Source organism: Chionomys nivalis, chromosome 7, assembly GCF_950005125.1.
Source record: "Chionomys nivalis chromosome 7, mChiNiv1.1, whole genome shotgun sequence".
Taxonomy (NCBI): Eukaryota; Metazoa; Chordata; class Mammalia; order Rodentia; family Cricetidae; genus Chionomys; species Chionomys nivalis.
This window is the reverse complement of record NC_080092.1, coordinates 84,593,834-84,715,574: the sequence shown is the minus strand read 5'-3', so window position 1 is coordinate 84,715,574 and position 121,741 is coordinate 84,593,834. Positions and strand designations below refer to the sequence as shown.

Sequence of the window (121,741 nt, the reverse complement as noted above, 5' to 3'; positions counted from 1 at the left end):
AATATTTGCTCTTAGAGTCAGATGCAGTGGTGTACACCTTTAATTCCAGCACTCCAGAGGTAGAGACAGGCCAATGAGAGCTACACAGTAAGACACTCTCAGTTGCTTAAAATTGGCCCGAAAGTATTTCATTGATAGTCATTTCCCAACATTTGTTATTTCACCAATGGTGGAGTCATATCAGACTAACCATGACAGATCTCTTCCTGGTAACAAAGGATGGTTGAGATCAACTCACTGGGTGAATAATCAGTGATGTCTTCAGGGAATATTTAGAAAGACAGAGAGCATTTCCAAAACAGAAACAAAGAAATGTCATACATTGCAGAGTGGCCCTTATCCATAAAATTGCAGTATCTGAGAGCTAGGTATGAAGATTATGAATTTGAGGTTAGGCCTGGACTATACTGTATAGCAAGGCTCTAACTGTCTTAAAACCAACAGCAAAAATTGAGTCACTTTCGGAATGGAGTCTTTCCAAAAGTAACTAAAACCAAGAAATTGTGGAGAAATGTTTCTTTTTTAAAAAAAATTTATTTATTTATTTATTTATTTATTTATTTATTTATTTATCTATCTATCTATCTATCATGTATACAATATTCTGTCTGTGTGTATGTATGTCTGCAGGCCAGAAGAGGGCACCGTATTACAGATGGTTGTGAGCCACCATGTGGTTGCCGGGAATTGAACTCAGGACCTTTGGAAGAGCAGGCAATGCTCTTAACCACTGAGCCATCTCTCCAGCCCCGAGAAATGGTTCTTATACATGGTTACATGTCCTGATTATTTTCTGACCTTGGGTCCTACATGAATTCTGTTTATGACAATTTTTTCAGATACAGGTATAGTCCACCTCAATATTAATATGTAAAACCAAAGAGTGGGGAAATGTGACCTTCCTGATAGGAAGAACATATTCTAAAAAGACACTTGTGTCCCTCCCTTCATTAATAGACTATTGAAACAATGAACTGCAAGAAACTGGGATCCCCCTCCACGCACACCAAATCTCAGATTGGGAGAAGGAAAAGATTGAGACAATGATGGGTTGGTTAATGGTGGTCACGACCGGGACTGATTACTTATGCGTACCTCTTCCTCTCTAAAGGTAATCCCATGTCAGAGTCCTAAAGATGGACTCTGACTCCACCAGACCTGTTGACCTGTTCTTCTTCCTAGTGTGGCTACATTGAATCTCTTTTCTCTGACTTTCACTATTACCTCTCCCTCCTTTTTAAAAAATGTGTTTACTTTTATTTTATGTATGTGTGTTTGTGCTTGTGTATGCATGTATACCGTGTGTGTACAGGTGCCCACAGAGGACAGAAGATTCCTTGGAACTGGAGTTACAGAAAGCAGTGAATGACCCTAGATGAGTGTAGGAGACCCTATATGTTGCAGTCCTCTGCAAGAGCAGCAAGTGCTCTTAACTGCTGAGCCATTTCTCTCCTCAACCCTTTAACTGGCATATTCATGATGAGTAGCTGAGCTTAGTTAATTAGAATTGCCAGGGCCCAGGCTTTGCTCCTAAAAATTCCAGTTAACACCCCCGTTGTCAAAACAAAGATTACATGCCAGGACACTGCATACAGAATAACTTGCCGTGAGACCCTCCTCCACAACCATGCTACCCAACACCAGTGTCTTATGCTGCCGTTATTTGTTATTGCCTAGCCTACCACCCCTTTGTGTCACTTTTATATATTCTTCATAGACCCAAGCCAGTTTGATAATTTGCTCAGTGTGTGTGTGTGTGTGATTGACTAAGACCTGAACCTAGGGCTCATCACCATGCCTGATAAAAAAGATAAAAAGAAAAGGAAATGTTCCTAGATTAGAAAAGATTTTAAATGGTAAAGTCTTATACTAAGTAAAGGATTTTTACAAAACAGAGAAAGTGAGGGCAGAACCAGAAGGTTCAAGTATGCTAAAGGAAAACTGGTGAAAGGTGAAACTTAAATATGGGGAATATAGATATAATTTATAATATATATATATTTATAACCTTTTGTTATAGCAAGTTTAACATATATATGGTTACATATGGTATATGTGATTAAACTTGCCATAACTAAAGGTTATAAGTATAACTTAGGTGAAAATTAAATACACTGATATGTAGAACTAAAACTATTTATTTGTAACAATAAAAAGTGGACAGGCATGGTGGCTCACACCATTAATCCTTAGCGATATAGGCAGGAGGATCAGGTATTCAAAGCCAGTCTCCCAAAGTGAATGTGGGGCTAACCTGGGCGATATATGATTCTGTCTCAAAAACAAAATAAAAAACAATATATACTTACAAACAATAGCTTAGAGAATAAGACTTTTAAATTTTATTTCTTTACTGAATGGGCCATTATAAATCTGGTTAGGTTTTATCCAAATGCCTCTGATACAACTGTGTGTGTTATATAATTTTACTTTTGATTTTTATGTGTATGAGTATTTTGCTCATATGTATATGTGTACCTGATGTAGGTGTCTATGTGTTACTTTCATTGGTTAATAAAGAAAACTGCTTGGCCTGCTAGGTCAGAACGTAGGTAGGCGGGAAAGACAGAACAGAATGCTGGGAAGAAGGCAATGAAGCAAATGCCTCAGGCAGACGTGATGAAGTTCCGGCTCAAGATGGACACAGGTTAGAATCTTCCCAGTAAGCCACCATCTCATGGTGCTACATAGATTATTAAATATGGGTTAAAGAAAGATGTGAGAGTTAGCCAGTAAGAGGCTAGAGCTAATGGGCCAGGCAGTGTTTAAATGAATATAATTTGTGTGTTGTTATTTCGGGTGTAAAGCTACCCATGCGGGAGCCATGCGGGATGAAAAGCAGTCCTGCTTGCCTCCTCACTACATGTACCGTGCACATGCCTGGTGCCTGAGGAGGCCAGATGAGGGCATCAGATCCCCATAACTGAGTTATAGCTGGTCATGAACTGCTACATGGTTGCTGTAGATCTAAAGCTAGATCCTCTCCAAGAGCAGCAAGTCCTCTTAACTGTAGACCCATCCCCCTTGTATACATGCATGCATGAATGATACTGCATCAATCTGGATGAGAAGGATCTGTGGTGGTTTGAAAGAAATGGCCCCCAAGGGGAGTGGCACTATTGGTACACGTGGCCTTGTTGGAATAGGTATCATATTGTTGGAGGAAGTGTCACTGTGGAGGCAGGCTTTTGGTGCGGGAGAATTGTCTGTATTCTGTCAATTATGCTATAAATAAATGATTGGCCAGGCAGGAAATATAGGCGGAAAAACCAGACAGGAAGTAGAAATGATGTAATGAGAACAGGAGAATTCTGGGAAGGAGGAAGCTGACTCCTCCCACTCCTGACAGTCCACCAAAGCAGCAGGATGTGGTCTGCCCCACTGAAAAAAGGTACTGAGCCATATGGCTAACGCAGATCAGAATAATGGGTTAATATAAGCTACAGGAGCTAATAAGTAGCATGAGCTAACAGGCCAATCAGCTTATAACTTATGGAGACCTATGTGTGATTTTCTTTGGGGCTAAACAGCTGTGGGAATGGGCAGGACAAAAACCCCAACAGCAAGCCGGCCCCGCTCATGTTACAGGCTTTAAGGTCTCATATATGCTCAAGCCACTCCCAGTGTCGCAGACTACTTCCTGTTTGTTGCCTGTGAGTAAAGATGTAAGAGCTCCCAGCTCCTTCTCCAGCACCATGTCTGCCTACATGCTGCCTTGCTTCTCGCCATGATGATAATGGACGAAACGTCTGAGACCGTAAGAGAACCACAATTAAATGGTTTCCTGATGGAGGAAGGTCATTGGTTACGTGGATGACTGAACTCCACTAAAAGCCTGAGGAAGCTTGGGAAAGAATAGAGTAAAGCATGCTTTCTTGGTAGCAGCAATTTCTTGGGGCTGCTTTGCTTGCTAGAGGCAAGCAAGTGCTCTCTTCTAAGAGAGGCTTCCTGACTCAGCTTTAGCTGCAAAACCCTGCAGCTCTCTTAAGAGGTCCTGCCATGAAACACTTAAATGGTGTTGATGAAAAGCTGAACGCATGCTTTTCGGTTTTCAGCTGTAGCAGGAAAAAGGCTGCGCCATTTAAAAATGCTAGCTTTGTGGGCCATCCTGCCAGGGCAAACTCTGACTCTTTGAGGCAGGAGGTCAGCTACAGAGAGAGCATTTGAGTGTTGTAGCTTCTTTGTTGGCAAGGACCTTGAAACATTGTAGAGTTGTGGCGATGAACAGGGCTCTGGCGGGTACTTCAGCCACAAGGCTGGAATGGCAGAAAGCTAAGGAATGGGCTGGATCTAGCCGGCAAAGCCACAGCTTTAATCCTACCCATATTGCTCAGTAATTTAAAGGCTCATGTGGTCAGAAAAAGAGAGATATACAGTAAAGAGAGATTCAAAGACAAAGAAAACCTTTAAATGATTTAGTGTGTGTTAAAAATATATGCAGGCTAAAAGTTAAAGTTTTTTAAAGTAAAAAAAAAAGGAAGGAAGAAAGTAGTTGGGTGTGGTAGTACACACCTTTAATCCCAATACTTGGGAGGCAGAGGGAGATTGACCTCTGTGACTTCAAGGTGTGGTAGCACATGCCTTTAATCCCAATGCCTGGAAGGCAGAGACAGAAGGATCTCTGAGAGTTCAAGGACAGTCTGGTCTACAGAGTTATTCCAGGACAAATATATACAGAAAATATAAAAGTAAAAATAAACAAAATAGAGGTTAAAATAAAGTGCACAAAGATGGAAAATACACAGAGAATTTTGTTTCTGTATGCTATTATGCTCTGTTTGAATTGTTTAAATGCTGAGGAAGGAGCAAGAGCTGCTAAAAGATATTTGTTTATAAATGCTGCTGAACTAATACAAGATAGATATTTTCAAAATACCTTGACTTCAGAATTTGGATATAAGGATATGATACTTTGGAAAAGAGATTCTTCTTTTGTTTTCACAGATGATGAGACCCTGTGTATTGCTTCTATTCCAATATAGTATGATGGACCATGCCCTTCTGAAGGGTTGCTGTGAACACCTTCAAAAAATTACTTTGCTCAATTGCCGACTGAGATGAACCTAGCAGACAGGTTATCCCATAAAAGACCTGAATAACAGCGCCCCCATTCAGCTGGAAGCAGTTTGGAGAGAAATAACTATGTCCATATTCCCAAATATTGTTTATAAATGTTCTTTTACATTTAAAGGGGTATATGATAGAGGTATGAATAATTTGTGTTAGTATAGATTTTGCTTTATTGATAGAGATTTAAGGTCAATTTTGTTATATGTATATGTATTTCTGATCTTGATGAAGGTATTGTGATTGTGTAGTTCATTTTAAAATGTAATGTATATAGGTTGTTAATAGATAATTATCAATAATAGTCAAGCTTCCTATCCCACCCAGCTTGCATCCAGAACCCTTCTTCCTTCTGCCCCCTTCCTTCTTTGGGCACATAACACCACCTAGCTCAGCCTGTCTGGGCGCTGGGGGCGAATCCTCAGGGCAAACAGGCGGGCGGGAGTTCCTTTGTTTCACTGGCCTGCCTGCACCAAGCAGGGTAGGTGCTGTGTTTACGAACTACCCAACCAGCACGGAGAGCTGATCTTGGCACCAGGAGAGCCATCATTGGGCACGGAGATCTGATATTGTCACCAGGAGAGACATCACTGGAGCACCAGGAAAAGCATCACTGGGGAGTACCATCACTGGGAAGGTACAACAGTAGGCAAGGAGACCTGATCCTGTAAAAGAAGATCCATAGGAGAGCATTCGGAGGACGAGATGGGCAGGCGCCAATGCAAGAATTCACCCAACAATCTGAAAAATAATATGAAACCACCAGAACCCAGCGACCTCACAACAGGAGGACATGAACACCTTAATCATGAAGAAGTAGAAAAAAATTGACTTTATGAAAGTGATTGACGCCCTTAAAGAGCATGTAAAAAATGCCCTTATAGAAATGGATTAGAAGTATAACAGAAAGTTTGAAGAATTGAGTAAATCAGTGAATGATACCCTAGGAAACCAAGGAAAAACAATCAAACAGATAATGGAACAGTTCAAGTCTTGAAAACTGAAATGGAGGTAAAGAAGAAAACACAAACAGAAGGCTGGCTGGACATGGAAAATCTAGGTAAACGAATAGAGTCTACAGAAACAAGCATAACCAACAGAATACAAGAGATAGAAGAAAGAATCTCAGATTCTGAAGATACCATAGAGAAAATAAACACGCTGATCAAAGAAAACAGCAAGGCCAACAAACTCTCATCACAAAACATTCAGGAAATATGGGACACAATAAAAAGACCAAACCTAAGAATAATAGGAGTAGAAGAAGGGGAAGAAGCGCAGCTCAACGGTCCAGAAAATATATTTAATAAAATTATAGAAGAAAACTTTCCCAACCTAAAGAAAGATATACCTACGAAGGTTCAAGAAGCATACAGAACACCGAATAGGCTGGATCAAAAAAAAAAAAAAAACATCCCCTTGCCATATAATAATCAAAACACAAAGCATACAGAACAAAGAAAGAATATTAAGAGCTGCAAAGGAAAAAGGCCAAGTTGCTTATAAAGGTAAACCTATCAGACTTACACCTGACTTCTCTATGGAAACAATGAAAACCAGAAGGTCCTGGATAGATGTACTGCAGAAACTAAGAGACTGTGGATGCAAGCCCAGACTACTATACCCAGCCAAACTTTCGTTTACTATAAATGGAGAAAACAAAATTTTCCAGGATAAAAACAAATTTAAACAATACGTAGCCACAAATCCAGCTTTACAGAAAGTAATAGAAGGAAAATCACTAACCAAGGAGTCCAACAATGACCACAATATCTCAGACAACTAGAGACCCATCACCAGCACAACTCGAAGAAGGGAAACACACAAAATTTACTACTAAAAAAATGACCGGAATTAACAACCACTGGTCATTAATATCACTTAATGTCAATGGACTCAACTCACCTATAAAAAGGCACAGACTAAGAGATTGGATACGAAAACAGGATCCAACATTCTGCTGTTTACAAGAAACACACTTCAACCACAAAGACAGACACCTACTCAGAGTAAAGGGTTGGGATAAGGCTTATCAAGTAAATGGACCTAAGAAACAAGCAGGTGTGGCCATACTAATTTCTAACAAAGTTGACTTCAAACTTAAATCAATCAGAAGAGATGGAGAGGGACATTTCCTACTCATAACAGGAACAATTCATCAGGATGAAGTCTCAATCCTGAATATCTATGCCCCTAATATAAAAGCACCCATGTACGTAAAAGAAACATTGCTAAAACTCAAGGCAGCAATCAAACCACACACATTAATAGTAGGAGACTTTAACACTCCTCTCTCACCAATGGAAAGGTCAATTAGACAGAAACCTAACAGAGAAATAAGAGAATTAATGGAGGTAATGAATCAAATGGACTTAACAGGCATCTATAGAATATTCCACCCAAATAGGAAAGAATATACCTTCTTCTCTGCAGATCATGGAACCTTCTCGAAAATTGACCACATACTCGGTAACAAAGCAAACATCCACAGTTACAAAAAAATATCTGTAACCACCTGTATCTTATCAGATCACCATGGATTAAAGCTAGAATTCAACAACAATGCTACCCCCAGAAAGCCTACAAACTCATGGAAACTGAACAGTCAACTACTGAACCATACCTGGATTAAGGAAGAAATAAAGAAAGAAATTAAAGTCTTCCTTGAATTCAATGAAAATAAAGAAACAACATACTCAAACCTATGGGACACTATGAAAGCAGTCCTGAGAGGAAAGTTCATAGCACTAACTGCCCACTTAAAGAAAACAGAGAAAGCACACATTGGAGACTTAACAGCCCACCTGAAATCTCTAGAAAAAAAAGAAGCAGACTCACCTAGAAGGAGTAGAAGACTGGAAATAATCAAACTAAGGGCTGAAATCAACAAAATAGAAACACAGAAAACAATTGAAAGAATCAATGAAACAAAAAGCTGGTTCCTGGAGAAAATCAACAAGATTGATAAACCCCTATCCAAACTAATCAAACGGCAGAGAGAGAATTTGGAAATTAATAAAATCAGAAATGAAAAGGGGGACATAACCACAGACACAGGAAATTCAGAGAATCATTAGATCTTACTACAAAAGCCTGTATGCCACAAAACTGGAAAATGTTAATGAAATGGACACTTTTTAGATGAATACCATATACCAAAGTTAAACCAGGACCAGGTAAACAACCTAAATAGACCCATGAGTCGCGAAGAATTAGAAGCTGTTATCAAAAACCTCCCTTCTAAAAAAAGTCCAGGACCAGATGGTTTCAATGCGGAATTCTACCAGAACTTCCAAGAAGACCTAATACCTATACTCCTAAATGTATTTCACAATATAGAAACAGAAGAGTCATTGCCAAATTCCTTTTATGAAGCTACAGTAACTCTGATACCAAAACCACACAAAGACTCAACCAAGAAAGAGAATTACAGGCCATTCTCACTCATGAACATCGACGCAAAAATCCTCAACAAAATACTGGCAAACCGAATCCAAGAACACATTAGAAAAATTATCCATTATGATCAAGTAGGCTTCATCCCAGAGATGCAGGGCTGGTTTAACATACGCAAATCTATCAATGTAATCCATCATATAAATAAACTGAAAGAGAAAAATCATATGATAGTTTCATTAGATGCTGAAAAAGCATTTGACAAAATTCAACATCCCTTTATAATAAAAGTCTTGGAGAGATTAGGGATACAAGGGTCATACCTAAATATAATTAAAGCTATTTTACAGCAAGCCGACAGTTAACATCAAATTAAACGGAGAGAAACTTAAAGCCATCCCACTAAAATCAGGAACACTCCAAGGCTGTCCACTCTCCCCATACCTCTTCAATATAGTTCTTGAAGTCTTAGCAATAGCAATAAGACAACATAAGGGGATAAAGGGGATTCGAATTGGAAAAGAAGTTAAACTTGCGTTATTTGCAGATGATATGATAGTGTACTTAAGCGACCCCAAAAACTCCACCAAAGAACTTCTACAGCTGATAAATACCTTTAGTAATGTGGCAGGATACAAGATCAACTCCAAAAAATCAGTCGCCCTCTTATACACAAAGGATATGGAAGCAGAGAGGGAAATAAGAGAATCGTCACCTTTCACGATAGCCACAAACAGCATAAAATATCTTGGGGTAACTCTAACCAAGGAAGTGAAAGATCTATTTGACAAGAACTTTAAGTCTTTGAAGAAGGAAATTGAAGAGGATACCAGAAAATGGAAGGATCTCCCTTGCTCTTGGATTGGGAGGATCAACATAGTAAAAATGGCAATTCTACCAAAGGCAATCTATAGATTCAATGCAATCCCCATCAAGGTCCCATCAAAATTCTTCACAGATCTTGAGAGGACAATAATCAACTTTATATGGAAAAACAAAAAACCCAGGATAGCCAAAACAATCTTATACAATAAAGGAACTTCTGGAGGCATTACCATCCCTGACTTCAAACTCTATTACAGAACTACAGTAATGAAAACAGCGTGGTACTGGCATAAAAACAGAGAAGTTGACCAATGGAATCATATAGAAGACCTGGATTTTAACCCACAAACCTATGAACACCTCATTTTCGATAAAGGAGCTAAAAGTGTACAATGGAAGAAAGAAAGCATCTTCAACAAATGGTGCTGGCACAACTGGATGTCAACCTGTAGAAGAATGAAAATAGACCCATATCTATCACCATGCACAAAACTCATGTCCAAATGGATCAAAGACCTCAATATCAATCTGAACACACTCAACCTGATAGAAGAGAAAATGGGAAGTACCCTACTACATATGGGCACAGGAGATTGCTTCCTATGTATAACCCCAGCAGCACAGACATTAAGGGCAACATTGAATAAATGGGACCTCCTGAAACTGAGAAGCTTCTGTAAAGCAAAGGACACTGTCACTAAGACAAAAAGGCACCCTACTGACTGGGAGAAGATCTTCACCAACCCCGCAACAGACAAAGGTCTGATCTCCAAAATATATAAAGAACTCAAGAAACTAGACGTTAAAATGATAATTAACCCAATTAAAAAATGGGGCACTGAACTGAACAGAGAATTCTCAACAGAAGAAGTTCAAATGGCCAAAAGATACTTAAGGTCATGCTCAACCTCCTTAGCGATCAGAGAAATGCAAATCAAAACAACTTTGAGATATCATCTTACACCTGTCAGAATGGCTAAAATCAAAAACACCAAGGATAGCCTTTGCTGGAGAGGTTGTGGAGAAAGGGGTACCCTCATCCATTGCTGGTGGGACTGCAAACTTGTGCAACCACTTTGGAAATCAGTGTGGCGGTTTCTCAGAAAAATTGGGATCAACCTACCCCTGGACTCAGCAATACCCCTCTTGGGAATATACCCAAGAGATCCCTTATCATATGACAAAAGCATTTGTTCAACTATGTTCATAGCAGCATTATTTGTAATAGCCAGAACCTGGAAACAACCTAGATGCCCCTCAATGGAAGAATGGATGAAGAAAGTGTGGAATATATACAAATTAGAGTACTACTCTGCAGTAAAAAACAATGACTTCTCGAATTTTGCATGCAAATGGATGGAAATAGAAAATACTATCCTGAGTGAGGTAACCCAGCCCCAAAAAGAAGATCATGGGATGTACTCACTCATAATTGGTTTCTAGCCATAGATAGGGGGCCACTGAGTCTATAATTTGTGGTCCTAAAGAAGCTAAACAAGAGGGCAAACCCAAGGAAAAACATATAGTTATCCTCCTGGCTATGGGAAATAGACAAGATTGCCGGGCAAAAAATTGGAATCTTGGGGGTAGGGTGGGATGGGGGTAAGGGGAGATGGAGAGAGAAAAGTGTGAAGGAGAGGATGAGGGGAACTTGGGGAAACGGGATTATTGGGGATATAGGAAGGTTCGATAGTGGAGCAGGGTGTCGGAGCCCATGTGGGTCCAACATAGATTCCCTAACCCGGCTGAAACGGAGTCGCGAGGAATAAAACCGACACAGCTTACAAGGTCATCTTGGAAAAGGCCAGCATCACTCTTTATTCTCGGAACATCTTATATCTACATTTAGTGGGGGAAAACACATTAGGCTGTCTCCTAGACAACCAGGTGCCTGGGCTTAGGTCACATCTGCATCTAGCAGTCAGGTAGGCCATGAATTAGCATCTCTATAAGACATCCTCTTAGTTACAAAAGAAAGGAAGCACCAAACCTCTGAAACTCTTGAGTCATCAGCTTTAGCCAACATCTCTCCTCAGGTAATCCATATTCTAACAAAAGAAACTAGGAGCAACACATCCTGACTTTTGTTAAGGAGGCGTCAGCTTGTCTACAGAGCTATGTGCCTAGCTCAGACCAGGTTAATGGCTACTGTGCCAAACCAAAATATGGGCCCACAGCAGGGAAACTCATATTCATCATACTGATGAATATCTTGCATATCACCATAGAACCTTCATCTAGCAATGGATGGAGATAGAGACAGAGACCCACACTGGAGCACCGGACTGAGCTCCCAAGGTCCTAATGAGGAGCAGAAGGAGGGAGAACATGTACAACGAAGTCAGGACCACGAGGGGTGCACCCACCCACTGAGACAGTGGGGCCGATCTATTGGGAGCTCACCAAGGCCAGCTGGACTGGGACTGAAAAAGCATGGGATAAAACCGGACTCTCTGAACATGGCGGACAATGAGAGCTGACGAGAGGCCAAGGACAATGGCACGGGGTTTTGATCCTACTTCAGGTTCTGGCTTTGTGGGAGCCTAGACAGTTTGGATGTTCAACTTCCTAGATCTGGATGGAGGGGGGAGGACCTTGGACTTTCCACAGGGCAGGGAACCCTGACTGCTCCTGGGTCTGGAGAGGGAGGAGAAGAGGAGTGGGGGGAGGGGGAGAGGGGCGGGAGGAGGGGGAGGGAAATGGGAGGCGGGGAGGAGGTGGAAAATCTTTTTTTCAATAAAAAAAAAAAAAATAATAATGATGATAATAAAAATAATAATACTTTTTTTTACCTTATAGATATATGGGGTGGTTTGAATGACTTGGCCTCCATGGTTTCATATATCTAGATAGCCACTTAAAAAATGGTAGATCGTAGGGAGGAATAGTATGTATGGCATGGTTGGAGAAGGTATGTTACTGGGAATGGTAATGAAGTTTCAAAACCACATACTTGGTCCACTCCTGCTCTTATTGCCTTATGCCTGTTTAAGCTCTAAACTATTGCTCCAATGCCATGCCTTCCTGCTGCCATGAATCTGGCAAAGATGTTCATGGACTCACTCTCTGAACATGTAAGGATGAATTAAGTGCTCTCTTTTTCTAAATTTGGCCATGGTGTCTCTTCACAGAAATAAAACAATAACTAAAGCAATGTATCAAATGAATATTTCTTCAAATCCCAGGATTCCCACCTCGAAAATCCTAATGATGACAAGTGACTACATGCTGTTTCAAAGCATGACTAAGAAAAGATCAACACTTTGATTTTTATAAAGGATTGTACTAGGCTTTTTTAAAAATCTGTTTAATGATGAAAATGGTATGACTTTTAAACTGGCAATGATAATCATGCTTCAAATGTTATCAATTAAATAAAATTGATTTATTCTTCATTCCTCTGAAATCTTATTAAAATTTTATACAACTAATAAAGCTTTGAATAAAGCAGAGCCCTCTCATTCCCTTAGAGTTATTTGAAATTTTTATTTAGGATGGATTAAATAATACACAGATATTATTTTCATATTGCACTTCATGATTAAAGTGTTAAGAAATTTATAAAAATTATAACAAAGGCATACTATTATATTCCAGAAATATAAGACCCATAGGGGACTGGGCTGAGGGGGTGGCAGTAAGACAGAAGGTAGAGTTAGGAGAACTGTGGATGTAATATGAAATGAAATTAATAAATAAATTAAAATTAAAAATAATATTTAAAATGTGAAAATAGAAAAATAATATATCTTGAATTTATTTCAAATGTTAAAGATATTTTTATTTTGTTACTTTAATTTGCATTAATAGAGGTTACTATTTTTTATGATTACCTTTAAAACTGCCTAACAAAACAAAATTTATTGTTATAAATCTCTTATCAATAAATTATCTATTTTTATTCAGACTGTAAAAAAAATAGTCAAGCTTGTAGTTATGTTAGTTAGATTTTCTAGATGTGCATAGATATATTTCAGATAGGAATTCCTCATATCTTTCAAAGACTACAGAATATGGCATTAATGTTTTAATAACTTAGGGTTTTTCATGACAATGAGACACGTCTGCTCCTGGCAGCACCAATCTACTTCAAGAAGAAAGAAATGGGCATCGAAGAGGCACCTTATGGAGTTTGATAGCCATTTGGGCAAGAAACTTCTCTTGCCTGGACTATTGCATAAACTGGACACAGAGAACCCGCAGAGAGAGGACTGCTGAACTTGGCTAAAGGTGAGATGATCTTTCGGGGTTCCTGATTCATGAAAGAGTCTGCAAGACATTCTGCAGGACACAGCAGATAGTGACTGAACTGCCTTTGAAATTTCCTGCTTCATGGAAATGTCTCTGGATACTATGGACCTGTAAGCCGAAGATGGATGCCCCAACAGTACAGAGGAACTTGGGGTGGCTGTCCAGGCAGCGATATGTCTCTGTCATTTCTAGAGTTTGAAAGTTGCTTATTTCTTGTTTGCTTAGGTAATATTGTATCTTTCTGGAATCTTTGATGGAGTTGAAGAACAGTTAGTTATAATTATAGTTTTCCTTAGTTATGATAAAGATAAAATAGATGTAAATATTGTAATTTTTACTTGATAACTGTTTTGTTATATGTAATTTTGCTATGTTAAAGTTAAAGCCTTTCTTTTTTTGTTTAAACAGAAAAAGGGGAAATGATGGAGGGAGGTCATTGGTTAATTAAAAAGGAAACTGCTTGGCCCTCATAGGTTAGAACATAGGTGGGTGGAGTAAACAGAACAGAATGCTGGGAGGAAGAGGAAGTGAGCTCAGACTTGATAGCTCTCCTCTCTGGGACAGATGCGATGAAGCTCCGACCCAGGATGGACGTAGGCTAGAATCTTCCCAGTAAGCGCACCTTGGGGTGCTACACACATGAATAGAAATGGGCCAAGCAGTGTTTAAAAGAATACAGTTTGTGTGTTGTTATTTTGGCGCATAAGCTAGCTAGGCTACCAGGAGCTGGGGCGGCAGGAACACAGCCCGCAGCTCCTACTACAGTTTCCTTTATAAGAGTTGCTATGGTCATAGTGTCTCTATTTCCTGTTCTACAAACTTTAGAGGATAAACTCTTGGATTCTTATTTCTCATCTCAAATGAATGCCAACTTCTGAGTACACATCCACATAGTTCAGAAAATCTAGGTGATATTCATCTTCAACTTCATTAGACATGGGAGAATCTCAAATTACTGAACTCAGAATCCTTCTAGTGACATTTCCACTGGCTCTCATTCTTTCATATTTCTGCCAGATGGAACCCATACCTAACACTGGTTGGGTGAGCAAGAACCTGAGACTGGATAGTCTAGCCACCTAGGGTAAAACCAAATAATACTGTTCTGAACAAACAAAATACACAGCAATAAAATGACTCCTAATAACATTCTGCTATACTCATAGACCAGTGCCTTGCTCAGTCATCATCAGAGAAGCTTCTTTCTGTGGCAGGTGGGAACAAATACAGAGACACTCAGCCAGACTTTACACACAGAGAGAGCTCTCAGCACACTCAGCCATAAATGGGATGTCTCCATCAAATCCCTCCCCTCAGGGCTCAACAAACCCTGTGAAAAGGGAGGCAGAAATAGTCTAAGAGCCAGAGGGGATGGAAGACACCAAGAAATAAGGCCCTCTAAGTCAGTATGATAAAAGCTCATATGAACTCACAGAGACGGAGACAGAAGAAGGCACAAGGCTTGTACAGATCTGTACCATGTCCTCTGTGTATACATTATGGCTTCCAGTTTAGTGTTCTTATGAGATTCCTGAATGTGTGAATGATTGAGTCTCTAGTCCTTGGGTCTTCTCTTGGGCCCTTTCTCTTCTGTTTGTCTTGTCCAACTCTGATGTGTTTTTTGTTTTATCACATCACATTGTATTGTATCATATGACCATTAATTATCCCTTAAAAGTCATTTGTTTTCTAAGGAGAGACAGAAAAGAGTGGATCCAGGTGGGAGGGGAGGTGGAGAGGAACGGGGAGGAGTAAAAGGAGGGGAAACAATAATTATGATATATGATGTGAGGAAAAAAGCTATTTTCAAAAAAGGAAAAAAATAAAATCTTTGAGAGAGAGACAGACAGACACCAGAAGCACTAATGTAGAATATTTGCTTTGCTGAGAGAATTGGTGCTGGTCATCTGGAGCTGAAGCACCAGCTGTGATTAAGAGACTCACGTCACTGAAGTGAAATCTTCTGGGAAATGTTTCCTCAGGGCCATTCCACAAAAGCTGTGATCGAGAGGGGCTAAGGCAGTAACTTGTGCTGGCAGAGAAATCTGGTAATGTTCTAAGATTCTCTCAGGTGGTACTAGTTTTGAAGGCATGAGAGGGTCATAGAGAGAAGCTGAGGTTCAGTACTAGGAGAGGCCACTGGCGAAAGTGCAGCCTCAGTTGCAGAGGAGACACAGGACTGAAGAAGTAATGGAGAGAAACTGAAGCTTGGCATCATGTGGCAGGGTCAGAGGCCCTGAAAAAAGCTCAAGAGAGGCTACTGATGAAGTTGAAACAGAGACCCCAGCATTTTGGAAATACCAATGCCATAGGATACAATACATGTGGAGTGGAGCCAGCTTGAACCTGGGAGACAAATTGTGGGTCCTTCAGATGACAAAGCAAAAGAAATGGAACCATTTCAAGACCCTGTGAAGCCCAAAGGATTATGGGTTGGTCCCAGAATCAAGCACTGAACTTTTTCCACGGTCGAATTTTGACTTAACTTTGATTTGATTGTGAGTATGCCCTGATTCGTCCCTCTTGAAGTAAGAAAGTATTTAACTTATTTTTATTTTATTGGAGCCTGAAAGAGAATTTGGAATTTTATAGATAGGTCTGGAATCTTAGACCTATCTAAATATCTAAAATATTTTAGAGACACAAATATTTTAAAGAGAATTTGAACTTTAAAAGAGACTTTGGATGTTTTAAAGGGACTGAAATTTTTATGTGTTTGAATTTTTAAAGATTGTGAGACTTTTAAAAGTTGGGACAATGTGTTTTAGGTTGCTGTGTTGATATTAACATGAGTTCTTGGAGATATACAAGAAGGAAAGATTATTATTCAGTTGTGATATGTTTGTGTGTCAAACTGACAAGTGGTCAATTGTCCTGGCTAGTTTTCACAAAAAAGTTACCTGGGAAGAGGTACCTCAATTGATAAAATGCCTTCATCAGATCGCCCATAGGCAAATCTGTTTTGCATCTTATTGATTAGTCATAGATGTGAGTGGGCCCAGCTCATGGGATTGTGATACTCCTGGGAAGGTGGTACTGAGACATATAAGAAAGAGACAGAGCAAGCCATAAAAGACAAGACAGTTAGCAGTATTCCTCCATGGCCTCTGTTTCAGTTCTGCCTCCAAGTTCCTGTCTTGAGTTCCTGCCCTGACTTCCTTCAGTGATGGACCCTTTCCTTAGTTTTTGGTCATGGTAGTCTATCATAGCAATAAAACCATAACTAAGGCACAAACAAAACCAAAACAACGTGAAAGTAGGAAAAGGGCTAGCTGGAGAGACTGTTCAGCAGTTAAGAGCAGGACATGGGTTTGGTTCCCAGAACTCACACAGTGGCTTACAACTGTAGTCTGTGACTACAATTCCAGGGGATCTGACATTCTCTCCTGGCCTCCTTACATGCAAGCAAACACTCAGACAATTTTTTTAAGTTGAAGAGGAACTTGTTTAGAAGAAAGGGTTCAGCGGGAAGAGAAAGGAGATGAGAATAATTGGAGGCAAAAATGACCAAGACGCATTGTATACACGTATGAAATTTCCTAACAAGAAAATAGATTAAAAACAACAACAAAAGCCACCTTTTGCCTCAGAGAAAGCTTAAAGTAAGAAGATTCTAAAAGAGCAATGCTTACCATAGCTCTGGGAAACCCGGACACCGGAAAAGAACTACACTTTAAAAAAAACCCACAAACAAACAGCAATGAAACAGACTTCTGATGTCTGCTGACACCTCAATGTGCAGAGACTCACTCCACCCAGCCTGAGAGAAGTTCATCTCTGGAATAAAAGCTCTCCTTTCTGAGTCTTTCAAGTTTCTCAGAAAGATCAGGTTGCCCAAACCTGAAACCTGTTAAAAACTTAAATGATCTTCCTCTTAATTACAAAGATAAGTTAGTTCCATGTCTAAATCAATAGTTGTGACCTTAACTTTTTGTATTGGTTTGCTTGTTTTCCTCTTTTAGAAACCTGTGAAAGTTTTTAAAATTGACTTGCCACAACCTTTGGTTACTTGGGAAGTCTCAATTGAGGAATTATTTAGAACATAGTGGCCTGTGGGCATGTCTGTGAAGGAATTGCCTTGATTGTTAGTTGACACAGTCCAGAGAGTAGCACTATTCCCTAGGCTGGGTCCAGAGCTGTATGAGTGGAGAAAGGTAGGTGAGACCAAGCTGGCAGCATGTGTACCTTTGTTCCTCTCTGCTCTTCTCTGGGAATGTGACGTGACAAGCTATTTGAGTTCTTGCCTTGGTTCCCCTTCAGGGATGAACTGTAACCTGGGATTTACAATTCCCAATAAACTCTCTCATTCTCCATGTTGCCTTTGGCCAGTGTGTTTTATCACAGTAACAGGAATGAGACTGAAACACCACTCTTGATAGAATATATAGTCAGTGATTATAACCTCCTACCATTTTCCTTAGAATTTATTACAACATTGAAATCCTGCGAATTAGTTTGTTTTATTTACATACTTAATATGTAACCTACTATATGTAGCTACATGTATTATTTTAATAGCCCAAGAGCTTTAGATCTTAAACTAAAAAATCAAGATAATGAAGACAGTTGTCTTATAAGACTTGATGGCTCTTAAGATCTCATAGTGATACAAGTGGAACCTATGTGTATCAGTTTGCTTGCTGTTGCTATGACAAAACAGCATGAAAAAGAGCAACTCGGGAGGAAAGTTTATTTGACTTAGAGGTTATAATCTATCAGTGGGGAAAGCCAAGGTAGGAACTAAAGCAGAGACTATGGAGAAATGCTGCTTCCTGTCTTGCTCCCCATGACTTGATCAGTTTGCTTTCTTATGTAGCCCAGGCCCACCTGCTTAGGGATGCTACCACTAAAAGTGGGCCGAATTCTCCTATGTTAACGAACAATTAAGAAAATACCCCTCTTCCGCCCTGGCCAATCTGATGGAGTAAATTCTTTAATTGAGGCTCCGTCCTTCTAAGGGGAGGGCTGTGTAAAACTGACAGCTGAAGCTAACCATGACACTATGCCATGACTAGACAGCTATGGATATATACCCAACAACTAAAGCAATAGGAAAATCAGTCCTCTAAGACTTACATACCCAAGTTAATTCTGTATCGGGTTCTGCCTTTTATATCTTAACAGTTTACTGAAATATTTATTAGGTACCTTACATTTTTAAAAAGGCTCTGCTACTTTTGGTGCTAACCGGAGACATAATACCCTATGTGCTTTATTATATATAATGTTCTAATATATTATATATATTTATTATACATATAATATTTTGGTATCTCAAGTAATGGTTTCTTCTCTTCTAGAGTTCCACTGAATGATGACTCTCTGACCTACTGAGTCCAGACCTTCTCAAGTATTCTTTAGATCAGACAGACTGGAACTTTTGACCCCTGGATAGGTAGGATCTACAAGCCCGTTCAGCATGAAAGAAACTATAGAAAATGAATCGTTAGCCTTCAGTGACTCTTTTTCTTTATTTCTTTTTATATATTAAAAATTTAAATTGCTGTTAGTGTTTTGCTTGCATTCATATCTGTATAAAGGTGTCAGATCTACTGAAACTTAAGTTACAGACAGTCATGAGCTGCCATGTGGGTACTGGGAATTGAACCCGAGTCCTCTGGAAGAGAAGTCAGTGTTCTTAACTGCTAAACCATCTCTCCAGTTCCAATGATTCTTTTTCTACACATACTTTTTTACATTTTCATTTATTTTGTGTTGACACATACATGTCATAAACACATGTAGAGGTCAGACTATAGCATGTAGGAGCTGGTTCTCTCCTACTATGTGGGTCTCAGAGATCAAACTCAGGTCATCAGTATTGGTAGCAGGTGCTTTTCTTTACTAAGTCATATTGCAATGTCCAGACTTCAACAACTCTTAAAATTAAGGCATTAAAATCTCAGAGGGAGAAATTTAGAAAGGACAGAAAAACAGTAAAAGAATTTGTAATCATATTTTTTCTATTTATTTATATGTATGGTGTTTTTTGTTTTATGTGTATGGGTGTTTTGTCTTTGTGTATGTGTGTGCCCCATGTGTTACTGATACCCTAGGAGGCCAGAAGGAGATGCTATATCTACTGGGACTGGAAATACAGATGGTTGTGAGTTGCCATGTGGGTGCTGGGAGTCAATCCTGGGTCCTCTGGAAGAGCAGTCAATGCTCTTAACTACTGAGCTATCAAGACAGAGGAAACTTGGTTCCTCTGCAAGGTCAGCAAGTGCCCTCAGCTGCAGATCTCTGTGGTCCCTCAGCCTCCCTTTGAATGGTAGCTTGAGAGGGTTTATGTGGCTACCGCTAAGACAGTTCAACACAAGTGACTCTTCTGAGAGGCTTGCATGCGCTCTTACATGTGTCTTCTTCTTTCCATGAGCACCTCTTTATTTTTAATTTTTTTAGACTTGGAAAATTTTTGTTTTATTTTGAGACAGGGTTTCTTTGTGTAGCCCTGACTGTCCTAGAACGTGCTCTGTAGACCAGGCTGGCCTTTGCACTCACAGAGATCCACTTTGTCAGGAGCCGTGTCCCCCCAAAATTTACAGGAAGCACCGCCGTGAGGAGTTTTTGCAGAGGGCTTCACTTCTCAATTGTATTGAGAATAGTCTTATTGACCAAGCCTATCCCACACCCAAATTAACTGTTAATTGAGAGTTATCTGTTAGCGGAACCTGCCTCACATTCCAAACTATGTAGGCAACTAGGTGTGTCACCTTGTGACTTCCCGACCAAGGAATCGTGACCCGACCCATCGTAACCTCTCAGACTCCGTGGACCACGTGGCAAGATCCCGTGCCCCAGCCCCCCAAGCTATTCAGGGGCTATATAAGCTGTAACCATGACCCTAATAAACTGAGGCTTTGACAAATACGCTTAGCCTCCTTCCTTCTCATCAGCCTATGCCTTTCAGGTGGTGCCTCTCCGTGACCCTGGAATAACTGGCCAGCCAGGCGGGTTACAAACCCTAGACAGAGTAACCCGTCGAGGCGGCTACACCACTTGTCTCTGCCTCCAAGTACTGGAACTAAAGGTGTGTTGGTATTTTTAAACACTTAAATGTGATATCCCCGTCAAATCCTTGCTCTCAAGGCTCAAGGAATTCTGCAAAAGAGGAGAAGGAAAGATTCTAAGAGTCAGAGGGGATGGAGGACACCAAGGCAACAAGGCCCTCTAGATACAACAGCGCAGATACACACATGAACCCACAGAAACTGTGGCAGCAGGAGCAGGGCCTGCATGGGTCTAAGCCGGATGGGGCCCCAGTGCTAAGAGGGGAAGTAGACACTTCCCTAACCCAGAAACTTTCTCTAAGTGAAAACCACTCCTAAAGGGAAAATGAGTTTTCTCCAACTGAGTCTCTCACTGGCTATATGAACCACAATTTAAGGGCAGGCCCCATGCCCTTGGAGGTTGGGTTTTTTTCCCCCATAATGCTTTGTCTGGGCATTTTTTCAAACCTTACAGATCTTTTGCTCATATATTATGGTTCCTCATTTTGTTTGTATGGGTTTTCTCTGTGTGTGAATGTGTGAAGTTCAGTGTCTGTATGTGTTTCCTGTGCTTTTTCTTTGGCTATTTTTTCCTGTTTGTTTGTTTTGTCCTACTCTGATTTGGTTTTATCTTATTATTACGTTTTAGATACCTATTTATATTCTAATGAGAAAGAGAGAAAGAAAGGGTGCGGGTTTGGGAGGGTGGGAAAGTGGGGAGGACCTGGGAGGGGCTGGGAAATCAATTGTATAAAAAAATCTATTTTCAATTTAAAAATTAATTTAGAATTTTCAAATGGGTGCAGAGCTTACAGAGGGTAGAAGAAGGCACAGGGTCCCCTGGAAATGGAGCTACAGATGGCTTTGAGCTGCCATTTGGTCGCTGAACCAGGAATCTCTGGAAGATCAGCCAGCACTCTGAACCGCTGAGCCATCTCTCCAGCTCCAGTCATTTATGTGTCATAAACTATGAAAGTGCTTCCTACTAGCTCATCCCAAACTTTGTTTCTATGCGCAGGTCCCTAAAAGATCAAGGGACAACTTCAGGCTCCTAGCTGCAATTCTGGACTACTTCTCCTGCTGAGCCACCACCGACAATCTTGGTAGCTGAAACATAAGTCAGTACTACTAGACAAGTGTTTGGGGCTAAGATGTACTGACTGCTTAATAGGAATTCCTTCTCAGAGTGTCACCAATAAGCCAGATATCTCCGTTTGTGGTAGAGAGCCCCAAACCAAAGGGTAACTTAGATGCAGGGCAATTGGCCACACTTCCTATATCAGATGTTCAGTTCCTTCCAGGCAGGATCCGAGACTCTTGCACACAATAAGGTCATATACCTCTGACATGTCTGTTATGGCCACAGTACCCAAAGTCAGTCAGAATGTGCGGCTATGAGGGAACGTTGTCTTTGAAGTGTGTATGTAATCATCTGGGTCCCCAAAGACTTAGGTAGCTCTGCCCCTCAAGATTTGCCACCTGCAACACAGGTAGCCTCTTTGGGGCTAGTGCCACTCCATGCCCACAGCTCTTTTTGAGAGAAGTCTCATAGTCCTGGCATCTCCAATATCCTTGGATCTCCATTGCAAATAAGGCTTCACCTTCACACAGTCATACAATCACCTCTCAGGGCCTCCTTGCATGGACTACACGCACAGATTGATTGCTTGGTCTTAGCTTTCCTCCATAACTCTCTTAATCCTGAATCCCTCACACCTTCAATGCCTGCTAGCTGGATGAAACTACCAAGTTCTTCTGTCATCTTGGGATGGAGCCTGGTCCTCCTGGACCACAGTTACATCAGTTTCTGTACGCTGTCCCTGCACATTCTCACATTCCCACAAGCAGCTGATTTTGAGGAAAAAGGAACCCTTGCAGCTTATGTTTTCTTCCTTTAAACAGATTTAGGTCTTTACAAGATGGAGCTCTCTAGGTTTGGGGGTTTGCCCAGGACATCTTTCCTGTTGACCCAGTACAGTGCAGAGGGTTTGCTTTAAGTAGTGCTGATATCTTTAACAATTGTAACAGCTTTCTAAGCACCATGAACTCTTGTTCTGAGTTTTCCACTGTCAAATAAACTAGTCCACTATCTTTAAATTAAACTTCACTCAAGTCGTCAGGATATGGACCAAATGAAGCTAGATTCTTGGCCAAAACCAATCACACAAATGGCTCCTAGGCCAGTTTCTGCTAAGAGTCCTGTTTTCTCCGCAACCTTGGGCTGCATCTCCGCTGTTTACATTGATCTCAGCATTCTTGTCCACCAAGATTCCCCTAGAATGGCCCACTAAGCTCTGTTTGCAGAATTAAAGAACTTTTCTAACCCAGAGTTCCAAACTCTTCCATCGTCCAGAAACAAACCATTCTAGTGACTTATGACCCACTTATGACAGTTGGGTTTAGCACAGCAATGTCCCCACTTCTTGTCACCATTTTTTTGTTGCTGTCTGTGATAAAATATCCTGACTAAAGAAACTTAAGGGAGAAAAGGAGACTAGGGATGTGGTATAATACTTGCCCAGCATCCAAAAAGTCCCAGGTTAGATACACAGCTCCATATAAAAACAGTAAGTGGTAGCATAGGGCCCCAATTTCCAGTACTAGAGAAGTGTAGACCGGCAGATTACACCAAGAAGATGCACTCATAATTAAGCAGTCCTGATCTAGGTATGAGTTCAGGGATCATTATCTTAGCTCCAACCTCATAACATGTGTGGTAGGTTGTTGCTGACTGGTTGTTTGTTATTTTTTTACTCGTTGTGGGGGGGGAGGCTGCTACCCAGCTCCCAAATAATTTCACACAGAGGCTTATTATTACCAAAAAATGCCCAGTCTTAACTTGGCTTATTTCTAACCAGTTTTTATTAAATTATCCCATCTATCTTTTCCCTCTAGGCTTTTCTTTCTCTATTTCTGCGACCTTTTCTTCTTTCTTACTCTGTTGTTGGTTGTGTAGCTGGGTGGCTGGCTCCTCGAGTCTTTCTCTCCTCCTTTTCTTGCTCCTTAATCTCCTTTGATCTTTTTCTCCTATTTATCCTCTTTGCCTGCCAGCCCCACCTATCCTTTCCTCTGCCTTGCTATTGGCTGTTCAGCTCTTCATTAGACCAATCAGCTATTTTAAACAGGCAAAGTAACAAAGTTTCACAGAGTTAAACAAATGCAACATAAAAGAATGCAACACACCTTTGCATCATCAAAAAAATGTTACACAGCATAAAAAATGCAACACATCTTAAAACAATACATTATTAAATTATTAATAATAATTCTACAACAGTGGTTTAAAAGAAAATGGTCTCCAAAGGTAGTGGCACTATTATGAGGTATGGTTTTGTTGGAGTAGATATGGCCTTGTAGGAGGCAGAGGAAGTATATTTCTTTCAAACCACAACGTTTCACTCCCTGGCCCCCAAAGACTTGAAGGAACACATCACAAAGCAAAAATGCATTCAGTCCCAACTTCAAAAGTCCCCAAAGTCTATATCAGTCTCAAACTTATTTAAAAGTCTAAAGTTCAAAGTCTCTTCTGAGATTCATGCAATTTCTTAACTGAATCCCCTGTAAACTCAAAAAGCTGATCATTATTTCCAACATATAATGTCACAGGATATACATAACTGTCAGGAGTGTTTATCATGAGCTATTGTAGGCCATGATGTAATTACAGCTTACAGCATCTGATAATTCAGATGTCAACCTGATGTGGGATTTCCCGCTGTATTCTGTGATTACCATTAATGAAGAAACTGGTTGGACCTATAACAGGGCAAAACTTAGATAGGCAGGAAAGATGGAACTAAATGCTGGGAGAAAGAAGGGTGGGTCAGAGAGAAGTCATGGAGTCCCCAGAGATAGATGCTAAAAATTTACTCAGTAAGTCACAGCCACGTGGCAATATACAGATTAATAAAAATGGGTTAAATTAATATAAGAGTTAGCCAATAAAAAGCTAGAGCTAATGGGCCAAGCAGTGATTTAATTAATATGGTTTCTGTGTAATTATTTTGGGTCTAACCTAGCCAGGTGGCCGGGAACCAACAAGTGGCCCTCCTCCAACAGTCAACCCACCAGAGAACTTATTCTCAGATGGAGGAACCCTGCCAAGCAGGGTCTGCAGGGACACTGACTCTGAAAACTATTGCTTTCATCGTAATCTTGCTTGTGCAATGACAGCTGTGATATCTCCCTATTACCATGCATTTTTATGTAATGTGCATATGTAATCTCATGATAGCATCTCAACCTTGTGGGCACATATATCTGTGGGTGGTTAGGAAGATGAATTTTCATTTAGCTATTTAGTTTTGATTATAGAATCTATGCTGGGGCATGCTTCATAACTGGGTCTATTTGTCCCACAAGGACTGTGGACACTTAACAGCCTGCCTTGTTCTTTTGCTCAGATTAACTGATTACAGTTAGCTCACTTTCATCTCAAAGCAAGTTTAAACTAGACTAAAGGCTTTTTGTAAATAGATCATAAGTTTAAAACCTTACAGCTATGTACAGGGTCAGAGTCACAGATGTCCAACCAACATTACTACACAAAGCACCCTAAGAGAAGCATGCCAGTTCTTCACTTGCCAGCCTGCTAACAATAGACCTACATCTGAAACTTTGTCACTGGGCACTGTGCCCACTCTCATCTGGTTATAGTTTTACTCCTGAAATCTTGAAACCCTTGTGTTGCCATGGCAATGGCTCAACTCCTTATGGCTTATCCTAGGAATGTGACTTTGACCAGTGAGAGGTAATTCTTGTAATTTCTATATCACTTCAAGGTTCCTGGAAGAAAAAGATTTTTGAAGTTAGAGAGAAGAAGCTGGAAGAAGCAGCTAGGGGGAATGAGAGGTAGGACAGACTAGAAGCAGAACAATAAAGAAACTGAATTAGAAAAGCACTGTATGAGAGATTCATTTGTCCTCAGACATCCGTATCCTTCACTGGCTGCTGCTTCCTCTCTGAACCCTGAGAGGGCCTCGGGGCTGTCCCCCAAAGGCTCTCATTACATATTATTCCAAAACATAGGAAGGGAGTATAATGAGGAAATATTGGACCAAAGCAAGACCAAAAACCAGCTGGGCAAACTGCAAACTCTGCATCTCCATGTCTGATGTTAAAATGCTTTTCAGATCTCTAATTCCTTTCAGCTTTGTTGACTGCAACAAAGTTCTTTCTCTTGGAGCAGGTGCCACTCCCTGATAGCAGCTGTCCTTGGCAGGTATCCCAAGGCTCTGGCATCACTAACATCATGGGATCTTCAAGACAATCCAGGCTTCACCTTCACAGCTTCACACAATGGTTTCTTTAGGCCTCTGTTTAGGGACACTCCTGAAACATGCCTGGCCTCAGTGATTTTCCTTAGTCATGGAGGAAAGCTTCATAATGCCTTTTTTCTACCTTTGAAGCCAGAACCTCATTGGCCAAAGCTACCAAGTTCTGCTGCTTACTGGGGGCTGGAACATGGCCCCCTTGTTCACTAACATCTTTACCAGCTTTCTGGTTTTGATAGTTTCCTTCACTGCCTAATCTTGGCTGTCCTGAACTTGCTCTGTAGACTGGGCTGGTCTTGAACTCAGAGATCTCCCAATTACACCTTCACCAGCTTTCTGTTTCCAAGTTTCCTTCAGTGCTTAAGCCTGACTGTTCTGGAACTTGCTCCGTAGACCAAGTTGGTGATGGTGGCCATATTGGAGGAGCTGTAGTCAGCAATAGAGCTTATGGGATACAATCCACCAGATAGCTACTATGGGTGCACCATGGAGAGGCAAAGCCTCAGAGGGCTTATCCACAGAAAGCCCCTAGCTTTTCTGCACTTTCTCCTGCTTGCTGCTACTGTGTTCGTACTGTACTTGGTATGATGTGGTTACTGTGTGAAGGAGTCCTACTGTATCTAATATAATTAAAGTCAGTTGCCCAGTGATGATTTGTTTTATAAGAGCAATGATGCTTAGTTGGATCAATGACTTAAAGATAGTTAGGCAGTTAGGACAGTTAGTAAAGATGAATAGGGGAAAGATTTAGGTAATTCTGGCAATTGGGCCAATAAGAAATATGAGAAAGACAAAAATAAGGATAGAAGTTATTCCCCTTCAGCAAGATGTGAAACTTACTGAGGACAGAAAATAAGAACAAAGGAGTTTCATGCCTTCTAGACCCATGAATTCTTCCTGTGAAAAAAACAGGCTGATGGGAAAAGAAAGCAATTATGTCCCTACCACCCAAGGTTAGGTCTGAGTTCCTTAGTCGTGTAGCTTACAAAATTAATCACATATTTTGGTATGCATCTTAAAAAAACAAAGTTGTGAAAAGAAATTAAATGACCCTAGTGTGTGTAAATAAAAAAGAAAAATAGATGGTTAGCTAGACCACTTGTAGAGTAGAAATAGAGGAATCTGCTGCACTAGAGCCACAAACAGCTGCCTGCTAGTATAAGGGACTGACAAAATGTGCTTGACTTGCTTAAAACGTAATAATTAATAATAAAAGAATCATTACTTTGGGATGAAGATGTTATGGTGGGAAAATTAATGCAAAGGAAAATGTTTAACTACTTGTGGGCTTCCAAGAAAAGCATGTGACTTGTGATCATAATGTGATTTCATCCTGTGTAAAGATTTTGTTTTTGAAAAATACGTAACTTGTGGTTGTGAGGTAATCTTTTCTTGCATAGAAATTTTTGTCTTAGGGAGTATAAAAGGAATAAAAGAAAAATAAAATGAATAATTAAGCTTTGCCCCCTCAGATAAATTTTCCGTGTGTGTGTTTAGTAGTCACCAATCCACATCTCCTCTCTAGTTTCTCTGACCTGCTGAGCTGGACTTCAACAGGCTGGCCTCAGACTCAGAGATCTGCTCACCTCTGCCTTTCCAGTGCTGGGATTAAAGACATGCACCACTACACCTGGCTCCAAATTTGTCTTTAATTCCTTTTCACAAATGGGAAAGTAGTCTGGATGGGATCTGGCCCCGAGGTTCCCGACTCCCTTTATTCCACTTCTGAATCTGTTTTGTCTCCTTGAGCACAGGACTTAGCTCCACTTTACTCCATTCCTGGTTGCTCCTTTTCTCCTCAAATTATTCTATAGCTTGGATTTTTTTCTTGCTCAGATTGCTCCTTTTTTATTATAAGTCTTCATTAGACTAACCACTATTAACCACACGACAGAGTCTACACTAGATTTCTGATGGAAGTGGGTCTTGTATTTATCTGTTGCTTTCATTGGTTAATTAATAAAGAAAACTGCTTGTCCCTGATAGGACAGAAAATTAGGTAGGCGGAGTAGAGAGAACAGAATGCTGGGAGAAAGAAGCACTCACCAAGATTCTCCCACTCCAGACAGACGCAGGTTAAGATCTTTCCTGGTAAGCCAGCTCGTGGTGCTACACAGAATATTAGAAATGGGTTAGATCAATATGTAAGAGCTAGCCAATAAAAGGCTGGAGCTAATGGGCCAAGCAGTGTTTAAAAGAATACAGTTTCCGTGTAATTATTTCGGGTAAAGCTAGCCGGGTGGCTGGGAGCTGAGTGGTGGGACGCAGCCCCGCTGCTCCTTCTACAGATTTCCTCTGCCAATGGAATTAAACCAAAACTCTTCACTTGAGCCTCAGGCAGACTCTCGAACAAGGGTAAAAGGCAGCCACATTTTTCACCAAAATATCACAAGAATGATCTTTAGTCCATGTATTAATAATTATTTAATTCCCCTTTGAAACCTTTAGAGTTAGTCCCCACCCCAACCCCTAGTTCAAATCACCCTCAGTACCACTGCCTTCCATGCTCCTACTAGTATGGCCTATTAAGCTGCTCTTAAGTGTTTCAACTGCTTTTCTAATCCTCAGTACCAAGGTTCATATTTCTTCAAACAAAAGCATGGTCAGGCCTTATCAGAACAATACCCCAGTCTCTGGTATCAACTTCTGTCTTAGGGTTTCTAAGAGACACTATGACCATGGCAACTCTTGAAAAACATTTAACTGGGGTGTCTTACATTTTCAGACGTTAGTCCATTATCATCATGGTGCGATGTGGTATGTAGGCAGACATGGTGCTGGAGCAGCTGAGAGTCCTTACATCTTGATATGCAGGCAACAGGAAATGGTCTGTCCCACTAGCAGTAGCTTCAGCATAGGAGACCTCAAAGTCCACCCCTACAGCAACTCACTTCCTCCAACAAGGACACACTTACTCCAACAAAGTCACACCTCCTAATAGTGCCATTCCCTTTGGGGGCCATTTTCTTTCAAACTACCACAGTGTCATTGTGGGGATGAGCTTTGAGGTCTCCGATGCTCAAGCTATATGCATAAAGTTGTAGTACACTTTCCTGTGGATCAAGATGTAGAACTCTCAACTCCTTCTCTGGCACCATATCTGCCTGTACACTGCCATGCCTCCCACCATGATGATAAGGGACTAAACCTCTGGAACTGTAAGCAGCCCCAATTTGTGTTTTCCTTTATAAGAGTTGCTATGGTGATGGTGTCTCCTCACAGCAGTAGACACCCTAACGAAGACCAAGTGATATGAAAACATACCTTCCTTCAGATCACACACAGGTTCTTCAGCAATGCCAACTCCAGGGTTTCTAAATTCATTAGGTTGCACTATGGGTACAGAAGTACCATCTCTACAGCACAGAAGAACTTCTGGCCTGACTTTTTCACACACAAGTAACTCAAAGCTTCCACCTCAAAGGTTGGAAAGCAGTTGAAGCTGTTAGGATTTTGAACTGCAATCCATCCTAGAATTTGATTTTGACTTCATGGCACTGAGGCTCAAATCTAGGACCTCATCTATGCTGAGCGAGCTCTCTGTTGTGAGCCACATCCCCACTGTCAGGTCCAAAGCCACCCTCTCTCCAAACAGCAGTGCTGCTGACATTGTTGTAAACAGAAGGAAGATGTCCAGGTAAACAGAAGGATCATTACCAGGTAAACAAGCCTAAAGGTGGGTTCCTCTTAACTTTCCCCCAAAGGTAAACTACCTCAGGCAGGGGTACCTCATCCAAATCAATCCCCACAGCCTGTGTCAACCCAGATCCCTGTCCTGCTTACTGTCATGTAATGTCTGTTTGTTTTGTGCCATTTTTCTCTTCTCTCTGCCCTCCACAAGAGATGACCTTGGCAGTTTGAATCCCCAATAAATCTTTCTGAACAGAGTGGTCGAGTTGGGCAGTTTCTCTGTGCCATTGCTTATACCCAGAACTTCTAGGATTTTAATGAAGAGAAATAAAAAATGTGTTTCAATTATTTCAACTACTATTTGAGGTATCCTATATAGCTTCAAGATCAAGTGAGATTTGCAAGACCACTATCAGATATAGAGAACCATTTTTTTTATTTCACACCATATATACAGTGAAGAAAAGTGTGGACTTCCCCATCCCAGTGGCAGAAGTGATTATTTCTAGGTGATGGACAAGTCCAAACCACTGAGAGGTTACAGATTCACATCTAGTTCCCTTCAGCAGTAACTAGCTTTTCACAGTCCAGTTCAATCCTTTGATCTAAAGTCTAAGATTATAATGTTTAAAGGAGAATGTGGTTAGTTAAAGAAAATCTACAAGGCTTACCTTCATGATACTGTTAGACAATCAGTCCAAAGCAGTACCTTTTCAGTTCTTGGTGTCATGAGCTGTTCAGGGAAAGGGCTCTCATATAAAACTCCCTTATGTCTGCTGCCCAGATGAACCTAAAGTCACAAGCGAGAGACCCAGAAATATCATAACCTGCCAGAGATTTCACTTTACAGAGTGAGCACAGAGATTAAATAGCATAGGAGAAGATTTTAACTGTATTTAATAGAGAAAGAACCCTAAATAAATGTTATTGTTTAAGCCATAGTACTTTCCTGCATAGTCTTCAGAGCCAATGATTAACTGGTTTTTGGTGAACAGTGATGATAAGAAGTAACCCAGAAAGCCCTGCAAAGAAAGCACAGGATTGCAAGTGAGTGAAGAAATTGTCTCAGTTTTCTCATCGGGTAGCTCCCAAAGTGTGCGTGAGATGATCTGACACCTATTAATCTAAGGTACTAATCCCTGTTAAAGGAAGAATTCGCTGATTTCTATGAATTTTACAAGAGGAAGAAATATGCATAATTAATCAGTCCTGATCTAGGTTTGGGCTCAGCGACCATTTTCTTAGCTCCAGTCCCATCAGGTACCACCACCAGCCTTCCTAACACACCTTACAAATAACTAAAACTATTAGACATTCAGTAGCATCTCAAAGCTTCCTTGAGAATGCAAATTTCTCTTGCGTTAAATAATTTACACCCATGTTATTATGGAATTTTTCTTTTCTTGAGATAAGGTCTCATAGTGTCTGGGCTGGACTTAAACTACTTCGCACAGAATTATCTTAAACTTCTGATCCTCCTGTTTCTACCTCTTGAGTGTAGGTATTACAGGTGTGTATACGCCACTACACACAGTTTTTTGTTTTGTTTTGTTTGTTCAGCATGGTGGGATATCAAACCCAGGACTTCCTACAAGCTAGGTAAGCATTCTACTAACTAAGTTACGTCTCCAACCCTACAGTTTTTTTTTTTAGACAGGGTTTCATTGTGTAGCACTGGCTGTCCTGGAATTCACTAAGTAGATCAGGCTGGTCTCGAATTCACAGAGATCAGTCTGTCTCTGTCTCCTGAGTACTGGCATTAAAGACCTTTGTCATCATTCATGCCTGGCCCTACTGTAGATTTCTTATACTACTAGTTCTTTCTTCGATGCTTATTTCATTTTTTTTTTTTTTTGGTTTTTTTCAAGACAGGGTTTCTCTGTAGCTTTGGTTCCTGTCCTGGAACTAGCTCTTGCAGACCAGGCTGGCCTCGAACTCACAGAGATCCACCTGCCTCTGCCTCCCGAGTGCTGGGATTAAAGGCATGTGCCACCACCGCCCGGCTGCTTATTTCATTTTAAAAGATTTATTTATTTCTTTTATTGTATGAGTGCTCTATCTGCTTGTATACCTTTGTGACAGAAGAGGGCACCAAATCCTCAGATGGTTGTAAGTCACCATGTGGTTGCTGGGAATCGAACTTAGAACCTCTGGAAGGGCAGCCAGTACTCTTAACCACTGAGTTATCTTCCCTATTTCATTTTTGGAATGTGATATATAGTCATAAGATTTGAATAATACAAATAAAGTCAAAGGATTATTGTTATTTATGAATCTGTACACACACTGTATTTCTATCACTAGTTTGCAAGCTAATAAACACCTGAGGGACCAACATTTTTTTGCCATTTCCAGAACTAAGATGCCATGCCATCTGAAAGAACAACAACAGTTTGTTGATTGAATAAATGAATGAATAATTTTAAAAAATGAAACTGCTTTCTCTGTGTGAACCTGACTGTTGTGAAGTACTTTAAAGATTTATTTTTAGTTATATGTGCATGTCTGTGTGTGCATGTGTGCTGCCTGTGGAGATCAGAAGAGGGCAGAAGATCCTTTGGAGCTGGAGGTTCAGGAGGTTGTGAGCCATCAGATGTGGGCAGTAGGTCCTCTATTCCAGTCCTGTGCATTATCAGTGAACCCTCAACCACAAAGCCCCCATTCTAGCCCCATGATGACTAATTCCAAATGGACAGAGCTACAGGGCTGCTGCCTGAACTAAGAGACTGGTAGGTAGGCTACTGCCACTTGTTTTGATCCTTTAAAATTCTTTAAATATTTTTAAATAGCCTCTATATATCTGCCTGCCTGTCTGTCTGTCTATCTATATACCTGGGTGTGTGCATGCAAACACCTCAGTGTGCATGTGAAGTCAGAGGACAACTTGTCAGAACATTTTCTTCTTCAACCATGTGGGTTCTGGAACTCCGACTCAGGTTGTCAGGCTTGGCAGCAGGAGTATTTACTTGCTGAGTCATCTCTTACTGAGGCCCTTACAGTTCTGGCTGTCAATCATTTTCCTTCATGGTATTGATGGGTGTGATGGTGATGAAATAAATACTCCTCTTAAGGTGAAGACTTTTTCGATTTTACTTTAAAATATTTCCTGTATTTAAAAATGAAAAAAAAAATAGCAGAAACTATATGGATAGCACACATCTATAGTCTAATTGGATAACGAATGGAGGAGGGGGAGTTATAGTAACCCAAGGTTCTGTGTTAAGTAAATAGACTTAATATGATCACTTTTTCCTCTTGACTGTATCTTGAGTTTATCGCTCTTAGTGGGATTAACTTGTAAATTTTTTAGATTATTTTTTACTTTTTTATTTTTCGGTTTCAAGACAGGGTTTCTCTGTATAGCCCTAACTGTCCTGGAACTCATTCTGTAGACCGGGCTGACCTTGAACTCAGAAATTTTCTTGTTTCTGTCTTCCAAGTGCTGGGATTAAAGGCATGAGCCACCACCACCCAGTAACTTGTGAAATTCTTAAAACCTAGAGTTTATGATATGGTTTTGCTATCTAAATAGTACCAGGAACTAATTACAATTTTTCATGATTTCTAATATTTCCAATACTATCTATATGATATAAATGGATATGTGTAGGTGGAGGCTGCTCATTCATCCAGACCAGAATAACCAAACAGGAACCATATTAATCACAACAGTTTGGCCACTAGCTTCTTATTAACTGATGGGGAAGTCCAATCACATTTTGTTTAGGGTGTGTCCCCTTAGGCCAAGTGAAAAAGATAAAAACATCCAGGTGCACTTGCTCGATTCCTCTTCTTTGTTCCCTGCTCTCCTGGTCGCTGGAACCCTGGTTTTGTAAGGTCCCTTTTTTCTGTTTATTAAAACTAAATCTATTACATTAAGCTGGTCTGGTTAATTCTAACATATTGATCGACCACGCCCCCTCAATTAACTAACTGTTACATCTTAAATTAACCCTTTTCTATTAATCTGTGTATCGCCAGAAGACTATGGCTTACCAGTAAGGTTTTAATGTCTGCTGGGAGCCGATTGAGTGGCCGCCATTACAAGATGGCGCTTGGCCCCAGCCTCGCTTGCTGGACAGCTCCATTTAGGCAATGCAGTGGAACCGTGCCTCTCGTATGTGCAGTGACGATGATGTGCTTAGGGCCAATCCCGTGGCCAGGAGCATCGGCAGGCGCGCATCGGCCAATCCAGGCACGACTCGTTCCCTTACCCCCTATATAAGCAGCTGCCGCCGTTTGGCACTTGGGGCCCCTCGCTTCCACTCTCCCTTCAACCAAGAGGCTCCAATAAAGCGTGATTTGGGAAGAATCCTCATCTGGTGGTCGTCTTTTCCTGCTGGTCAGGGAGTTTGCCACAACTGGTGCCGGAAACCCGGGACGCTGGGACAAGCTTTGGTACCTAGTGAGGGGCCAAAGAGGATTCAGAACTCGACACGCGGAGCGGCGACGTCGGTGAGTCTCCCAGGTATGATGATTGCTGGGGTTGCACCTGAGGTGTTTTGCTTGATCTTTGTGGCCCTCATGATTGTTGTTTTTCTGTGCTGCTTTTGGTTGCACAGGGAAGGGAGGAGGGCACAGCAAGCACACCAGGACAGCCTATCAGAGTCGGATTCAAAAGGGGGGGACTTAGGCAGGTCTAGACAGAAAAGAATAAAGATAAAAAAGGATAGTAAAAAGGAAAAGGATAGAAAGATAAAGGGTATACCTAGAGAAGAAACTCAAGAGGACCCTCAACGGGAGGAAGGGGATAAAAAGCAGAAAAACCGGCTTTACCTACTCCTCACAGAGTTCACTGACTTAAATTTGTCAGACGATGAACTCAGCTCACAGGAAGAGGGGGAGCTAGAGGAGGAGGCTGCTAAGTATGAGGAAGAAAGGTATGAGCGGGACTATCACGGTCCCCCAGCCTATAACCCGCCCCGTGCTCGCGCACCGATGGAGGGTGTGTCTCGCCCCTCAGCACGGCCATTAGGTGCACAAGCGGCTGAACCAGGAAGGGGTTGCCATTATATTAGCCAGAGCACTTGGGCACGCTTAGCCTCAGCATACCCGGTAATGGAGGATCCCGTCACCCATGTCAAGACCCACTGCCTAGAGGCCTGGGCGGCTTGGGGCAAACCCACCCGCCTTAAAACTGACAATGGCCCTGCTTATTCCTCAAAAGGTTTCCGCGCCTTCTGTGCACAGCTTCAGGTGGAACATTCCACTGGCATACCCTACAATCCCCAAGGTCAGGGGATTGTGGAGAGGGCAAATAGAAGCCTTAAAGAACTCCTACAGAAACAGAAAGGGGGAATAGCGGAGATAGCTTCCCCCAGGAACAGAGTTGCACTGGCACTCTTTACTTTTAACTTTTTGATAGTTGACGGCCGGGGCAGGACAGCTGCTGATCGGCATGCTGCAATGACCCTTGAAGATAAAGGAGAGGCCATCATGTGGAAGGATGTGTTGAATAACAAATGGTATGGCCCGGATCCTGTCATCAGAAGATCCAGGGGAGCTATTTGTGTTTTCCCGCAGGGTCAAGAGGTGCCTCACTGGGTTCCGTGCCGATTGACAAGAACCATTAAGGATGATTCAATTGCTCCCCAGCCAATGGAGGAAGGCCATGATTCAGTCGAAGATGACGCCGCTGCTGTTCCTGATGATGGTGGCGATGACAATCCGGATTCGGGCGGAGCAGAGATGGGGAATACTGTCTGCCTTCCCTAAGCCGATTCCTGTTTGCCACAATGCCGTGGTTTTCCCCTGCTTTTTTTTTACCAACAAGGATTTGGGCCTCCCCATGTTACAGGCTTTTTGGTTCAATGGAACCTTCTTAAAATCTGCTAACGCCCTATAATAGATGGCTCCTCTGCAGGGTTAATGGCAGTTGCTCTGATCTCTCCCCTTTTTGTGTTACTTCAGGGAGGGCAGGCTGGACAGAGCAACTTTAGTTGTGCTACCAATACCACTAATAAGTGCAAAGTGAGTAATGGTACAGGCTATTCTGGGCCTCAATGGGCCCCCGCTAATTTCACTAGAGGCTGCAACAAAAGGTTTTCAGATATAAGGATTGTTTTTTGCATGCTGCATGGGAGAATGTATAGTCTGCCTTTGGCTAATATGCCGCCTCCGAGCTCAAACATCTTGAGATAAGGTTGCGGTTCTACAAGCATTAGCCGCTTTGGAGAATGGCGATTCACCCCAAGTATGGTTAAAAGGCCAGTAGGTTTGTTCCTTGCATAGCCTTTGCACTCTCAGGAAGAAATTCTCCATTGCACTGAGGAAGGTATGCATTTTTACTCTGAGTACTGCCTTTGCACCTCCCAGGAGTTTATTCCATTGCACGGGAGAAGGAGTACCAGGAGTTTTGGGCCTCCTTTGATCGGTCCTCGCATCATGAGGTGAGGACCTGAACGGGAGTAAGACCTTCTCACTGGCCTACAGAGAAAAACAAAAAGGGGGAGCTGCTGGGAGCCGATTGAGTGGCCGCCATTACAAGATGGCGCTTGGCCCCAGCCTCGCTTGCTGGACAGCTCCATTTAGGCAATGCAGTGGAACCGTGCCTCTCGTATGTGCAGTGACGATGATGTGCTTAGGGCCAATCCCGTGGCCAGGAGCATCGGCAGGCGCGCATCGGCCAATCCAGGCACGACTCGTTCCCTTACCCCCTATATAAGCAGCTGCCGCCGTTTGGCACTTGGGGCCCCTCGCTTCCACTCTCCCTTCAACCAAGAGGCTCCAATAAAGCGTGATTTGGGAAGAATCCTCGTCTGGTGGTCGTCCTTTCCTGCTGGTCAGGGAGTTCACCGCAAATGTCCTTCTTCAGCAGCAACATGGCTTCTCTTAGATTCGGTCCACTTTCTTTATCTCTGTTCCGATTTCCAGTCTGGTTTTACTCTGCTAGGCCATTGGCCAAAATAGCTTTAGTCATTAGTCAATGAAACAGAAGAACATTGCACATCGGATATGAGACCTATCTAGGATAGGAACAGGCAGAGCATAGTCCAAAAATTAAAGAATGTCTTCAGGTAGTCACTTCCACTCTAGGAAGAGGGAGGTCTAGAGTGGAATAAGGTCTTAACAGTATACAAAAGAGGACAAGCATACTTGTAATTACAACCAAGTGGAGTTCTCAAAGTCAATAAAGGTTTAATCCATGAGGAACCAATACAAACAAGAATAGGCAGCAAGGTCAACAGTGCATAGAAAGATAAAACAGCCAGTCAGGTGGTTGAATTGAGGGACATAATGGGATGTTCTAAATCTCTGGGAAAATAAAATGGGCTGCTGGTTAATGTGGATTAGGGCTTCTGTAAGGCATTAAAACCTTGGTTCTCAACCTTCCAAAGGCTTTAATATAGCTCCTCATGCTGTGGTGATCCTCAACCATAAAATTATTTTTGTTGCTACTTCCTAACTGTAATTTTGCTACTGCTATAAATTGTGATGTAAATATCTGTGTTTTCCAATGACCTTCGGTGCCGGGCGACGGTGGCGCACGCCTTTAATCCCAGCACTCGGGAGGCAGAGGCAGGCAGATCTCTGTGAGTTCGAGACCAGCCTGGTCTACAGAGCTAGTTCCAGGACAGGCTCCAAAACCACAGAGAAACCCTGTCTCAAAAAACCAAAAAAAAAAAAAAAAAAAATCCAATGGCCTTAGGTGACCCCCTGGGAAAGGGTTGTTCAACCCCCAGGTTAAGAACCACGGCTTTGTCCATCTTCTGGAAATCAGACAGGCATTCTGAGTAATGAAGATAAAGTCACAAGTGACAAAGTTGGTCAAACTCACACTTTAAACCCACATAAAATTAACGTAAGTCAGCAGCAGCGAGTGACTTAAGAGATAAAGGTGTTTGCCGCATGGCAATGCAAGCCTCAAGACCTAAGTTCAATTCCTATAACCCAAGTAAAGGCAGGAGAAAACTGATTCCATAAAGTCATCCTCTGATTCAACATCCGTGCTCCGCGTCTTCTGTGCCTGCCTACCTACCTACACACACACACACACACACAGGCACGCACGCACGCACGCACGCACGCGTGAACAATAGAAGCCAAATTTTTGTGATGAAGATTTTAAAAAATAAATAAGAACATAAACTGATATGAAATATTCTACAGGAGTACTCTTGGGCACACCACAGTCATGGCCAGGAACCCTTAAAAGAATCATGTAACTGCTGGACAGTGGTGGTGCACACCATTAATCCCAGGACTGATGAGGCAGAGGCAGGCGGGTTTCTTGAGTTCGAGGTCAGCCTGGTCTACAGAGCAAGTTCCAGGGCAGCCAGAGCTACGTAGTGAAATCCTGTCTCAAAATAAAATAAAATATAAAATACAATAAAATCACATAACCTTCCAGAAAGCCTGAAAAAAAAAAAGCTTCTGGTCATATGCCTTTGGGGTTCTCTGTGCGTCCCTCGCCCAGTAAAACTTGATGATGTAGAAACCGGGATCACCTGCAGCGTTCGGGAAGACCCGGATTGTACACAGAAGGTCAAGCTGGGAGAACGCTGTGAACAGAGAGAGAATGCCGTGGGAAGCCCAAGACGTGATCGTGAGGAGTGCGGCCGGCTAGGGGTCACTCTGGCTCACTGCCCGCCAGCTCTAGACCCGTGCCGGACCACACACAGCCGCCCTGTCTGTCCCCACTTCGGCACGGGCGGCTGCCCTGCGGGTCAGTTTCTACCACAGCACAGGCAGCTGAGGCTATCGGTCTCTCAGCGCGCCGGCAGCGGCCAAATCCGTTTTTCCTCAGCCTAGTACTGGGGCTGGAGAAACACAACAAACAAGAAGCAAGGTTGGGTCCTGGAACCGGCACGTGCCTGCTGCAGGGGCGGGGTCCAATCTTCCACAGGCCTGCAGACCCTCCCTTCAGAGCGGGTATTTGAGTTTATATTTCTACTCCAGTCTCACTGCCCGATACAAGAGTCTAAAATTTCAATTCAAAGGCTTAATTTTTTTTTTTTTTAAATTGTGTTTGGATGTTTTGCCTGCATGTATGTCTGGGTATCACGTACATGCTTGGTACCCACGGAGGCAAGAAGCAGGCATCAGATCTCCTATAATGAGTTGTAAGACTGAGTCACCATGTGGGTGCTGGGAATCAAATCCAGGTTCTTTGGAAGAGCAGCAAGTGCTTTTAGACACTGAACCGTCTCTCTACCCCTCAAATGTATATTTTGTATGGCCAGGAACCCAAAGCTGGATGGCTCAGAGACCTAGGGAAGAATAAACACAACTTGAGCCCTAACAAGCCTGGTCAAATGTGGCAGTGGCAGACCTTGCCCTTCCCGCTTCTCTTGTTAACCACAGATTATATCCGTAAAGCTAGCCATAAAGTACCCATATATCCCGTATTTGGATACTTTCTTATGTCAGACTCATGCCCGAGCCTGACTGCCGAAGTCTAGCAATGAAAAGCCCCTTTGGTTCACCTAATTAACACGGTCAATCAAAACACACCACCACATCCTAGCCCATTCTCACATAGACACCCCCCTTTCTCTTCTTAAAAATGATACCTGCAAGGGCACCTGCTGTTTCTTCACCGCTTAATAAAGAATCTTTCTGTGATAGCAGGTGTTTATGTGTTGTCTGTGCCGAATCCGTGGTCCAAGAGGCCTCCCCTCCCCATGGTACAAGGTTTCTTCACAACTGATAAAAAAAAAGTCAAAAAAATGAATCCTAACAATATTTTGCTATACTTTTATTTATTTTTTATTTTTTGGTTTTTTGAGACAAGGTTTCTCTGTAGCTTTGGTGCCTGTTCCGGAACTAGCTCTTGTAGACCAGGCTGGCCTTGAACTCCCAGAGATCCGCCTGCCTCTGCCTCCCCGAGTGCTGGGATTAAAGGCGTGCGCCACCACTGCCCGGCTTTGCTATACTTTTAGATCAGTGCCTAGCCCAATCATCTTTAGAGAGGCTCCCTCAGGCAGCTGGTGGGGGCAGATACAGAGATCCACAGTCAAACATTAGGGGGAGCTTGGGGCAGGAAAGATTGAAGGAGCCAGAGGAGCCACGGACCCCAGAACACAGACCACACAGTCAGCTAAGTAGGACTCATAGGGGCTCACAGAGACTGAAGTAGCAGTCTCAGAGCCTGCATGGGTCGGTGCTAGGTCCTCCAATTACATGCTGGGGTTATTTAGTTGGGGTGTTTGAGGAACTCCTAACAATGGGAGTGGGGTGTATCTGACTCTTTTGACTGCTTTTGGGTCCCTTTCCTGCCTACTGGGTTGCCTTGTCAGCCTTAATGAGGGTTGTGCCTAGTCTTACTGCATCTTGTTATGCTGTGTGCACTTGATACCCTGGAGAGGCCTGTTCTTTTCTCAGAGGAACAGTGATCTGGAGCAGAGGGCAGGTAGGCAGGAGGGGCAGGACTGGGAGGAGTGGAGGCTGGATTAGGATGCATTGTATAAGAATAAATAAAAAGAAAAAATATTATTGGGGAGGAGAGAGCAGGAGGGTAGAAGGGATGTGGGGATTGGGAAGAGGGAGAGGAGAGAGAACTGGGAATTGCCTGGGCTTTTGAACCCTCAAGCCCCCCAGTGACACATCTCTTCCAACAAGGCCTCACCCTCCTTAATCCTTCCCAAACAGCTCACCAACTGGGAACCAATTATTCAAATAGATGAGTCTAGGGGAGCCATCTTCATTCAAACCACCACACTTATCTTATTTACTTGCGTTCTGGTTCACACTCTGGTTCACACTCACACAAGGCTTGCATGGCAACTGCTTTTACACAATGAGCTTCTGTCAAGACCACGGATCAGCTCTGTTCTGCCAAACGTTCCCAAATAACCACACTAAGACATAATATTATATTATTATAAATGCTTGCCTAATATCTTAGACTTATTTTTGACTAGCTCTTATAACTTAAATTAATCCATTCCTATTAATGTATGTGCAGCCCCCAAGGCTCATTACCTCCTATACATACTTTCCATTCTGCTTGCTCTGCATCTCATGGCGTCTCTTGAGGCCCCCTCCTGCTTCTTCTTCCCAGCATTCTGATGGAGGAAGGTCATTCGTTAATTAATAAAGAAACTGCTTGGCCCTGGTAGGTTAGAACATAGGTGGGTGGAGTAAACAGAACACAATGCTGGGAGGAAGAGGAAGTGAGCTCAGATGCAGGGCAGCTCCTTTCAGAGCCAGACGTGATGCAGCCAGCCACCAGGTCTAACATGCTGAATCTTTACTGGTAAGCACACCTAGTGGTGATATGCAGATTATTAGAAAATGGGCTAAATTAATATGTGAGAATTAGCCTAGAAGAGGCTAGATATAATGGGCCAGGCATTGTTTAAAAGAATACAGTTTCCGTGTAAATATTTCAGGGCATAAGCTAGCCAGGCAGCCAGGAGCCGGCGGGAATGCTACCCGCAGCTCCTTCAACAGAATGGCTGCCCAATGTGTGGACAACTGAGTCCACAGAAAGCCTGAGAAAGCTTGGGAAAGAATAGAGTAAAGCATGTTTTCTTGGTAGCAATTTCTTGGGTCTGCTCTGCTTGCTAGAGGCAAGCAAGTGCTGAGGCTTCTTGACTAAGCTTTAGCTGCAAACCCTTGCAGCTCTTTTAAGAGGTCCTGCCATGAAACACTTAAACGGTGTTGATGAAAAGCTGACCGCATACTTTTCGGTTTTCAGCTGTAGCAGGAAAAAAGCTGCGCCGTTTAAAAATGCCGGCTTTCTGGGCCATCCTGCCAGGACAAACTCAGACTGTTTGAGACAGGAGGGCTGGCTACAGAGAGAGGACTTGAGTGTTGTCTGTGGACATACTGTTGCAGCTTGTTTGCTGGCAAAAACCTTGAAATGCCATAGACTTGTGGCAATAAACATGGCTACAGCCGGTACCTCTGCCATGAGGCTGAAAGCTAAGGAATGGGCTGGATCCAGCCGGCAAAGCCACAGCTTTAATCCTACCCATATTGCTCAGTAATTTAAAGGCTTGTGTGGTCAGAAAAAGAGAGATATACAGTAAAGAGAGATTCAAAGACAAAGAAAACCTTTAAATGATTTACAGTGTGTTAAAAATATATGCAGACTAAAAGTTAAAGTTCTTAAAGTAAAAAACAAAAAAAAAGGAAGAAAGAGAGTAGTTGGGTGTGGTAGTATACACCTTTAATCCCAACACTTGGGAGGCAGAGGGAGATTGACCTCTGTGACTTCAAGGTGTGGTAGCACACACCTTTAATCCCAATGCCTGGGAGGCAGAGACAGAAGGATCTCTGAGAGTTCAAGGACAGCCTGGTCTGCAGAGTTATTCCAGGACAAAGATATACATAGAACCTGCCTCAAAATGTAAAAGTAAAAGAAATAGAGGCTAAAATAAAGCCGTACAAAGATGGAAAATACAATGAAAATCTTGATACTGTATGCTATTATGCTCTCTTTGAATTGTTTGAATGCTGAGGAAGGAGCAAGAGCTGCTAAAAGATATTTGTTTATAAATGCTGCTGAACTAATCCAACATACCCTGGATTCAGAAAATACCTTGACTTCAGAATTTGGATCTAAGAATATGATACTTTGGAAAAGAGATTTTTCTTTTGTTTTCACAGACGATGAGACCCTGTGGATTGCTTCCATATGGTATGATAGACCACGCCCTCCTGAAAGGTTGCAGTGAACACCTTCAGAAAATTACTTCACTCAACTGCTAATTGAGATGAACCTAGCAGACAGGTTATACCATAAAAGACCTAAATAACAGCGCCCCCATTCAGCAGGAAGCACTTTGGAGAGAAATAACTGCGCCCATATTCCCAAATATTGTTTATAAATGTTCTTTTACATTTAAAGGGGGATATGATGTAGGTATGAATAATTTGCATTAGTACAGATTTTGCTTAACTGATAGAGATTTAAGGTCAATTTTGTTATATGTATATGTATTTCTGATCTTGATTAAGGTATTGTGATTGTGTAGTTCACTTAAAAATGTAATGTATATAGGTTGTTAATAGATAATCACAATAGTCAAGTTTGTAGTCATGTTAGTTAAGATTTTCTAGATGTACATAGATATATTTTAGATAGGCATTCTTCATATCTTTCAAAGATTATAGAATATGGCATTTTAAATGTTTTAATAACTTAGGGCTTTTCATGACAATGAGACACATCTGCTCCTGGCAGCCCCAATCTACTTCAAGAAGAAGATGGGCATCGAAGAGGCACCTTATGGAGTTTGATAGCTATTTGGGCAAGAAACTGCTCTTGCCTGGACTATTGCATAAACTGGACACAAAGAACCCGCAGAGAGAGGACTACTGAACTTGCCTAAAGGTGAGATGATCTTTCGGGGTTCCTGATTCATGAAAGAGTCTGCGAGACATTCTGCAGGACACAGCAGATAGTGACTGAACTGCCTTTGAAATTTCCTGTTTCTTGGAAATGTCTGCTGGAAACTATGGGACTGTAGGCCAAAGATGGATGCCCCAGTGGTTCAGAGGAACTTTGGGTGACTGTCCAGGCAGCGAGATGTCTCTGTCATTTCTAGAGTTTTGGAAGTTGCTTACTTCTTGTTTGATTAGGTAATATTATATCCTTCTGGAGTCTTTGATGGAGTTGAAGAATAGTTAGTTATAGTTATAGTTTTCCTTAGTTATGATAAAGACAAAATAGATGTAAATATTGTAATTTTTACTTGATAACTGTTTTGTTGTATGTAATTTTGCTATGTTAAAGTTAAAGCCTTCCTTCTTTTTGTTTAAACAGAAAAAGAGGAAATGATGGAGGAAGGTGATTGGTAAATTAATAAAGAAACTGCTTGGCCCTGGTAGGTTAGAACATAGGTGGGTGGAGTAAACAGAACAGAATGCTGGGAGGAAGAGGAAGTGAGCTCAGATGCAGGGCAGCTCCTCTCAGAGCCAGCCGCGATGCAGCCAGCCGCCATGTCTGACATGCTGAATCTTTCCTGGTAAGCGCACCTACTGATGCTACGCAGATTATTAGAAATGGGCTAAATTGATACATGAGAATTAGCCTAGAAGAGGCTAGATACAATGGGCCAGGCAGTATTTAAAAGAATACAGTTTCTGTGTAAATATTTCGGGGTATAAGCTAGCCAGGCGGCCAGGAGCCGGGCGAGAATGCTGCCCACAGCTCCTTCAACAGCATTCTCTTAGCATGGTTCTCCCGCCTAACCTTATCCTGCCTAACTATAGGCCAGTCAGCTTCTTTATTAAACCAAGGACACTGACATATATTCACACAGTGTACAGGAATATAGCACAATGAGCTACCTTTACTGGCCCGCAATATCACCTGCTCTACATCCATTTTCATTTCCTTGTGTACAAAGGCCTTTGACACTCATGAATCTACCAAAAGAATTTATTAATAAATGATAGCAGATCATTCTGTGCCTTCACCGTCATCACCTCCTTCACTCTCTTCTGCTTCAGTGACTGACAGTTTCAGGCCTGGTGGCATCACTTCTTCCTTGACGTCCCTGGAAGAAGAGCAATGCCAAGGCTTTCAAACTTTGAAATGAGGAACTTGACCTTAGCTTCTCATTTGTGCTAGACGTTTACCATGATACATCCTGAATGGTAGTATCCTCCTCTGCAGAGGACTCCTTGACCTGCATTCCCTCAGTCATGCTCTTCTTTCGTATGTCACGTTTGAATAAATCTGTGAGCCACTGTGGCCACCTTAGCCAGAAAAATCCTTCCTAGGAAACAGAAGGGGAGACATTAGTTCTGTTAGCCCCACCTTCTCCAGCCACAGCACCGAGTCTCAGGCTTACCTGACTCTCACTGTCCTTGTAGCATTTCTTACTCCTTGGAAGAAAACACATGTAGAAGACAGTTAGTGATTGTGCCGTGTGTGCGGTGTTGTCTGGGGACATCTCGGCTCTCCCCATAACAAAGATCACCCCAGCACTGGGACTTAACAACAATTCCATGCATATCTGGCTTTTAGGAACTTTCCAAGTCTGTTGTAAGGCCCCACAATGCCCCTGGGGAGATCTCTGCCTGTGAATTGTCCTGGAGCAGAGGCACCAGCATGACACAGTAGCCCCACTTATTCCACTGAACCAACTTCTCCCTCTGAAGAAGCCACCCTGGGCAGGAGCCCTTTGCTCTCCTGCAGATCAACTCTCACAGGCAGACTTGCTGAGGTGAGGGAGGGGCTGCTCCTGCTTGCCTAGCTGCTTTATCCTCCAAATGCAAAGCCCAAGTCCACAGCACAGCTCACAGTCTCACGGGGTTTCACCCTGCAGCCTGCCTCTGCTGAGGATTGTAAGAGCAGTTTAAAGGGCACAGGTAGCTGCGCATGGTGGATCATGCCTGTGATTCCAATTCTTGGGAGGCTAAAACAAGATTCCGAGGCCAGTCAGGCAGTGGTGCAAAATACCTTTAATCCCAGCACTGGGAGGCAGAGACTGGCGGATCTCTGTGAGGTTGAGGCCAGCCTTGGCTACACAGTGAGTGCCAGATCAGCCTAAGTGTGAAGCCATTTCTCCAAAAAAGCAGTAAAGTACATGACAAGAACCAACACACACATTAGTTATCTTTTCTGAATCCACGGACAATTAGGAAACTCAGCACATACTTTCCAGACATATACGCTGTACAGATTTGAAGTGAAATATGACCAAAGCCTGAGCAGAGAGGAACTAAAAACAAGGGCTCCACCGGGAGAAAATGGTCCTCTTTCTGACATGCCCCAGAGAGTGACCACAGGACCAGACATTTCTGCCATTGTCCTTCATTTCCTCTTTAGAAGAAAGGTAACTATTGTCCATAATCTCTCCCAGCTATAGTTCTATGAGGTTTGTGTCACTCAAAGAAAGAAGAGACTCAAAAGTGACCAAGAGGATGAGAATATGGGCTTTCCTCCTCTGTACACTCACAGCCCTGCACTCTAACTCTGGGCTCCCCTGCTTCTTCTCCAAAGCATCCAATTCTGAAGTCTCTAGCTGGAGCAGACAACACTAACAAAAGCTGGTACAGCCTAAACCTATTGATTTCCCCCTCTTTCTTTGAAGGCCTGGTGGCAGCAGAGGCATCCATGCTAGTGCCAGGTGCCTCTCTGGGAGCCAGGCAAAACAACAGAGAGGATCATATTCTTTCTGGCAATTTTCTTCTCCCTGTCAGATGAGGGAATTAGGTGAGTTCTAAGTTCTCTGCTAACTCTCATGTTCCCTGTGAAAGATGGTCTCATATTTACCCTATGGACTTTTCTTCATCTTCCTCTTTTGTTCTGTGGGAATAAACCTGTTTGGGGAGAAAACATAACTCTGCTTATCACAATGACCACTGTTTCTAAATCTACTAATTCCTTTTACTTACCTAAAGTCTTACCTGTTCAGTGAGCTCAGGAGCCCTTTCTGCCCTTCTTTGTCTCTTCACAACAGCGTCCTTTAGGTTTCACTTAATATATTATACTGATTATTTTAGATAAAATTCAGCAAATACTTCCTAATAAAAATAATTTCTGTTAAAAGTATAAATTTTTTGTTTTTTGAGGTAGGGTTTCTCTGTTTAACAGTCCTGGATGTCCTGGAACTAGCTTTGTATCCCAGGCAGGTCATGAACTCACAGCGTTCTGCCTGCCTCTGCCTCCTGAGTGCTGGAATTAAAAATAAGCACTATCATGGTCAGGTGATTCAAAATATTTTTAACTCCATCTAAGTACACAGCAAAAGCCTAAAAAGTGCACTGCTGAGGAATCAAGAACAAGAGCAAGATGTCTCTGTCACTGCTATAGGGTGGCCCTGTCCAGAGGTCTCCTCTGTCACTGCTATAGGGTGGCCCTTGCCAGAGGTCTCCTCTATCACTGCTATAGGGTGGCCCTGGCCAGAGGTCTCCTCTGTCACTGCTGCGGGGTGGTCTAAGGTGTCCAGAGGTCTCCTCTATCATTGCTGCGGGGTGGCCCTGTCAAGAAGGGTTCAATACACAATAAGGAAACTAAATTGGGAAGACAGGTGAAAAACCAGTTCTATTTGTATTGGAAACAACAGACAACCAAAATGCTGACGAGATCAACTAAAACTATACTGGAAGAAATATGAGAAGTCAGTAGGGTGGAAAGTCACAAAACAAAGACGTCAGCACACCAGCTGGACTTGGTGGCACATGCCTGTGATTCTGAGGCAGGAAGATCAGGAGCTGAAGGTCAGTCTCAGGTACATAGTGGATTCCAGGTCATTCTGGCTATAGAAAGCCTGTCTCAAGCTCCTTTTCTCCTGGGGCAGTGGGAAAATGTACAAATGAGAAAACAGTGCTAGACAAGAGCTAGGACGTAGTAGCAGAAGGAGCCTGCGTCCCCTGAGGTGGCAACACCCTGAGAGCAAGAACATCCATAACGCACACAGGAGGAGGCACAGGCCGGCAGATGAGTGGCCTCGGCTACAGACACTTTCCTTTTCCGCTGGGTTGTTTCACCACAAAATATATTAACGCTCTGGGTGGTTTGCAATGGTTCCCTAGTACTCTCACACTCCCAGTACTTCCTGTTTGTCTCTGAGGGGCGAAACTGACCAGTGAAGGGTCTGGGGGCAGGCTTAGGGATCAGGGGAATGAATGGGAGATTTACTCTTGGTTTGGCCACTGGGCCTAGGTGCTCTTCACCCTAGGAGAGGCTGATAAGCTCTTCCCAGAGGAATATGAGATTAGATCAGACAAAGAATGGAGAACTCTGTGCTGTGCTCAGCAGGCACAAGCCTTCTATCCTGAAGGATGTGGAAGACAGCGTGCGTCCAGACCCAGCAAAGGCCTTTGCCTATGGAGTGGAAACAGACAGTTCTTCCCCCCCACACATTCATTTTTAAAACCACTGCTATTTTTTCTCTCTCGCATGGTTTCTTTAAGGTAAGAAGGAGTAAGCTTTCATTACTTGGCCACAAAACAGTCAGGCAATTGTTCTCGTACCATTTACTCCATTTTCCACCGTTGACTAAACTATTAAATTACTCAAAAGTCTTAAGTGTCTAGGAATATAGCTCATGCTTAGCCTGCACAGGCCATATAAATCCCCAGACCCCACCCCAGTCCCTGCACTGTTTGTCCATTGCTTTTCTCTGTCTGTTACTATTTAATCTGTTTTTTTTTTTAGATAGCATTTCATATATTCCTGGCCTGAATTCACTACATTGCTGAGAATGACTATGAACTATGGATCATCCTGCTTCTGTTTCCTAAAAGCAAGGACTACAGAAGTACACAAAACATCTTTCTCTGATGCTATTTTAATAAGTACTGAATTCTATCATCCTCATAGTAGAATTGATGGAATGCGTCATTTCTCTTCTTTGAATACCACTGTTATCTACTGTAGGCAAAATACTGGGCATGCTTACTCTACTCACAGAGTATCATCTAAATTGGCAGAAAAAATAATGAAAATGTGAATAAATTCCGCACAGTGGTAAACAGTACACACCACTAAAGAGCAATATAGGACTTTACAGAGATTTCCCTGGAGGTCACAACCACACTAGGTGTGGAGGTGCTGTCTGTACAGGGGCCAGAGGACATCCTCCCGGAGGTCATGAACTGACCCCATGCTGATTTCTGCTTTCTAGCCTCAAAATTCCACCATCCTCACTGACTGAGAACTCTCCACTGCTCCCACAGCCTCTCACAGCAACACCACCAGTCTGACACCAAATCAGAACGTTACATAATGACCTGACATTGAGGAGCCCGACTTCACAGAGGACCTGTGAACACTCGGGGGCATTATTTGTAGACAGAGAGGGTAAGTGGCTCAGGTTTTCAGTTCGTGGCCTCTAAACCTATGATACAGACCGGGCACATTCTGGACACATGAATGTATTGTTGTCCTTACCTCAACGAGACAGAAAATGATAATCAACACTGTCACTACTACAGTTACAGATATTGCCAAGATGACTTTGTTGTTGTAGCCGTATCCCGGAACTTCTTTTGTGTGCTGGAATATATGAAATAAATGAATGGACATTTGTGTGGCTATAAAATAATAATAAAATTAAAAGAATGACAGAAAGTGAAGGCTAATTGCTTAAAATTCCTTCTTGGGCTGTGAATGGTAACTTATATATAACCTAGCAATTGGGAAGTTAAGATAGGAGGACTGCCGTAAGTTCAAGGACAACCTAGAACACCAGGTAAGTTCTAGGATATCCTGGATTATACAAAAAGACTCTGACTCAATAAAACTAAGAGCTGGGCTTGGTGAGGCTCTTAATCCCAGCACTCTGGAGACAGAAGCAAGTGAATCTCTGAAAGTTCAAGGCCAGCCTGGTCTACACAGCAATTTCTAGGCTAGATATAACTACATAGTGAGACCCTGTCTCAAACAAAACAAAACAAAATGCCCCAATAACACAATAAACAAAAGCAAGACTATGGGCTACAGTATATAGTTTAGTGATCAAGTCCTTGTATATTATGTATACAAGGTCCTGAATTTAATCCCCAACACTATAAAACAAAATGACAATATGAAAAAAAAAATAAAAAGTTTTCTACTTTAGTAGCTTGCAGATTTTAAAAGAACATACCAAATTAAATGTGCTACCTATCTAACACAATTATTATGTTTTGAGTTTTAGGTTGCCTTCTGTCAATAAATTTAGAAGCATAGTGAGAACCACTGTCTTGGCTGGGCTAGAGTTATGCGGACAATACAAGATCTGGAATAGAAGCCCCCAGTCTTTCTGCTTAAATGACTGAGAGGGTACAGGGGACTCAGTTCCAACATTGTCCTCACCTGACTTGGTTCCAGACCCTTCTGTCCACCTTTGGTTTCTGGGCTCTCATTGATGTAGTTGTCAGTTTTCCACTGGTCTGTATCCCAGTCGGCCCTGGACAACTTGAATTCTTGTTGCTCACTGAGAAGCTTCATCAGGAGGCCGGTTCTGGAGATGAGCTTGGCACAGGACAGTTGCACACTGGGATCAGAGCAGTCCATCTTCAAAGTCCTGATAACGTGAGAAATAAGCCTTCTCACGTTGTTGTTGGGGATGAGGGGCCGCAGCTGCTGGTTTAGCTGAGATTCAAAGCGTTCACCTGGTGACATCAGAGAGTATGAAAATCCATGGGAGTCAGGCCCCAAGATGAAGTCTAACTGTGGCTTGCTGGCTTGCTGAAAAGTTGTAATTAAATCAGATGCAGGCACATTAGACTGTACAGCAGGATTTTCAGAGGGTATATTTTCTGATGCAGCTTCTTCAGGCATAGTGATGTCTGTTGGAATTAAATCGGAGGTAGGCACATTAGACTCTACAATAGGATTCTCAGAGGGTATATTTTCTGATGCAGTTTCTTCAGGCACAGTGATACCTGTTGGAATTAAATCGTATGTAGGCCCAGAAGACTCTACAGCAGTAATTTCAGGGAATATATTTTCTGATATAGGGGTGGTTGGTTCAAAGATGTGTTCTTCAATATTATCAATATCAGATGCAGCCAGAGATTTTTTGGAAGGAGGTTCTAAGGCAGCATCTAATTGTGCAAAAGGCTTTTCTGCATAACTCAGGTCTCCTAAAGATGAAAAGACCCCTCCTGCAGGGGAATTTACCAGGCTCCTCACTGCAGAGGATGCTGGACTCTTTGCAATCAACCGGAAATGATAGTTTTTCTTCCTAAGGTTTCTGTGTCTCTTTTCAGACAGTAAACTAGGGCTAGACCCCTTTGTTCTTTTCACATTGGCGTTTGCACTTTCTAAAATGAAAATGGTGTAAGACAAGTCTTTTCGTCTGTCTATGAACTCAGGCAGCGATTTTGTAGTGGGAGTCTTGTCCACCAGCAACTGTTCTGGGGAAGAAGACACTGCCTCCCCATGCTCCTTTGGGAGCAAGGGCTCTGGGTGGAAGGAATTTCTCACTAACGTCCTGGGCTTCTGAACCAGACCGAGCTGCTGCAACTCTGCTGTGGGTGGGCTCCTGAGCTGCCCGTCTTTGGCAATACTCTCCACAGGTGTCTGGACACTCTGCTTATTCCACAGGCTCTTGTCACTCACTCCCTTAAAGTGCCTTTTCTGTATGCTTCCTATCCTCTTGAGCACTCTGTTCAGGCTGCGGAGTCTTTTCTCTGCCTTCTCAATCTCTGCGAGACTGTTTTCCTCTGCCTGGGCAGGTGCCCATTTCTTTTGAAATATTTTTCGCTTAAATTTTTTACCTGAATTATTAGACTTCTCCTTATGTAGTATAGTTTGCTCTTCCTTTTTAACCTCATCAATTTCTTCATTTAATAACTTTTCTAGAAAATAAAGTTTATTCAATTTATTTTTGTTAGTGAAGTTATCAGATTCAGATTCATTTGTAGGAAGAAGACTTTGTGTATCATTCTGCAAAGATCCCAAGGAACTCTCTGAATCTTGGTCTTGAGAAAACAGCAGTTTAATGTATGGTAACATTGTTGATACTACATCTTCCAGATTTCCCTCAGAGAAATATGGCAGTATGTAATTCAGGGCACTCATAACATCATTTTCATCATTAAAGTCGATCTCTTCTTCCATGGAACTGGAGTACTTGGCATTTTCTTGGTCTGAATAGCCTGTCTCTGATTCAATAATGAGTTCAGTGCTGTTATTCTCCTTCCGGGTCTGCAACAGCTTCATGAATGCTCCTTCTGGGTTCCCTATAGATGCGTCTTCAACTGTCAGAGATGGAGAGATTGCCTTTAGTCAGAGAATACTTTTAGCCCTTTCTCAGTTCACAGTCATACACTGTAGTCAAATAAATTACGGGCCAGCAAATACTGGTATGCCGTGTGTGTGTGTGTGTGTGTGTGTGTGTGTGTGAACACACTAAACTAAATTCTGTGAAATGGGAGCAACCGAAAGAAAGAGTGTCATTGGCAAAGTAGGCACCTCCTGGGAACATTCCACAGTGTGCACACAGGAAGTCTATTTAAGACAGCCAGTGGACCAGTAGAGAGAGACCCAGAGCCTGAAGACAAAGCCAGCTTTTCTTCTCTGCATGGCTGACTGAACCTCCTCAGGCTTCTACATCTACACCATCCTGCCTCAGACTCGAGAGGCCCACTAGGTTTTCTCTCTCCATCGTTTCAATGTGCCCTGTGTTGATACAACCTCAGCTAACTATGGTGATGGACAACCTTTGAGGGGAGTGAGGCCAGGAATGCTAAAGCAGGTGCCTCTCATTCACATCTGGATGTGTGTCCTTCTCCACCTACCCACCCAATTTCTTCCCATAGGCTCTGTTGCCATGTATTCTAGCTCCTGAAACAGGAGCATCCTCTCTGTGCATCTTTCTGGTTCCTGCCTGAGTGAAGGTGTAGGTGAAGACATGTTTAATGTACTAGGTTTTATTCTTATGTAAAATCAATTTATAGAATAGCAATTTCTGGATAAACATTACTCCAACTCATAAAAGGCACAAGGTCAGAGCTACTCTTGTCTGAAGCCTTTCTCACTTCATTTCTCACTCTTCCAGGTCCACATGGGAACAATACAAAGCTTCTGGTAGTAGGAAGGTCAAGTGGGTCACTGTGTAGCTGTGTTTTTTCCCCAGGAGAACTGAGAGGATTTGAGGTGGTAGTGAGGGCCTGAAGGAGTGGTGAAAAGAAAAATGTGTGCCTGTGGACTGCTCAGAATTAGGAAGTGATAACTCAAGCAAGAGGCAACAGCAGTTGACACTTCTGATGTGTAAAATAAGAGAAATGCTTACTTGCCATTTCTGTGGAAAAAAGAGAATAATGTAATTGGTTTCTTAAATTAAAAATAAATGACATCTTATTTATATAGACAGTCAAATGCCACTTCTATTTCTCTTCTCCAGATCAAGGCTAAAGACTTGCATTTAAACTATTTAGGCAAGAAAACGGTCGTATTTTGGATGAAGTTATTGCTAACAAACCTAATACATAGAAAATATTTTAGGGCTAAGCAAAAGCTACACTACCAAGCTGTATCCCTGTCCCCTTTTAAAATAATTTTTTTTTTAAAAAAAAGTGAGATAGGTTTTCACTAAATTGCCTAGACTGGCCTTGAACTTGGATCATCTTGCTTCAGCCTCTTGAGTAGCTGGGATTACTGCCATGTGCCACGATATTCAGTTTAGAAAAACACTTAAAATTACATGCATGAACTGGCAATAGAAAAGCCTGAGGTTCAAAACAAGTAGGGAGGTGGTCGGTGTGGGCATGGAAGAGCTCCCTGCTCCAGCAGCACAGTGAGGCAGCACTCACTGCTCTCAGATTCTAAATAAAAAGGTATCACTTATAAAATTAAGAAAAGAAACCAAACAAAATCTGTCTAGAGATATCAAAAGTAGGAGATCACTTGAGACCTAATGTACATAAAGCCAGCTTACAGACTGAAGTGTACTATATGCAAAAGTAATTATTGGAAGCAGGATACCAGGCAGACAGCATAGTGAAGAGTCTGTGGTCATCTATGTTATCTCTCTCCCATTTACCCCTTTCTCTTGTTCTTTCTGCATATGGAACAGTTCTATTATCTAATCATGCAATAATAGCTGAGAATCCAACTTTCAGCAAAAGAGAAGGTGTGGATGAGTCTTTTTGATAACTAGTTAAAAAGTAAGACATAAAATTAAAATATTCATCATGCAAGAGACTCACGACAATGTGTGGTGTTTGTCAGACATCCAGTATGGCAATGCAGTTTGACTGTCTTGCAGACAACCTCAATATCAGTTTTATATTTGCAGAGGCAGCAGGCCATATGTCTAGGTAAGATTCTATAAATGGAAAAAAAGAGAATTGGTTTACTGGAAAAGCCTTACTGAGGTACAGAAGAGGCAGGCCAAGGCCACCACAGGGTCACAGAGGACAGAATTTTTGAGGCATGTACAGTTGGGTGGGGACTCAATGGCAAATTGTTACTCTCTGATACTGAAAGTAATCATGGAGGAGGACAGAGGTGTTTAACAGAAGAGCAGGTGTCATGTATGTGTGTGTGTGTGTGTGTGTGCCTTTAACAAAAGTGACAGGAACAGAACCAGGTGACACGCCTAAAACAGGAGACAAAAACAGAACTAGGAGATGTTGATGGTAGAAGCAACTCTCCTCAACTCAAGTCTCACTCTGGGTTGGTCATGCACAGGGCCTGAGCAAGCATCCAACCTAGGGATGCTTTTCTCTATTCCTATTATTAGATTAGAAGAGATTATATGAGGCCTAAAATAGCCTACTTTAACCCATACTTTATGATTAAATGGCAACATGGATCACATTGACCAAATCTGGATTATTTTTGTGTTCCAATGAATAAGGGCTGTGGTGCAGTTCTTTGGCATGGTGTTTGTGTAGCAGTGCAAGGCCCTGGATTTGATCTATGTGTGCATGTGTGTGTGTGTGTTTGTGTGTGTGTGCATATACATACACACACATTGATAGACACAAAGAGAAAGCAAGAACAAAGGAGGAATAATAAATTATAATGAAATACAATAAATAAAATATAATGTAAAGACAATCTGAATTCCTAATGATACTCAAAAAGAAAAGCAGGGTAGGTCTTCCAGAAAACACTAGTTAACTGATGTTGAAAAGATTTTGTAACTACCAAGCAATAATTAGTTGCAACAAGGTTATCAAAAACAACCATGTAAAAGAAGTTTGAGAATGGGATCTTTAAGATCTCAACAATTCCATTGGTTCATCCTTTCTCCTTCTCACCTCTTCTCCTTTCTCCTCCTGTGTTTGTTTTTTGAGACAAGGTCTCTTTATGTAACATTGATTGTTCCTGAAAGTTGTTATATAAACCTTTTGGGCCTCAAACTCATAGAGATCCATGAGCTCCTACCTCCTAAGTGCCACCATCAGCCACTGGATATTCTCAAATTACAGTATGTAAAAATAATAATTTGAAGATCTTCAACATTCTACTTTACATGTGATCAAACTCAGCATGAAAGGTCACTTAAAGTCCCATTCAAGAAAGCAGTACAGATATTTAACCTGATTACTGATGAGGAAACAGACAAATCCAGCCTGGAATGTCAATTCATGGCTCATGAAAAAGTAGTGAAATGTCTTTGATAAAAACCAAAAACATGACAGGTAACGCCTGCCATATATTGATCTTGAATCAAAACAAAAAGATGTGAAGAGTAGTATCGACTTCTGGCCAAAACAGAGTGAATCGATTTAACCTCCCTAACTCAAAACCAAGAAAACAAATATGCAAAACCAAATCAAACCAAACCAGGGTGCTATTTTGTTTCTGTTTTTTTTTTTTGGGGGGGGGGCTAAGGGGAACAAGCAAAGACAGCTTTATTTAATGTGGCTACACTTGTGACAGCAAACACCAAAAGAGCCTTGTGATCACAAGTCCATCTTCAAGGGCTGACAGAGCTTTGGATCTAGGTGGGGGAGGGGCAGGGCCATGCATAATTCTAGCAGTCCTGATCAAGGAGTGGTCTGATTGATCACTGTTTCAATTCTGATACTTCAGGGTAGTCCTTAAGAAGTTATTACCATTGTCATAGCCTGAAGAGAAAGATCTAGTCCTCATTCAATGATTTCTGTGTGTGTCCCTACTACAGTGAAGAACCGTTCCACTTGGAAGTAGTCTGGCCCCATATGTGTGAACCGTCTTGAGGACTACTGTCCAGTAGGATGACTGCTAACTTTGCACAAGTCAACGGTCAGAAGACTCACACTCTGTGTCCCCGCAAGTCTACAGTGACAAAATGCAGTGATCATGGACTAAAATCTCTGAAACTGGGAATTCAAGAAAGTTTTACCATTTAGTTGTCTTTCTTGGGTATTTTGCCACAGCGGTGAAAAGATGACTATAGGGGGGTGGAGAGATGGCTCAGTGGTTAGGAGCACTGCCTGCTCTTCCAAAAGTCCCGAGTTCAGTTCCCAGCAACCACATGGTGGCTCACAGCCATCTGTAAAGAGATCTAGTGCCCTCTTCTGGCCTGAGGCACACATGTAGACAGAATACTGAGAATACTGTCTACATAATAAATAAATGAATCTTAAAAAAAAAAAGCTGACTATATACTAACTTACTGCTCTGGAAGACATTCTGTGTTGCCAGGAGGGAAACACAAAGTAACAAACGGTAGACAATTTGATGACAGAAATGGAGTTGAGAAATCAAGAAAATCAAAGTGACTATAGTTGACAGGACAGAGTATCATAAGGTAAGAGGCACACTGAGAAAAAGAGAACCATGAAGCCAGATAGCTCATATATTCAGCAAAGTACTAAATACTGTGTGTGAAGAAACTACTGACAGACGGGCGGGGGGGGGGGAACCTGCCAATTGAGTCTTAAAGAATAATAATTTAGTTTTGTAGGTGGTTAGGAATCTTGTCTGTTCACACATGCAAATAACAGATGACCACAGGGGACTCACACATGCCAGGCAGGAGAACTAATGGCCGATGGCCACAAGGCACTTAGGACATATATTAGGAGTTATAAATCAGAAGTTGTAAAGGCTACTTTATATTACCCTCTCACAAACCTTCACTGATAGGTTCAAAATGGTGAAATCCTTTTGAGTAACAATAGCCATACCTGGGAGCACATAGGAATATCAACATCTACGATACACCCAAACTGAAATTTACTACAATGTTTGGAGTAAGAAACTTGCCATGCAAAAGAAGCAAGAAAAGTGCACATCTGTAACCTCAGCATTCTGGAGTCAAGGGCAGTGATAGCTGTGAATTTGAAGCCAGCCTGGTCTTTACAGCAAGTTTGAAGACAGCCAGGGCTACATAGTGTGATCATGTGTTACAGGATATTTTGATCAGACTCTGACACTCCTGATACTACCAATAAAGTTTACCTTGAATCAGAGGGTGGAGCTAGCTACTAGCTGACCAGAATTAGCCATTGACGTTTTGAAGGACCCAGGACGTATAGAGAGAAACCCATGAATTATTAGCAGGGGCTTAATAAGAAAAGAGGGGCTTAGAAAGATTCACAGGCCCTTTTTGGATGGAGGAAGGAAAGAGAGAGGAGTCCAATGGTTGTTTCCCCACTGTTTCTCTGATCAATCCAGTTTTTACCCTGATACCTGATCCCAAGACAGTTGCTGGCTGTCATTCAGTCAGTTCTGTGCCCTCACTTCCTGCCAAGCAGGTTTCTCCTGCACATCCCCCTCCCCCGTGTACATCTTTCAGGTGGCTCACTCCCTCTCCCTGAAGCTTGTGGGCTTTCCCTGGACCAGCCTGCTTGCCTTGACACCTGCTTGCACCTGCTGGTCTTCTACGGCTACTGCCGCTGCTGCACACCTCAGCCCTGGGTGTATGCAAGAAGCTGCAAGTGCTCTCGACCCAGATCATTCAGTGCAGCAGCGTCCCACTGCCACTCCAGTGGGCACAAGGTACTAGCCTGGCTACCTAGGTACCCCGGAGGCACTCCCCACAGTCAAACACTGCTACTGTAGAAAAACTGAGAAGTCAGCAGATCTGGTGAGACACCCAGGAATTCTTAAGGAGGAAATGAAATTTTATTCAAAAGTCTTTAAAGAAAATTTCAAAACAAAAGTCTTTCTAACGTTAAGAATGGGGAACAATGTTATGATACAGAGAGTTAGGACACTGTATGGTTTGAAAATGAAAATAATTAAATGAAGGAATAATCAGCTTAGCTGGGATTGACATGTTAATTATAATTATCACTTTGGTAATTCATGTTATATACTTAAAAAAGTAGTTTGATATTGGTTCCAAGTATAAAAAAATTGACGGATAAAATACAATCCTTAGAAAGATCTACTAATGAAACTAAGACAAATATTCACAGACAGAGGAATTTAGAACAGAATCTACCACATTGAATTATGAAACTGAAGAGGAACAGCCCAAGGCTATTAGAAAACCAATATCCAGTTATCATACAAGAACAAGTACCAGATGACAGGCAGCCCCAAGGCTATCAGAAGTTAAATGGATCCTGTAGAAATGTTAGATTTGAAAAGATTTAAAGAAGCAGTTGTTTCATATGGTATGCATTCACACTCTGGGAAACAAATGTTAAATTCATAGACAACTCAGAACAGAAATACCCCACAAGACTGAAAAGCTTTAGCTACAGCAATCTTAAAAGGTAGTTCTCAGTTACAATGAAAAATAAGGGGGAAAAAGGAAGCTAGGATCACAGAACAATGAAGTAGGGCCAGAGGTATGGAAATTTCCCAAGACCAGCTTCTCAATGAAGGTGAGCATGCTGATTTGCAAGGACAGTTTAGATTTGATGATCACATCTTGGCCATATGTTGTACAGCAACTTTGGGTGCTTGGGACAGGGATGAAGAATCAGGAAAGAGGACTGATTCATTACTAAAATTATACAAGGCTCCAAAAACCCTTCACTGATTTTTTTAAACAAAGATTGACTTTAGCTGTGCATAAAATGTTATCAGACTAAGAAGCTAGACAAATATAAGTTGAATCTTTGGCTTTTAAAAATGATAATTCCGAATGCAAAAGGGTGATTAGGTCTTTAAAGGCAAGATCAGACCCCATAGATGAATGGATCTGAAATATAGTTGATATTGGATCTCACACTTATGATGATACTTGGATAGAAGAAGTGATTTCTAAAAATTTTAAGAAAGTTCAAAAGGTCAGATGTTTTAATGTGCTAAATAAGGTCATCTGAAAAGGCAAGGCATTCCTAGAAACAATGCTTTTTCAAGAGATGATCCAATCAGAAGACCTGACCTTCTGAAATATGCAGAAGGTACAGCAAAGGCCAACATTGGACCAATGAATGCAGATCAACAAGTGACAGACAAGATAACCCTTTGCTATTGGGAAACACCTTAGGGGCCTCTTACAGGCTCCAATATCAAATTAATTTCAAACATTCCCTGTCAGTATTGGTGAAACTCATCCACAGAGCAATTAAAAGACTTAATGCTTCTTTAAATGTTCAAAGAACAAAGCTAGAAATACAAGTGAATGACATTGTAATTATAGATACAGGTTTGGATGTAACAATAATTTCTCCAACACCTTGGCATCCAGAATGGCTTCTTCAGAAGGTAAATATTCAGCTTCCAGGTGTTGGAACTTTACCTCTGGTAAAAGAATTTTAAAAAAGAACAAGGTGGGTCAAATGTATAGGGCTAGTAGGATAGGTAGGGAAATTAAAGCCATATGTGACCAATAGCAATGAATTTATGGGGGTGTGACTTGTTACAACAATGGTAAACCCAGATTAGCATTCCTCAATCTCAGAAACAAACCATAAAATAAAGAATGCCTCTGAGAGAAATATAAAAAAGATATTATCAAGAAGAGTCACTGACTGTTCAGATTGTGCATAAGCAAGACACAACAGCTGCTGGTCTTTCAAAGTTACCAACTTCCTTACATTTAAAATGATTAACTGAAAATCCCATCTGGGTGGAAGCTTTAACATAAGAAAAATTACAGACATTAGAGCAGCTGGTACAGGAACAGCTAAATGATCAACATACTGAAGAAGCAATCAGTTCTTGGCAGGTCGCAGAATTATACAGTGAGAGTTCAGAGGTCAACCCACCAGATGCACATCTGATAGATAACCTTATTTTGTAAGGCGATAAGGAATGCTGCCTTTTGAATGTATTAACAGTCCTCCTTGCAGATTTCTTGTGTGAAGCCATAGTTCTTTGTAACATGAGGGCCTGCTTTGTTGGGGTTTCTGTCCTACCCAGTTCCCACAGCCAGTAAGTCCCAAAGAAAATCACACCGAGGTCTCCATAAGTTATAAACTGATTGGCCCATTAGCTCAGGCTTCTTGTAACTCTTATAACTTATATTAACCCATTATTCTTATCTATGTTAAAATGGCTCAGTTACCACATGGCTCAGTATCTTTTTCAGCAGGGCAGGTTACATCCTGCTTCTTCGGTGTCTGGAGAGGACTGGGGAGGAATGGGCTTCCTTCTTCTCAGAATACTCCTGTTCTCATTGCCCCACCTCTACTTCCTGTCTGGTTGTCCCGCCTATACTTCCTGCCTGGCTACTGGCCAAGCAGCGTTTATTTAAAACATAATTGACAGAATATAGAATTGTTCCACACCAGTTCTTTCCCTTACATTACAGCTTGGGGATTTTTCCTACAGAACTACAATGTGCTAATTGTTTATTGTGCACAATTTCCCCTAAGCATTGGTATATTGGATGACTCCCTCCAGCGATGTGAGATTCTGGTGAAGTAATCACACAAGCAAAACTTTTCTTCTCACAACCAGATCCTTGTTCCATTTCCCCGATATAAACTTAGAAGTCTGCCCCTCTGCCATTATCTCCTTCGGCAGGCAGTTGGTCAGTATTAGCGTCCAGACGATGAGATCTCAACTGAGACATTCACAGACACCCAAAGACATTTCAGACATGTATGTCTGAAATGGCTGATGTTTAGCCCTCAGAGAAGACAGGAAGAATGTTTGCCCTGGATTCACCTTCTACCAATATAGAAAGTGCTATCCCAATTAATGCTGTTATAACCCTAAACAGGCTACTAACACTTAGAAGATTAGCTTAGAAGATTAACGGTTTCTGTCTTAACCTTATGAGATAACAGAAATAAGGTATTAACCATTTGCCCAACTCTGAACAAAGACAATGCTTTTTTCACAGACACCACAGGAACAAAGCCATAGTTTAGTCCAGACAGCTGGAAAGAGTCATGGTCCAGATTTTTTGCTATGTTACTAAAAGGCCTCCTCCTTGTTCTATCACTTAGGTGTAAATGTAATTCTTATATTTGACTCCCCCCGCCCACCAGCCTGCTAAACATTTGGCAGAAATGCTGATGCAGATCAAATGCAGCAGTATTCCCTGCTTGTTTATGTAGTTGACTAATTACCTGATACTCCCTCTGCCCACTGGGGGAAAGCTGCAAACTGAGTAAAAGATGATTCCTGTCTTGTTCATGGTTGCTACTGTGATAATAACATTTTAGCTCTTTGCTTAGTCACTTAAGAATGTAACAAAACACACAAATTCCCCTCCTAAGTTCCTCTAATGATTTAATTTCCCTCTCTTAATTAACTGCCTTCCCCCTTAAGAGTTCCACAAAGGCTTTCACAAATCATTCCCACTTTGAATCATAAAGCTGACAGTTACACTTACATAATTACAGTTTGTGTACTTATTACCTGCTTTTATGACCCTGAAAAAACCTTGTTATTGCCAGAGAATTGATGATTGTGTCTGTATGTGTACATAAACTGGAAAATTTGGAGGAGAAAAAAAAGGACAATAAAAAAGAAATTATGAGAAGAACTGTGTGAGCTGATTCATTTTCTTTCACCCACACTCAGAGCTTGTATTTATTTCCCTCATGGGCTGTAGCATCTTGACTAGACCCTGAAGGGGCCTAAGGGGCTGCTACCCAAAAGACTCTGATAGGAATTCTTCTGTATTTGTCATTAAAAACAAAGAATGGTAACAGATCTAAGAAATATTAATAAGGTGATCCAGTCAGTGGGCACATTATAGAGAATTTCCTTGAATTCCCTTGCCTTCTTTATTACCCAAAGGATAATCTATTATAGTAATTGACTTAAAAGACTGCTTTTTTTACTATACCTTTCCAAAAAACAGGATTGAGAAAAATGTGCCTTCATAGTGCCTATTTATAATTCCCAGCCTGTTAAAAGGTATCAGTGGAAAGTTCTTCAAGGGATATTAAACATCTCCACCCTGTATCAATATTTTGTACAACAGCCATTGGAAGTAATTCATAAACAATTTTATCAATCTATAATTTATCATTATATGGATGATATCTTACTAGCTGATTCAAATGCAAATACCTTTATGTTTAAATTTTGTTTAAACATAATGTTTAAATGTTGAAAATTTTGTCTTGTTTGGGATTACAAATTGCTCCTAATAAATACAAAGAGGAGATTCTATTAATTACCTAGAACATAAGATAGGTTTGCAAAAAAATTCAAATAGAGGATTGGGAGGACAAAGATCATATAGAGAGACACAGGAAGTAGTATAGAGAGGTTTAGAAAGATTTGCAGGCCCTTTTTGGATAGGGGAGAAGAGACAGTGGAGGTCACTGTTGCTCCTTCATTATAGTGATATTTTATATATGTTTTATAAATACAGCTAGTCTGAAGACCAGAAGATAAAACTAAGTCATTAGAGATCAGGCAGTAGTGTAATACACCTTTAATCCCAGGATGTGGGAGACAGAGGCAGATGGATCTCTGATGGAGGAGGGTCATCTATCTGTGTTACTTTCATTGGTTAATAAAGAAACTGCCTTGGCTTTTTGATAGGGCAGGATTTAGATAGGTGGAGTAGACTGAACAGAATGCTTGGAGGAAGAAGGCAGTGAGTCAGACGCGATGAAGCTCCAGCCCAAGATGGACGTGGGTTAGAATCTTCCCAGTAAGCCACGATCCCATGGTGCTACACAGATTAATAGAAATGGGTTATAAGCAAGATGTGAGAGTTAGCCAGTAAGAGGCTAGAGCTAATGGGCCAGGCAGTGTTTAAATGAATACAGTTTCCATGTAATTATTTCGGGTGAAGCTAGCCATGCGGGAGCCAGGTGAGACGAAAAGCAAGCCTTCTTGCCTCATCACTACAAATCTCTGTGAGTTCAAGGTCACTCTGGGCTGCACAAGATCAGTGCAGAAACAGATCCAGATGGTGGTGGCTCATACCTTTAATCCCAGCACTAAAGAGGAATATAAATTGGGAGGAGATAGGAACTAGCTCTCTTTTAGTGTGAGGGTTTCTTAGAGGTAAGATCTCTCTTGTGGCTTGGCTGCTTTGCTTCTCTGATTCTTCAGGTTGAACCCCAATATCCGTCTCTGGGCTTTTATTATTTGTGCTATATTTGGCACCCAATGCCTTGGGTGTGAATTCATGAAAAAGTCATTTGCCTGAGGCTTCTTAGCCATGGGCACAGGGTAGAGCTGCACATGGTGCTCCCATCCCACCTGATCAGACTTTCTTTTCTTTTATCCCCAAACTTTGGGGAAATGTTTGAGATTTTCCTCTTATAACCTCTCTGAAACAGTGTCTAGGTGCTATACCCAAACTCCAGAAGCACCTGGGCTCCAAACTGGCTGGTTCTGCCTTTAGGTAGCCACCCCTTCCACCAGCCACATGTGCTTTTTCCCCAAAAAAATCCCCTGTGTGTTTTTCAGACAGCCATATCTCTCCCCCTCTCTCTTTACCATAGTTGTATCCCCTTCTTGGGCTCTCCTTGTATCCCCTTCTTGGGCTGCTGACAAACTAGGTAGCTGCCTTGAAATCCAGAGAGGCTTTTACTGTTCTATGCAGCAATCAGCCTCACAGCTTCATTAACATCATCAGTAGATTTGGTAAGACAATTGGGAATTCGTAAAGGCATGAATTAGTTAAAAGAGAGTTTTTTTCCACATTGACAAATGGGAAAAACAATTATAATTGAGGAATTTGAATCTCTGTATAATATGCTAGACAGTTTGAAAATGGAACAATTAATTGAGAGGATATCTAATTGAGATGGGATTTATGGAATATTAATTATAAATATTATCAGTATTATCATTGTTGTCTTATCACTAAAAAAGTTGGTTTATCTAAGTGCTAAGAAATAGGCCTTAGAACAAACTAATAAAACAGATCACAGAGATATTCAAATCCAGACAGAAAAATTTAATGGAGAACCAAATTACGCATTGCATTATAAGAATAAAGAGGAACAGCCAAAGATTTTCAGACAACCAACCTTAATATAGCCAGTAACCTTAAAGGAATTGCCAAATGGCAGAGTCTCTGTTACAGCTAACTAGACTCCTGTGACATTTTAGACTTAAGGACATTAAAGGAAGCAACAGTCTCATATGGCATGCATTTACCTATTGTTAAGCAAATGTTAAACTTGTGTTCAGTTTATAATAGAATTATTCCTAATGACTGGGTAGATTTGGGTTAGAGGTGTTTTAGAGCCCAGTCCACAATTATAATTGAGTACCTGGTTCAGAGAAGAGGCTAAGATCACTGTACAATGGAGTAAAATGATTGAAACTGCTGGATTTAGACCAGATGATATAGAACTGACTTCATTATTTATTCAGTTATGAATTATAGTCAGGGATAGGAATCATCTCATATACATAACACACATCCAATCACATACAGGTCTGCTAGGTCCTCTAGCATAATGTAGGACAGAAATCAATTAATTAATTAGTGATTGGAAATGTGCTGAAAGTCTCAGAATTTCATTAAAAACAATATGTCAATAGTGAAGGTTTTTTTTTCTTTTTTTTTTTTTTTTTTAAAAAAAAGACTTTCCCATCACATGGCAACAAGCCAAGGAAATTATAAGGGAATTTCTAACTTGTTCTTTATACAACCAAACACCACTACCTGCAGGAAGTAACCCAAAGGGTACTCAAAGAAATGAAATCTAAATCTGGCAGATGGATGTGTTCCATTTTGTAGAATTCGGAAAACTAAAATATGTATATCACACCATTGATACCTATTCAGATTTTCAATGGGCAACTGCTTTGAGTTAAGAAAAGGCTGATTCAGTAATCACACTTTTGCTGGACATTATGGCCATTGTGGGTAAGTAAGCAGAGACTGTTCTTTCATTTTCTGACTATCCAGACCCAAATAATCACACAACTATAGTAATTACAACACTGTTTGGCCAATGCCTTAGGCATATTTCTAGTTAGTGCTTACATTTTAAATGAACCCATTTCTATTATTCTGTATATCCCCAGAAGGATATATTACTTGAGTAAATAGGAAGTACATTGTAAGCAACTTCCAAAACTCTAGAATTAACAGAGACTTTTCACTGCCTGGACAGTCAACCAAAGTTCTTCTGTAACATTGGAGCATCCATCTTCAGCCTACAGGCCCATACTATCTGGCAGATTTTTCCATGAAGCAGAAAATTTGAAAGACTGTTTTGCCTATATGGGCAGTTTGTCAGTCACTTTCTTCTGTGTCCTACAGAATATCTGGCAAACTCACGAAGCAGGAACACTGAAGGACTGCCTCAACTTTTTTATGCAAGCTCAGCAATCATTTTTCTGTAGGTCCTGCATGACCAGTTTATATAATATGCTACTAAGCAGTCTAGGTAACAGCAGTTTCTTTCTCAAATGGCTAGCCTTGTCACATTGAAGGCAAATTACATAGAGAGTTTCTTCAATGTCTATCAACTCTCTGAAGTAATTGGTGCTGCCAGAAGCAGACATGTCTCACTGTCAAGAAAAGTCTAAGTTTTTAAAATATTTTCAATGGCATATTCTATAGGTCTTTGAAGATTATTTATCTAATTGAAACATTTCTCCGCATTCCTGAAAAAAATCTTAATAATGTGACTACAATTTTAACTATAGATGAACATCTATCAATCTGTAATTTTTAATTATACATTTTAAATGAGCTGTATAAACACAATACCTTAAACAAGAGTAGAAATAAACATAAAACAAAATTTACCTTAAATTTGTATCAATAAACCAAACTCCATACCAATGTAAAGTATTCATTTCTATATCATATCCCCCCCCTTTTTTTTTAAAAAAAAAAGATTTAATGTGACCATTATAATCAACCCACTTTAAATGAAAGCAAACATTTATAAACAATACTTTTGGGAATTTGGGCACAGTTTTCTCCAAACTTCTTCCTGCTGTTTGTTGGGTGAAGTATTTTTAGGGTTCATGGGTCTTGTTTCATCAAACCACATTAGCCTGGAAGGCATCCACAGGTTCCCATCCTCTGTGGAAACAAAAGCAGAACCTCTTTTCCAAAGTAATATATCCTTAGTCTCAAATTTTGAAGTCAATATAACTTTAAAATATATAATTAGTTTGGCTTAGCTTAGCAACCCCCAGAATTAAATGTTTTTCAGCAGTTAACTCATTAAGAGTAAAAAAAAATCCAAAAGAAACATAATATATATAATCCAGAGTCTTTGTATATATTCCATCTTTATTTGGCTTATTATTTTTACTCTATTATTTTTAATTATTTATTTTATTACCTTTACTCCTTTAATCAATGACTGTTTATACTCTTTTATACTACTTTTACTGTATTTACTTTATTTTTTAAAACTACTTCTTTCTATAACTGCCTACACCCATTTTCCTTCTTTTTTTAAGCTTACATATATTTTTAAAACACATTGTGACCCATTCAGAGGTTTATTTCTGTCTGAATCTGCCTTTATGACATATCTGTAATCCTTTTTTTTTTTTGATCACTGTTGTGAACTGTTAAGCAGGCGTGATGAGACCAGAGCAGCCACTTTGGTTGTTGGTTCCACCCTGCTTGGCTTTTCCTACATGGCAGAGGTCTGGGAGTCATGTTTACCATCTCAATTCTCAGAAGCAGTTGGCTTATGCTGCCACCAAGTAATTTGCAGCATGCTTCCCACAAACCCCATTCAAGTGCTCTATGACAGGACCTCCTGAATCCAGAGTCATTTATGCTACCAGTAGGAACCAGGAAGCCATATCTTAATGGAGTCGCACGGCTTTTCCAGCTAACATTGAGTCGGGAAGCCTTCTCTTAAAGGTGCCATTCTTCAGCTCGAGTTCAGCAAACAGAGCCTATTTAAAAATATGTGGCTGCCAAGAAGTTCACGCTGACTTCCGATTTTGTGGGTCTAAAAGCCTTAAAAAAAAAAAAACTTCCTTAGGCTTTACGTGGATATTCTTGCCCCACATTGAGTGCCATTTGTAAGCTAAGACTGTTCTTTCATTTTCTGGCCACTCAGACCCAAATAATCACACAAAACTATTATTAATTACAACACTGCTTGGCCAATGACTTAGGCATATTCCTAGTTAGCTCTTATGTCTTATGTCTTAAATCAACCCATTTCTATTATTTCTATTATTTCATATTTATCACAAGGCTTGTGGTTTGTTACTTGAGTGGCTACACGGCGTCCTCCTGACTTCACCTTCTTTCTCCCTGAATTAAATTTAGCTTTCCTACCAACCTATATTTTGCACTACCATAGGCCAAAACAGCTTCTTTATTAACAAATGGTAATAAAACATATTCACATATAGACTAGAAACCCACATCATGGGTATACCAAAGACAGACAATGCTCTAGTATATGTCTCTAAGAAAATGAAACCATTTTTGCTCATTATAACATAAAATATATTACAGGCATAGCACACAATCCTACAGGGCAGGCAGTTATAGAAAGATCAAATCAAACTCCAAAGGATATGCTAAATAGACATAAAGGGATAATAAATACACTCAGAAATAGATAGCATGATGCTTTATTAACTTTGAATTTTCTTTCTAATGAGAAAGAAACAACATCTGTGGAGCGACATTGGATAGTAGAAAAAACTACAGAATTAAATTAGTCAATATACTTTAAAGATATACTGACCTCAGAATGGAAATCAGGACATGTGTTACTTTGGGGAAGGGTTTTTCTTTTGTTTCCACAGGAGAAGAAAAGTTACAGATACCATCAAAATTGAAAAGATTCGATTTGAACAAGAGACACCTCTTAATTAGAAGACATGAGAAATCATCAAACAGCATGGCCACTTAATCTGAACTAACCTATAAAACTAATAAATGCTTTTTTCACTTGACTAGATATAACTTGCCAAAAGGGAATGTTCCCAATATTAGGGTTGCAGAAGGGTTTTATTCCTGTCTTTTCAGGAGAATAAAGGTATACAGCTAAGGAATCTGAAGACCACTGGACAAATGAGACCTCTGAAGAAAAAGGACAGACAAATCATCCAGAAAAAAAAATGTCTCAAGAAAAGGAGTATATTAGCCCATTGGTATACCACATTTCCAGCAGGATAAATTTTCATGAATCTTCCCAAATATTTCTTTCTGTTATTCTTTTCAGATATATAATGAAAATGATCTTTTGGTAATCCCAGTTTAATTAAAGATTAAAGCTGGCTTTGGAGTTCAAGTGTGGCTCTCTTTCTCTAAACCCATGCATGCTTATTAAAGTGAAGTCCAAAATCTCTGTCTCATGTCAGAAGAGTCTCCTGATATAAGACAGAAGAAAAAGAAATATTCACAAACTATTTTATATTGCTACTAATCTCATATTCTTTTGGTTTTATTTTAAACTTTTTGTCATGATATTAATGGTCATATAGAGTACTAATTTGTTCTAGAAAAAGGTTTCATCTATCTTCTTATACATGACTTTGGGTTTGAGTCTTTGTCAGTTTTCTATAGTGAACCATGAGCATAACTAACAGAGACCTCAGGAACTTCCCAAAAGGAGGATGGGGTCCCGCAATGACCATTCTTCCAGGACTTTGATAACATCACTAAGCAAAAAAAAAAAAAAAAAACAAACAAACAAAAAAACAAAACAAACAAACAAAAAAAACCCCAAAGATCGGCTTTGGACTACAAATTTCTCTGATCAATTTCAAAGTGGCTAGCTGAGATGACAGAACCTAACATACTATTCAAGCCAGGACTTGAGACAAGCCCTGCCCTTTCCCATTATGTAGAGAATGGACAACAAATGATAAAGCTATCTCTCTCAGGACTTGACAATTAACCAAAAATTTTGTTTCAGTATCTCCTAAAGTTACCGTCATTCACAAACAACAGGAAGTGACTTTAAGAATATGATGCCCACATTCCTAAGAAGTGGGGTAGGTGGTTTTTTGTTGTTCAATGGGTTATGGATACTTGTCATTGTTTAGGGGGACTAGTTACAAGTTGTTTTGGTATTGGTAAGAAGAAAAGCTAAACAAAGGACAACTAGATTCAAGGTTTTTGTTTTGAAAAGAAAAAAGGGAGGATTAGATATGATAAGATAAAAGCAACTATTAGTTTTAAAAGTTTACATTGGAGTTTTGTATTTTATATACAAATTTTATATATTGATACAAATTTGAGATTAATTTTGTTAACACAGCCTGTATATACATTTCTAATCTTGTTCAAGGTGTTGTACCTATATAGCTCATTTAACAATGTAATGAAAATTTCTAGTCCTTGGAAGTATTACTACTATCTGCTTAGGATAACAAGGAAATGCAGGTTAGTAATTAGTCATCTCTTACAACTGAACTTGTAGTCACATCAGGTATGTTTTCAAGTTCAAACAGATACATTTTAAATAGGTCATCTTTAAACACTTCAGAGATCTGCAGAATATGGCATTTAAGATGTTTTAATAACTGCTGTGGGAGCTCTTTTGACCAATAGCCTTTAAGATATCAGCCCACTTGGGCAACTGCAGCTGTAAAGCGTGTGTTCACTCTCTTCAGGCTCTCACTTCCGGCTGCTAGACTCAATTCCTGTTCCCCATTCATACGGAGGACTGTGATCCAAGACAGGGATCTGTGAGTCTCCCTGAATAAATAACCCTTTATTATATGTAATTCTGAACTAGTGTGAGATTATTTTGTAACTTCCATCATCATATCTGGTATCCGAATGTGCAGACCAGTCCACACTTTATGGGATCAGTTTGCCAGCTGAGTGGCGCATTGGACACTGACTCTCCTGCCCGTGGCCCTAGCTGGCACTCAGATGGAGCAGGCTGCTGCTCAGCACTCCCTAGCTCATGACTGACATGCTGCCACTGGGTGCATTACATGCTGGCCTACAGACTTTACAGGCTAATAGACAGCTATTTGAGGAGACCAACACTATGAAGAGGGATAGCATAAACTTGACAAAATTATCTGAAAGAATTTGTGTTGCTGAATTTAACAATTGGAAACTTTAGAAAAGTTATGATAGATTAATGATAAGATATCTCTCCAGGAATGTAATATGCACACAATCAAAATTTGTCCAAGGGGGGGGGGCTGGAGAGATGGCTCAGACGTTAAGGACACTGACTGTTCTTCCAGAGGTCCTGAGTTCAATTCTCAGCAACCACATGGTGGCTCACAACCATCTAAAATGAGATCTGATGCCCTCTTCTGGCATGCAGGCATACATGGAGGCAGAACACTGTATTGTATATGTAATAAATAAAATCTTAAAAAAAATTGTCCAAGGATGAGACGATATTTTTATTGGACAAGTTTCATACCTTGAAATTCTCAGTGAGGGCATTAGAACAAAACACTGGACAGGAGATTCAGACTTTACAAAAGGCAGTAGTAAAAAGATTTGAAAAGATTAAGGAATTTATTGAAATTGATGAGCAGCAACAGAAGGTACAAGGACAGGATTTAGCCTCATCAGTTCATGCCAGATCCCGGGATGACTTACACAGTGTTTTAACTGCATATCCAGTAATTTTATTGGAAAGACCATCTGGCACAAAGTACCCTAAGGTAGTCAAAGAATATGCATGGGAACCAACATGGATGAGCAATCTAAAAGAAATAAAAACAAGCAACTGTTTCTTATGGGCTACGCTCACCTTTTTGTCAGGGAAATGGTGAAGATGCAGGCTTTAAGCACTAAGGCTCTCCAAACAACTGGCTTCAATTAATCTCAGCAGTCCTAGAAGATGGACCTCAGGGGCTTTGGAAGTGTTATTTGAAGAAGAGGCAAAAATTTTAGAACAACAGGGGGAAACAAAAAGATTTGAGACTTCCCAGGATCAAATTCTTGGCAAGGGTCATTACTCTAATCCTCAGGAACAAGCTCACTGCGATGAACATAGGGAACCTATGTTCCTACGTAGCACAACAGCTTTAAATGCTCGGGACAGGATTCAGGAAATAGGGAAAAATTGAGTCATATATTAGGGTTAAATAGGGCCAGAGAGAACCCTTTAGTGACTTCTTACAAAGATTAACTAAGGCTATACAAGTAGGAGTGACAGACCCTGAAGCTAGACATGTACTTATTGAATCTTTGACTTTTGAAAATGTCAACTTAGAAAGTAGGAAGATTCTTGGCCTTTAAAGGTCAGATCAGCACCCATAGATGAATGGATATTGTATATAATGAATGTTGAAACATTTGACTATAGCACTGAGGATTGGGTAGGAGAAGTGATTTCCAATGAGGGGACACCAGAATGCCAAATGTTTTAATTGTAGTAGAATAGGACATCTAAGAAGGGACTGTAGACAAGGAATTCCAAGGAATAATGTCTGCTCTAGGAATGAAAAGGATAGGAGGACTCAGCCTTCTGGTATATGTAGGAGGTGTGGCAAAGGCTGACATGGGACTAATGAATGTAGGTCGGCAAGAGACAGACAAGGTAACCTGACACCACTGGGAAACTCCTTGGAGGGCCTCTCACAGGCTCCGATATCAAACAAAGTCCAGTCATTCCCAGTTACTGTGGACAACATGTCTCACCAGGAAAATTAATCCAGTGCCTATTGTAAAAATACCATACTGTTCTGGATGATGGAATAAACAAGGAGGATGAATCAAAAACTCCAGGAGGAAATAGGAAACATATTTTGGTAGATTTCTATAAGCGATCTAAGACAAAGCTATAAGTGTTTATAAATGACATTGTAATTGAAGGATGGCTAGACATGGGTACAGATGTGAGTATCATTACTCCAGAATCTTGGCATCCAGATTGGCCTCTTCAAGAGCCAGATATTCAATTCCTATGGAATTGGAACCCTATCTCAAGTTAAACAAAGCATGAGGTGGGTTGAATTCATAGGGCCAGAAGAATAGAAAGGAAAGCTGAGGCCATATGTAGCTAATACTGTAGTGAATTTATGGGGCCATGAGCTATTGCAGAAATGGAATACCCAGGTTAACGTTCCCACAGTCCCAAAAACTCATGTTTATGGGAAGGGTATTATAAGATATTATAAACAAAGGTCACCAGCCATTCCGGCTGTACAAGAAGACAAAGCAATTAGCAAACCTTCAGAAGTATTAAGGATCCTGCCTTTAAAATGGTTAAACTGAGAAACCAATATGGGTTAAACAATGTCCATTATTAGAAAAAAAGACCCCTGAAGGCTTTAAAATAGCTGATATAGGAGCAACTAGATATTTGCCATTTAAAGAATCAACCAGCCCTTGGAATACTTCTGTATTTGTTGTTAAAAAGAAATCTGGAAAATGGAGAATGGTGATAGATCTAAGGGCTATCAAAAAGGTTATTCAACCTATGGGCCCTCTACAATCTGGAATTCCTCTGCCTTCTCTGTTATCAAAGGGATGGCCTCTCAAAGTTATTGATTTAAAGGATTGTTTCTTCACTATACCTTTACAAGAAAAGGACAGAGAAAAGTTTGCCTTCACACTGCCTACATATAATAATCCTCAGCCTACTAGGAGATATCAATGGACCATTCTCACACAGGGAATGCTCAATAGCCCCACCGTGTGCCAATACTTTATTAGTCAGCAATTGGAAATAATATGCAAAGCCATTTCCTAAGTCTATAATCTACCATTACATGAACAATGTTTTGTTATCTGACTCAAATGCAGATACTTTAGAAGTAAAGAAAGTTTTGCCAAAATGGGGATTACAAATTGCTCCTTAAAAAATATAAAGAGGAAGCTGGGCGGTGGTGGCGCACGCCTTTAATCCCAGCACTTGGGAGGCAGAGGCAGGCGGATCTCTGTGAGTTCGAGACCAGCCTGGTCTACGAGAGCTAGTTCCAGGACAGGCTCCAAAACCACAGAGAAACCCTGTCTCGAAAAACCAAAAAAAATAAAAAAAATAAAAAAAAAATAAAGAGGAGATTCTGTTAATTACCTAGGTTACAAAATAGGTTTACAGAAAATTAGAACACAAAAGGCATAAATTAGGAGAGACCGACTGCGGACTCTTAATGACTTTCAAAGATTATAGGAAACATTTCCAGTCTATAACCGGCTGTTAAGATAACACCTGATCTAATAGTTCATTTAAACAAAACCTTAGATGGTGATAAACACTTAAATAGTCCCAGAGAATTAATAGCTGAAGCAGAGAAAAAACTGATGGTCATTGAAGAGAAATTACAGGAGGCACACGTGGATAGAGTGAATTCAAATCTTAATTGTATTCTAGTCACATTGCCTTCCAGAATTTCCCCTATGGAAATTTTAATGCAGAGGGAAGATATTATCTTTGAATGGATCTTTTTACCACATAAACCAAGAAAAAAGTTAAAAACTTATGTGGAAAAAGCCTCTGAATTAATTATAAAAGGAAAATTGAGACTTCGTCAACTAGCAGGTATAGATAGAACCAGCAGAGATTATAGTTCCTTTTACTGCTGATGAAACTAAAAAATTATTGCAAGACAATGAACCAGGGAAAAGAGCTTATGCTATTTTTTGGGAGGAATTAATAGCAATTATCCCTAAAGTGATAGAATCAGCCTTATAAAGAGAATTTCTTGGTTTCTTCCCTGAACTGTACATAATGCAACAATAACTGGAACTCATACATTTTATAATGATGCAAATAAATCAGGGAAGGCAGGTTACAAATCAGAAGAATTAAGTAAGGCAGAAAAAAGCCCTTATTATTCTGTCCAAAAGGCAGAGTTGTATGCTATTCTCATGGTACAAAGGGATTTTTAAAGCACCTCTCAATATAGTTACTGATTCGCAATATGCAGAAAGAATTGTATTGCATATTGAAACAGCTGAATTTATACCAGATGATAAAGAATTGATTTCATTATTCATTCAGGTGCAAGATATAATCAGGAATAGGCTTTGTCCTATATACATAACACACATCCGATCCCATACTGGTCTGCCAGGTCCTCTTGCTCAAGGTAACGCAGAAATTGATCAATTATTGATTGGAGGTGTGCTGAAAGTCTCAGAATTTCATAAGAAACATCATGTCAACAGCAAAGGTTTAAAGAAAGTTTTCTATTACATAGCAACAAGCTAAGGAGATTATAAAAAAATGTCTTACTTGCTCTTTCTATAACCTAACACCATTACCTTCAGGGAGTAACCAAAAGTGTGCTCAAAGGAATGAGATCTGGCAGATGGATGTGTTCCACTTTACAGAATTTGGAAAATTAAAATATGTCCACCACACCATTGACAGTTATATAGGTTTTCAATTGGCAACTGCCTTGAGCTCAGAAAAGGCTGATTCAGTAATCATGCATTTATTAGAAGTTATGGCCATCATGAATATACCTGCACAAATAAAGACATATAATGGTCCTACATATGTGTCTAAGAAAATGAAACTGTTTTTTTGCTTATTATAATACAAAGCATATTACAGGTATACCAAACAATCCTATAGGTCAGGCAGTTATAGAAAGGTCAAATTATATTATAAAGGATATGCTAAACAAACAGAAAGGGATGGAAAATACTCCCAGAAATAGATTGCATAACTCTATTAACCTTGAATTTTCTTAATGTTAATGAGAAAGGAATGACAACAGCAGAGAGACATTGGATAATAGAAAAAAAATGCTGAATTAAATCAGCCAGTGTATTCCAAGGATGTGCTGACCTCACAATGGAAACCAGGAGATGTGCTACACTGGGGAAGAGTTTCACTCCTCTTTCCACAGGAGAAGAAAAGCTATGGATACCATCAAAATTAATTAAGATTCGGTTTGTAAAAGAGAAACCTCTTGAGAAAGAGAAATGACAGCTCATCCGTAGGGGTGGATAATCATACAGGCAGTAAACAAGCAAACAAAAAACCTCATAAGGGTTGGGGCAAGGTTCTGTTCTTGTCTTTGCAGGAAAATACTCATCTTCAAAGAGTCGAGAGACCTTGATGTCTAAAAATGAAAAGATAACTATCCAGAAAGGATCACCAAGCAAAGAGAAATCTCATTTGTGATGCTATATTATCTGCATGGTAAAATTTGATTATCTGGACATGTATACATTTCTACTTAAAAATACAACTAGCTTTAGAGATAGTCAATGGCTTTCCTTCTCTAAATCCAAGCATGTTGTTAAAAGAAAAATTCTGAATTTTTGTCTCATGTCAGGAGTCATCTGGTATGGGACAGAAAGAAGGTAGATTTTAAGGAAATATTTTACTTTTCTCCATGCTCATTTTTTTCTATATCATATCTTTCACTGAATATATGTCTATATGACTAATGTTTAAATTTTCAACAATGAACAGTAGATTTCCCTGCAGTAATCTTTGAAGCTTCTAGAAAGACTATGGGGTCCCACAATAACGACTCCACCTGGTTGATATGATGTCATGATGCTGATAGTGCTACTATGAGACCAGTTTTTGGGTACCAGCTGTGGAAATGGTGCACCTTCTTACAACATTCTGGCCAGAACTCCAAATAAGAACTTAAAAAAAAAAACAACAAAAAATAAACCCAACCCAATCAACTACTCAGAGACCATTTGCAATTATATAAAACAACAATCTTGCTTCTGGCTCTTGTTTCTGGCTGACAGACTCGGTTCCTGTTACCCATTCATGTAGAGGACTGTGATCTAGGACAGTGATCTGTGAGTCTCCCCTAAATAAATATTTATTATACATAATTCTTAACCTGTGTGGGCTTATTTTGTAACTTCTATTGTCGAGTAACATAGGTTCTTTTTTCTTTTTTTTTTTTATGACAATGAAACATGTATGCTCCTGGCAGCACCACTTTACCTCAGAGAAGATGATGGGAATATAAGAAACGCCACTTTGAGTTTGCTTTCTTTGTGGCAAAAGTAAGCTACTGGGTATGAAAGTACCCTTGTCTCAACTGCTGACAGTATGTTGTCCTAATGAGACAAACAGGACCCAAAAGAGAGTGACTGCCAAACCTTGCCCAGACAAGGTGGGACAGTTCTCCAAAAACCCAGTTTCATAGAAAAGTCTGTCAGATATTCTAGGCATGTAGGCTGAATATGGATGCCCCAACATTGCAGAAGAACTTTGGGTGACTGTCCAGGCAGCCAGCTGTTTCTGTCATTTCTCACATTTTTAGAAGTCACTTGCTTACATCTCCTGCTTACTCAGTTAATATTGGGTCTCTGCGGTAGTTGAAGACTAGATAGTTGTAGTTTTAAGTGTTTATGAGACTCAGAAAAGAAACTAAGGAACTATAAAGTATACAAGTTTGAGAGATATCAAGACAGTTTTAGATGGCAATGCAAGGTATGATAGAAAGTAAATTAGGTACAAGGTTTTGAACTCACCAAGCTAACATAGATAATGAGTATTTTCTCTGAATTTATTCAGTGCAAATGGACTAGACATTGTTGTTATATTTATTGCCTGTATATATTGTATACAGTTATTATACTTATTGTATATAATTTCTTATATTAATTATAACCTTCCTTTTTGTTTTAGACAATAAAATAATTGTAGTTATATTTCAATTGTATTTTAATAAATAAAGTTTGCCTGAAGACCTGAAAGTAAAACTAAACCACAAAAGACCAGGCAGTGGTGTCTCACACCTTTAATCCCAGCATTAGAGAGGAATATAAAGTGGGATGAAACAGGAAGGAATTCATGCTCTTTTAGTCTGATGATTTCTTAGAGATAAGAGCTCTCTAGCGGCTCAGCTGCTTTGCTTTTCTGATATTCAGGTTGGACCTCAATATCTGTATCTGGGTTTTTATTAATTGTACTACACTCCCAACTTGAATGAATAGATAAACACGAGGAACCAATACAGCTTTGACCTTCGGATGTTTGTACTACAACCCATTCAACCCCTAGAGACTCCTCCCATCTCTCTCCTTCTCCTTTCTCTTTCTCTTTCATGCATGTGTGTGAAACACACACCACAAAACAAGAGAAAAGCAAAGGACTGTAAAGACACAAAGTAAGAACAATATGGCCATAGTCTACTGTTTTCTGCCTATGGAAGGGTCTAACTCCAGTTCCAGAGGCAATGGGATGAGAGTCTCTGCCCAGTGTTCTCTGCTTTCAGATCCTTTCAGTGGATCAAAGCAGTGAAGAAAGGACTCTTGGAGCACTTGGTTAGTGAGCAGGTAGTCACTCATTTCCCCTTACACTTTTTTTCTTAATCATTTTATTATAACATTTTGTTTCCTTTTTCCAGTCAGTTATATACCTGTGATAGTACATGATTTCAGAACATCCAAGGGAAAAGGGGCCAGCCATTATCTTGGCTCTGATTTCAGCGTTCATGGTTTTTTTTTTTTTTTTTTTTTTTTTTTTGCACTAGAGGACTTGTAAAATAGTTAGTGGGTTCAAAATGCAGCTCTACCAAAAAAGACAGGGAGTTTAATGTCTAAATTGTCACTTTAATATAAACAGTCACTGGTGTTTCAGGTTGGGTCACCATATTCCTGCACTGACTCATTGTCCTTATCTTCAGAGGTGGAGACTGAATGCCTTTGGGATGCACTGGGATTCTAGTGTTGCTGCTGTGTTTTCTGATCTTGCTACTTTCTTTCCTGCCTGCAGTATGCTCCTCTTTGGAATCACCAGGATGAAGTGCCATCTCTTGTCACACAGGGGTGGCTGCAGTGCTGACACTTCTGCTCCAGGTCCTTCTCATCTTCCTCAAAAACCTGCATTTCTCTGTAAGCACATCTCCATGGACACTGCTACGTAGTGATTCTTCAGGCATCTGAGTGGGGTGTTAAAGAAGCCCCTCATGGTTCTTATCAGGCTGGAGAAGGCATGCACTGTGCATCACCTGACCACGAGCATGTTGTTAATGGAATCTGGAGCAGCTTCCACTGAATCTTTAGAAAACTCATTTGGAAAACTGTCACCTGCCTCCTGGGAGATTTTCTCCCTAGAACCAGAACCAGAGAACCATGGAGGTACTTGTGCTACCTTACCCAAGAGGAAAATGTCACAGGCAGAGATCATGCCAGGCAGGTAGCCACTGCCTGGTCCTTTGCAGTGAAGGGCCAGGGTATAGCACTGGCCAGGGCATGCTGGAAAGAAAGGGAGAGGCAACGCTTGCTGCTGAAGAAAACTCTGACTACTTGGTTGTCCTCTGCAAGACTTCCAGGCTGGTTATCCTCCAAACTATTATCCCCATGTCATTCTTACCCACCTGAGCTGCAGTTCCAACAGAGGGTAACTCAGAGATTTCTTGTGTAAGCCACCAAAAAGCACACGCTATAGAAGAAACACTGCTAGAGTGCATCATACATAAAAATTAAAAAACATGTGCTCTTCATACTAGTGAAAATGCAAGTCATGCCAGAGAAGCGGTACTTACTAAACACATACATGGAAGAAAGGACTTGCATGCAGAGTAAAGAAAACAACTCATTCAGCAAGGTGGCTCCGTGGATTAAGGGCATTTGCAATACTCAGAACCTACATGGTGGAAGGAGACTTTTGGAAGTTGTCTATGAATCTTCACATGAGTATCACAGCATGTACTTACCACACACATTCACAAACACAAATACATGCATACAAAATAAAGAAAAAGAGATTCTTAGTAAAAAAAATGTATATGGTGGCAAAAGCCTGTAAAGTCAGAGAAGACACAATTCAGGAGGCAAAGGCAGAATGGTAGCAAGTTCAAAGGCAACCTGGCCTATATAAAAGAGACCCTGTCTCAAAGACAAACTAAAACCAAAGCTCAGCAAGAACAAAAACATCTATACGGACACAGATTCAAATACCCAGCACTAGGATATATCTGAGTACAACTAGACAGTCCACAGCACCCATTATTAAGTAAATGCAAATCAGATTACAAGGACACAAACATTACTAGGTATCAGCTAGTAGAAAGGCAACTTTTTGTTGTTGTTGAGACAGGGTCTCATATGTATCCCAGGCTAGTCAGAAACTACTTATGCAGTCAAAGACACCTTAATCTGCTATTCTCCTGCTTCCTCGCCATAAGTGCTGGGAAGGACAGGTATTTACCACCATGCCTGGTTTATATAAACCCAGGGCATCATGATGCTGGACAAACATTCTACTAACTGAGTACACCCTCAATTCAGGTAAATGCCTTAAGGAAAACTGAAAAATTAAGTGAATGGAGCAACTGCCATGCACTGCTGACGAGATATACTAAGAATCACACCCAGTGAGAGAAGACAGATACAAATGGCCACACACTATGAAATGTCTTTTATGAGAAATTCTGGAAAAGAAAAACTATAGGCTCAGAAATAAGAGTAGTGATGGATTAAAGGGTGAGAGGAGTGACTAAAAAGGCACAGGAGGCCTTTGAACTTTTATTATTATGTTGTGTGTTGTTTGAGCACTTGTGGAGGTAAGAAGACATCCTTGTCGAGTTGACTTTCTCCGTCCTCAATGTAGTTTCTAGGAATTAAACTCAGGTCACCAGGCTTTCATAGAATTATGCATTGAGCCATCTCACTGCCCATGATGGGCCTTTTGGGGATGATAGAGCTTGCATAGTTACCTAAGCTCTGTAGCAGTAGTTAGCTAACTATGATTTGAACTTAATTGCATGAAATTTTTATCTCAACAATCCTGACAAGAAATTGATAAGACAAAAAACTAGCATAAAACAAATACTTAAAAGAGCTAGGTGAACTTATCCTAAGAAAATAAACCTTACAGCTGTTCCAGTTGCAGGGTCATCATGAGAATGTTCCCAAGCGTTGTCAGCTGTACTTGTGTTGTCCCCAGGTCTCTGAAGGAGAGAAAGATTTCATGAGGAGCCATTTTCATCGCAAGTGGTTACTTACATTCTGGCTTTCCTATAAAAGTATCTATCTCAGGAGTAAGTAAGCCCATCAGAGAAGAAACTTCTATAGGGCTTACTATATCTAGTGCTACTTATATCATCCACTTAATGAGATGGCATTGAATAGAATCTATCTTCTTACCTTTCATTTTCATATTGCATTTACCATATAACTACTACTTCATATTTTATGTTCTTTTATTATATATATATATATACATATATATATATTTCTCTGCTTTCTGAGATGATATATTCATCTCTCTTATCAATTTATTTTGTACATATATGTATCTGTGTATCTACGTAGGTGCACATGAATGTATGGGGGTGCCATGGAAGACAGAAAAGGGGATTGAATCTCTTGGGGCTGGAGTTATAGTGTATTGTGAGCTACCCACATGGGTGTTAGGATTCAAATGCAAGTCCTCAAATAGAGCAGCAAAAGGTCTCGACCACAGATACCAGCTTCATCTACATTGCATATCTCTCTATGATCTTCAATACTGGTTTTCCCCAGGCTGAATGTCTTGCCCATTATTTATCTTATCTTCATCCTTCTCTTTGTTAGTAACTTTTGAAAGGATTCAGTTTATTTTAAATTGTGTGTATATGAGTCTGTGTGGGGGAATCTGTACGTGAGTATAGGTGTCTATGAGGGTCAGAAGCATCAGATTCTTCCAGAGCTAAAAACAAAGGCAGTTATGATCAGCCACCTTGGGTGCTGGAAATCAAACTCAGGTTCTCTGTAAGACTAGCAGACACTCTTCTTAATTGCTGAGATACCTCTCCAGCCCTTTAATGCATTTAAAAAATAGTCAAGTTAAAACTAAACTGACTTTTTATCTTTAAGACAAAGTAAATGAGCAAAGCAGAGGATAGAATACAGGGAGAAATACTAACACTAAAGATCTTTTGAAAAAGTTGTTTGGGAACCCACTCCTATAGAAGCTCACACACAGTGTGATGGTTCGAATAAGCATGTGCCAGGGGCCAGTGCCAGAGGAGCAGGAGTTGGCGACTGAAGTTCAGGGTGTCAGCCCACCAGGAGGAAAGTTCTTTGATGGGAGAACCTCACTAAGCATGGCTATGAGGTTACAGACTCCAGACTGTCTTTTGCTTCTGTTCTGCCTTTACCTGTTGCTACTACAATCTTTTCCTGGCATCTGGCATGGTGTGAGTAGATGTGGAGAGACCCCCACCAACACTTCCTGTATTGTAGTGTATTTATCTTATGGAAATATCCCTATCTACTGAGCATTCTTTCCCTGTGGATTGTCAAGAAGATTACATATTCCTAGACTGTACTATCTAACTGACAATTGGGATGATAGCTTATACAGAGTTTTAATGAATAAAATACATACAAGAACATGTTTCATAGCTAAGGCAGATGAGTTCCACTGAAAGAGTTGACTTAGATCTTAGCTCTGGTTAATGATCAAGGTAAACAACTAAATTTTTCCAGGAGCCAAGATGGCTGTAATTATCTTAATGCTAAAATGACCAAGTCACAGATTTTAGTATGCACCATTAGAAGAAACAAAGCTATAAAATAACTTTGTTAGACCAGATGCCTTGCTAATCGTTTTTAAGATAAAAAAACACCAGAAGAATAATCTAAAGTTTACAAAGACATATAGAAGAGCTGTCTGATTTGTTGGGCTAGGACTGAAAGGGTAAAGCAGCTTGACTACTGAGTGCACTTCCCTTGTATGTCTGATTAATTCTCTGTACAGATTCTTGTCCTCAGTTTTCTGATATGGGTATGTACCTTGAAGGCTTTGAGAGTGTGGCCTCAAGTAGGTTGTTCATGCTCCATGGAAAAGTCACGCACACAAAAGTATAAGAACACAAAGTTGGGTGGGTAGGGAAGGGGTGTGGATTTGGGAAGAGTTGGGGAAAAGGGATGAATGTGATCAAAACAAAGTGTATGATATTATCAAATAACTAATAAGAAAGAGAAGGTATACTTTCTAGTGGAAATCAGAAAGAAGGATAGGAGGAGTCATCTCAAAAACTATAAGACTATCATAATACTTACAGATATTTTAATGCTGGCAATTTAAAAAAGTAGGGATCTTCAACAATTGTGAGAGGATTACGGCTGAGAATTCTGAAAAATACAAAGCAATTGAAATTACCAGAATTTTCAATGTACATGAATCTATTTATACAGTTTGATTTCTTTGGTATATGGAACGTTTTAAAATTGGTTTGTGGGACAAGATGACTTGACCGGTAAATTGCCATCAAACCTGACTATTTAGGTTCAATCCCTAGGACCTGCATAATGGAAGGAAAACACTGGCCTCCCCAAGTTGTCCCCTGACCTCTACATAAATGCTATGGCAATCACATGCTCTGGCACACATGTACCCATACACAGACACACCTAGACTCCATAAACATCCATACTTTGGAAACTATTCATATGTATAACATTAAAGACAAGCAGAAGAAAAACAGGAAAAAAAGTGGATTGCAAAGAAAAAATGCCGACGAATTCTTTTGGTCAAAAATCTTATGGATGAAGAGCTGGAGATAGGGTTCTGTGGTTAGAAGTGCTGGTTGCTCTTGTAAAGGACCCAGGTTCAGGTCCTAGCATTGGCACAGCGGTTTATAACCATCCATAACTCTAATTTCAGGAATCCAATGCCCTCTTCTGACTTCTGAGGGCATGGTCTGCAAGGACATACCTGCAGGCAAAATACTCAGACACAAAAAATAAATAAATCTAATTTTAAAAAATCCTATAAACAATGACATTGATAGTAAAGCCTTTCAATGTATGAAACTATTTTTAATGTGTCCCACAATTCAAGATGCTTGTCCATTTTTAGAAATATAAGATAATTTGTAGTTAACTCAGTTAAGAGAGGAAATGTTTGTGGGAGGGAGTTTAGGGGTGGGGAGATTATTTCCCTGGCTGCTGTGGGCACACATTCTGCTCTTTCAGGCAATAGCCCTTAAGATACCAGCCCACTTGGATGTGGTCTCTGATACGGTAAAAGCACCTGTAAAGCATACCCTGTCTCTCTTGCTTCCGGCTCCTGCTTCCGGCTGCGAGACTCTGTTTTTGTTCATGCAGAGGACTGTTATCAAGGACAGTGATCTGTAAGTTTTCCCTTAAATAAATAACCCTTTTATTATTCATTATTCTGAACTGGTATGGGATTATTTTGTGACTTCTGTCATCATCTGGCACCTGAACATTTGGTTTTAGAACCCCCAGCTCTGACTGCACACCGCTGGGCTTAGAGCAAGCCCAGCTCGGCTTGAGTCCTCCTTCAGCCTGGCTCAGTCAGCACAGAGCCAGCAGTTCATTTGGTTATAGAATTCTTATGTAGCAGCGGCTTTTCTTGCTACAGATTAGCCGTGGTTCTTTATATTATCTCATTACACACCTTGGAGCAGCTTCAAGTCCCCACACGCTTTCCCTGGTGCTTGTGTCCCGCTGCCACGCACTGTGTGGAAACTCAGACAGGATACAGCTTTCCCAGGTGCCTTCTGTTATCTTGTTATCCTTGTGCTCCTGTGGCTGCTGACCAATCAGCGCACACAGTCTGTGGTTTCTAGTAAAGAACTATTTATTATTAATCTAAGCATATCTTTCAGCTTAGATTAATAAAATCATATTCAGACTAGCCACGTGTCTCCAAGTGCACTTCTAGGCCCCGCTGGGTTTCTTTTGTAGCTGGCCCATGACACTTACTGGCAGGTAATGGTTATTGCACCTACTCCAGCTCAAAATCAACCATAAGTAAGATTTATAAACTGAAATATAAATTATAACTTTATAATTTAAAAGGACAATATGTCCAACAACCTTCCAACATTTCAATAGCCTCTTTACTTACACCATGTACAAGGTTTTACAAGACTTATATGATTATCACTATTTTTGATTTGGGGGATTAGTCTTGTCTTTAATATCTTTTTCATAAAAATATGGTTTGACAATAGGGCTAAGAATGAGGCACTTTTAGAAATAAAACAGTCTTTACAGATTTATACAAGCTTCTCAGAAAAGAGGTTGGAACTCTGAAGGAGGATACAAACAATTTAGCTAACAAAACTCAGTCAATTGAGGTACTTTTAGAAAAGATACAGACAGTAATTTATTCAAAGGAAAATTCAGCACTCTGGGAAGGATACAGCTGAATTGGCACATAAAACTCAATCAATGACAGTGTGTACTAAAGCATTACTTGGAAGAATTCGTACTGTTGAATGTATTAATCGGACTCTGTTGAAGGGGTATGACAGATTGACTGATAGAATGTCTCTTGAGGAAGGTAATCTGCATCCTATAAAGATTATGTGCAAGGATGAGACATTATCTCTACTGGACAGATTTCATATCTTGGACTCCTCAATGAGGGGATTAGAACAGAGCACTGGACAGGAGATCCAGATATAACAAAAGGAAATGGTAAATATATTTGAAAAGATTGACAAACTTATCGAATTTGATGACCACGGACAAAAGGTACAAAGACAAAATTTAGCCTCATCAGTACATAAAAATCTTCAGGATAGCTTCCCTAGAGTTCTGCATGCCTTTTCAGTAATAACATCAGAAAGAGTATCTGACCCTAAGTACTCTAAGGTTGTCAAAGAATATTAATGGGAGTCCATACATATGACTTATCAAAAGGAAATTAAATAAGCAGTTGTAACTTATAGACTACATTTGTCCTTTGTTAGGGAAATGGTCAAAATGAGGGCTTCCAGTAACAAAGCAATGCCACAAGACTAGACTCAGTTAATCTTAGCAGTTCTAGAAAATGGACTGCAGTTACTTGGGAGGTGCTTTTTTAAGAAAGAAGCTAGAATTTTAGAACAACAGGAAAAAAAAAAAGGATTTGAGATTTCCCTAGATCAAATTCTAGGAGAGGAACTTTACTCTGAATCTCAGGATCAAACTCTTTTTGATGAACACACCTGTCCCTATGTAGTACAGCATCTTGAAAGTCTTGAGACAGGATTTAGGAACCAACAAAGAGAATTGAATCATATCTTAGAGTTAAACAGGATCAGAGAGAAACTTTTAGTGACTTTTTACAAAGACCAATTAGGGCTGGACAAATAGGGGTAACTGATACAGAAGCTAGACATATACCAACTGAGTCTTCGACTTATGAAAATGCCAATGTAGAATGCAAAAGGATCCTTAAGCCTTTAAAGATCAGATCAGCACCCACGGATGAATGGGTCTTGCATAAAATGAACGTCAAGATAGTTGACTATGGTACTGAAGCTTGGGAAGGAAAAGCAATTTCCAATGATAAGAGAAGACATCAAAATACCAAATGTTTTAATTGTGGTAGAATGGGACATCTGAGAAGAGATTGTAGACAAGGGATTCCTAGGAATAATGTCTCCTCTGGAAATGGCAGAAATAGGAGGACTCAGCCTTCAGGTATATGTAGGAGGTGTGACAAAGGCCAACACTGGATCAATGAATGTAGGTCAACAAAAGACAGACAAGGCAACGGGATTCCAATTGGGAAACGCCATGGGGAGTCTCTTGCAGGCCCCCAATGATGAACGTGGTTCAGTCATTCCCAGTTACTGTGGAGAATGTGTCTCACCAGAAAAATTAAAAAATCCAAATCCAGCTGTTAAAAACAGGAAACACCCATATTCCCAAAAAATGGACTATGGATATTTTCATTTGTTTAGAATGTTGGTTACAAGTTGTTACGGCTAATAGTCAGGAGAAAAGCTAAACAAAGGATATCAGATTCAGAGTTCTTGTTTTAAAAAAAGAGGGGGAAGTGGTGTGACACAAAGGTCTGTATTCTGTCAATTATATTTTAAATAAATGCTGATTGGCCAGTAGCCAGGCAGGAAGTATAGGTAGGACAACCAGGCAGGAAAGAGAGGCAGGGCAACAAGAACAGGAAAATTCTGGGGAGAGGAAAGCTTGTTCGGCAGTCCTGTCCCAGCCAAAGGAGGAGCAAGATGTGACTGCCTCGCTGAATAAGGTACTGAGCCACGTGGCCAGCATAGACAAGAATAATGGGCTAACGTAAATTATAGGAGTTAATAAGAAGCCTGACCTAATGGGCCAATCAGTTTATAGTTAATGTAGACCTCTGTGTGATTTCTTTGGGACTTAACAACTGCGGGAACCAGGTAGAACAGAAAACTCAGTCAACAAATTGCACCCACATGGACAACTGCATCCACATAAAGCCTGAGAGAGCTGGGGAACTAATTCTAGACATAAAATAAGAAGAGTTAAGCATGGCTTATTGATAGCAGTACTCTCTTGGCTGGGCTCTGCTCGCTAGAGGCAAGCACTCTCATTTAAGAGAGGCTTCCTGACTCAGCTTTAGCTGTAAAATCTTGCAGCTCTTTTAAGAGGTCCTGCCACAAAACACTTAAATGGTGTTGATGAAAAGCTGACTGCATGCTTTTTGGTTTTCAGCCATAGCAGGAAAAAAGCCATGCTTTTAAAAATGCTGGCTTTCTGGGCCATTCTGCCAGTGCAAACTCTGACTCTTTCAGGCAGGAGGTTCGCCTACAGAGCATTTGAGTATGGTTAGTGAGAATACTGTACGGCTTGCTTGCTGGCAGGGACCTTGAAATACCAGAGAGTTGTGGCAATAAACATGGCTACAGCTGGTACCTCTGTCATGAGGATGGAATCTCAGAAAGCTAAGGAATGGGCTGGATTCAGCCGTCAAAGCCACGGCTTTAATCCTCTCCATATTGCTTAGCAAATTAAAGACTCACATGGTCAGAAAAAGAGAGAGATACAGTAAAGATAGACTCAAAGACAAAGAAAACCTCTAAATGGTTTACAGTGTGTTTAAAAAATATACACAGGCTTGAGAGAAAAAAAAGGTTGAAGTCCTTAAAATAAAAGAGAGTAGTTGGGTGTGGTGGCACACACCTTTAATCCATCCCAACACTTGGAAGAAAGAGGCAGGCAGACCTCTGTGAGTTCAAGGCATGGTGGCACACACCTCTAATCTCAATGCTTGGGAGGCAAAGGCAGACAGATCTCTGTAAATTCAAGGTATAGTGGCACACACCTTTAATCCCAGCACTTGGGAGGCAGAGGCAGGCAGATCTCTGTGAGTTTAAGGACAGCCTGGTCTATAGAGGGAGGTCCAGGACATCCTGGTCCTCAGTTACAATGGAGGATCCAGTAGAAAAATGAGATTAAGAGCATTGAACAACAAAGTAGGGCTAGAGGTATGGAAATCTCCCAAGACCAACTTTTTAGAGAGGGGGATTATGCTAATGGAGAAAGGCAATCTCTATATGATGACCACACCTTAGCTTTATGCCATACAGTGGTTTTGAATGCTTGGGACAGAATTGGAGAAATAGGAAAGAAAATTGAGTCATTTACTAAAGTTATAGTAGATAGAATGATAGTATATTCAGAAGCTAGACAAATAATTGAATCCGGCTTTTGAAAATGCTAATGCACAATGCAAAATGCTAATTAGACTGTTAAGGTAAGATCAGCACTCTTGGAGGAATGGATCTGAGATATAATCAATATTGCATCTCATAATGCCACCTAAAAAGGGACTGTAAACAGGGAGTTCCTAGAAACAATGTTTTTTCTAAGCATAATCCAAACAGAATTCCCCTCCCTTATGGATTATGCAGAAGGTGTGGCAAAGGCAGGCATGTAGATCAGAAAGGAACAGTCAAGGTAAACCTTTGCCATAGGGAAACGCCTTGAGCAGCCTCTAGCAGGCCCCTATGCAAAATTCTGTGCAATCATTTCCTGTCATCACGGAGGAAACCGCTTCCCAGAGCAATTAAAGAACGTAATGCCTATTGGGAAAAAAAAAGAAAAAAGATACTGTCCTGAATGATAAACCCGCTATAGAAGTAAGAACAAAAAGTTCAGGAGCAACCATAAAACAAATATTATAAAGATTAGATTTGAACAAGAGAGACCCCTTAATTAGAAGAAGTCATAGTTCATCAAACAGCATTAGCATTCAATCTATACTAACCTATACAGCAAACAAATGCTTTTCATTTGATCAGATATAACTTGGGAATCTCCTCAAAGTTATGGTTGGGGCAGGATTTTGTTTTTGTCTTTCAGGAGAATGAAGGCATCCAGCTAAGGAATCTGAAGACCACAAGACATATGAGACATCTGAAGAAAAAGGATAAATCATCTAGAAAATATTTCCAAAGAACAAAAGTAAATTGGCCTATTAGCATATCATATCTCCAACTAGATAAAATTTCATAAATCTTCCTAAACATTTGTTTTTGCTGTTCTCTATAAACATACGATACAAATGTTCTTTTTGTAGTCCCAGTCCAACTGAAATTAAAGCTAGCTTTGGAGTTGGAGTGTGACTCTCTCCTTCTCTAAACTCAAGCATGCTTGTTAAAGTAAAATTCCAAATCTCTGTATCATATCAGAAGAGTCACCTGATAAGGGAAAGAAGAAAAACTAAAATTTAGGGACTATTTTATTGCCACTACTCTCATAATATTTTGGTTTTATTTTAAATCTTTGACAGCTTTTTAAGGTATAAATATTATCTCAAATTTTATATGAGATATATACATGCTTTTGTCATGATATTAATGGTCACATAGAATACTAGATCTAAAAAAAGTTTTTATTTACCTTCCTGTACATGATTTCAGGTTTGAGTCACTCTCCGGTAAGTAGGAATTAAGTTTTGTACTCTAGATAACAAATATTGATCCTTTAATCTGAGATTTGCTGCACATGACATTTAAAATATTTAAATTTTCTGCAGTGAACTAAGACTATGCATAACAGTGAGCTTTGAAGTCTCTAAAAGGATGATGGGGCCCCACAATAATGATTCCACTAGGACTATGACAACACCACTAAGCTGAAAACCACCACCTAAAGATTGGCTTTGAATTACAAATTACTCAGGACAATTTGGAGGTGGTTAACTGAAATGACTCAGCCTTGCAGACTACTCTAGCTAGAACTTGAGATAAGCCCTGCACTTTCCCATTACAGAGACTGTTCAACAAATGATACAATTATGTCTCCCAGGACGCGACAATTAACCCAAATTTTCTTTTCAGGATCCCCTAAAGATGTTGCTGCCCCCAGACAGCAGGAAGTAACTTTAAGAACATGACACCCACATTCCCAAGAGGTGGGATGGGTAGTTTTAGTGTGTCATTGGGTTATGGATATTTATCATTGTTTAGAAGGATTGGCTATAAGTTGTTACTGGTAATGGTCATGAAAAAAGCTGAACAAAGGAAAACAGATTCAGGGACCTCATTCTAAAAAGAAAACAGGGGGATATAGATATGATAGGATATAAGGGTAGATTACTGAATCTACTCTAAAAAGAAAAAAAGGGGATATAGATACAATAGGATACAAAGGTATATTTCTGAGCCTACTCAGAAAGAAAAAGAAGGGAACAGAGAAATAATAAAAAGGTAGATTATTAAGTCTACTTTTAAACCAAAAGAAAGCAACTACTTATTTTAAATATTTTGCATTGATATAGATCTTTGCATATTGATACAAATTTGAGATTAATTTTGTTAGAACATACTGTACATACATTTCTAATCATGTTCAAGGCATTGTACCTATACAGCTCATTTAGCAATATAATGCAATTTTCTAGTACTTGAAAGTTATCATTACCAACTAATTAGGATATAAAGAAATGTAAGTTAATAGTTAGTAGTCATTACAATCAAATTTACAGTCATATTAGCTATGTTTTCAGGGTCAAACAGAGATACTTTAGATAGAGAGGTCATCTTAAAACACTTCAGAGATTGACAGAATATGACATTTAAGATAACATAGGTTTATTATTTCTTTTTTATGACGAGACATGTCTGCCCTTGGCAGCACCAATCTACTTCAGAGAAGATGACGGACATCGAAGAAACTCCACATGGAGTTTACTTTCTGTGTGGCAAAAGTAAGCCACCAGGCTAGAAAGTGCCCTTGCCTTGACTGCTGACAGAACGCTATTCAAACTGGACAAAGAGGACACAAAGGAAAGGACTGCCGACCTCTGACAAGACACAGAGGGACAGCCCTGCAGAACGTCCTGCTTCACAGAAAAGTCTGTCAGATATGCTAGGTCTGTAGCCCCGAGATGGGCCAGTGGCTCATACTCTCTTCCTGCCACCTGCCGATCCAGATGTAGAACTTTCAGCTACCTCTCTAGCACCGTGTCTGGCTGTGTGCCGCCTTGTTTCTCACCATATTGATAATAGACTAAACCTCTGAAATGTGATCCAGCCCCAGTTAAACATTTTGCTTTTTAAGACATGTCATGGTCATGATGTCTCTTCAAAGTAAGAGACACCCATAACTGAGGAGTTGTGGACAGGTAAATGTTTCTGGATCTTTCCAGAGTGAGATTCTTCATAGGACAACCACACTCTAGTGATGTTTCTACAACTGAGAATTCATGGGCACAATGGGTGTAGTTGTATTGCTGTGATAAAACACTATAGGAACATCCCCCAGCTCAGCCTGTTTGGGCGCTGGGATCGAGTCGTGAGTGCAACCGGGTGGGGGATGTCCTTTTGATTCAATAGCCTGCCTGCAGCAAGCAAAGTAGGCCTTTTGTTTGCGAGCTACCTGGCCAGTAAGGAGACCTGATCTCGGTACCAGAAGAGCCATCAGTGGGAACCTTCATCTGGCAATGGATGGAGACAGAGATGGAGACCCACACTGGAGCACCGGACTGAGCTCTCAAGGTCCAAATGAGGATCAGAAGGAGGGAGAACATGAGCAAGGAAGTCAGGACTGCGAGGGGTGCACCCACCCTCTGAGACAGAGGGGCTGATCTATTGGGAACTCACCAAGGCCAGCTAAACTGGGACTAAAAGAGCATGGGATAAAACCAGACTCTCTGAACATGGTGGACAATGAGGGCTGATGAGAAGCCAAGGACAATGGCACTGGGTTTTGATCCTACTGCATGTACTGGCTTTGTGGGAGCCTAGCCTGTTTGGATGCTCACCTTCCTAGACCTGTGATATGGGAGTGTCATATATCAATCTGTTGATTTCATTGGTTAATTAATAAAGAAACTGCTTGGCCTGATAGGTTAGAACATAGGTGGGTGGAGTAAACAGAACAGAATGCTGGAAAGAGAGGAAGTTAGGCAGACACCATGCCTCTCCTCTCCTGGGCAGACGCGATGAAGCAAGCCGTCAGGTCAGACATGCTGAATCTTTCCCGGTAAGACTGGTGCTACACAGATTACTAAATATGGGCTAGGCAAGATATGAGGGTTAGCCAAGAAGAGGCTAGATATAATGGGACCAGGCAGTGTTTAAATGAATACAGTTTGTGTGTTGTTATTTCAGGTGTAAAGCTAACCATGTGGGAGCCTGGTGGGACGAAAAGCAGGCCTGCCCGCAGCTCCTCACTACAGACCTGGATGGAGGGGGGAGGACCTTGGACTTCCCACAGGGCAGGGAACCCTGACTGCTCTTTGGACTGGAGAGGGAGGGGGAGAAAAGTGGGGGAGGGGGAGGGAAATGGGAGGCGGGGAGGAGGTGGAAATTTTTTCAATAAAAAAAAATAAAAAAAAAAAAAAAACACTATAGCCAAGACAACATACAGAAAAAGGGAGTTTCTTTGGACTTATAGTTCCAGAAAGTTGGAAGTCCATGATGGTAGAGCACAGGCATGGCAGTGGGAGTAGGAAGCTCAGGGCTCACATTTTCAACCACAGGAAGCAGAGAAAGCAAACTAGAAATGGTACAAGTCTTTAAACTTTCAAAACTCATTACCAGTGACATAACTTTTAAAAACAAGGCTCACACTTCTTAAACCTCCTCAAATGGCACCAACCGGGGAACATGTATTCAAATGACTAAGACTATGAGGGACATTCCTTTCAAACCATCACAATGACTGAGCATTTTAAAAAAGAGGACATGGAGCAGCGGCAGAAGCCCGGCCCGCGGCGGACGGCAGCGGTGGATCCCTGGCCCGCTCAGTTAAATCAAGTAGGTTTTTTGGGGGACTGGCCTGTAGAGAGGGAGGCCTTTTATTGGCGAGGTCCACAGGCGAACGAGGAGCCGCGTCCTGTCCCTGAAGACCCTCCTGAGTGGGGAGAGTGTTCTGGGCCCACGCCGGGACACAGGAAAGGGAGCGGGAGCATTCTCAGACCCCCTTCACCCCCCTGGTAAGCCTGCAAAGGCTGATACCCTCTGCGGGGGTTGCTCCTCCTCTGCTGCAACCTCTCTATTTCTGGCACATCCCAGCTTGTGCCCAGGGCCCTCTTCCACTCCCCCTCCCTTCTGTGGGGCTACATGATCACCCAGTATAGCCTGTTTGGACACTGGGTCAGGAGCTCGGGGCAGAGGACAGCGGGAGTTTCTCTGTCTTGGTGGCTGGCCTACAAAGGGGTAGGCCTTTTGTGGACGAGGTCCTGGGCAAACGGGGAGCCTGGTCCTGGTCCTGAAGATCCTTCTGAGTGGTGAGAGCGATCTTGGCCCACGGCAGGAGCCAGGAAACAGAGCGAGGGCACTTTGGAAGCGGAGCCCTTAGCCAGCAGGGAAACCTGTTCTTGACTTAAAAGACCCATTAGATAGCATTGTTAGGAGGAGATGGGCAGGCGCCAAGGCAAGAATTCACCCAACAATATGAAAAACAACATGGAAACACCAGAACCCAATGATCTTACAATAGAAGGTCTTGAATACCCTAACAAAGAAGTGGAAAAAATTGACTTTATGAAAGCAATAGAGTCCCTTAAACAACATGTAAAAAACACCCTTATAGAAATGGATGAGAAGTATAACAAAAAGTTTGATGAAATGAGTAAATACGTAAATGATGCCCTGGGAAACCAAGAAAAAACGATCAAACAGGTAATGGAAACAGTTCAAGAATTGAAAACGGAAATTGAAGCAAGGAAGAAAACACAAAATGAGGACCAGTTGGATATGGAAAATCTAGGTCAACGAGCAGAGGCTACAGAAACAAGCATAATCAACAGACTACAAGAGATAGAAGAAAGAATCTCAGATTCTGAAGACAACATAGAGAAAATAAACGCACTGATCAAAGAAAACAGCAAAACCAACAAAGTTTCGTTGCAAAACATTCAGGAAATATGGGACACAATAAAAAGACCAAACCTAAGAATAATAGGGATACAAGAAGGAGAAAAGTCACAACTCAAAGGTCCAGAAAATATTTTTAACAAAATTATAGAAGAAAACTTTCCCAACATAAAGATATTCCTTTGAATATTCAAGAAGCATACAGAACACCAAACAGTCTGGATCAAAGAAAAACATCCCCTCGCCATATTATAATCAAAACACAAAATATACAGATTAAAGAAAGAATATTAAGAGCTGCAAAGGAAAAAGAGCAAGTTACTTATAAAGGTAAACCTATCAGACTTACACCTGACTTCTCTATGGAAACCATGAAAGCCAGAAGGTCCTAGATAGAGGTACTGCAGAAACTAAGAGACCATGGATGCAAACCCAAACTACTATACCCAGCCAAGCTATCGTTCACTATCAATGGAGAAAACAAGACATTCCAGGATAAGAACAAATTTAAACAATACGTAGCCACAAATCCAGCCCTACAGAAAGTAATAGAAGGAAAATCACAACACAAGGAATCCAACATAGCCAACACTGCCTACAATAACTCAGGCATCTAGCGACCCTTCACCAGCACGACTCAAAGAAGGGAGACACACAAACTCTACTACAAAAAACAATAGGAATAACCAGAGTAATCAACCACTGGTCATTAATATCACTTAATATTAATGGTCTCAATTCACCTATAAAAAGACACAGACTAAAAGATTGGATACGAAAACAGGATCCAACATTTTGCTGTTTGCAAGAAACACATCTCAACCACAAAGACAGTCATCTACTCAGAGTAAAGGGTTGGGAAAAGGTTTTTCAAGCAAATGGTCCTAAGAAAAAAAGCAGGTGTGGCCATACTAATTTCTAACAAAATGGACTTCAAACTAAAATCAATCAGAAGAGATCGAGATGGACACTTTATACTCATAACAGGAACAATTCATCAGGATGAAGTCTCAATCCTGAATATCTACGCCCCAATATAAAAGCACCCACTTATGTAAAAGAAATATTACTAAAACTCAAGGCAGACATCAAACCAGACACACTAGTAGTAGGAGACTTCAACACACCTCTCTCACCAATGGACAGGTCAATCAGACAGAAACCTAATAGAGACTTAAGAGAATTGTTGGAGGTAGTGAAGCAAATGGACTTAACCAACATCTATAGAACACTCCACCCAAATAGGAAAGAATATACCTTCTTCTCTGCAGCTCATGGAACCTTCTCGAAAATTGACCACATACTGAGTAACAAAGGAAACCTCCAGAGATACAAAAAAATATCAGTGTCCTCCTGTGTCTTATCAGATCACCACAGATTAAAGTTAGAAGGCAACAACAATGCTACCCCCAAAAAGCCGACAAACTCATGGAAACTGAACAGTCAACTACTGAACCACACCTGGGTCAAGGAAGAAATTAAGAAAGAAATTAAAGTCTTCCTTGAATTTAATGAAAATAAAGAGACAACATACTCAAACCTATGGGACACAATGAAAGCTGTGCTCAGAGGAAAGTTCATAGCACTAAGTGCCCACTTAAAGAAAACGGAGAAAGCATACATTAAGGACTTAACAGCACACCTGAAAACTCTAGAAAAAAAAAGAAGCAGAAGCACCCAGGAGGAGTAGAAGACTGGAAATAATCAAACTGAGGGTGGAAATCAACAAAATAGAAACACAGAAAACAGTCCAAAGAATCAATGAAACAAAAAGTTGGTTCTTAGAGAAAAATCAACAAAATCAACAAACCCCTTTCCAAACTAATTAAACCACAGAGAGAGAACACGCAAATAAATAAGAACAGAAATGAAGAGGGGGACATAACCACAGACACAGAGGAAATTCAGAAAATCATTAGATCTTACTACAAAAGCCTGTATGCTACAAAACTGGAAAATGCAAAAGAAATGGACATTTTTTTAGATAAGTACCATATACCAAAGCTAAACCAAGAACAGGTGAACGAGCTAAATAGACCGGTTAGTCGCGAAGAATTAGAAACGGTTATCAAAAATCTCCCTTCCAAAAAAAGCCCAGGACCAGATGGTTTCAATGCAGAATTCTACCAGACCTTCCAAGAAGAGCTAATACCTATACTTCTTGATGTATTTCACAATATAGAAACAGAAGAGTCATTGCCAAATTCCTTTTATGAAGCTACAGTTACCCTGATACCAAAACCACACAAAGACCCAACCAAGAAAGAGAATTACAGGCCTATCTCACTCATGAACATCGATGTGAAAATCCTCAATAAAATACTGGCAAACCGAATCCAAGAACACATTAGAAAAATTATCCATTATGATCAAGTAGGCTTCATCCCAGAGATGCAGGGCTGGTTCAACATACGCAAATCTATCAATGTAATCCACCATATAAATAAACTGAAAGAAAAAGATCATATGATCATTTCATTAGATGCTGAAAAAGCATTCGACAAAATTCAACACCCCTTTATGATCAAGGTCTTGGAGAGATTAGGGATAAAAGGATCATACCTAAATACAATAAAAGCTATTTACAGCAAGCCGACAGCTAACATTAAATTAAACGGAGAAAAATTTAAAGCCATCCCACTAAAATCAGGAATACGACAAGGATGTCCACTCTCTCCATACCTCTTCAATATAGTGCTTGAAGTTTTAGCAATAGCGATAAGACAACATAAGGGGATCAAGGGGATTCGTATTGGAAAGGAAGAAGTTAAGCTTTCGTTATTTGCAGACGATATGATAGTATACATAAGCGACCCAAAAAACTCTACCAAAGAACTCCTACAGCTGATAAACACCTTTGGGAATGTGGCAGGATACAAGATCAACTCCAAAAATTCAGTTGCCTTCCTATACACAAAGGATAAGGAAGCAGAGAGGGAAATCAGAGAAGCATCACCTTTCACGATAGCCACAAATAGCATAAAATATCTTGGGGTAACTCTAACCAAGGAAGTGAAAGATCTATTTGACAAGAACTTTAAGACTTTGAAGAAAGAAATTGAAGAGGACACCAGAAAATGGAAGGATCTCCCTTGCTCTTGGATTGGGAGGATCAACATAGTAAAAATGGCAATTCTACCAAAAGCAATCTATAGATTCAATGCAATCCCCATCAAAATCCCATCAAAATTCTTCACAGATCTGGAAAAGACAATAATCAACTTTATATGGAAAAACAAAACACCCAGGATAGCCAAAACAATCTTATACAATAAAGGATTGTCTGGGGGCATTACCATCCCTGACTTCAAACTCTATTACAGAGCTACAGTATTGAAAACAGTTTGGTATTGGCATAGAAACAGAGAAATCGACCAATGGAATCGAATAGAAGACCCTAGCTTTAACCCACAAACCTATGAACACCTGATTTTTGATAAAGGAGCTAAAAGTATTCAATGGAAGAAAGAAAGCATCTTTAACAAATGGTGCTGGCAAAACTGGATGTCAGCCTGTAGAAGAATGAAAATAGATCCATATCTATCACCATGCTCAAAACTCAAGTCCAAATGGATTAAAGACCTCAATATCAGTCCGAACACACTGAACCTGACAGAAGAGAAAGTGGGAAGTACTCTACAACACATGGGCACAGGAGAACACTTCCTACGTACAACCCCAGCAGCACAGACATTAAGGGCATCATTGAATAAATGGGACCTCCTGAGACTGAGAATCTTCTGTAAAGCAAAGGACACTGTCACTAAGACAAAAAGGCAACCCACTGACTGGGAGAAGATCTTCACCAACCCCGCACTAGACAAAGGTCTGATCTCCAAAATATATAGAGAACTCAAGAAAGTAGACCGTAAAGGGCTAATCAACCCAATTAAAAAATGGGGCACTGAGCTGAACAGAGAATTCTCAACAGAAGAAGTTCGAATGGCCAAAAGACATTTAAGGTCATGCTCAACTTCCCTAGCAATCAGGGAAATGCAAATCAAGACAACTTTAAGATACCATCTTACACCTGTCAGAATGGCTAAAATAAAAAACACCAATGATAGCCTTTGCTGGAGAGGTTGTGGAGAAAGGGGTACACTCATCCATTGCTGGTGGGAATGCAAACTTGTGCAACCACTTTGGAAAACAGTGTTGTGGTTTCTCAGGAATTTCGGGATCCACCTACCCCTGGACCCAGCAATACCACTCTTGGGAATATACCCAAGAAATGCCCTATCATACAACAAAAGTATATGCTCAACTTTGTTCACAGCAGCATTGTTTGTAATAGCCAGAACCTGGAAACAACCTAGATGCCCTTCAATGGAAGAATGGATGAAGAAAGTATGGAATATATACATATTAGAGTACTACTCAGCAGTAAAAAACAATGACTTCCTGAAATTTGCAGGCAAATGGACGGAAATAGAAAACACTATCCTGAGTGAGGTGAACCAGACCCAAAAAGAGGAACATGGGATGTACTCACTCATATTTGGTTTCTAGTCATGAATAGGGGACATTGAGCCTATTATGCATGGTCCTAGAGAAGCTAATTAAGAAGGTGAACCCAAAGAAAAACATTTAGGCGATGAAAGGAGACAGAGACAAAGACCCACATTGGAGCACCAGACTGAAATCTCAAGGTCCCTATCATGAGCAGGAGACAGAGCACGAACAAGGAACTTAGGACCGCGAGGGGTGCACCCACATACTGAGACAATGGGGATGTTCTATCAGGAACTCACCAAGGCCAGCTAGCCTGGGTCTGAAAAAGCATGGGTTAAAACCGGACTTGCTGAACATAACGGACAATGAGGACTACTGAGAACTCAAGAACAATGGCAATGGGTTTTTGATCCTACTGCACGTACTGGCTTTGTGGGATCCTAGGCAGTTTGGATGCACACCTTACTAGACCTGGATGGAGGTGGGTGGTCCTTGGACTTCCCACAGGGCAGGGAACCCGGATTACTCTTAGGGATGATGAGGGAGAGGGACTTGATGGGGAGGGGGAGGGAAATGGGAGGTGGTGGCGGGGAGAAGGCAGAAATCTTTAATAAATAAATAAACAATAAAAAGAAAAAAAAAGAAACTATAGATGGAAAAAATGAAAATTCACCGTGCATTCCTTATCCAGTTTATCCCATATGGAAAATCTTAATTCCTGCAGAGAACCTTCATGAATATAAAACCAAAGAAACATTTCAGTGCATCTAAGTTCTGTGATTGGTGCATTGAGATTCCAGGAAGTGCATGTAGTTTGTAGCATTTTTCACAATTCTGTAAAATATTTTCTACAGATGGAAACATGCAGACACTTTGAAGAATCTTAAAACTGCCTCATAGTTAAACTAACATTCTGACAAAGCGTCAACTTCTAAATGCTCAAAGGGAGTCAGAGAAGCTAGATGGATGCCAATAGCAATGAATGATCTAAAAGAAATTAAGCAATCTATTGTTACTTTTGGCTTGCACTCTGCATATGTTAAGGAAATATTAAGGACTTGGGCTTCTAATGCTAGAGCTACCCCCCACGATTTCCATCAGTTAGTGTCTGCAGTTTTAGATAATAGACCTTCCTTGATGTTTGGAATCTATTTCAGAGAAGAATCCAAACATATGGAACAGCAATGAAGAGCAAAAGGTGTGGAGGTTTCCCAAGATCAAATTCTTGGTGCAGGAGAATATGCTGATCCACAGGTCCAAGCTCTTTATGATGATGAAGTACTGTGTCTATGTCACCAAGCAGCTTTAAATGCTTGGAACAGGCTACAAGATCCAGCAAAAAGGGTTGAATCATATACCAAAATTATGCAGGGACAGAGAGAACCCTTTATTGACTTTTTGCAAAGATTAATTAAGGCTCTGGACATAGGGGTAACAGACCCAGAAGCTAGACGAATACTTCTTGAATCTCTAGCTTTTGAGAATGCAAACATAGAATGCAAAAAGACAATTGGGCCTTTAAAATCTAGATCTGCACCTATGGATGAATGGATTCAGCATACAATGAATGTTGAGACGTTGAGCTATAATGATGAATCTTGTGCAGGAGAAGCGATTTCCAAAGCAATGAGGAGACATCAAACTGCCAGGTGTTTTAATTGTGGTAAATTAGGACATCTGAAAAGGGATTGCAGGCAAAGAATTTCTAGGAATAATATCTCTTCTGGGAATGACAAAAATAGGAGACCTCGGCCTTCAGGTATATGTAGGAGATGCGGTAAAGGCCGACATTGGTCCAATGAATGCAGGTCAACAACAGATAGACAAGGCAACCCGATACCGTCAGGAAACTCCTTGAGGGGCCTCTCGCAGGTCCCCAAGCCAACAGTGGCCCAGTCATTCCCAGTCACAGTGGAGAACGTGCCTCACCAAGAAAATTAAAAGCTCCAATTTCTGCTGTAAAAAATATTACTGGTCTAAGTGATGAGTTACACATGGAGGATGAGTCAAAAAACCCAGTAGGACAGAGTAAACGTATATTTTGGCAGACTTCTATTAATGATCAAAGACCAAAGCTAAGAGTCTGTATAAATGGCACTTTTATTGAAGGCTTCTTAGACACAGGTGCGGATGTAAGTATCATTACTCCAGAATCTTGGCATCCGAATTGGCCTCTTCAAGAGGTATATGTTCAGTTCCTGGGAATTGGATCCCTATCTCGTGTAAAACAAAGCACAAGATGGGTTGAATGCATAGGGTCCGAAGGGCAAATAGGAAGACTAAGGCCATATATAGCCAATATTGCAATAAATGTATGGGGTCGTGACCTGCTACAGCAATGGAATACCCAGATTAACATTCCTGTAGTTCCAGGAACTCATAATTCTGGGAAGGATATGATGAGGTAATATGGAAAAAGGTCACCAGCCATTCAGGCTGTACAAGAACATACAGCAAATACCAAACCTTTAGAGGTACCAACAGCCATACCTTTAAAATGGCTAACTGAGAAGCCAATATGGATCAAACAGTGGCCTCTAGCTGAAGATAAATTACAGGCATTGGAACAGCTGGTGCAAGAGCAACTAGATGCTCACCACATTGAAGAATCAATCAGCCCTTGGAATTCTCCTGTGTTTGTTGTAAAAAAGAAATCTGGAAAATGGAGAATGGTGACAGATCTAAGAGCTGTCAACAAGGTAACTCAACCTGTGGGCCCTCTACAATCTGGAATTCCTTTGCCTTCTCTATTACCAAAAGGATGGCCTCTTATAGTTATTGGTTTGAAAGATTGTTTTTTTACTATACCGTTACAAGAAAAGGATAGAGAAAAATTTGCCTTCACAGTGCCTACTTATAATAATTCTCAGCCTACTAGGAGATATCAATGGACTATCCTCCCACAGGGGATGCTCAATAGTCCTACATTGTGCCAATATTTTGTAAGTAAGCCATTGGAAATAATTCGTAAACAATTCCCCAAGTCCATCATTTATCATTACATGGATGACATTTTGTTGTCTGATTCAAACAAAGATACTTTAGAAAGGATGTTTGAAGAAGTAAAGAAAGTCTTGCCTAAATGGGGATTACAAATTGCCCCTGAAAAGATTCAAAGAGGAAATTCTATTAATTACCTAGGTTACAGAATAGGGTTAGAGAAAATTAAAACGCAGAAGGCACAAATTAGGAGAGACTGGTTAAAGACTCTTAATGACTTCCAAAGATTGTTAGGAGACATTTCCAGTCTACGACCAGCTGTTGGGATAACACCTGATCTAATAGTTCATTTAAACAAAACCTTAGATGGTGTTAAAGATTGGAATAGTCCAAGAAAACTGACAGCTGAACCAGAAAAGGAACTGACAACGATTGAGGAAAAATTACAGGAGGCACATGTGGATAGGGTGAACCCAAATCTTAGCTGCATCCTAGTCATATTGCCTTCCAGAATTTCTCCTACAGGGATTCTAATGCAGAGGGAAGATATTATTTTAGAGTGGATATTTATACCTAATAAACCAAGTAAAAAATTAAAAACTTATGTGGAAAAGGTCTCTGAATTAATTATAAAAGGTAAGCTGAGACTTCGTCAACTAGCAGGTATAGACCCAGCAGAAATTATAGTGCCTTTTACTACTGAAGAAATAAAAAAGTTATGGGAAGACAATGAACCATGGCAAAGAGCTTGTGCTAATTTTGGGGGAGAAATTAATAGCAACTATCCCAAAGTGGTAGACTTAACCTCATAAAGAGAACTTCTTGGATTCTTCCTAGAATTGTATGTGATGCTCCAATAACTGGAGCCCGTACATTCTATACTGATGCAAATAAATCAGGGAAAGCAGGTTATAAGTCAGATGAATTGAGTAAGGTGGAACAAAGCCCTTATAATTCTGTCCAGAAGGCAGAATTATATGCCATTCTTATGGTGCTAAGGGATTTTAAATACAGAGTATCTGTGAATGGAAAAAACAGGACTGCCATATCCTGCCAAGACAGGGTAAGATAGTTTTGACAAGTTTCTTGCCTTTGAAAATGGTATGTCAGTTATCCAAACTAGCGTGGGATTGTTTGTGACTTACGCCTTCGCCTTCAATCAATAATAATAATCAAGTTATAGTCATGTTAGTTAGATTTTCTAAATGTGCATAGATATATTTCAGAGAGACATTCCTCATATCTTTCAAAGACTACAGAATATAGCATTTAATGTTTTAATAACTTAGAGCTTTTCATGACAATGAGACACGTCTGCTCCTGGCAGCACCAATCTACTTCAAAGGGAGATGAGCATCGAAGAGACTCTTTACGGAGTTGGTTAGCCATTTGGGCAAGAAACTGATCTTGCCTGGACTGTTCCATAAACTGGACACAGAAAACCCACAGAGAAAGGACTGATGAACTTGCCTAAAGGTGAGATGATCTTTCGGGGTTCCTGAATCATGAAAGAGTCTGAGAGACATTCTGCAGGACACAGCAGATAGTGACTGAACTGCCTTCGAAATTTCCTGCTTCATGGAAAAGTCTTCTGGAAACTATGGGCCTGAAGGCCGAAGATAGATGCCCCAGCAGTACAAAAAAACTTTGGATGACTGTCCAGGCAGCGAGATGTCTCTGTCATTTCTAGAGTTTTGGAAGTTTCTTACTTCTTGTTTACTTAGGTAATATTATATCCTTCTGGAGTCTTTGATGGAGTTGAAGAATGGTTAGTTATAGTTATAGTTTTCCTTAGTTATGATAAAAGATAAAATAGATATAAATATTGTAACTGTAATTCTTACTTGATAACTGTTTTGTTATATGTAATTTTGCTATGTTAAACTTAAATCCTTCTTTTTTTGTTTAAACAGAAAAAGGGGAAATGATGTGGGAGTGTCATATATCAATCTGTTGATTTCATTGGTTAATTAATAAAGAAACTGCTTGGCCTGATAGGTTAGAACATAGGTGGGTGGAGTAAACAGAACAGAATGCTGGGAAGAAGGGAAGTCAGCCAGATGCCATGCCTCTCCTCTCTGGAGCAGATGCGATGAAGCTCCGACTCAAGATGGACGTAGGCTAGAATCTTCCTGGTAAGTCACCACCTCGTGGTGCTACACATTAATAGAAATGGGCCAAGCAGTGTTTATATGAATACAGTTTGTGTGTTGTTATTTTGGGGCATAAGCTAGCCAGGCAGCTGGGAGCTGGGTGGCAGGAACGCAGCCCACAGCTGCTACTACAGATACCAAATAAATTCAAAGAATCATTAGGTCATACTTTAAAAACCTGTACTCCACAAACCTGGAAAATCTAAAAGAAATGAATAATTTTCTCGATAGATACCACTTACTAAAGGTAAATCATGATCAGATAAACAATTTAAGTAGACCTATAACCCCTAAGGAAATAGAAGCAGTCTTTAAAAGTCTCCCAAACAAAACAAGCCTGGGGCTAGATGGTTCTAGCACAGAATTCTACTAGACTTTCAAAGAGGAGCTAACACCAGTATTCAAATTATTCCACAAAATAGGAACAGAAGGAACATTGTCAAATTCATCTTAGGAGGACACAGTAACCCTGATATCCAAATCACACAAAGATTCAACAAAGAGAATTACAAACCAATTTCTCTCATGAACATAGATGCTAAAATAATCAACAAAAAATACTTGAAAACCAAATCCAAGAACACATGATGACCAAGTAGGCTTCATCCCAGAGATGCAGGAATGGTTCAACACACGAAACTCAATGTAATCCACCATATAAACAAACTGAAAAAAAAAACCCACATGATCATCTCATGAGATGCTGAAAAGGCCCCCCCCTTTTTTTTTGGTGTTTCGAGACAGGGTTTCTCTGTGGTTTTGGAGCCTGTCCTGGAACTAGCTCTTGTAGACAAGGCTGGTCTCGAACTCACAGAGATCCGCCTGCCTCTGCCTCCCGAGTGCTGGGATTAAAGGCATGTGCCACCATCGCCCGGCGTGAAAAGGCCTTTGACAAATACAACACCCATTAATGATAAAAGTCTTGGAGAGATTAGGGATAAAAGGAACATACCTAAACATAATAAAGGCAATTTACAGAAAGCCTGTCGCTAACATCAAATTAAATGGGGAGAAACTCAAAGAAATCCCACTAAAATAAGGAACAAGACAAGGCTGTCCACTTGCTCCTTATTTATTCAATATAGTACTTGAACTGTGAGAGGCAGCAATAAGACAACTAAAGGATATCAAGGGGATACAAATTGGAAAGGAAGAAGCCAAAGTATTGCTATTGACAGACAATATGATAGTATACATAAGCAACCCCAAAATTCTAGCAGGGAACTTCTACAGCTGATACACAGCTTCAGCAATGACTCCTAGGAATGGGAAGTATGGACCCTGAACCAGACATCTTCTCTAACCAGGCAAAGCTTCCAGAAATGGAACTGAGACAGCAACCCAGACACAAAACCTTTGACCTACAATCTGCCCTACCTCCAAGATGTGCTGAGTTAATGGTAGTACAGAACTTATCAAATTGGAGAATGACTGGTCTAATTTGAGACCTATACCACAAGAGGGAGGCCAGACTAGATACTGCCTAGATGGCTAAAAACCAGAGGCTGTGTTGGGAAAAAAAATCAATGAAATGATTACTAACGATATTCTGCTATACTCATAGATCAGCCTAACCCACTGTCATCAGAGAGGAGTCATCCCAGAGCAGATGGGAGCAGATGCAGAGACACACAGTCAAACACCAGTAAAACCCCACAGAAGCGGGGTGGAGCGAGAGGGGCTGAGGACAGGAGAACACAGTACACAGAGTCAACTAAGCAGAGCTCATAGATCACAGAGACTGAATCAAAAAACATGGACCCTGTATGGAACTGAGTTAATTCCTCTGCACATACATTATGGTTGTGTAGATGGGCATTTTTGTGGGACTCCTAACAGTGGGAGTGGGGGGTCTCTGATTCTTTTGTCTGCTCATAAGTCTGCCTCATCAAGTGGGCATAAAGTGAGGCTTTATGGCTATTTTTGTTGCAAATTGTTATGTCATCTTCGGTAGATATCCACAGAAGGACTGTTCTTTTATTATTTTTTGAAGGGAAAGTAGATCTGGGGGAGAGCAGGGGTTGGAGGAATGGGAAGAGTGGAGGGAGAAGAAACTATAGTCAGGATGTCATATATGAAAGAAGAATAAGAGAAAAACACATGAGAAGAAAGATGAGGAGAGAAGAAGAAAAAAAGAGGAAAAGGAGGAAGAAGAAAAAAGAAAAGAAAGGAGGAGGAGAGGGAAGGAAGAAGAGAAGAAAGAGGAGGAGGCAGAAGAGGAATAAGGCAGAAGATAGAAGGCAGAAGGTAGAAGGCAAAAGCAGCAGCAGCAACAGCAGCAGTTTGTAGCCTACCATGAGAAATATTTGCTGAAGAAAACTCCCTTATCTATTACAAAGAGTTGGGTTGTTGAATCCTAACAAAGGAGTCCAATTTCCAGCACATACTTGGGTTGTGTCCACTGTTGTCAAGCTTTTTTAAAAAAAAAATGAGTTCTCACTATCCTACCTAGGTCAGCCTTGAACTCCTGGGCTCAAGACATCCTCCCTCCTCAGCATCTGAGTAGCTGGGCTTACAAGCACACACTATGCTTGCCTCACTGAGCCAATCTGTGATGGTGACTGAATTCTGAGAGGTACCATTGTTCCGTTCAGATAACATGATGTGAATATCAATGTCCAATACCAGTTAGCTCTGCTCATCTCATCACAAGGAAGCAAACTCTTTCTGCCAAGATGAACACAAACTAAAGATAAAAAGTCCATGCGCCTGCATGAGTCTTTCCTAACCCGCCAGACCCTCTGGTCCCTTTCCCCCAAGTTAGGAGTCAGCAAATTGTTCTGGAGAGGGGAGACTGCTACAAGGAACATCTACAGAACAGTTCATCCAGCCCCAGCACACCACAAACCCGTCCTCCCATGGGAACCAACTGTGAATCTGGGTTTCTGACCTACCAGACAGGTTACAGCCGCCCAAACTCAGATCCAGAGCAGAAATTCCCTCCTGGCCACTGAACGTCACACAAAGTGGGACTTTTTGCTCTGTTTTGTTTTTGACACGAGTCTACTGTTAGTCCAAGACTCCTTCCAACTTATGATCCTCCTGCCTCTGTTTCCTGAGTGCAAATGCTGGTATTTAAGCATATGCCACAATGCCTGACAAACACGGATTTTTAGATAAAAGCTAATAAAATTCACTACCTTCTTGAGGAAGAAAAGTATTCTATAGAGCCAGGATAGAGCAACACATTTTCTTTATGGATATTTTCAACCATATAGCTTAATGCAGATGCAGATGCCCTCTTATCCAGGCTTCCAAGGTGCCTCTTACCCACAGATAATGCATGACTTCAGAGGCATATGCGTCCTGAGAAATAATGTTCTGGATAAGGAGGGGAGAAGTCCTCGGGTAAATTTTCAGCTTTCCATTTCTGGGAAAGCACCTCTACCTTTTGCTCCCTGGAGGAGTTGGTGTTAATCTTTGCTCTTTGCACCTCTATGTGGCATCCATTCAAGCAGCTGGGAACTGCGCATGGGAGAGGGAATCAGAGTGAAACTCACAAGAGGGTTTCCAAAAACAACATCACACATCAGAGCCACAGCACGAGGGCGCCATGACGATACCTATCGGTGTTACTCGCGTGGTGTTACTTGTGGTGCCCGTGCTGAAGGTCAGGATGAGGAAAGCTCATCGTGTCCTGTAATTTACACAAGTCTCCTGCCCTCCTGTGCCTCAGTTTCCTCATTGGAAAAGAATGAATGGGACAAACTAGCCACAATTCATACAGGGTTCACAGTTGGGGAATCTGCATGGTTTTTAACACACAAATAAGTATTTACATTCTACTTCACTTACAATTTCTGTAAAAACTGCATTCCATGCCATGCTTGAAATGTTCCATAGCTCAGTTCAGTGAGTAAATTGCACCGAAGGTTCCTAAAGTCATTTAAACAAATTAAAAACACATAATAAGCCAAAGAAAACATTTTTCAGAACAGTTATCATTTAACAATCACTCTAATATACATATGATGAAACATAACCTTTCTCAGAAATGGTTTCAATGTTTTCTCGACTCAAAGAAAATCTCATTGTGGATGATATGCAATGCACTAACTACAGTGAATTACAAGCAGATCCTTCTTTCAATGACCTTCCTTCTCTAGGAAAGGGTTTCACAACTCAGTACCACTGAAATTCTAGGCTAGACCACTCTGCTATGGAGGTTTGTCCTGTACATTGGAGGATGTTTATAACATCTGTGGTGTCTGCATATTAGATATCTTTTGCAAATCCAGTTGCCAAGGGTCACCTGGGTACACAGCCACACTGACTAAAAACTAGTGGTGTGCTATGATTCAAGTTTCACTCACTTTTACCACAGACTAAAGGAATGTGGGCTGGGGAGATGGCTCAGTGGGTAATGATGCTTGCCACCAAGCCTGAGTTCAAGCCCTAGGACTCACACCGTAGAAGAATAGAACTCAAGTTCTGTGATTTACATAAGCATGAAAATGCACACACATCCACATGGGTGTACACACACACACACACAGAATTTGCTATGTAGTTACTTTCTATTAGCCACAAAATTTGCTTCATTTGTACACTACATAATGGGTTTCATCACGGCAGTTTATATTATATATATGTGTGTAGTATATGTATATATGCATATATTGTATCTTTCTTATTATCCTTACTGCCACTCATTATCCCTTTTTGTACCTTTTCTCCTCACAGAGTCTCCCTTTTCCTTTCAGGCTACACACACACACACACACACACACACACACACACACACACAAAGAAATCTAGATTTCAATTGATAGAAAAGATGGCATTTTGTCTTTCTTTCTCCCATTGTCCTCTCTTGTTTAAAATCTTTCTAGACTTCTTTCTTGCCCTCCATAGCCCATCTTCTACTTTCATGCCACATATATGTGTATCTACATGTAAGTCTAAGGGTTATGGATTTAGCTCATTGATAGAGTGCTTACTTAGCAAGTACAGGGCCCTGGGTTCAGTCCCCAGCATGAGAGAAACCATGTAACAATTGTCCTTCTAAGTCTGGCTATTTCCTATTAGCAAAATTTTAAAATTTTAATCATGTAACAGATTAAGTAGTATGGGGGTTATAAAATCCAAAATATAAATGGGTTATGTTTGTAACTTACATATACTTCAGAAAAGGTAATGATTCAAATGTCCCTCTTTCAATATAGCGTATTTTATTGCAGGATAAATCCCTAGGAAAAGTAAAAGGGAAATATTGCTTTGATTAGCTATTAGATATCTAATTAGTATGAATAAACAACAGAATTGTTATATTATTGTTTTGTCTAAACTCTAAACCTTTGGATTTCTACTTGAAATCTCTAGAGCCCCTACCCCATCCACATCTATCCTAAACATCTCAACCTTTGTGATCTTCATGTATAAATACATAGCTATAGACACTGGGAAATTTCAGAGAGAGTCTTTCCTGAGAGAAGAATTATTAAGTGACGTTTGTTTCTGAAACAGGGTCTTTCTGTGTAGAATTCAATCCTCTCACCTCTGCCTCCTGAGAACTGAATGCACAAGCACAACTTTGGCCTCTGGGGGCTTTAGAAGATAGAAATCAGCCCTGTTCTAGACTTACTGAGTTGGTAACTGGAGCGGGGCTGTTGTCATAATGAAGTTCTAACAAGCTCTCCAGGTGATGCAAGGAGTATCCTTTTTACAGTGCCATGGTCCCATACATGCCTCCTGGATTTGGCATTCAAATCCAAAGGTCTGGCTCTGTTCCTTGTTATACTATGAAGGTGCTCATGGCACTCCTCAAACTCTTTGATGTGTTTTGCCTTTTTCTTCCCTATTGTTATTAGTGTTTAACACGTTCTCCCCAAAGGGCCTGTTTGATGATTCCCACTGACTCTTCAAGGTTTTTTTCAATTGAATTAGTGTAGCAACAGCTTCCCTAAACCAAATTCATGTCTTCTCTCCTCTTCTGTACGCTAGATACAATTTATACCTCAGTGACAAAAAAAAAAAAAAAAAAAAAAAAAAAAAGAATGGATGAATGTGTAATGTGTGGAGGTCAGAGAACAGTTTTCAGAGATCAGTTCCTGTCTTTCACTTTGTTGAAGCAGGACTCTCTTGTTTCAGCCACACTGCTGACTGGAGGCTAGCTGACTGAAGATGCTTCCAGTTCTCTCCTCTGGCCCCTTCTTTTCGAAGCAGACCTGGGATGAAAGATGCACACTACTGCATCTGTCCTTTTTCTAATGTGGGTTTGGAGGATCAAATATGGGTTGCTGGGCTTTCCTGGCTAGTGCTTTACCCACTAAGCCCTATCCCCATCCCTCATTACTTCAAAAACTATTTTATTTCTATTTATTTATTTGTGTGTGTCCATGTGTCTGTGCAGGTGCTCACAGAGACCCCAAAAGGGTATTATATCCTCTGGAGCTAGAACTACAGGAGGTTGTGAGTTCCCTGATGTGGAAGCTGGGAACCAAACTCTGGTCCTCTGCAAAGCAGCAAGTGCCCTTAACTGCTGAGCCATCTCTCCAGCCCCCTCCTGCTTTGAAATTATTTTTGTACCCCTTCTTCTAATCACAAACCCCTGGAAGCATGGAGTCTAACTCATCTACATTGCCCACCAAGTTTGATACTGACACAAATATTTGAGTGAACTCAAATATTTATAAAATAAACACATAGTTGGTGAGTTCAAGAAAAGTGGCTTATTTGCAAGGAATTCAGTGTATGACTTTATGGCTGATGCCTCTCCATCTCTGCAGCACTGAGATTCATGCTCACTCATGGGTTTGTTCCTCCTGAAGCTGGTAAATTTTAAGAGGGAAGTAACCCAGTCTTATTCATCTCTGTGCCTCCAATAATAGACACAGTATTTGGCATGTTCTATTTTAGTACATTTTTTTTAAATTGAGGGACATTTAAATAAATGAATGACAGTAAATTATGTCAGTAAGAAATAACTATTTACAAACTAAAATAAAGAAGAGGACTCAGTTATTTTATTATTTCCTCCAAACATTTTGTACAGTTTGGGAGTTCAGATGCAAAAGGTCCCCAAAAACACCAATACGAAAGTAGGACCAGTGCGATTGTGGCCATTCTCTAAGTGTCCAGAGAAGGAAAATGTTTCTGGCTTTGTTTAAGGTGAATCTCACTATGTAGTCCTGGATGGCATCAAACTAGAAATCTGCTTGCCTCCACCTCTCCAGTGCTGTGGTTCAAGACATGTGCTACTAGTCCCATCTTTTACTATTTTGTTTTGTTTTTTGTTTTCGAGACAGGGTTTCTCTGTGTCACTTTGTTGTTTGTCCTAGAACTAGCTCTTGTAGACTAGGCTGGCCTCGAACTCACTGAGATCCTCCTGTCTTTGCCTCCCAAGTGCTGGGATTAAAGGCGTGTGCCACCACCGCCCGGCTCATCCTTTATTGTTTTATCAGTGAATGTCAGGAGCACTTCTGGTATGTTTGCGTCAAGGAAACTTTTGTAGTATTTCATAACCACTATTCAATATCTATTTTCCACATGGACATAAAAAATTGTTACATTAAAAACTGTAATACCAGTCTGTTCTCCTAATGACTTAATCATGTTAGTAATATTATTTATGTAATCTAGCATTTAGATACTTATTTAGTATTTCAGTGTCAATTAAATTCAGATTAAGTTATTAAAGAAACTGGATATAATGGCACATGCACACAACCCTAGCACTTGGGAGGCAGAAGTAGTATGAGGATTGTTACAAATTGAAGGTCAGCCTGGGATACATATGAGACCTAGCCTCAAAAAAAAAAAAAAAGGCATGGGGTATAATCATGGTTGATAGAGTGCTTGCCTAGCATGCACAAAATCTTGAATTTTACCCCAAAAATTGTATAAATTATGTAATAATGAATGCCTATAATCCTAGAACTTGGGAAATAGAAGCAAGAGATTCAAGAATTCAAGGTCTGCTTTGGCTATTTAGAGAGTTTAAGACAAGCCTGAGTTACAAGAGACCATATCTCAAAGAGGCAAAAACATTGTCATTCTGGGTTAAAGACCTTCAAATTAATGTAGTTGTAAATTTTCTTCTCTTTGATACAACTGTTCAAAGTTAAACTAATTTCTCACATCCTACTATGCTGTCTTAAGCCCTTTTTGCAAATTCTAAATTAGTAAACATGTTAGGTTTGCAAGCCCACACACAAATCCAGAAACAATGGAACCAGCCACCAGGAGCCAAAAACCTCTGAGTGGAAGGGCCAAAATGAATCTTGCCTCCTTTCAGCTGTTCTCATCAGGCACCCTGTCCCCTCAACAAAAAGGGCACTGGCACAAGTCCTCTAAAGGTGTCAAACCACTCCTAACTCATGGGCTGCAGTAAACGAGAGCATGGATCAGACTTGATGGAGGTGTGACTGACTAGATCCAAATACAAGCATATGTCTTAGAAAACAAGGGTTGTGGGAGTTCCAGTAACTGCTCAGACCTTACTAACGTTTTCCACCTGCAAATGAAGTGCTTCTATCTGAATCTGAAGCTTGTCCATATAAGTTAAGAAATTTAAAATGCACTCCTGGGCAGTGGTGGTTCACACCTTTATCCCAGCACTTGGAAAGCAGAGGCAGGTGGACCTCATTGAGTTCAAGGTCAGCCTAGTTTACAATGCAAGTTCTAGGACAACCAGAGCTGTTACAGAGAAACCTTGTCTTGAACCCACCCCGCCCCCATAAAAAGGAAAAGAAAAAGAAAAAAATAGAAATTTAAAATGCATAGAAGGCATTTTCATGAGATGGGCTAAGCCCCAACCCCCTGACTGACATAACTTCAGATTTTGTTTTATTATTTTTTTGTCTTTAGAGCCAGGGTCTTGCCAAGCAGCCATGGAATTGGTATGAAACCCACTATGTAGACCACAAAGACCCACAACTTGTAGAAATCCTCCTATTTTCTACCTCTTCAGTGTTGGGATTGCAGTCAATAATTGAACAATTTTATTGCTTGAAATGATGTTAGTATCTAATTCAAATCCCTTGTTCATCCATAGATAATTTATATCTTAAAAAATAGATGTGCTTAATTAACTTACAAAATCTGGAGGGATAGCAGGCCTTCAAATGAATCCTTATGTAATTCAGTCAGGTGATTTTCACCAAGGTTTCTGGAAGATTAAAAGGTTATCTGGATCAAAAATCGTCAAACAGATGGAGAACATCCAGTGGTGACATGGGATGGAGAAATACAAGATGTCATATGCTATTGCCTAGAGCATAAATTGTCATCAGCTCTTTTGGGAGCAATTAAAATTTTACATATGTAATGGTCTCCACCCTAAAGATTTTATTTCTAGGTATCTAGCCTATAGAAAACTTGTCTGGGGTATACAGGATGCTTAATTCAGTTCTATATGAAATATTATGCAGAACTGGAAATGAGGAGTATGAGCCTCTACATATGGAAAAGGAAGCTTTAAATATCATGAAATGAAGACATCAAGCTATCAGATGTTATCAATTATGTAAAAGTGATAAGGAAAGCAGCAACACTATTTGCTATATGCAAATATGTCTGGAAGGATATATATCAAACTCAGAGTAGCAGTTACCTCAGATCTGAGGGATTATGGCACAAGGAAGGTTTCACTATTCCTCTTACTAATTTATAAACATTACAAATGTCACCATAGATGGCTTCTGTACTGGAAAACAAATTTTCCTTTCAATGAAAACACCGCATTTAAAATAAAAACTTTGCCTGCAGAGGTAAGGTTCCAACTCAGGGCTCGTGCACCAGGCAAGAGCACCGACACTGAACCACACCCAGTCCTCATGCAGCTTACAGGAGAAGTTCAATTAGTACCAATTCATTTTTTTACTTAGAGCCATTAAAATTCCCTATCTCTATTCTAAAGATTCCATGTCTAGCTATCTATTCTGCAGAAATTCACTGGGAAGAACAGAGGAAATATCTTTTCTCAGACATAATGACCTCAAAATCTGGACCAAAAATAAGGGCCTTGGTCCAATACTTTGTACAACATTTGGAGAGAACATGTACTACTCACAGTTTCTCAGCCCAACGGTATGCTCTCCATACATTTTTGTCAATGTAAGAAATATCATTTCCTTGGAAATTCCTGTGAAGAAACAGTTCATATTGTTGAGTAAATAGGAAAAGACTAAGCAGAAGCAGTAAAATCATCACACCCTCATGAAGGCAATCAATGCAGAACGAAGAAAACCACCAATCTTCTAATTCCAAGATCTATCAGTTCCCGAGGGAGCACACTTAGCAACACAGGGCTGCTGGAGCAAGCTAAGACCTTCCTTGCAAGTTGAACTTGGAATATGACCAGCCTCTTGTTAGAAAATGCTAGCTAATTACTAAGTATTTTTCTCAAAAATAATTGCATTTAAATAAAGTACTTCTACAAATCAATAAAAAATAGTGATTAATAATTGAACAGGAAAATAGGTGAATTTTTATCATGATTAGCAAGTAAGAAACCCTGATATAGGTACCATCAAACCTTTGCCAGAGGGCTGTCTGCCGAAGCATGTGTGTTAGAAAGAGGAGGAAATTCGAATTAGTCAAAGTGATGTGCTGGTGTGGAAATAGTTCTTAGTCACACTACTTAGGGAAAAAGCACAACATCACTCATGAAAGTTTTACCTCATCTGTGAACAACACAAATGAACCGGAAGGAAGGACACATGACAAAATATAACTGGAGTTTATTTTGGCTTGTAGGACACAGGAGAAGTGCAACAAGCTCCACGGAATGAATTTTCTAGATTATCCTATAAACTCTGGGTCTTTCATTTCTATTTTGCATGTGTGCATGTGGAGACCCAAGTCTGATGTTAGGGCATCTTCAATCATTCTCCTACTTTACTGAGACGGAATCTTTAATCCAGCCTAAAGTTCACTAGAATGGTAGACTTGCTAGCCAGATGGTTCTGAAGAGTGTGCTTCTGACATTCAAGGCTGTAATTATTGGTAGACTGCCACATAAACCTATCATTTACATGGATTCTGAGGATCTGAACTCTAGTCCACACACTTGCAATTGGACCACTTTAACGAGTGAGGAACCTCCCTGCTGTCCCAACCCTTCACTCTTTTTTGAGGTGCTAGTAATGGAATTCAAGGCATTTTGTGTGCCAGTCAAGTATTGTACCACTGAGCTATATTCCTAGCCCTCTGTTCATTATGAGACAGGATCTCATTAAGTATAGTCTAGCCTGGCCTTGAATTTGTGATTCTCAATCTTTAGTTTCTCAAGTACTAGGATTAACGGTATATACTACACAGCAGGCTTCTATGACTTTTTTTTTTTTTTTTTTTTTGGTTTTTCAAGACAGGGTTTCTCTGTAGCTTTGGTGCCTGTCCTGGAACTAGCTCTTAGAGACCAGGCTGGTCTCAAACTCATAGAGATCTGCCTGCCTCAGCCTCCTGAGTGCCACCCCACCCCCCCAGCTCCATGACATTTTTAATAAATGGGAATATATCCTTGAATGGCACATGCTTAAAAGAAACTGTTAAATACCTAATTTATGTTCAGTTTCAACTCTGTGGCTCACTTTAAGCATTTACTTTTAGTTCTACTCAGTGAAGACTTTCTTGCTTAGTTTAAACACACTTTTTCTCGTGATAGGGAAGAAAGAAATTCACTCACTTGATAGTGGACATCCCAGTCAATCCCAAACTGTTTGATTTTATGTTCACTAATGAGAAAAATGCCTAAAACTGAACTCTCATTCCTGACTGCTGAGTCTATCTGTTAAATTGCCATCCTTATCTTTATCTAGAACAGAGACCGTGGTCTCATTTTTTATTTGTATACTTCAATCCCCAATTTTGTTTGAGGCGCACTCTCACCATGTAGTCCTGACTCGTGTAGAACTCACTATGGAGATGAGGCTGGCCTCAATCTCACAGAGATCCACCTTCCTCTGCATCTCAAGTTCTGGGATTAAAGGTGTGCATAACCATGTCTAGTATCACTCACTAAATCCTATCTTCTCTTACTCTGTGAGGATTCGGGGTTTTCTTCCTACTCCCGTAATAGCCACAGTGGTCCAACTCTTGCTCACTTTAGTCCTAGATTTTGCTCGATATTTATATATGGTCATCAAGAATTAAGTTTCCTGTCTGGATTACTCTACAAGAGGATGCTAAAATGATCCTCTATCTGAATGTTAAGACTCATCCCTGTATTTTCCATTTGAGATGCTGAGGCAGGACGATCATGAACTCAAGGCCAGCCTGTATTACATAGCAAAGTTCCACCCTCTTAATACTTTTTCAGTATTTTTTAGAAATTTATAATGGAACTTCTTCCATATTGCGCTCTGACTTTCAAACCACTAGAACTGATATTCAAAATATTTCATAATACCTCTCACTGTTTTCTAATTCAATCTTTTCTGGTAGACTATCTACTAAATCCCAATTCTTGTAAGCTATGCCTTTGGCTATGCTGTAATACCTATTTTTACTTTATTTAAAAATGAGACACTCTTTGAACCAAAGGGAAAGTTTTAATGTACCCATTCCCTTTTCCCCCATATATTATTTCATGTTCCTAAGAAAATGCCACACATATATGGCTCTCATACTTCTTATCCCTGAATAGTGCACACAAAACATGAAAAATATTAGAAAACCAGGAACAAAAATGAGCTCTGGACATAACTAAGATTACAAAGCTAACATTCATGTAGGCTAAGAACTAAGATAAGTATTCCATGTAGTCAACTAAACCTTACAACAGTCCTATGAAACAGGAGTCATCAAACTTCCCATTTTACAGATGAGGAAGTTAATTCACAGCTAAATACTTTATGCAGGGTTACAGAGCTTAGGCCAAACCCCAGGAGTCCAGCTCCAGAATCTACTCTAATCACTCTGATACATCCTCACTGAAATAAATTATAAAGAGGATGGAATGAAAGAGAAGAACAAAGGTTAAGCAATGATATAATGGAACTAAATAAGAATGAATACAGAAAAATAAGAAGAGCTATCATAAATAAAAGACTGGAGAAGGGATACTGAAGAAGTAAAATTGAGGACAAAGAAAAGTTGGCAAGTCAAGGTAAGAGCAGAAAGTCAATCAATGAGAATTAGAGTGACAAGGAGGGCCCAGGAAAGCTTTGAAGAAAAAGGTGCTATGTCAGGCAAATGTAAAACAGAAATAAAGGTGAGTCTTACAAGTTAGTAAAAGTGTCGTTGTAGGAGTCGGGCTTTGGCACAGGCACTTGGTGGAGTCTCCGCTCTGGGCTGAGATGAACACACAGCAGTGTCTCATTTTCACACAAGCAGAACTCACATAGGTTGATGTACAAGTAGGCATTTTGTTCCATAGTTAAATCTTTTTCTGTAGTGGAATTTTCAGAATATGGAGTTATGGTAAGTTCCATTTTTGAAAACTGATCTGTAGGTGGAAGTGTAATTTCAGGGTACTTTGGAGTAGGAGCTGTAGTTGTTGGGACTGTAGAATGTGCAGCTTCTGGAGAAGCAGCTGTAGTTGTTGAGACTCCATACTGTGCAGCCTCTGTAGAAGCAGCTGCAGTCTCTAGGACTTCAGGTTTAGTCTCTATAGTTGATGAATCTGAACGCTGAGCTTCAACATGAACTAAAGTTAGAGCTGCTGTCTCATAATGTTCTAGAAACTGAGCCTCGGTCTCCATAGGTATCTCAGAAGTGTGAGCTGGGGAGTCCTTCATAGGGGCAGAACCTTTAACCATTGTATTAGGTTGTCGAGTTATTGAAAATTCTGAGTGTAAATACTGAGCTGTGACTTGAGTTAGGTTTGAATTTTGAACCTGAATCTTCTCATCAAGTGGGAGTACCTCTTCAGGGTTATTTAGAGGAAGGGTAGTAATATTCCCTGGGGCTTCCAAAGGTTCACTCTCTATCTTAGATAGCTCAGTTAAAGCATGCTCCACATCAAGATGGTAAACTTGGACCTCAGGTGACACTGTATGCTGAGTTTGATAACTTGGCATTGCAGCTTTACTATCATGGAACCCTGGAGCTTTGGTAACAAGCCCCTCATGCGGCTGTGGAGGCTGAGAGGTCTTTTGCACAGGTTCAAAGAGTCCTCCCTCAGTAGTAGGTTGATGAGTTATGGTAACTTCCAAATCTGGAGGATGAACCGTGATTTCAGTTGTGTTTGGAGGCTGAATGTGAACCTGTTCTAGAGGTGTCACTTGAGAATGCACTGGACGATCTGTAGTCTCACTGAGAGCTGTGGGATGAGGACCCTCTGTAGTAGGCTCTGCAGTTACAGTGAGTTCCATGTCTAAGGGATGATATGGTTTTGTTAGATACTCAGCTTTACTCTGAATTAGACCTTGAACCATGCCCTCCTCATATCCTCGAGTTTGAACGACAAACTCATTAGGTGGTTTTCTAACTTCAGCAGTGGTCCTCTGCAAATTTTCAGGACTGTTTTCTAGAGTAGATGAGTTATGATCAAGGTTAACTACGGTTTTAGTTGGAGTTCTAGTACGAGGAACGAAAACTTCTGGGTTCAGGATCACACTGTGATCTGAACGATGAACACTAGTCTCCTGTGGAGTTGGACGAAAGTGAGTTCCTGTAGGAGGCTGAGAAGGCTGAGATGAGATCCTGGGTGGTGCTGGATTCTCAGCTTGACTCTGAATTGGTATTGGAACTGTCACCTCTTGAACTACACCCTCTTTAGGTGGTGCTGTAATCTGAGTTGTGCTCTCGTGCATACTTTGTGAAAGCTCTCCCTCATTAATAGGTTGATAAGTTACAGTAAGTTCTAGATTCAAATGCTGAACGGTGACTTCAGGTATCTGAGTTGTGTGCTTACTGTGAACAGGCTCTGGATATATCACCAGAGGGTACTCTGGAGGAGGAACTGTAGTCTCCCTTGGAGTTGTAGGATGGTGAGGCTCTCTAGTAGGCTCTGAACTTTCGGTGAGTTCTAGATCCAAAGGCCTAAATGATACAACAGCTTGATCCTCAGTTGGTATTGGAACAGTCACCTCCTGATATACTGGGGCTAGAGCTACAGCCTCTTTAGGTGGTTCTGTAATCTGGGTTGTGGTCTCTTGAATGCTCTGAGAAAATTCTCCCTCAGTAGTAAGCTGTGGAGCTATGGTAAGTTCCAAATCCAAAGGTTCAGCTGTGGCTTCAGTTGGGTTTGGATGTTGAAAGTGAATACTTTCTGGATATATCACCAGAGGGTGCTTTGGAGTTGTAGGATGTTTAGCCTCTCTTGTAGGCTCTGACGTTATGGTGAGTTCCAGATCCAAAGGCTGAAATGATACAACATGTGTTGTTGGATACTCAATTTGATCCTGACCTGGTGTTGGAACTTTCATCTCCTGATATACTGGGGCTGGAGGTGGTTCGGTAATTGGACTTGTGGTCTCTGGAATAGTTTGAGAATGTTCTCCCTCAGCAGTAGTTTTATGAGTTATGGTGAGTTCCAGTTCCAAAGGCTGAACTGTGGCTTCAGAAGGGTTTGGATGCTGAGGGTGCTGTGGGACTGTAGGATGCTGAGGCTCTCTGGTGGGCTCTGAAGTTATGGTGAGTTCCAGATCCAAAGGTTGAGATGAAGGACCTACTTGATGCTCAGTTTCTGTTGGAACTGTCGCCTCTTGATATTCCTGCTCTTGAGCTACAACCACCTTAGGTGGTTCTGTAATTAGACTTGTGGTCTCTGGAATAGTTTGAGAATGTTCTCCCTCAGCAGTAGTTTTATGAGTTATGGTGAGTTCCAGTTCCAAAGGCTGAACTGTGGCTTCAGAAGGGTTTGGATGCTGAGGGTGCTGTGGGACTGTAGGATGCTGAGGCTCTCTGGTGGGCTCTGAAGTTATGGTGAGTTCCAGATCCAAAGGCTGAGATGAAGGACCTACTTGATGCTCAGTTTCTGTTGGAACTGTCGCCTCTTGATATTCCTGCTCTTGAGCTACAACCTCCTTAGGTGGTTCTGTAATTAGACTTGTGGTCTCTGGAATAGTTTGAGAATGTTCTCCCTCAGCAGTAGTTTTATGAGTTATGGTGAGTTCCAGTTCCAAAGGCTGAACTGTGGCTTCAGAAGGGTTTGGATGCTGAGGGTGCTGTGGGACTGTAGGATGCTGAGGCTCTCTGGTGGGCTCTGAAGTTATGGTGAGTTCCAGATCCAAAGGTTGAGATGAAGGAACCACTTGATGCTCAGTTTCTGTTGGAACTGTCGCCTCTTGATATTCCTGCTCTTGAGCTACAACCTCCTTAGGTGGTTCTGTAATTAGACTTGTGGTCTCTGGAATAGTTTGAGAATGTTCTCCCTCAGCAGTAGTTTTATGAGTTATGGTGAGTTCCAGTTCCAAAGGCTGAACTGTGGCTTCAGAAGGGTTTGGATGCTGAGGGTGCTGTGGGACTGTAGGATGCTGAGGCTCTCTGGTGGGCTCTGAAGTTATGGTGAGTTCCAGATCCAAAGGCTGAGATGAAGGACCTACTTGATGCTCAGTTTCTGTTGGAACTGTCGCCTCTTGATATTCCTGCTCTTGAGCTACAACCTCCTTAGGTGGTTCTGTAATTAGACTTGTGGTCTCTGGAATAGTTTGAGAATGTTCTCCCTCAGCAGAAGTTTTATGAGTTATGGTGAGTTCCAGATCCAAACCCTGAACTGTGGCTTCAGTTGTGTTTGGATGCTGAGGGTGCTGTGGAACTGTAGGATGCTGAGGCTCTCTGGAAGGCTCTGAAGTTAGGGGGAGTTCTAGGTCTAAGGGATGAAATGAGACAGTAAGTGATGCCAGATCCTTAGCGTGATCCTGAGTTGGTATTGAAATTGTCATCTCATGATATTCTAGACCTTGAGTTAAACTCTCTTCTGGAGGTTCCATCACTTGATTTGTGGTCTCTTCCATAGTTTGAGAAACTTTCTCCTTAGGTTTTAGATTTACGGCAGCTTCTAGATCCAAAGGTTGAAATGTGTTTTTAGTTGGGTTTGGATGTTGCGACTCACTATGATGTGGATGTGGAAATTTTACTTGAAAATGTGGATTTACCGTTCTCTTTGGTAGTATATGTTTAGTCTCCTGACTAATTCCTGGAGTTACAGTAACTTCTAGGTCCAAAGGCCGAAATAAACCATTAGGTGATAGTGTATACTCAACTTGATCCTGATCTGGCCTTTGAACAGTCATCTTGTGTGCTGGAATGTGAGTTACAATATTTTTCAGTGGCTTTGGAGGGTGTGGAATCACTTTATGGGTTAGAGAAAATTTTCCTTTTCTATGGAGTTTTAAAGTCTGAGCTGCAGTGGGCTTCAGTGCTAGAAATGGTTTTGGATTCTCATGGAGGTCTGTGGGATGAGATAGGGTTATTTGTTGATGTAAAGAAGGTCTTACTCCCATACTGTGACCCGGAGGCAGTTTTGAGGCTTCCTGTTGAGTTGAATAAAGGTGTACCTCTTTAAAGTGGTGTGTTGTCTGAGCTATGGCCTCCTGGAAGGCTAGAGATTCAGTTTTGGAGAAATATGGACGCTTTGAAAGGGCATTAGTCTGAATCTGTGAAAATTTACCTTTCTCAGTGGAGTCTATAGGCTGACGTAAGTCTTCTTGTGGAAATGGAACTGATCCATCCTTCAGAGAAGGTTCTGGAGTTATGGTAAGTTCTAGGTCCACATGTTTAACAGTGGTTTTATATGACTTTGGAAGTTCAGTTCTGAATGTTGCCTCTAGATCTGCAGATGAAGAAAACCTATCTGTTATTGAAGGCCAAGTTGAGCTCCCCTGCTGACTTGGATACGGTTCCTCAGGAAATTCTTCAGGTTGGGTTGGGACCCCTTGACCAACTGGAGAATGATGATCCTCTTTTGGGTTGGATTGATGATCAATTGGGATATTGTGTGATGCTGAAAAATAAACTTGACCATTACCCAGGGATGAAACTGTTACCTCATGGTAACCTGGAAGTTCTTCATCGGGCAGCTCTAGCATCTGTTCTGAAGTCTCCTGCTGTGCTGGAAAGGGTTTTCCTTCTTCAGAGATCTGTGATATTCCAGTTGTGTCTTCTTGCTGGCTTAGAGGTTTATGATGCAGAATAGGTTCTGGGGGCTGATATAAAACACCCTGTTGTTTTGACAGTTCAACCTCTTCAGATGCTGTAGCCTCATGGTACACAGTTCCCATCGCAGCTAGAGGATTCTCTGTTACTGTAATCTCCAGATCTGGAGGTTGACCAGTCACATAAGACAGGCTAGAAAGCTGAGCTTGATAGTGACCTGGAGGCAAATCTGTCGCTTCCTGATGCTCTGGAGACTGAGCTGCTTGTTCCTGCTCAGTTGCAGAAGGTTTAAACTCTTCAGCATACTCTAAGGCTTGAGCTGGTACCTCCAGCTGGCTTTGAAATTGACTCTCTCCAGAAGGCCCAGAAGCCTGAGCTGGAGGCTTCTCCTCATGGAGAAAGGGTTCCATCTGCTCAGTATACTCCAAAGGATGCACTGGGGATGCCTGCTGGGTCAGAGAAGATTCCGTCTCCTTGGTAGGTTCTGAAGTTATGGTAAGTGCCACATCCACGGGTCTAACTGTAACATGTGGTAAGTAATAATGGTGCTCTTCATTTGGATCTGGCTGGACTTTGTGAATTGGTGGAGTTTCAACCACATTCTCAATAGGGGACTCTGGAGTTTGAAGTGGAGCCTCATGTTCAACTGGAGGGAGCTCTGCAGGTTGAACTGAGACTTCTGGCTGGTTTCCAGAACCCAATTCTACCTCCTCAGGAGACTCAGAAAGTGGACCTGGCTGCTCTAGTTCACTGAGATTAGAGTCATCCTCCAGAAGAGGACCTGGATGTTGAGATAAATCTTCCTGCTGTATTGGTAAAGGTCCTAACTCCTCTGCTTCCTCTTGAGGCTGAACTGGAGGTTCCAAATCAACTCCAGAAGATTCAGCCTCCTCAGAATACTCAGAAGGTTCAGTTGGCTGCTGCTGCTGGCTGACGAAATGTTCAGTTTCAACAGGAGGACCGGGAGTCTGAGATGGAGTCTCCTCCTCATATGGAGATGACTCATTCTCTGTTCTAGGTTCAGCAGTTATTTTAGGTTCCATATCTGCAGGCTTACCTGTAATCATGGGCGAAGTATAATGGAGAAATTGAAGTTTTGAATTGTGGTTAGCTATACTCTGCATAGAGGATTCTGGAACTGGAACTGTACCCTCTTGCTCAACTAGAGGACTGGTTTCTTCGGGAAGCTTTGTAGGCAGAGCTGGAGCTTTTAGCTGGCTACCAGAATTTCCAAGATTTTCAGGAAGCTCTAAAATCTGAGCTGCGGCCTCTTGTTGGGTTGATGAAGGTTCCAACAATTCAGAACTCTCTGGAAACAGGGCTAGGGTCTGTTGCCGGCCCAGAGTAGCTTGTACCTCCTTATCTGCCTCTGAAGCCACAGGATTCACTGTCACATTTGGCAGGTTTGAGTGCTGAGCTTCAATTCTATTTGGAAGTGGACCACGTATTTCAGGATGAACTGATGGTTCCTCAGAAGGAAGCTGATGGTAAGCTGGGTCTTCTTTTTGGATTGAAGGTTCATCATTCAGATACTCAGTGCCAAGTTCCGCAGGCTCTGGGTTCGACTCCCGAGAAGTGCTGGGGTCCTGGAATAGAAGTAAACTGTCAGTCAACTCCTCAAGTGGGGCCAATATCTCCTTGGGAGCAGGGGGCCCCAGATACTCAGTGCCCCCTTTGTCTGTCTTGGGTGCTCGAGTATGTGGGGATTTAGGTGGATGATCAGAGGGGAGCCAAGACCAGAGTTTGGTTAGCACCCAGGGCTCTGAAGTCAACTGGCGTGGGTTCCCAATGAACTCTGGAATGGGAAAAGCCAGGACCAGTTGCCATATGAAGAAAAGCCTTAGTGCACCAAAGTGCAGTAAAGACATGACAGAAAAGTAGAAACAAACAAAAAGAAGTAAAGACAAAGTGCAGATCCACTAGATCCACAATGCTGCCCACACTGGTGGGAAACTGAATTAAAACTCAGAAGCTGGGCAAGGAGGCCTGTCCCACCCTTTATTTATGACAGCTGACCTTTGTTACAAAACCATTACTAGGCAGGGTCCCAGTTGGATTCTGCTTTCTCTCATGTCTGTGAGCTTTTCCCCTTTTGGACTCTCTTTCAAGGTTGTTGTAGAAATTCAACATCTTGTTTCCTGCTTCTGTAGCTTCTTCCTAATGTCCAGAGTACACTGATCAATGAAATAAGCATCAAATAATGTCTGTTGTTAGAACTTTAAAAATAATCTTTAATTATAATGAAGTCATACATTTTATTACTATTGTATGGTCATGTAGTACATGCCTCAACATGCATGCAGAAGTCAA

General features: G+C 40.8%; 1 protein-coding gene across 1 annotated transcript; it reads right to left on the bottom strand.

Moving 5' to 3' along the window:
* Positions 1 to 45,601: 45,601 nt before the first annotated feature.
* LOC130877084 (leucine-rich repeat-containing protein 37A3-like) lies at positions 45,602 to 121,299 on the bottom strand. The gene is made up of 14 exons (XM_057773990.1): positions 119,304 to 121,299; positions 118,947 to 119,108; positions 114,614 to 118,145; positions 111,462 to 111,533; positions 110,487 to 110,558; positions 106,567 to 106,638; positions 105,245 to 105,325; positions 80,896 to 80,967; positions 78,723 to 78,797; positions 52,976 to 53,094; positions 49,786 to 51,025; positions 49,134 to 49,608; positions 48,228 to 48,332; positions 45,602 to 45,652 (listed from the first exon to the last, which is right to left on the bottom strand). Exons 1-14 carry the CDS (start codon positions 121,297 to 121,299, stop codon positions 45,602 to 45,604), a joined length of 8,124 nt encoding a protein of 2,707 aa, XP_057629973.1.
* Positions 121,300 to 121,741: the final 442 nt, after the last annotated feature.

Bases quoted from the DNA above. Each gene is read 5' to 3' on its own strand.
- LOC130877084 (XM_057773990.1), bottom strand. From the start codon at position 121,299: ATGTCTTTACTGCACTTTGGTGCACTAAGGCTTTTCTTCATATGGCAA. The intron at 78,798-80,895 runs GTAAGTATTATG...TCTCTCCTTCAG, and splicing joins TTGCCAGCATTAAAATATCT to AGACCTGGGGACAACACAAG. The intron at 51,026-52,975 runs GTGAGTCTCTTG...CATCTCTGACAG, and splicing joins GACAAACACCACACATTGTC to TTGAAGACGCATCTATAGGG.